The 144179-nt window shown below is 41.7% G+C and overlaps 7 protein-coding genes across 13 annotated transcripts; 6 read left to right on the top strand and 1 right to left on the bottom strand.

Annotated features, from left to right (window-relative positions):
* Nucleotides 1-21960: 21960 nt before the first annotated feature.
* On the top strand, nucleotides 21961-90438 carry trim107 (tripartite motif containing 107). Of its 2 annotated transcripts, XM_053435032.1 has the most exons (3): nucleotides 21961-21970; nucleotides 87635-87694; nucleotides 88512-90438. In XM_053435032.1, exon 3 carries the CDS (start codon nucleotides 88524-88526, stop codon nucleotides 90084-90086), a length of 1563 nt encoding a protein of 520 aa, XP_053291007.1. In that variant the 5' UTR covers nucleotides 21961-21970; nucleotides 87635-87694; nucleotides 88512-88523; the 3' UTR covers nucleotides 90087-90438. The 2 variants fall into 2 exon arrangements, with proteins under 2 accessions (XP_053291007.1, XP_053290999.1); XM_053435024.1 differs by lacking the exon at nucleotides 21961-21970 and having other exon boundaries at nucleotides 87555-87694.
* On the top strand, nucleotides 25270-51765 carry dlgap4b (discs, large (Drosophila) homolog-associated protein 4b). Of its 2 annotated transcripts, none has more exons than XM_053434974.1 (12): nucleotides 25270-26475; nucleotides 26647-26858; nucleotides 28117-28218; nucleotides 28927-29077; nucleotides 30658-30913; nucleotides 31271-31423; nucleotides 42336-42775; nucleotides 43128-43216; nucleotides 43945-44429; nucleotides 46930-47021; nucleotides 49977-50147; nucleotides 51529-51765. In XM_053434974.1, the coding sequence occupies exons 1-12, from the start codon at nucleotides 25270-25272 to the stop codon at nucleotides 51763-51765; spliced, it is 3594 nt and encodes a 1197-aa protein (XP_053290949.1). The 2 variants fall into 2 exon arrangements, with proteins under 2 accessions (XP_053290949.1, XP_053290956.1); XM_053434981.1 differs by lacking the exon at nucleotides 31271-31423 and having other exon boundaries at nucleotides 25270-26269; nucleotides 26300-26475; nucleotides 28114-28206.
* Nucleotides 58070-65675, top strand: LOC128451208 (mucin-5AC). Its single transcript, XM_053435012.1, has 3 exons — nucleotides 58070-58362; nucleotides 60798-61036; nucleotides 61917-65675. The coding sequence occupies exons 1-3, from the start codon at nucleotides 58344-58346 to the stop codon at nucleotides 63465-63467; spliced, it is 1809 nt and encodes a 602-aa protein (XP_053290987.1). The 5' UTR covers nucleotides 58070-58343; the 3' UTR covers nucleotides 63468-65675.
* Nucleotides 66442-71252, bottom strand: myl9b (myosin, light chain 9b, regulatory). The gene is made up of 4 exons (XM_053435060.1): nucleotides 71098-71252; nucleotides 68587-68790; nucleotides 67450-67611; nucleotides 66442-67360 (listed from the first exon to the last, which is right to left on the bottom strand). Exons 2-4 carry the CDS (start codon nucleotides 68768-68770, stop codon nucleotides 67185-67187), a joined length of 522 nt encoding a protein of 173 aa, XP_053291035.1. The 5' UTR covers nucleotides 68771-68790; nucleotides 71098-71252; the 3' UTR covers nucleotides 66442-67184.
* Nucleotides 73119-86992, top strand: LOC128451195 (phosphatidate phosphatase LPIN2). Of its 3 annotated transcripts, XM_053434999.1 has the most exons (21): nucleotides 73119-73242; nucleotides 74669-75362; nucleotides 76837-77037; nucleotides 77135-77230; nucleotides 77333-77601; nucleotides 78400-78507; nucleotides 78656-78767; nucleotides 78915-79677; nucleotides 79786-79879; nucleotides 80444-80631; nucleotides 80716-80809; nucleotides 80912-80981; nucleotides 81173-81265; nucleotides 81596-81654; nucleotides 82650-82800; nucleotides 82905-83053; nucleotides 83172-83258; nucleotides 83730-83882; nucleotides 84159-84273; nucleotides 85184-85287; nucleotides 85466-86992. In XM_053434999.1, the coding sequence occupies exons 2-21, from the start codon at nucleotides 75228-75230 to the stop codon at nucleotides 85614-85616; spliced, it is 3192 nt and encodes a 1063-aa protein (XP_053290974.1). In that variant the 5' UTR covers nucleotides 73119-73242; nucleotides 74669-75227; the 3' UTR covers nucleotides 85617-86992. The 3 variants fall into 3 exon arrangements, 2 of the variants coding, with proteins under 2 accessions (XP_053290974.1, XP_053290961.1); XR_008340084.1 differs by lacking the exons at nucleotides 73119-73242; nucleotides 74669-75362; nucleotides 76837-77037; nucleotides 85466-86992 and adding an exon at nucleotides 84430-84636 and having other exon boundaries at nucleotides 77140-77230; nucleotides 78653-78767; XM_053434986.1 differs by lacking the exons at nucleotides 73119-73242; nucleotides 74669-75362; nucleotides 76837-77037 and having other exon boundaries at nucleotides 77140-77230; nucleotides 78653-78767.
* A 994-nt stretch (nucleotides 90439-91432) lies between the features above and the next one.
* tpra1 (transmembrane protein, adipocyte asscociated 1) lies at nucleotides 91433-100880 on the top strand. Of its 2 annotated transcripts, none has more exons than XM_053435052.1 (11): nucleotides 91433-91633; nucleotides 92770-92953; nucleotides 93076-93208; nucleotides 94238-94324; nucleotides 95180-95252; nucleotides 95375-95454; nucleotides 95574-95684; nucleotides 95777-95837; nucleotides 97422-97524; nucleotides 97934-98014; nucleotides 98783-100880. In XM_053435052.1, exons 2-11 carry the CDS (start codon nucleotides 92781-92783, stop codon nucleotides 99051-99053), a joined length of 1173 nt encoding a protein of 390 aa, XP_053291027.1. In that variant the 5' UTR covers nucleotides 91433-91633; nucleotides 92770-92780; the 3' UTR covers nucleotides 99054-100880. The 2 variants fall into 2 exon arrangements, with proteins under 2 accessions (XP_053291027.1, XP_053291020.1); XM_053435045.1 differs by lacking the exon at nucleotides 91433-91633 and adding an exon at nucleotides 91687-91972.
* A 22665-nt stretch (nucleotides 100881-123545) lies between these two features.
* On the top strand, nucleotides 123546-126885 carry LOC128451256 (uncharacterized). 2 transcript variants are annotated; one of them, XM_053435059.1, is made up of 3 exons: nucleotides 123546-123732; nucleotides 123984-124135; nucleotides 124246-126885. In XM_053435059.1, exons 2-3 carry the CDS (start codon nucleotides 124061-124063, stop codon nucleotides 124894-124896), a joined length of 726 nt encoding a protein of 241 aa, XP_053291034.1. In that variant the 5' UTR covers nucleotides 123546-123732; nucleotides 123984-124060; the 3' UTR covers nucleotides 124897-126885. The 2 variants fall into 2 exon arrangements, with proteins under 2 accessions (XP_053291034.1, XP_053291032.1); XM_053435057.1 differs by having other exon boundaries at nucleotides 123546-124135.
* The last annotated feature ends 17294 nt before the right edge of the window (nucleotides 126886-144179 follow it).

A 144179-nucleotide genomic window follows, 5' to 3' on the forward strand; every position in this document is an offset into this window, starting at 1 on the left:
GGAGTGGTCCATGTCTAATTAATTTGGACAGCCAATATACTTGTCCCCTTTCAGTTCTAGGAAATAAAAGCAACCAATTTCTAAACCAATTTCACTGTCATCAACCAGTTTCCTTTGGAGGTTCTTCAACTTCTTCATCCATTAATGGAATAGGCAAAGAACAATGTGACTTTGAGGAGATGCAGGAAAGGTGAGCTGGCTCTATAAGGGTTTTAAATTGTGCTAACTTATATTAAATAGATATTTCAATTCCATTTTTGTGAAAAGAGAAATACACTTGAATTTACAGGATTTTTCAAAGAATTAATTATTATTGTTAGTAGTTGACTTAACACCATTCCACTGTGAATCATTGACCATGATATGTTAAAGTATGTCGGGCTGGTGTAGGCGAGGTAATGAAGTGAATTGTAGTCTGATTATGCTCTGTAACATCTAAAGGGAAAATGAATGTTATATTCTACAAGCAACTCATTTAAACATTATCAAAATAATTTCTTATTCAGAATAAGGTCAATAGTTGTTGAAGTCATAAATGTATTCCAAACATTCAAATGACAAAAGACTGTATCAGAAAACGTACTATGTATTTGAAATTAGTTTAAAGCAAAATGATTTGCAAAATACCAAAATAATATATTAATGTGTTGGAGACTGTGATTTGTGCTGGTTTGAGAATATGGAATTAATTTAGTTTATTCATCTCTGAAGGAATGAGAGCAATGATTTTCAACATTAAGACAAAGCAAAACTAAGTAAAACAAATATTACATGTTCAGCTCACACTTCTCTGCTAATATTATCCATCAGGAAGCTGAAAAGTGGTTTGAAATACAACAGCTGATTAAGAGCGGAGTCAGAAAGGATTGAAGGCAAATTTGACATCAGGTGAAAGCAATTATATTCAAAGAGATCCTGCCTCGAGGAAACCTCTGGTGATCCCATTCAAACATGGAGGGAACAGAGGGAACTGAAACAGAGGTTGTGAAAAACTGTCTCAAAATGTTCCCTAAACCTGCTCTTTATAAACGTCTCTCAAAAAACCTGCCTGTAGCAAAACTGAACCACCTGGAAATGGACCATAAAGGTATGGCCATGAAAGAAAAGTTAATACATGGAGAAAATCTAACTTTTGTTCAGCTATTTATACAGTACCTTTCAGTTTGAGAATAGTTTACTCATATGATTGCAATTGTGACACAAAATAAATAAAAAAGTAAGTATCAGTTTGCGTATGAAATATATATGTTAGTCAGTTGTCTGAGGTAGGAGGAAAAACTTATTTTGTATTTGCATTTCTTTTGATTTCTGTGTGTGTGTGTGTGTGTGTGTGTGTGTGTGTGTGTGTGTGTGTGTGTGTGTGTGTGTGAGTGTGTCCCTTTCTTCCCTGTTTTTTATATAATAATAGTCCAAATGCATTGGCATGACAAAGAAATAAAATCTACATATATAATATGTATATATTTGAATTGAATTTCCTAATGGAATTATTTATTCATAGTTATTAGTATAATATAGTTATAGTTAGAAGACTAATGTAACTGACTCAGTATCGCTGGAATCATTATGGTATATTAGACCAGTATGAGCAGAAACTTCGCTTCTACTGAAAGACTTTCAACTTATTGTTGTGTCTGACTTCTTAACGCTAAGGACGTGCACACCAACATTCTCTCTATTCTTCACCCCCTCACTCAGAGCATGGAGGGGGGGAATGAAAACAGACGTGAGTCCTGAAACAGTGTCTGACCTGCTGGGAGCAGCTCAATGCTTTCATTGACGTTTTGTTGAAGACACAAATGTGTCTGTGCTCAATTTGAAGAACTCTTTAATTTGACCAAAGTAGGATACAAATTTGATTAGATTTGGACAAATAATAATTGGGTCAAGACTAATTGGTCAAATACAAAAATCCATATATTGAATATTGGAGATGTCAACTTGGAAACACTGACACCAGTGTAGAGGTTCTGGAAGCAAAAGCATGTGATTTCTGAAGCAGAGTTTAAACATCGTGTTCTGCCTCCTGCCTGCTCTACCATGTGCCACCCCTCACCTGAATGTTCCTCAAATGCTCCTGTTGTTGTGAACGAGTCTGACTTAGACAGTCTCTACAGTTTTTCTCTAGATGCAAAATGCTGAAGACAAGGGAAGGGGACGTACTGGCTCCATATTCTTCAGTAAATGCTGATGACATTTTCTGTTACATCTGTCAATCATCACCTCATCAACTATTTTTAAAGTTACCTCAGCAGATCCGTGGCAAAGTAATATCACCAATATGTTAGTATCTCAAAATCAAAGGGACTCCAAATGATTATTTTGAAATTGAATATTAATAAATTCAACACAATGATGCACTCACACCTCTCTCTCTCTCTCTCTCTCTCTCTCTCTCTCTCTCTCTCTCTCTCTCTCTCTCTCTCTCTCTCTCTCTCTCTCTCTCTTACACACACAAACTCACACACACATACATTATTCCCTTTAGTGCAGTGACCACATTTGTTTCAGTTGCCATATCCGCTGGCAGCTACTGGGTCATTAGCATAATTATAACATGCTGAGATTTGGGGGATGAGCGTGTCATTCTCTCCAAAAGCGTTGTCACACTGCCTCACTTGTGGGATCCATCCTCAGTCACATTCCCATCTGCTCCCTGAATACTATAAATTGCATAAGTGGAGGAGTCCATCTCCTCGATGAAGGGTTTCTGAAGGAGCCGGCTGTCTGTTGGCCTTTTCACCAGCTTTTTCCTCCTCTTCAGCTCGATATAGTTTCTACAACATCCATATAACTGTGTGCACACTTCACACTGTGCACTTAGAGCCTTGGAACCATCAGGGTTGGCTTGATAATGCTCCTGTACACACAGTGACCTTTAGGTGAGGCAGTAATTGGATTTCATGGTCAAGAACTGACAACAAGGGATTTGACTTCGAGCCCATTACTGTGGTTCTCAGCCCTGCATTTCTGAATAACTAACTAGGCGGCATTAAAACACACACTTGTGTGAATAAAAGAATAAAAATATTTATTGGACAAGGAAGGAGGCCATCACTTTAGCAACTAGAGTAAGATAAAGAAAGTCCGGTGAAGAGACACGTCATCCTGATAAGAAACATTTGATGTATGATCCAGGTATGTAGTGTTCATACACTGTTGAAGCTGTGGGCATATAAATAAAGCGTCCTTCCTGCTCTCTGTCATTAGATACATTTATGAGCTTTTTTACCCGCAGCGGTCATCATGTTGATCCGCTTCCTCCGTTCGTAAAGCATTCTGGGAATAATGTCTACCTCTTTGATTTTAGAGGGGTCCTGAATACACTACGGGTGTTGGAAGGGATAGAGGGCCACTACCCCTAGATCACAAAGAGAAATGGAATAACACCACCCCTTCACTGACACGCACAAAACAAAGAGGCAGTGCCAAGTGGTAGGACTAAGGGGGGAATTGGGACAGGCCCTTTAGCTCGCCCGTGATCTCTGAAAGTCCACAGAGGAAAAAAAGATTTAGGCTATAGGATTATGTCGGCTCATGTGATTCCCCCAGTTTATTAATATATACTCCGTCATCAAAATTAAAGCTTCTATCCAATTATAATCTGCACTTTTCCTGTATCTGTCCTAAATAGAAAAAAGAAAACTAGAAAATTCTGTATCTGCCCATTTGCCGACAATCGCAACAAAATGTTTTTCCGCACAGTGCCTGAAAAACCTAACCCTCCTATGAAAACAAACATATCACTTATTAATACCAGGTATTCATCCTACAGTGGATATCCACTCTGTAGTTTTTGTATATTCTTGCTGACAAACAGAATCATGGCACTCAGTAGAACACATACCTCTGCCAAAGCCCAACAGTCCGCTTAAATTCAATCAAGGTGCACCACATTTTCCACACTCATAGATATCAGCTTCCTAAAAATGCCTGATTATTACCATGAATGTTCGGGAAATGTTTCCTGGTAAAATTGTGAAAATATCGAGAATGCCCCATCTTGCCAATGTTAAATAAAGTGATAAAAAATGTCTGGCTCTGCCCCCTGATCCAGATCCATACCAAAAGTAATCAGTTCTTCCCCGACCCATAACCCATCCTCTCAGCAAATTTCTTTGAAATCAGTTCATTTGTTTTTGTCTTATCTTGTTTACAAACACACAAACAAACCAACAACCTCATTCATTGACGGAACCATTTTAGCTGTAAAATAGGAAACATCTCATCTAAAGTAACTGTTTCTCAAATGAGGCCAGTCTCCAGCTGGACTTTAGAGTCCATGCATCCATCAGTGAGAGAGATTTTCCACAGCCAGGGAACAGACATTCATAATGCATTCCTCAAATGAAGAGCCCCATCAGCAGATCCCTCCAGTCCGATGCCTCAATCTGCTCGCCAATCTCATTTTTAATTTATCTTGCTCTGCCCCAACAAATGCGGTGCCGTGAAGTGCAATTTGAAATTAGTCCTTCAAAGCTGCAGTGGGCGACGAAGCGAGGAAAGAGTGGCAGGGGTCCCATTCCCGAGTCAATCCCCAAAACTCCATGAAGTGCTTTTCATTTGTCTTCTGTTCAAGTTCATCTTAGCTTTATGAACGAGCTTTAAAACGTGTGAGGATTTGCTCTGCAGGGAAGTGTGAGGAATCCTAATGGCTTCTTGATGTAGCCTCAGCTCTACATGGAAGAGACGAAGGGGAATCAGCTTTAGCCCTTACCTTTCGCTATTTGTATCTGATACATTAAGAGGTACCTCTTACTTTAAAACCTCTTCTGTTCTACGCTGTGTATATTGATATTAGTAACTAACAGGGGAAGGTGGATTGTGTTTTTGTTTGTTATTTAAGTTCTTCTGAATAAGACTTCGAAGCCAATAAGAGATGACCTTTAACAATTCTAAGAGTTTTGTGTTTGTGTGGGCACGCCTATGTGTGTGTGTGTGTGTGTGTATAATTTCACTTGACATTTTATTGTAAAAGGTCGCAGCACTTTTGAGTTCTAGAGATCTAAACTGTAACTACAGTGGTGAAGCTGTTTTCTTTCAATTTGACAAGGGTTGTGGATGTTCAGTGAAGAGGGATGAGTCTCTGGGCCGTTCTGAGGTGTAGTTGAGGAACATGACATGTTGTGGTGTCTCCAGCTGCTTCCTATATAGCTGCCTCCTACATAAAGACGACTGAGTGGTGATTGTGTTATTAAAATCAACCAGAGGGACAACGTAACATTTTGTCATTGTGACCAAAATAAACACATTCAAATTATACTAATGTTATTCTGAACATGGCTATGACTCAAACATGATTACACATATTGTGGTACCATACACTTAATACCATTTAAATCTCTTTGTTACCTCGATGTAAACTGCAACTTGCTGTTTTTTGAGACAGCTATGAGGTGTTATGGCTTTTTTGATTTTAATTTAGTCACATGTCTATCTGCAAATCCTAATACTTGGTGCCTGAGATGGCTACAGGAAATGTGTTCAGGGTCAATGCTAACATCCTATTTGCCATAAAAATAGTAGTAGAACCTACTAGTCAAAAGTGGAAGTCAACTTAATTGTCAATTCTGCCACATGCACAGGGCATGGGAGGGATTGAAATGCCGTTTCATCCCTGATCCAGAGTGTAAACATAAGAGTGGACAGATAATATAAGTACGCCACTTATCAAGTCCTCAAAAATGTCAGTACATAGTATAACATGTACAGTGCCTTGCATAAGTATTCACCCCCCTTGGACTTTTTCCCATTATGTACTGTTACTAACTGGAATTCAAATAGAATTCTAAAAAAACGTAAATAAACTTTTTCCCGTTTGATCAACAAAACATGCATAGTACTTTGGAGGTGCAAAATAAATTTTATTGTGACACAAACAATAATGAGAACAAAAAAGTTGACATCTGTTGGGTGCATAAGTATTCACCCCCCTGTGTCAATACTTGGTAGAACCCCCTTTCGCTGCAATTACAGCTGCAAGTCTTTTGGGGTATGTCTCTACCAGCTTTGCACATCTAGAGATGGAAAGGTTTGTCCATTCTTCTTGGCAAAAAAGATTAAGCTCATTCAGATTGGATGGAGACCGTCTGTGAACCGCAATCTTCAAGTCTTGCCATAGATTCTCTATTGGATTGAGGTCTGGGCTTTGACTGGGCCATTTTAAGACATTAACATTCTTTAATCCAAACCATTCCTTTGTAGCTCTGGCTGTATGTTTAGGGTCATTGTCCTGCTGGAAGATGAACCTCCGCCCCAGTCTCAAGTCTTCTGCAGACTGCATCAGATTTTCTTCAAGGATTTCCCTGTATTTGGCTCCATCCATCTTTCCCTCTATTCTGACCAGTTTCCCTGTACCTGCTGAAGAGAAGCATCCCCACAGCATGATGCTACCACCACCATGTTTCACTGTTGGGATGGTGTGCTCAGGGTGATGGGCAGTGTTGGGTTTTCGCCACACATAGCGTTTTGCATTGAGGCCAAAAAGTTCAATTTTGGTCTCATTTGACCAGAGCACCTTCTTCCACATGTTTGCTGTGTCTCCCACATGGCTTCTGGCAAACTCCAAATGGGATTTTTTATGGATCCCTTTCAACAATGGCTTTCTTCTTGCCACTCTTCCATAAAGGCCAGATTTGTGGAGTAGACGACTAATAGTTGTCCTGTGGACAGATTCTCCCACCTCAGCTGTGGATCTCTGCAACTCCTCCAGAGTAACCATGGGCCTCCTGGTTGCTTCTCTGATTAATTTTCTCATTGTCCGACTCTTCAGTTTGGGTGGACGGCCTCCTCTTGGTAGGTTTGCGGTTGTGCCATATTCTTTCCATTTTCTTATGATGGATTTTATGGTGCTCAGAGAGATGTTCAAAGCTCTGGATATTTTTTTATAACCTAACCCTGCTTCATATTTCTCCACAACTTTATCCCTGACCTGTTTGGTGAGCTCCTTGGTCTTCATGATGCTGTTTGTTCAGTAATGATCTCCAACAAACTCTGAGTCCGTCACAGAACAGGTGTATTTATACTGAGATTAAATTGCAGACAGGTGGACCCTATTTACTAATTATGTGACTTGCAAATGTGACTTGTGAATGCAATTGGTCGCACCAGATCTTTGTTAGGGGTTTCACAGTAAAGGGGGTGAATACATATGCACTCAACACTTTTCAGATTTTTATTTGTAAATAATTGTGAAATCCATGTAATATTTCCCCCCTCTTCCAAATGATGCACTATTTTGTGTTGGTCCATTACATAAAATCACGATGAAATAAATTTTAATCTGTGGTTATACCATGACAAAATGTAGAAAAGTCCAAAGGGGGTGAATACTTATGCAAGGCACTGTATGTAGTCAATAGGCACACGATGGAAAGGATGAGTAGTGCAAACCGGAAATGTGCAAAAATAGTTTGCAAAGTGTAAATATACTAAAGTAATGGAATGTACATATACAGGATGCAGTAGAATAGAAGCAGCTGTAGTATGATGAGCAATATTTACAGAAAAAAATGGTACAGTCCTTTCTTCAGAATAGCAGCTCAGAATTTTGTGCATCCAAATGTTTAGACAGTACAGATTACTTGAGCAAACAGAGTGAATAAGATAAAGATACCAGGAGACTCTATAAACTCTGTCATAATGTTTACAGCCTTTTGAAACACAATTCTGAATCGTCAGGCGTTCCCTCACATAGAAGAGATCATTTATCTTTCATCACTTAAACTGGGAAATGGTCTGCTCTTAAACAACAGTCTCATTTACTCATAAACACACACACAGATGGTGGCAGAGCTGCCTGGGCTGCACATTGGGTTCAGCATCTGACTCAAAGAGAATTTGAAAACCGAAACCTTGCGATTAATGAATGACTCACTGTGCCACCTGAGCTACAGTCACCCACGTCTTGATTTGATTCAGTTCAGTGTCATATATGAAAAACATCGTGTTTCACTGCAGAATGAACAGAAAATGATCTTTCATCTGAGTTTAAATATTTCTCTCTTGAATTTATTTCACAAACATAAATGGTTTCAACACTTTCCTTGTAGTACTGGTATTTATTTGAGTACACAAGACTGCTTTTATACAAAGAAATAGTCATATTTATGGCCATATCCAAGTCAATGCCTATGTAAAAGCATTGTACTGCAGTAGCGGCTCTTCTGCAGAACATATTGTCGGAATTAAAAGGTGATCTTGGGCTTGAAACGGTTGGTCACCACTGTACTATACTATTCTGTTACACTCCATTCACACACACTGCAGAGTCCAACACCGCTGTCAGGCAGTTTTGGGGTTTAAGTATCTGGCCATGAATGACCAGGGGATTAAACCATCATGCTTCTGGTTAGTGGACGACCCACTCTCTCTCTTGAGCCACAGCTGGCATTAGTGATGGTCAGGTTCTCAGCCCACCTTCCAGTGCGTTCATAACAGTTATAAACCTGGTTTTATGTCCAAGAAGCAACTTCCGGTTTTAACAGCAACTATTTAGACCAAGACTCCTCCTCTTTATTTAGCTCTGTTTACAATCTGACTGGTTTCTTTTATCACAGAAGCCGAATGTTTCTCCGCAAAAAATGCTAACTTTTTCTGTGGTTGTTTTGGGTCCAGGCGACATTTTGGCTCATATCAATTAAAAGCTATCTACAGATGAAAGCAGATAAATTAAAAAGCTGATGTCGGATAATCTCCTTCTCCATCTCCTTTGCTCTCCACAAGGACTGTTTACCTGTGGGTAACCAAAACGTTCTCAAACATGATTGGCCAAAATCTAGTCCCTTGCCAAAAAATGTTGTACATTCACATGTAAAATCTGTTCATAAACGTTAGTTTTAGCATAACTTTATCATGAAATTATGGGGTCCCTTAAAGAATTTGACTCTGAATGGAGCTTTTTCTGCAAAATCCTTGCTAATGGATCAGTTGCGAGATGGTGAACTGTAGAAACAAGATAAAAAACACCCTTTATTTAAGCCGATGTCATGTATATTCACTAAAAGGTTTCTATGTGGATCCTGTATGTTGCTTTTACAGTGAATACTTGTGTTGTTTGTGTGATACCAACAACTCTTTCACAGATAAACAACAGACGAATGCTCAAAATATCAAAGAGAATATCCAACTGGTTTCACACTGTGAGTTGTGTGTGTGTGTGTGTGTGTGTGTGTGTGTGTGTGTGTGTGTGTGTGTGTGAAGCTTAAAACACTGAATGCAGCAGAATTTAAATCTTAATATCAAAGTTCTACCTTTCCACGCACTGTATATTTGACAACTTGTGGGACTGACGAGCAAAGGCGGCTTCTCACTCGATTTTCGAGGAAAAAAAGAATCCATAATGCAAAACATGATTTCAAGTATGCAGTTTGATGTGTAGCCTCGAAGAGTCGTTCTCCCAAAGATTTTAGATGGCACTTGTCAGAGTACGAGTCTTCTGTAGTCTGCACTAGCGGGCTCGGACGGCGACAATGGACACGACAAATAGAAAAGAGAGAGAATGTTTGATGGGTTTTAATCTACACCTATTAGGGACAACAAGAGATAAATGAAATATACTTAAGCATACATCCATCCATTATCTATACCGCTTATCCTTTGAGGGTCGTGGGGTGAGCTGGAGCTTATCCCAGCCAACATAAAGAGACAAACAACCATTCACACTCACGTTCCCATTCACACGAGTCTTCAATTAACCTTACCCCAATCTGCATGTCTTTGGGCTTGGCAGAAAGACGGAGACGCCAGAGAAAACTAACACACAGGGAGTGTATGTAAACTCCACACAGAAAGGCTGCACTCACATAAATAAATAATTGTGCAGAGGTACAACCCCACACACACACACAATAATGTGTCCAAGCACTGATCAAACTCCTCAGTGTGGACTCTGCAGTGTTATCAGACAGGACACATGGAGAGTGTATGACTGTTTGCAGAGGCCCGTGGTGAAAAGAGCCCTGATCCAACATTGTCAGAGCTTCCATTCCACTCCAGGGTGTTACAATAAAAAAATAAGTGACTGGAATATGGATGAGTGGGATCCTGTCGTGATTAAAATGTGCTAAAGCCACTGCCTTTGTGCTGCACTCCAAGGTGTGTGTGTGTGTGTGTGTGAGAGGCAGATGAGAGATAGGGAAAGTAGGGCAGAGAAGAGTAAAGTAGACAACAAGGTGGAGCTGCTTACTGATACTTTGCTGGCCTGAGCCTGCACACGAGTTGCCCTCAGGCGCTGGCTCTCCATCAGATTATTTTAACCCGATTCGCAATGCAGCATGGTAAAGCCTGATCTTCAGCTCTCTGTGTGTGTGTGTGTGTGTGTGTGTGTGTGTGTGTGTGTGTGTGTGTGTGTGTGTGTGTGTGAAGCAAAGTATGCTCAGGTTCTGTTGTCTTTTCCTCAAGTTAACCATATCACGGTTGTATGGATTCATAGAAGACATGAAATGCTGACACAGTTTTCCTCCTATCTCTTTCAGGAAACCTCGTCCTGCTCTGATCAAGCCTTCCGAGAACTGAGCTCCCAATGTAAGTCTCGACCTCTGCACTCACTTGCTTTTAAACTAATTAACAAAGCAAAAAGCACACAAACACTCATAAACAGAGTCGCAGCCTTGAAAGCAGAACCTTTAACACCCTCGCTATCCGTCGGGGGGGGGGGGGGGGGGGGGGATTCACTGATGACATCATCTATCAGAAGCTAAATGCTATTTCCTGCAAACCCACTGACGGGACATCGGAGCATGAGTCACAAATTCAAATTTCAAACACAAACCTTCCCTCTGCATCAAGCTACCGAGTCGCCACTTTGGGGTTTTAGTTTGTCATCCCACACACAAGGAAGGCTTGAGGGCGTTATCAATAATGGATGACTTTACAGCTTTTTTTTCTGAAGCTTCAGTGCTTGCGTTGAGAAACCTGGCAGGACCAGGATCTCTGTACAGCTGGAAACTGGTTGTTGGAGCTTTCCCTCTCCAGGCAATGTGTAGTCGGTCAGACCCGCTAACAGCAAAGATGAGAATCTGCAGCTCTCAGTGAATATGTGGGGATAAGAATGTTGGGAACAAGTTGCAAGAAAAATGTTCTATAGTTTATTCTCTTTAATGTGAAATGACTTTCATAGGAAACTCCTGGGGGAAAATATTCATATAGGTGCTGAATCAATAATCAAACTAATAGCAAGAATCTGCACAAGTGTGGAATTGAGCAGTGTTTAGATCTACATCAGAGATCCTCGTCAGGCTTCGTCAAATGGTCATCGGAAGCAGAACAAGCAATTAAAAGCATAGATACCAACACATTTATCACTCAGGAAACTGCATGACAGGGAGTCGGCCTGCTCACAGTAGAGTTGGACAGTTACTACCTCAGGGGGGACAGAGCAGAGCAGAACGATTTCCCTGGAACTTTGTGTAGATGCTGATCTCTGTGGTGGAAATGTACACAGCTCCTGAAGAGGTTCCTCCTTCCCTCCCGGGGGGGGGGGGGGGGGGGTTCCTGTGGCCGGAGAGCAGCTTGAAATATCTCAATCAAATATAGTCAAATATATTTTATACATCACATAAATCATCCCAAAAATGAATTAGGTATTCATTAGTTAAAGTCCGTACATAAATCATGAAATATTAATATATTAGGTTTTTAATTTTAATCCAGGTAAGTTCCGCCCAACCGTTGACCAGAATTGAGACAATTTTACTCAAAAACAAAAGGAAGGAAGGATCCGTAAATACAAATCACTGACACGTCATCATTTCCTGCAGCAGCGGAAAACACACTACTGAAACTGAACCACAAAAGAAAAGTTTATTGGGCTAAAACCAAATCAACTCACTGAAAATTATAACAACATCATAAATTGCACTTTGTGTGGATAATGTGTTTGTTATGAGGGTGTATGGCATCCCTGAAGGGTCACAGTGAGGTTTTACTTACTTTTGGATTTCCTTGCATTGCTTTAAAATACTCTACTGAAATACATTATTTCTGCCATCCCCTTCCTTGCGTTACTTACAATACAGGACAACGGCACAGATACAGTTGTCTGCGCACTATTATGCAATGAAACATCACCTTTAATGAAATTAAGATTTTGCGTTATGGGAATGGGCAACATAAAGCAAAAGTATGGCATGGTAAAGCTAAAGTAATCCTTGTCTGTGACCTTTCTGGGGCGTCGTAGGAGTGAATGTGTTTGATGGGGCTGTACAAGTTGCATAAACACCATCAACATCATCTTGAACATGTGAATCTGCCTATTCAGTTTGGCTGGAGAAGGTTTTTATTTGGCTGCTTCTCCGATCTGTCATTGGAATGGAGCGGTAAACCTGTGCACTTAGTCCTGAACCAGATTCAATGTAAGGATTACACCCACACATGAGCAAACCTCACACACAATGTCAAAGCCACTGTCCTTCATCCCTACACACACACACACACACACACACACACACACACAAGATGCTGTCCTCTGTAGTTTCCTCAAATATTAACAGCTGCCACACGTCCTATATCACATGAGAACACGTGCACTCGGAGATACATGCATTAGCATACACATATACTTGTTGGCATTTACCCACATGCACACACAGACACCTCATTAGACCCCCCCCCCCCCCCCCACACACACACACACACATATCGCCAGTTCTCTGCAGGAACAGGGGGTCCTGCCAGGCGTGTTGCTGTGGTTAGAAGATAACAGAACGCTCCAATCACAGGTCTCCGCTCACTCCTTCCCATTAGACCCCAGATGGGAGTCTTCATAGGATGCAGCATGAGAGGGTGTAGCTGACATCGCACTCACTATAGGCCATGCGCGAGGTGTAAGGACTGGATCTGGAGGTTGAAGTTACAGTAGCTGTGCACGAAAGGTGCACAGGATAACAAATGAATCATACAACGCTCACTGTGGTGGATGCATGCGCTCGTCTTTCAGGAGGTGAGACGTGCTCGTTTGCAAGGGGATGATCAAATCGATAGGTAGCTTCACACAGGAAAGGCAGAATGGATTCGACCGGGTTGCTGAAACACTATGATCAAAGCCGAGCTCGCGGTGTGAATGAGAATGTCGGGAGCAGAGCGGGGCTGCAAAGGACAGCAGTGATTGATGCATAACTGTCTCTAGCTGTCTGCACACAAACACACGGAGGCTGTGGCAATTTCCCTGAATCACAGAGTAGAGCTTCTTTTGTCTCTTCTCTCATCTCTCAACACACGTGCATTTTCCTCGGGTTGAACATTCTGTGCTAGTTGCAGCCTTTGTGTGTGTAGACAGCAAGAAACAGGCATTCCAATGTTTTTCCCTACGACCAGGACAGTGTCACAAGCTCTTACTGTCCTACACATTAAATATATCCTAGGAATCACTTCTTAAGAAAAAACATTTACTGCTGCCTTTAATTAAGTAAAGATGTTTTATTTCAAATATGTCGTGCAGTAGCACACTACGTTTCCAAAATAAGGTTTTAAGTTGGTTAAAAATGTATTTTATTTGATTGATGTCGACAGAAAGTAAAGATCTTGTTTTATTTCAAATATTTTGAGAGCAGCGTGACAGAAATCAGAAATTCACCACATTATTCTCCCGGTTTACAAAATTGGGTCGCAAATATGTATCCACTGAATATATCCCCCAAAATTATTATTGATTTAAACGGAATTCAGTTTATTTGCTATTACTTCATGGCTTTACAAAACGTTCTGTCTGTCTTTCTTTCTGTTTTTCTGTCTATCATCTATCTATAACTTCATCATATCCATCAATTCATCCATCCATCGATCCATCATGTCCATCTATCTATATCCATCTATCCATTCATCTATGTATCCATCAAATAAAAGGGTGATAACAGCCACCTGAACATACTGGTAGGTTTAATAGGTCCCTATAGCCCATATGTATGGGACAGATGTGTGTTGATGACAAATAACAGTCAGATCGGGTGTGCTTTAATTTGCGCTGCACAAACAGATTTAATATGAGGCATGACCCATCCTGTTTCCCCCCATTCCTCCTGCCTTTTGTTATTTATGATGCCTAAAAAGCATAGATGAACAGCTGGTTTCCCCAAGAGACGAGACGTGCTGCCTGCTACCTCTGAAATGTGTGTATTTTTAGATGAGTCACTGCAGAGAAAACATTTGTTAGAGGGATATGTTCTGGATATGTGTGAGGATAAACTCGCTTGCTAGCACACGGCCCACTCACACCCCGAATAGAACGTATAATAGAACATTTATTAATGTCACTCTGTGTTACTTCGTCAAGGTCAACATCGTCTCTGACTGCGAGGTGCAGATTACCTGCTTCAGTGCAGTTTAACAAGGTGATGAGCCTCACTGGTGATATTCAAAGCACAGTGGAGGGAAAGTTTATAGGAGACGGTTGATAAAGTAATGAAAATGCCTCTTAAGGTACAAATCACACAGCAGAGTAACACAACTTTATTTCATGTTTACAGCTGTTCGTTGTTGGCTTGTAAACCCAGATATTGTTAGTTATTCCTTTGCTTAAAAATGTTAATTACATTTTTCCTTTTTTTTTCTAGTGTTCAAACCTCTTTTAACTGCCTACTGTTAAACTTCTCTCGGGGAACGTGTCCATGGGTTCTAAAACATGATTAGAGCCATTTCACCTTACTGAAGAACAGAAACAGGGCTTGTGTTTTATATCATGACACAGTGTACTTTGCCTGATTTGGTGCTACGAAAAGGAGTTGAGAGAGAAAGAAGTGGGGCAAGAAATTCTCTAGAAGTCATAGATGAACTCGTAAAGATGATTAAGACTACTTGAGCTCAGGACGTGCTGCAACCCTCACTGTGAAATGACCCAGAAGTGTATGGCAGTGACAGCTATGATAAGAGCTGCTCCACTTCTCTAGACGCATAAGGAAATGTGCTAGAATGCCTTCTTTCTTGTCTCCAGTAGCATAAGGGACCCTGGACCATATTTTTTTTAAAGGAAAGGAGAAAATGCTGTCCATCATCAAATATTTACATTGTGTAAGTGCCAAGTGTAAGTCTTCCTATAATCCTTTTTATTCTCCTTTACGTCTTACTTCCATGACAGTATTCAACTGCAGTATTTTGTTTACCTCGAAGGAGCAACAATGCTTTCTTAAATGAACTTAGAAATAGTTTCTCAAGCTCAGCACTTATTTCAAACCATAGAATGCGTCTGGACAATATGAATATGAAGCACCTTGATCCCCACCTGGGGGCTGGCTGCCTGTAGGTCTGAAATCTTGCCTCGTCGGTGTTCAGGATTTTTCTTAGCAGGCCGGCGATCACAGCGATCACATTTATTGAGTTATTAATCAATGATGTCGGATCATGACTCTGGATCATTCCAGTCAATTTAACCCTGATGTCCTGGCTGTGCACCTCACATCTCTTGTTGTGTTTAGCCAGGGAATTGCCTGCGCGCAAAATGTTGTTGTATTGAGTTCAAATATGTGTCTCACAAGCTCAAGAGCGAGTCAAACAAACTCCAAGTAAACTTAAGTACTGTTCAGATCCTAGTTACCTAGTTACTGTTGAGTGTGTTGTTAACCTGTAAAGTGAGGGCAGGTCAGCGGGGGGGGGAGCGAGGAGAGAGGACAAGGCAGGTTGACACAGCTCAGTTGATCTTAGTGGACTTGGACCAAACTGAAAGGTCAAAGAATACATCAAATATTTTTTTCTCGAAGATGGTTTCTGTATGGTTAGGTAGTTCTAATCACACTGATATAAGTGCTAATTGTTATCTGATGCCTAAAACGGGATGAATCGTTATGGTTGACAGCCGAAGATGGCAGCGTTCATATCCAGGATATTTTAGCTTCATTTCTGGACAGTGGGAGGAAATGGAGGCTCGTCGTCCGTCAACGGCCTACTTACGTATCCAGCTGGCACAGAGAAACAGCCGAGTGGTGTCTCTGTGTCTTTGACTTGCTCGACACTCAGCTTTGTTCATCAGCCACCAGTTTACTTTGACTCTCAGCTGGACAGAAAACATCTCAGAGCACGTTTTCTGGAAATGGATTCATGTGGCTTCGGTCCAACAGACACTCAGCCACAGCCTGGGCCAGAAAATCATGTCGTTATCACAACCTGCTCGAAATGGACCTTCTCCTTCTCCAGGATGTGTTGTGCTCAGACACAAAGAGGATTCTTTTCTAATGCATGTTGCCCACACAGGGGCATGTTGTGTGATACATCCATGTGACTTTATAGCATATTCTGAGGCCTGTGGATCCCGTCTTCTAAATGTCAGAGCTCTGTGTGATATAAAAGAGAGGACGGACCCTCTTTACCCATCCTGCTGGCTTTATGACTGTTGTCAGGACAACGGCTCATCCCTGGGCGGTTGACGGGTTGATAGGTTGAAAGATGGCCATTAGGGTATTATTGTGATGTCACATGGCGATTGAGTGGCACGGATGCAGCGTTGACCCACTTGGCATCCAGAGGGGACAAATGTCCCCCTCTCGTCACGTGACCACCCTGCGCATCTCGACAGGAAGTGACTTTTCGCCCTTTTCGTCCAAAGCAGGAAATCTCATTGCGCCGCTTCTTCCTCCGTAGGGATCAAGGCTGCGTGGATGTGTTAGATTTAACTATGGCTATTGTGTGTCAGGCCAAGGGCATTTTGAAGCGGGTGAGGGTTTAGGGCTTATCCTGGTGGGATTTATAGCTGTGCTGTCGTTGATCATGACAGACTGTGGTTGACTGTTCGTAACTCGCACACATGGAGCCAGCTTTCATTAAAGCTTTCAGGTCTTGCAAAGTTTTACACTCAACATATCTAACCTCTTATTCCCCCTTATTTCAACTATGTCCTGCATTCTGGTTCCCATCAAATTTTAGGCAACATTCATGCTGCTGCGTGTTCTTCTGAAAATCTGATTTAATCCCTGTCCATACTAACGGGCCTGAAAACGCATATCATGTGACAAATCGTATACACTGGGCATGCGTGTGTCAGTGAGGGGAATCCTGTCTTGCTGGACCAGGGAATTGTCGCAGATTGTTCGAATAATAGCTCGTGAGGAGCCTGATGAATCTGCGAAGGTGACATCGTGACCAACAAAGAGACCCAATCAGCAAGCGCTCATCGTTTCTGCGTGTCCAGACTAAAACGCAGCCCTGGTGTTTTTAAACTAAAACAGGGCCAGCAGCGTCTCCTAATGTCTACGTCCTAGCTTCTCTAAAACTCAAAAGAAGCGTGGATGCCAGACGTACCTCCAACAGAGTCGATGAATTTTCAAATGGAAACGTTGTCATATTGATGTAGGCTTCAAAGTGGCTCCCTGCTGTGTTTGCGAGAGTGTGTTTGAATGGTGTCCTTGCGTTCAGGCTTCTTAATATATGTGCATTCATAAAAATGGGTTAGCGTCTGTGTGTGCATATGTGCACGTCTCTGTGTCTGTTTGCATTAGTCCTTCTGATTTGCCCTAAGTCTAGAGACAGAGGCCACAGCTGTAGCCCACAACCCTCTCTCTCCTTCCATCCCTCCCTGCCTCCCTCCCTCCCTCTCTCCCTCCATTCCTCCCGCACCCTGTGCTTCACTGCACCCAGCCAGAGACACCCACCCCTGTGTCACTCCCAACTATAAAAAAAACCCACTCTCAAATGCGTCTAACCACAATGTCTTCACCTTAAAACTGTTGATATTAGTAAATAGTTCGGTGTATGATCCTTTCTAACGTGACCCTAATTCTATAAGATAACCCACTACTCTTGCCTGCTGCGTATTTATTTTTTATTGATCCACCTTTGCTGGGTACCTATGGGTTTTTCTCTGCAAATCAAGTTGGTATCTTCCAAAGTTAAAAGACATTTTTAAATTCTTTCTTGTTTTCTCTCTCTCTCTCTCTCTCTCTCTCACTCTCACTCTCTCTCTGCAGCAGCTCAGCAATAAAACACTGTGGAAACACAGAGGCATTTCATCCTCAGAAGACTTAGAAGTAATTTAGGAAGAATTCCACTTGATTTCGCCATATCTTACACTGCTGAAGCAACTTATTAGCTTCTACTGAACAACATGTCAGTGTGTGGGTGCAGAGAACAAAGACTGGATTTTGTGACCACTCTCTTACACTGAAGGCAGACAGGCACTAAACTCTGGACCTTTTCCTAAAAAATATCAGTGGGCCTGTATATGAGAACGCACATCTTTGAGTCAGTTACTCCAGACATGTTCTGGAACTGTTCCCAATAGCCCCCAAGTAAAATGTCCAGAAAATGTCAGACTGAGCCCATGTGAGAATACAGCAGGTAAATGTACGGAAAATTCACCACAAGTTAATTGGCATGTTGATAGTGTTTCTAACACGTGACAAAAAACTGGAAGAAAACAAGTATCTCCAGATGAAGTAGAGGACTCATACACATAAAAGCTGTCACCTTGTAAAGACAACAAGATAACAAGATTTATAAATCATGTCCTGCCTCCTGCATGCTCTACCGAGATGCCTCCCGTGGCCTGAATGTTCTGGAGATGATTCTGTTGTTACTAATGTTTGATCCAGGCAATCACCTGCTGTGTTCTTTATATATTAAAAGTAATCTCAAAATGTCCAACTTAATTTGAAGAACGTTTCATTGAGTCCATGTCTGAAAATGGCTAAATATGGTATTAAGGGATCAGCAGCAAGTACATGAGGAATGATCACAAAGATAATAAACATATGGACGCTTGAGTGTTGTATTAAGACAGACACAATCAAACCTGAAATTATCCTTTAATGTTTTATCACAATCTCTTTTTAAATAGCTGTGCCTGTCGCTAGTTTATTTGAAGCGATTATTTTCTTTGTGACCCTTCCTTTGTTTATTATTACTTGTAGTTGTCTTCACACTTCCAGGCAGGTTGTCCCAGCAGAATCACAAAGGGACACGGACAAGGTCAGAGTGTAGGGAGTGGAATGGTTATATTGGAACATGGCCATCATAACTGGCGCCGACCACAGTAGCTGTGGTTTATACAAATGTATTGTTTTGGGCTTTGGACCTGAACCATAGAGCAAATATTTACAGAGCAATTCTGTGTTTGTGGACTGTGTGGATTATAAAGTCAATGGAGAAACCACTAAAATCAACTCTAGTTTACATGCAAAACGGGATAGGTTATCTTATCAAGGAGCTGCAGATAGCACCTCAGTGCTTTATTACACTCAGAAAAATGTTACTTTATCCACATAAATGTGAGGTTGACCTTTTTGGACCATTTTCTGGGTTATGTATTGGGAGTTGGATAGTTTTTGGTAACCCAGCTGCTGGCATGGCAGTTAAGCTCTTGTGACTATGACATAAAAAATCTGAAATATTTGTATCTTTCGGACATTCTGCTGAGTTTTTACTAGAAGACTGGCCAGAAACTCAGCAGACAGCCTGGAGACTCTCACTCGGACATTTGCGGGTTGTCCATTAAACAGAGGGTTGGTGATTTTACCAGATTAAAAGAATAACACATCCTGTTGTGTAAAATAAGATTATTGCATTGGTCCAAGAGGGATTTACGATGTAGTCGAAAAACTACACACGTTGTTTTTACTTGATAGCAACAATGTATATACAGACCTGAACTTCATACAAATGTGACATTTAATTGACCTCTTGCCTTTTCGCTTGCCCCCCCTGCAGGCTTATTAGAGGTTAGCAACAGTGACACAAGAATAACTATAAACTCAGTTATTCAGTGTTTTTAAAGAGGAAAGATTCTTGTCTCCCACAAGTTTACTAAGAGAGTCAGTTCTGCAAATTCATAAATAATCTCTACACTGTAGCAACAAGACAGAGCCACTCTTTTAAATGTGAAACACTCGTAACACTCTCAAGATCTCCAGGTGGCACATTTAGCTTCAGCTGTAAATGTATTCACTGATTTCTAATACTAGCTTTTTCCTCATCCTAAGAAAACACCAACAACATCATACTTCTTTATTGTACCAACTTCCAAGCGAGAAATATTTAAGAGGACATGGAAAGTTCCCGTGCCATAATAGGTAGTGAAGTGGTGCCACTGCCTTCCACTGACTTCTTTCTGGCTCGCAGTCTTCAGAGATGGGCTAAAAGGAGTGGGTCATCTATCACAACAGAGGGGAGAGTGGTAAATTTATAGCTGTGAAAATAGGCCACGGCACAGCACTGATGGAATAGATAGAGTGTAATTAGGACAAGGTTAGGCTGCTTCACATGCACACTTACACGTGCACACGTACGCCATTTATTATTAATTACATGACACACATACATATAAGGGCATGTGTGTGTGTGTGCGTGTGTGCGTGTGTTCTTAACTTAAATCAAAGCAAAAGGAATTTCTCATTTCTCAAGTAGTCCGAGACAGTTATTATGTGACACACACACACACATACGCCGGACATATTCACACTCAGTTATAGCTCACACTTCTCTCTGGGATAAACACATGCAAAGAACACTGCTAACTGACACACATCTCCTCCTCCGCCATTGTCTGATTACCTCGAATCAACTGCAAAAATTGGCTTGTTTCCTTTTCATATGCAAAAAGGTGTCATCACTCTTTTTATTCTTCCTCCTCCGAGCAGCCTTTCTTGCCGCTCCCTGTCCCTCGTCTCCTTCTGCCTCTTTATACTTCCTCTCCATCTCCCCAGTTTACGGCACATTTACTCATTTTCACACCTTGTCGTTCCCTTTAGATTGCTTTCATTTTCAGTGCCGTCAAAAGCCACACCTTTCTCCCTACAGCTTTTCCCTCACCTTCTCCTGTCCCTTCCTCATCACCAGCAGCCTGGTTGCGCTCGTCTGTCTTGTTACATGTAACACAATCCGCCTGTGGACACACACACACACACACACACACACACACACACACACACACACACACACACACACACACACAGAACTGCCCCCTGTCTTCCCGGGCATCGCTGTAAGCCTATATGGAGCAGATGGGCTCAGGGCTGAATGACTGAGCTGTGCTCTGACAAACCGCCTGTGTTGCTCAGATGAGAGGTTGATGTCCTTTGCACAGCCTCTAATCTAAATCTGGCCGCCCGAGGGCTTGTCGATCTACAAACTGGACGCTATAGTTGAAAAATCTGGCCACTCACAAGTTCTGACATCGACCAAACGGAGACATTTCAATCAGTTTCACTATTTCCAATGTGGCTTAGTTTGGAAAAAAGAAATTCTCACTTTCAGTTTCAATTAGAGAAAATGTCATGCCCGGAAATATGTGAATCGTGTAAATGGAACGGATGAAATCTGTTTTTACTGCTTGTCAAATAGACAGATGGGAGTTTACTGAAGGGAAATAGAGGAAAGTCTCAGGGTTAACATGAACATTATTTGACATTCACACACTCCTCTTCCTCACATCTCCAATGCTCTGACATGACCTATGACTGATTATTGATTCTGTTAATTCTGACGTGTATTCCCAGTATTCCCATAACTTCCCTATTTTCTGTATGAAAACATCAAAAAAATGATAGAACTTTGAAGATACACACTCCAACTTCTATTGAACGTGATCGCCCTCTTCTGGTTGGTATTATGAAGTGCCTGTGGCGCTCAGGTTGTGGTTGCTGAGGGAATGAGTATAGGGTCATGAATTGGACACGGATCCAAACGCCCCATTCCCCACTGAAGGAGCAGATGGCAGCTCCCCCAGTGCACGAGGCAGGGAGATGCAGCCACCAGACGATCCAAGCAGGGCGTAAAAACACACACAAACAGACACATTCAGGGAGTTGTGTGCACTTGTTTGTATTTTGAAATGTGTATTATCTCTGAGTGCTGGACACACACACGCTTTTCTACTTTAATGAAGGCAGAAGCTTGACCTTAATCCTTTTCTCTCTCTTCTCCCTGAGGGTCAATGCCTCTCGAACTCTATTAACATTACATTGTAGTGCTACTGTATGAGGATTACTACTGCAGGTGCTGACACCAGTGGTTATTCATGACGCATAAACATTAGCAGCTGTAGGTGGTATTTTCACACTGCTCCTTTTTCCCTTTGTAACATAAACCATATTAACCTGCAGTGACTTCCAGGCATGTTGATTCATCCTGGAGTGTTCAAGTCGCCATGTTGTTCAACCACGACTGAACATAACCATGTTCCAAAAGGAGAGGGGTCCAGCGGACACGTTGAATTTAGACATTTTTACCTTATTTGACAAAGGGATCAAAAAAACAATGAGCAAAACAAGCTTTTTTTTTCATTACATGTCAGTGAAATAATGAACACCTTACATCTTTTTATTTTAATATTTTTTGTTAATATAACCTACAGATAACTAGAGTTTCATTATCGATTAAAACATTTTCAAAAAGACAAAAAAAGTTGTTATTTTGCTTCAAAAAGTTACTTTAACCATGGCCAATACCCGGTCCTATTCTATTAAGAAAATAATATTTCTTCTACATATAAACTCAAATTTTACAGTATTCAATTACAGAACATCAAAATGATGATCTGTAGTTGCATAAGTGCTACAAATGGGAAATCTGAATGTGGTAAGATGTTTTCCATGTATGACTGGCAGCGTAAAAGTTTACGATCCCGCCTCCCTTAATAATGCCTCTATCACTGTCATTTCGAGTTGCGATGGCTGACACATTGAGGAGGATATGCTAAGCTCAGCTGAGTGGCGTGTCACGGCGGGATATGAGGCAGTTAGCTAATGTGGTGTAAAAGGATTTAGAGGATTTGACCCTATCAGCGGAGATGGCACTCAGAGAGGCTCTGTTAATGACACTAAATGAGTCTGTGCCTGCAGCATGCTGATGATGGGGACATGAAAGCCAGGCTTATAATTTATATGGAGTTATTTATTTATTTTCACCTAATTGCTAGAAGTGTGTTAAAGTAATGGGATGTGTGCAGACATTATGTAAAGTCAAGGTAACACAATACAGGACGGTTCCTCCTTTGAAACAGCGAAGCACAATCAGGTCACAGCGGCCTGCAAAATAAATGGAATCTTAAACATGAGCTGTTTACTGTCGAGCAGCGCACTGTAATCATTTTCCCCTTTTTCCTGGTTTAAGCTAAATGAAGGGGAGGAACATATATCTTTCAGAAAACCTCCTTACTACAGAGTTTTGACAAATAAAGGATAATATATATATATTGTTTTATAAACTCAGATTGCCCTTTTGCTGCACTGCAAAGCAGATTTACATTTGTTTCCTTGAGACAGTACAAGGCCGAGACGTGGCATGTGTTGGACTGCTGCCGGTTTTCCTATTTGATTTTTAATATTAAAGAATAGGATAGTGGTCGAAAGTAGTTGGTACTACTGTAACCTAGTTGCAGCTTTGGTTGTTGCATAGCAAATTTGGTCTGTGGTTGTGTGAAGCTGCTTCCAATACATGTATATTGAGCTTCATTAATTTGTTGTCCTACTCCTCTAATTTCCTCTGGAAAATGAAGATAAAATGTACTTTTGGATGAGTGGGCGCCCCACATAGAGAGGCGTGAGTTCTGACCTATAACTTTGCTGCATGTCTTTCCCCGTTCTCTCTCGCTCTTTCACAGGTGTGAATCACACCTAAAGGCTGTCCTGCTACAGTGGCCAAAGATATCTACAAAAAAGATTTAATGTGCTTTGATATATATTCATTCCAATCAGAATCTTATGTTGTGCGTTTTATTAATTATCAACCATATAGAGGATAGGTAAGTGTGTACTGTATTAAATATGCATGCAACTGTATTAGATATTTGAATCATGAAAACTGATAATGTCAGAGAGCTGCCAGGGTTCTTCGAGCCTCCAACAGCTGCCAAAACTAATAAGAAATGGATTCTGGGAACATTTAAATAGCAAAGACAATCATTAATATCCTCTATATCTCCCTGGTTATAGTCCACAAGCTGCTGCAGTAAAATAAAAGATTCTTTTTTGGAGTTTCAGATAATCTTTTGTCCCAAAGCAGAAAAGTAACCTGTTAAAATTGAACTATACTAGCAAAGAATAAGAAGCTAAATGAGCTCAACTTTCAACAATGACGTGTGTCCTGAAGGGGGGGCACCTTTAGTCCAGCAGGAATGAGGAGAAGTTATTGTAAATTTAATAAAATATAATAAAGATAAAATAAACCTCAAAAACCCAGAGTTTGTTTTGCTGAAAATGTAAATGTCTCCCTACTCTGATTGGAAGTCTGAATCAGTTGTTTCTCTCTGATTTCTTTCACAGACAAATATATTTTTCAATGAATTAATTTCATGAAAGCCTGTATCCATCTTTGCTTTACCTTTATATAATATTCCCCTCCCATTGTCAACCATCGTGCCATCCTCACAGCCCTGTCTGCCAGGGCATTAGCACAGCTTTACTACAGAGGACAAGGAAAACTGTAGCTGCCAACTCACGCCGCCCACTACCTGCTGGTCAAATCCTTTTCACTGGTCTCACTGTGACAGTCTGCGTGGCATCCTTGGCTCGCCATGCAAAGATAGGACCGGAACTCAGTGACCAGTGCCAGCGGATCCCCACCGGAGATGGGAACAGGAGAGAGAGGGAACCAGAGGAGCAGGAGGAGAGAAACAGAAACAGATGGATTATTGGGCAGAGACAGAGTGCGACAGGCTGAAAGAAAGGGATCTCCCAAAAATGTGACTGTTTTGTAGGACAGCTAACCTGTAGAATATGCAGGGAGGCAGCGGGTATGTTTATTGGATTATTTTGCTGGCACATAATTAATTAAAAAATGCTACAAGTGTATTTTTTATGCACATTAATGAAAATGTTTGGACGGTGATTAATTCTTCTACTTCTGTTGTCCTTTTTCTGAATATAGTTAAAAAAAAAGATGAGATACTTGTTGACTGGCAGCTGTGAAGCGCCACATTGCTGTGGAGGTGTCTGGAGTTACAGATGATTGCAAGCAGTTGTTCTTTTACGTATGATATGTGCCCTCTCACATCAGCTGTAGCTAGTCTTTCTTCCACATGTTGTTTTTCTATTCATTTGCAGCAGCGTAACAGATGTTTGCTGTGGGAGGCAGTGGAAATCTGGCTCATTCACTGTCCACAGTGTTTCCCCCACAGCCCCACAGCTCGCTGGTTTGTTGGCTGGTCGGGCACATCAGTGGGCGTGATTGTGTGGCTGAGCTGAGAGGCGCTATTGAGTGTCTTCTTTTATGAGTGCAGAGCCTTTTCTCTCTTTTTCATGCCATATTTTCCTGTCCTGTTTTTGTCTCTGTTTTCTAGGAGTAACGCTCAAGGTCATCAGTCATCTCATCTTGGCCTGGGGGTCTTCTAGAGGGTCAGGCCTCCTCACCACCATGAAAGGGTTGGGGACCAACCGTAACAGACACCTGTCTGAATCCCGTGATCCCTCCTCAGGCCACCCAGAGGCCCTCTACCCTCACAAGACGAGCACCCTGCCACGCAGCCCTTACCTGCTGAGCCCCGCAATGGACCACTATGGCACCATGGACCCCCACCACTACCCTTCAGCCAACCCAGACTCTTTTCAACAAGACTGCATGCTGCCCCTCAACAACCAGTTGTCAAACAGCAGTACCTTCCCCAGGATTCATTACAACTCCTACGACCAGTCGGACTTCTCCCCACCTGGGGACAGTATTGGGGGGATAAGTACAGGGACCATGGGGCCATCCATGTCTATGGGCATGGGAACAAGCATGGGCATGGCAGGGTTGAGTGGACGAACACCCATGATAACGAGCGGCTCAGCAACTATATCACATCATATGACCAAGAGCCACGCACCCCCCAGTCTGCTGGAGTTTGACAAGCAGCTCTCTGCAGGGCGTGATGGATTCAGCACATTGCAGTTCCATCGGTCGTCTGCTGTTACTGCCGCAAAGCAGCGCACAGACAGTCCTGGTCGCATTCGTTACATGCTGCACTCAGTGCAGAAGCTCTTCGCAAAGTCCCAGTCACTGGAAAGCCAAAACATGAAAGGAAATATCAATGGACGCTCAACCGGCAGCGGTGGAGGCTCGTCAAGCACTGAGGATGGAGGGAAACAGAGTCGCAGATCCAAAAGTAAGGATCGGGGTACAAAATCAGAGGCGAATGCCAAGAGACGGCCACGCTCCAACATGTCGGGTTACTGGAGCTCAGATGATTTGGATAGCAGTGATCTGAGCAGCTACCACAACACCATGGCCATGATGACTCTAGGGCGTCCAAGTGGCCACGAGAGCCAGAGCAGGTACATCCACAGCGGCTACAACACCATCAGCTCCTCGAAAAGCAGCAATGAGATGAGGTATCAGGGACCTCCTGCGCCTGTGGGTGGAGGAGGTGGAGGAGGTGGAGGAGGTGGAGGACAAGGTAGAACAGGTGCTATGGTGATAAATGACAATGACTATATGAAAGGAGGGACCTGGTCAACGTTAACCATGGGCCAGCCGAGGCCGGTGATCCAGAAGGGTTCAGCTACTCTAGACAGGTCCATGCTCAAGTCCAAATCCTGCCAACAAGAACTAACCTGCAACTACCTACAGGTTGGACGAAGGGTGAGTGAATGTAGTGCTTGATAAAAGTTGCATTGTATACTGTACATTGTATTTATATTTGCAGACTATTCTAACGTGTTAGTTAGTATGAATTGCTAAGTATGCTATAGTGCAGTGATACAGAGTTAAGATAGATAAAGACTAATTTGAGCCTCTTAATGCTGCCTATAGGGTGATTGGAGCACATTAGGCCACAGCGGGGGTGCCAATGAAATCCCATGTCGGCGGATGCGCAGCGGTAGCTACGTAAAGGCCATGGGAGACATAGAAGACAGCGACGACTCGGAGGGAAGCCCGAAACCCTCTCCGAAATCTGCTGCTCGCCGCCAGAGCTACCTCAGGGCTACGCAGCAGTCTCTGAGCGACCAGCTGCCCCCACGCAAGTAAGAGAATAGACCGAGACACAGAGCTGTGCTTTATAATGCAGTACATATTAACGCTCAACGTCAAGGGAGAAACTGATAACATTTCACAGGGTTGTGGCCTGCTATCAGTGGTAAAATGATGGATAGGCCTTCAAATGTAAAATGGATAAGAAGAAATATGTGTAATGATGTAAAGTATTTTTGGGAAAATAGCTATAAAACAGTAAGGATTGGTAAAAGAAAATTATGTAAATACACCTGAATGAAAAGCAAATGATTGAGTCTTTAAGTCTTGCGCTAAAAAAGTGTTTATTTTCAAAGGACACGCAGTAATGAATACTAATTGATATAACCTGTCGACATTTAGAATAAAACCACTTTTGTTTGTGGTGGTAAACAAGAAGGAAACCACTTCACACAGCCTCACTACAACAGAAAGCAGGAACATACAAATGCATTCAACATGGGCACACATAATCCCAGCTGTGCTTACTCATGTATGGAATTAAGTGGTGTCAGACTCCTGTTGTCCTCCACATGTCCCATACCTCAGCGATGACTTACCTTCTTACTGCTGTTCCCACACAGAGCAGACTGCGTTGACATCTGCTGTCTGAGATAAATATGTTTCTAAATTTCTATCTGAAATCACCATGGCCCCGGAAATGTACAAAAGCTTAATGATTCAAGGTATTTTGGGCTGGTACCACATGGTTTCATGCTTTCACAGACTAGGTCCCCTGCTTTTAGTCGATACAGCACAGGCAACATAAGATATCATAAGAAGTGTTAAAATGTCCAATCCACAGAATATACTGACTCTTAAATTCAAACTTTTTTTTTAAACATCTCCCCTCCACCAGATACATGAAAACATCAGAGGGCTGATTCATGCAATGAATGTGTGTATAAACAATCAGGCAATGCTATATGATGGCTATTCAATTTCTGATCAACATAAGCTTGACCTTGACTTTTGACCACAGTCAGCTTAAAAAGTTAGTAATCTAAAGTTACCCCCTTCCCAACCCCCCCAGTAATATTCACACCAAGTTTTGTGAAAATCCATCAATTCGTAGTTGAGTTATTTTGTTCACATACACACACCAACCCAAATAAATAATAGTTTCTAGAACAATTTTAAGTCTGTGCTTAGACATTTAAGAATTGAATTCTTACCTGACGCCTGGGTTATTGACTAATCCTCCTCCCGCTGCCAATCCCTGACCATCCAACCCCACTTCCTGGTCTGCTGCCCCCTGATTGGTGTGAGCAGCAGAACCCTGGATTACGCCTTGTTGCAGGGGGAGCTGGACGCCCTGTGGTCTCCGCTCCACAGTGTGTCCTCTCTGCACCAGCTGGGCAGGTCAATGAGCAGGTCAGTGGTGGATAGGTCTTTAAGTCACATCTCAGGGGCGCGGTGCAAAACACTTCTGTCTGATTTGGATGATCTGTCACTGCTGGCCTTGCACTGCCCCCCTAAGATGTATGTAGCAACTCTAGCTGCCAAATTCATGCCATATCTCCAACAACTGACAATTACCATTAAGCTTGTACCTATCTGCCAGGCGCTTTTAGGTGCTAAGTGGGTCTGACATTATTTAGATGAGGGACTGAAGTGACGTCTTTGTGCATAGAACATAGCCGGAGGTCTACTGAGATCTCACAATCACTGTGTGCCAACAAAGAATAATGTAAAACATGACTTTAGAGACAATTCAATTAAACCTGTACCTGTTCTTTGGCTTTGGCACCATGATAACACTGCGAGCTGTGCACGTGTCTGGTTTTGCATGCAGATCAGATGCTACAATAAGTAATTCCGATTATATTTGGGCACATTAACGCTTCTAAATGAGAATGGAAATGAAAGGGATGAGTTGAATGACAACCCAATGCTCCTATCGCTCTTTCAATTCCCGATTTTGCTGATCTTTCATGTTTCCCTGCATGTCCTCAAATACTTTCTGTTTTCCTCACGCGCTCCTGACATTGCTTCTAATTTCCCTCCTTATGTTTCATATCTTCGACAAATCTCCTTTATCTAATTTCTCTTGTTTCTCCTCTCCTCCCACTCTCTGTCCAGCTGTCTTCCATCTCTCCAAGAGCTCTCCAATAACCGCAGCCTTGACAACCTGGACTGCATCGAGGGTACAGGCTTGTCTCTGCCACGCTGGGACGATGATGAATTAAGCCAGGCCTGCAGCACCTTGGGGCGGCGCAGCTGCATGGGACAGGTCAGTGCTGGTCTGGAGGCGCCGATCGCATTATGCTGTGTGCGCACGATCCAGCAGACGCCAGATAAGGATTTCCCCTTTTCTTTCTAGCTTTGCATATACATTTTCTTTCTAATGAGTTATGGTTACATTTGTTCTTGCTCATAATTTGCATCACTTAGTTCCTGGCAAACGTTCTTCTTTCAAATCACCAGTGGTTTTCAAAGAGCCTCTTTGTCTGCCGTGAGCTGCATTCGTTCACCATCGTAGAATCAGCATTTTCACGGACGCAGCCTGATTGACGGTCATAAAACCAGCGTCATATGAACAAAGCAACCCTGTTTTCCTACCCTATCACACATTTACTTTATAAACCTGCAAGCCAAATGAGTGACATTGGTAGTTTTAAGTTTAATTCATGGACTTACATAAGAGCTATTAGCCTCCCACTGACAAGTTCACAGGGATGATGAACAGCTGTGCGGAGCAGCTCTGATCTTTTTCAATGAACCAGTCAAATGAGGCAGTGCGAGCTATTAGTGAAGGATTTAAACCCGATCTCTGACACGCCTCTGCATTATGACAAATGTGCTCTAATTTATTGCCTTAATTTGCATGCACAGCGGCATCCCAGGCACATTTAATATTCATTATCACTCGAACCGGTTGAGGTCAACTTGTGTTTTTATAACTAAATGAATTTAAAGAGAGAAAACTGACAATCATCCATAGCCACGACTATAAAACGACTTCAAAATGTGTGTAGCTGTAGCCCCACATCCTCTCTTGCTGCTCTTACACCCTTTGATCTTTTTATTATCCGTCAGTGAACAGACAAACTACTTCTGCTAGACACATTTTCAGAGTCTTTCTCGAGCTGCTTCTGTCGACCGACAGAATATGAAAACCCTTCATTTGAGAGGCTGCTCTACAAAAGAAGCCTCAGAAATGACTCACTCTTTCGGAGCCTGCAGTTGCTCTGTGAAACACACAACCGTACCAAAACTTTTCAAAGTGATGTCTGCTGCCTCGGCATTTCTTTCATTTTCTTTAGGTTGACAGCTCTTAGAGACTAGGCCAAGTAAGAAACGTCAAAGAAAAGAGGAAAATGCATTTTAATAGTGAACTGACATCTCATCCACAGACCCAGCCTGAGGGAAATTTTAAGAGCAACGCTGGTACAACTCTGTGCTTCTACTACTATTCCACTACAGTTAAACCTTTGACAATCGTTTTGCCATTTTTATTGGATCCCATAAACTCTGTCGCCCAGGTGGAGAGTGTCAATAACAGACACACTCAGCTGAGCAGCTGCTGGTCACCTCCAGGTACCGTGGTCAAAATCAACCCATGCACTCTCATTATTTTTACACACACTACTGTAGCCGTTTTCAGACATGGCCGCAGGAGAATGTCCGGAAAATTGGGTGCGAACTTTCTCCAGACTTTTCCTTTCACATGAGGAATGTAGCAGGAGATTGTCCAAGTCAGACATGTTCACAACACCAGGAAAATCTGAGGATTCAGGCGAGCGGCAGGGTCTGATTACATCAGGCAGAAGGATGTAACTTCAAATGGGATGCATTCTTTTGTTTTTTCAGCTACGGGACCTGGAAATGAGTCGTAATTATGAGGACCGCAGCTCCGACTCCACATACAGAGATTCCCGATCCCATTCTCAGGACAACCCAGAGCCTCCAGACCTGCCCATGCCCACATGCTTCCGATCTCGCAGCCACAGCTACCTGAGAGCCATCCAGGCCGGCTGTTCCCAAGACGACGACACGGCTTCCATAGACTCCAGCTGCTCACACCCTCCGACTGACACCACCGTCCGCACCTACAGCACCAGTACCGGTGAGTCACTGGCTGAATTGTTCACATATGTGACCTCAGAAACCATATAAATAGGGACAATAGAAGAGTTCTGACATGATGCATTGTTATGTGTTGCCCAGCTGAGATCGTCGTGATTTACAATAGATTAAATATACTGTAAATGTAATGGTTATTTATTTTTCATAATTAAATCTTTATAATTTCTGCGAGGTTTTCACCCTTCTTCAGACTGACAATGACACATGGGCCAAATTTGTTTTCCCATAACATTACTTTGAATGATCTTCACAACAGTGGTCCTGGGTGGACACTAGTCCTCTAACATGCACACACCAGTATTCTTAGCTCAAACGCAGCCTCTTTTGCCCACGCTAGACGACCTTTCCACCCAATGGAAGACGTGGAAAGAGCAGTTTGGCTCTTACCTGATAGCAACAGGCTTGGACAAAGCCCCAAAGGAGAAACAACTTGCACTTTTTCTGCAGCGTTTTGGGACAGACAGACCAGGCCTCCGACCCCCACACACAGGTAACAATCTGAAAACCAGCTACTCTCTACTAAGAAAAAAGATGTTTATCATGGACTGCAAAATCACTCTCTTAACCAAAAACCTATTGGCCAGTGATGCACACTTGGTCACAGTAGTTGGATGCTTTCATGGGACAAAAACCATATATATATATGCATAACGCTGCTCTTCCAAATAAAGCTTTCTGTGGTTCAGGAGGGTTGGCAGTATCATAAAACCTCAAATAAATGTATTACAATTCAAATTATGACAGGAGATAACAGCTCAAACATTCACTGTGCAATTGCCTTTCCACCTTGTTGAGTTTGCTTCACCAGAGGAAATGTGGATGTATGAGATGAGACACATTAGAAGCGTTGTTTGTTGACATCTGACTACTCCCCATTTCAGAAAGAGAGCCTGGATATATCATGTGCTTGTTAATGTCACTGAGCATCCACATGGTGGCGCTTTTCACCACTCTTCAAAATACTCTGTGCTGCCTTCAACAGAGTAGTATTTTTTCTACTATTCAGTAGCTTCAAACTCATACCAAAGGCAAGAAAAGCATTTAAGAGATTTTAGAGGCAAAAGTTAAAGTCTGTGCAAATGATCAACAAATTATTTAATTATCAATTTAAGAAAATACTGAAGTGTTTGAGTCGAGAAAACACTTTTGGAGTTTCAGGGGTATCATGTCGCCATACTGCTCCTGTGGTGTCAGCCAAGTATCTGGAAGCTCCAACATTTGACTCGAATAAAGGTCATTTACACCATAGCTTTAGCCTAAATGTCTACTGTGAACAGTTTTGAGGAATCAAAAAGTCAAAGTGGTGAGTACATAATGAGTGAATTATAATTTCTGGGTGAACTATCCCTTTAAGTGCACCAAAAGCCAAATTTTCTCTGTGGAGCTGTTTTGTCCGAGGTTCAGTGAAGGCAGCAGCAGACATGGCTCCACGCCTCCATCAGGCTCAGAAACAGAGCCCACTCAAAAGACCGAGAGTCAGTGAGACAGTGTGAGAACATGTGGACACTGGTCAACAGCTCAGTCTGCGGCTGACAGCAGGGTGAGTCTTTTCACTGGTCCTTTTCAGAATACAACTTCATATTAGTGTAGAAGAATTTGATGATTTCAGCAATAATATCTTAATAAACATGGAGCTGCTGGTTCAGCATGTCACTCATTCCTTTACTCATTAGTGTTGACTCTCAGACCTAAGAATGTGTGTTGCTCTGCTGTAACTCATTTGGAGGATATCTAACCTATGCCATGTAGGAAATATGTGGTGAATAAAAATTGGGATGTAACTGAGGCTAACAGTGTTTATGGGATGAGTTCATATGATGTCTTGTGCTGAAATCATGTTAACTTGTCATGTTTTTCACATTTGCTGTCATGACTGGAGGATAAGGACAGAAACTCAAGATAAAGATGTTCATATCAGTCGATTTAGATAATTATCAGGATAAACGCCCCATTATTATTTAAGTTTAAAGTCAGATTGTCACTCCTGAGTGGAGGTTGTGCTTATTCAAACTAACATAATCACAAAGTCTTAATAAACAGCCAAAGTGACAGATCGGCTGTAGATTAATTATGTGTTTTACCTCCTGACTGTGCTGCACAATGCATAGGTTATACGTTGATATTACTGAAACGTTATCATATTGCTTTTGATTAAAATGATATTGCGTTAATTATGGATTGTTTTATTGCTCATCCCTGATGTGGCCATAATTGAAATATTTCAAGTCATGCTTTCAGTGATGTACTGTGAACCGTTGAGTATTCTCCAACATCTGCAAAGCTTCAGGAAACTTTTCTTCCCACAATGCTTCAGCCATTCATTTGTGGTGAGAGTCAGGATAAAAGAGGAGATTTGCAGTTAAACCGAATCGAGAATATATTAAATCCACTTGTCTGTGGGACCATTTAGCTGCCTTCACTTTATAATGTATTTGAACGTCTCTTTAAAGCTGCTTCTCTCTGGTTGCTGAAATGGAAAATTGGCCTCCACGCTGGATTATTTGTGGGCTGCGCCGCTTTTGTCCGACTCGGACGACTGCAAATCCCATTTTCAGGTCACATTATTAAACAAGAAGAAGGCTATTCAGTCATATCGCAGTGTTGTTGTTGAATACATCATGTGTAATAATTCATTGTGATACCGGTTTTTGGGACGAGGGAGTGGTGATGGTTTCAGGCAAGCTTGTCTTTGTCTTTACGACAGTTGTTGGATTAAACAATACAGATTGGTCAACAGACAGGCAGCAGACAAATTGGCCAGCAGCACTGAACTGTTAAATAGAGCATCACAATCCACCTTTTGTCTCCCATTGTTTCCTGTTGTCCAGTTTCAACGGACCGCAGCGCAGCACCACTTGATTAAATGAGATTATACTTCATAATACTTGTCAAATAGATCATCCGGCTTTATAACACTTGCAAACTTGGCTGAAAACTATTGTTTGATCTGTCTCACAGTTGATGGGACTGTTTGTCGACACAGACACACACCAGCCAGGGCACTCATGCTGCATTCATGTGCTCTTCCAATGATCTAATTACCTTACATGGCCGCGGTTTTCCTGACTGGTTTGTTCATTTAAAGTCAGTTGAAAACAACATGGATGCTATAAAAAGAGATATATTTTATTGCTCAGGGCATTTAAACAACTTTTTATATATTGAAATATTGTTTTACTGACTAACTAATCAGAGTTACTGCTAATGAATAAATGTAATAATAAGTTCACTCTATGTATAATGCAACCCAGTACCATACGGAAAAAAAAGTATGCAAAAACTGATATGCTACACATGAATTTTCATGTACCAACATTTTTGCTGACTTTCTGAGTTCTTCCAGAAAACTCTTCAGTTTTTCCATACATTTCTTCCTAGTTAATCTCAGTTTCTACCGCCACAGTGGCTTGAATAAGCAAGATGGGATCCAGGCTAGGGTTGAACACAGAGAAGATATGATTAATTCTGTTATGTACCCATTTCTAAATAAAGGAACTGAATTATTGCGAGTATGATGCAGGTTCAAGGATCTTAAGATACATGCACGTAAACTACACTAAAATCAGCTCTGTGTGTCTTGTAGATCAATTTAGTTTTTCCGACTTTGGGTAAAGAAAATGACATCATGATGTCTCTGTTGAGTCCTGGGTCGTCTGAACTAAAATGACATGCACTACCAGTGGTGATGTCATCGTTGTGGGGTCAGTGGTTAATAAATCATGTCTCCGTAGTCTCCCTCGGGAAAACAGTAAAACAGGTAGAGTAAACTGCTGTGGGTGGCACAGTGGTGCCACACAGCAAGATGGTTCTGGGTTCAAACCTGATGACGTCCTGTGAGGGTTTGCATGTTCTCCTGTTGTGTGTGTGTGTGGTTTTTCTTCGGGTACTCGGGCCTCATTAGCCAGTTGAAAGACACGCCTCTTAGAATGGTGATTGGGGATTTGTCCCTATATGTCGGCCCTGTGATGCTTCGGCGACTTGTTCCAGTGTATCTTGCTACTCGGCTGTCGGCTGGGATTGGCTCCGGCCCCACTGCAATCCTCAAAGGATAAGCTGTATGGATAATAGATGGATGGAGACTACTGTTTGGGTTCTAGCACGTTAGAGCTCCCTATTTTCCTCTTTGCCCTTTCACTGTTTGAGAATGTAGCCAGGATATAATCTGTTAATGCATTTCATTCCTGAGATGGTGACTTGGAACGCTTTCATAAACTGGTGAAAAATCCCACATTTTACGCTGCTGAGTGGACAGCGGTCACTGGCTCGTTGGAAAGGGTTTTCAGCAGATGTGGCCTCTCGCGGCTAATTGTTTTCCTTCCTTGAAAATCACATCTTGAACCATTTCTGGCAGTGGACAACAACACCACTGTCCAGATGGCATGAAAACAGCAGCACTCAGTGCCCACTCCAGATTCCACTTTAACATTCTGGCACAAAGCATGTGGTTGTTACTGTTCCGTCTGTAGAGCAACCAATATGTTCTGCTGAACAGCTCCTACACAGATTCAGCTTAATCAAGCAGAAACTGTACTTGGCTTCAAGTCCATTTTATAGCTTCAGAGGTATGTCAAGTGTTGAAACTCATAAAAGGCCTTGTCAGTGTTTGTGCTTTTGTCAGTAGTAGTTCACATTTAAAGCGTTTTATGCTGAAACAGCTGCTTATGTTTGTGTGGCAGAGTTCTGTAGAGTAAGCAAATGCACCAGACTGTCTGATTAAGAGCCTGTTCCACTTGCGATCCATCTGTCTGTGGGAAGTATCTGCCATGACTGCAATTTCCAGCATTTCAAAAAGCTGCGATATATTATCTGCTTTATAATCATTGTTAGAAGAATTGTATATAAGTTATCATGTTTGAATGTACTGCTGATGCAAAGTGTGACTGTCTGACATAGAGGTGCAGTCTGGCACCTCTGAGTTCAACAACAGGGCAACAACGCTTTGCAAGAAACCACAGACAGATGCTGTCTAGTTTTCTACTTAAACAGGAAACACGCCTGGAAAGATGTGATGATGAAGATGTTTCACTTTTCTGTATGCAAATGTAACCCCACCTTGACCTTGTAACTGAGCTTTCGAATAAATACGCTGTATACGGGAAGTACCGTCGAAGTTGGCTGCGACCTACTCAAAGGTGCGGACTTCCCTTGCAAGTAAAAACGTACGAGTGTATGTGTGGTGTTTGATTCATGGATTCTTACAACATTGATACATGTCTGGGTTAAATTCCCTCGACAATCATGTTATGTCTTCAAATTGTCTTTTACAGTCATCGATTTGTAGTTCTTGTGATTGTTATGTCACCAGTTATTTACAAGTTTCACTGCGGAAGTCTGTGCTGTAGCGATACCAGTGGCCACAGCCATGGAACAGTGTGAACAGTGGATGAACTCCAGACATGTCGAAAACCTGTCTGATCACTCATGTGGTGGCAAAGTTATCTATGGCAGAATAACTGAATCCCTGTATCATGTAACATGAGAAAACACCTCACAGTAATCTGTCTGCCTATAAAATAATTTTGAACATTAACTCAGGTTACTGTTAAGGATCACTTACATGTGTTGATTTCTGATCAAGAAAGATACTTTAGAGAATATTTTAGAAATGAACATAGCTGAGTGTATACATCTTTGCTCTATGAGACTTAACCATTGTGAGCATTTTGCTTGGAGCTGAATGCTAAATCAACCATGCTTTCATATTCATAATAACAATTCATCCTTTACGGTCTGTGCTGCAGACACGATGACATGAATAGTTAAAGCAATGGTAACAGTGCTAACATGCGGATGTCTTAGTTTAGCATGTAAGCATCCTTCACAAAAACTCATCATCCTTCATTTTTTTTTGTAATTTTCAATTTGGTAATTTCCAAACTCATGTGAATTAAACGCAGTATTAACCATAAACCAAAGGGAAAGACTTGATCTCCCAAAATATCCTGAGGGGTGTCTGTTCCAAACTGCCTGGCAATCCATTTGGTTGTACTAGAGCTACAGTATGGTGTTCTGGGCCAAAGCAGTGGAGGTCCTGTCAGTACTTCGTGGTGGAGAAACTACATCATTACGTCACTGTCCAGATTAACTCAAAGATACATTAGGCTTCAGTTTATTTTACTTTATTTGCCAACAGATTGAGTTATTAGAGGCAGTCATCAGCCCTTATTGTGTCCAGCTCTACTACTTTATCTCCTGCCTAATCTCAGCGGCAGATGTCAGACATGGTTTCGGGGCTTGTTTTTCATGGATAAAGCAGATTCAGTCATATTAAGACTTAGGGGGGAATTCTGTTCAGAATGATGAAAGCATAGTGTGACACTTGGAGAACTGCAGGGCGGGTGTCCAAACATCCAGTCACAGAGACAGTTATCCTGCACACTGGGGCAAAGGAGTGTTGACAGTGATTAGCAGCCACAACAGTGGTGACCTTATTCTGTCCAGCATCTATCTCTGTCATGAGCAGGAACATGGACAGTGAAAAGCTGTCTCAGCAGGTTTTCCTGAGGCTATCGGGGTTAGAGACTGGTGGATAATGGATAATAGACTAGTTGCCCGTATTGTTTGGTCCAATGGGCCCATCAGGAAACTCATTTTGGACCCTTGTTGCTGGGATCTCATTCTGTCTGTTCAAACTTTCATGAAAAGTGTTTCCACACTGAGAACGTACCGAGCTATGGTTAAGTTTGATAGGGTCCGAGACCACCTCTTTTGGTTGGACACAGTTTTGGTTCAGGTCGTTGTCCGATGCACCTTTCACACCTGCAATTTTGTCAGCAGGTCCAGAACAAACAAGATAGGTGTGAAAGTGCCCTTAGCTACTGTTTAAGAAGGACCAGGGGGACCTTGAGGCCAGTAATGTTTCAGTAGTTCAGGCTGGAGAACGTCTCCGACAAGAGACTGACAGCTTAGTTCACAGTTCAGTGTGAGAGAATGATGTGTATGCATGTGGTCATACGGGATTGTTGTGAGGTGAGGTTGCACACACATCAGAGGTGAAAGCTGTGGATTACAAGGAACAACAAGCCTTTTGTCTGACTGTTTTCTCAGCTGCTCACATGTTTGCTGCAGGGCTTTTCAAAATCCTTGATGTATTATGATTAGGCGTGTATTGTGTCTGCAGGCTTGTGGGCATTTTACTGTATTATGGCTGAGCTTCAAACCAATAGAACAGACAACAACAGACTCATAATACCACAGTAAAATAGATTTTGCCTTCACATATATGTATACAAATTGAGGTTATGAATTACAGTGTGGGGTCAGGTATCGAGACAAACGTTTTGAAATTAAATCTGGCACACCATCTCATTAGTTCATTTGAGAAGTATTCGTTTCAATTCATTTGATAGGGAATCCACGGAATCCGCATGGTCTCTAAAAACGCTTTCTGACACATGTTTTGTCGAACTTGAAAAAAAAAAAAGGTCACAGGCAGAAATTCCATAAGGCTTAAATCTATTTTATATCAGGTCGTAAGGAATGAAAACCCATGCTGTTCACATTTGAAAAGTTCTTGTCCTGTCCAACTGCTTTACCGTCTCTGTGCCGACTCTTCTAAAGAAACAACTGTTGGTACAGTGGAAAGCTTAATGTGTGGATTTCACAAGCTTCCCACTGTTTTTCCAATGTGGTGTGAAATAAAGCATCTGTTGGGGAGATTATGTAGAAGTGGCAGGGTTCATAATAATACAGTAAAAGTCCCCGTTTAGATTATAGGCTTTAGTGGTGCAGCTTCACATTTACTCTGTGTGTAGTATGAGTGGGATTTCTGTGGTCTCATTACAGTGAATTTCCCTACAGCCAACAGATCTTTTATATGATCTCTACGCATATTAACAGTGTGAGCATTTTGAAATGTGCATTTTGTGTGAATGAAATCTATGCAATGTGTCACTTATGTCTCAATTACACACTAGAGACTCGGCACGACTGTGCAGCCCATTAACTGGATCTCTTCTGTTGCACTGTTTACGTCACTGGGTGAATTCCTCTTCACAGACAGGCCATTTATTTCTGCACTCGCTGATACACATGCAGTCTGTATGGGAAAGTGTCCATGGACCCCATCACACACAGCAGATGTGGTCGATGGATGAGCCGAGGGATGAGTGGCTGTCCTGGCAGAAGGCAAAGCAATGAGTCTGGATGTTGACTTGATCTTTTATTTTTTTTTGCACAATAAAATCATCTTTTAAAAGTTGCGTGCTGGATACATGCTGTGTGGATTTCATGTAAGCCCACATATAAGTTCCCTCTCTAAGCTCAGCTTTAGATTTTTAACCATGTGTATATGGTACCATGTGACCAAGCGCCTAAGCAGTGTGTAACAGTCCAGCTCTGATAAAGCTTAGCAGTTTGTGTGCACTGGCTTTTAGCTTCACCGGCTCTGTGAGTTTTTTTGTGGTTTATCAAATTATCATTATTGAAATATTTTTTTCTTTATATCACACCAAGCCACTTAAACAGCAACCATATTCACAATAGAAGAGAATGGAAGGTGTTTAATATACTGTGTAATCACATAACGCTCATCTTATATCTGAGCAGTTTCTTTCTCTCATGTTTAATGTACTGCACCCGGCTCTTGTGTCCTTTATATCTGATTGGCACATTCTTTACCATATTGGCTCTTCAGAGTCAGATGCTCAGCTAACTTGATTTACTGATGTTATCACCCGTCTCATGATCAAGGCTTTGAAGTGCAGTGTTTGATTCCATTGGTCACCTGTGTGAACGATTACGTTTGGTCAGTGCTCGTCTGATTAGATTTTCTGCTTTATCAATCAATCAATCAAATTTTATTTGTATAGCCCATATTCACAAATTACAATTCATCTCATAGGGCTTTAACAGGGTGTGGCATCCTCTGTCCTTAACCCTCAGCAAGAGTAAGGAAAAACTACTAAAAACCCTTTTAACAGGGTAAAAATATGTAGAAACCTCAGAGAGAGCCACATGTGAGGGATCCCTCTCCCAGGACGGACAGAAGTGCAATAGATGCCACGTGTAGGAGAACATCATCAATAATCAAAGTCTCTAGCAGCATTTGATGAGGGTAGACATCCCGAAGGACAACCCCAACATGACATGCCAAGCAGTCCCGCTGCAATCACAGTCCATGCTCAGCAACCATCTAGACCACGATCCACCATCCAGACCAGACGCCACTCCAGTCCTCAGTCACCGTCCACCGCCGCCCACCAGGACCCATCACAAGCCACCACCGCGGTCCTGGTCCACCGCCCGTGCCCAATGCCAACGCGACACAGGGTCCGCCACCAGCACCACGATCAGCCCAGAATCCGCCACAATGGATCCACCACCGCGACCCCCGGTGTACGATCCACAAACCGCAATCCATGGTGCGGCCACAGAGGCCCTGGATCTGCGGGTGATAAAGCAAAGGGATTCCGGGGAAGGGGGATAGGGATGGAGAAGAGGAAGGAGAAGCTGGAAAGAGAAGCTCCGTGTGTCATGTGTCATAAAATAGAACAAGTAACGTTCTGGCGCACTAATTAGCTCTAACTATAAGCTTTATCAAAAAGGAAGGTTTTGAGTCTACTCTTAAATGAAAAGATGGTATCTGCCTCCCGAACTGAAAGTGGTAGATTATTCCACAGCCGAGGGGCTTGATGGCTAAAAGCTCTGGCTCCTACTCTTTTTTTAGAGAATTTAGGGACGACAAGTAGGCTTGAATTCTGGGAGCGGAGTGCTCTAGCGGGTTTATAAGGTACTAACAGCTCTTTAAGGTAAAAAGGCGCCATATTATTAAGGGCCTTGAAGGTGAGGAGGAGAATTTTAAATTCTATTCTAGATTTAACTGGAAGCCAGTGTAGCGACGCTAATACTGGAGAAATGTGCTCTCTTCTCTTTGTTCTCGTCAGGACACGTGCTGCGGCATTTTGGACAAGCTGTAGAGTCTTTAACGACTTACTGCTGGAGCCTGATAATAATGAATTACAATAGTCCAGTCTCGATGTAACAAAGGCGTGGACTAGTTTTTCTGCATCTTTTTGGGAAAGGACATGTCTAATTTTGGAAATATTACGTAAGTGGAAAAAAGCGGTCCTAGAAATTTGTTTTAAGTGAGAATTAAAGGATAAATCAGGATCAAAGATCACTCCCAAGTTCCTGACTGTTTCGTTGGAAGCAAGGGCAATGTCGTCTAGCGCAGCTATATCATTAGATAATGCATCTCTAAGGTGTTTGGGGCCAAGTATTATAACCTCTGTTTTGTCTGAGTTTAATAAGAGAAAATTACGGGTCATCCAGGTTTTTATGTCCTTGAGACATGTTCGAAGTTTAGTTAATTGATTAGGCCTCTGATTTACTGGCGTTCCCTGCAGCAATGTCCTTGCATGTTTATGTCCAGTATGAAGAGCTACGGACATGCTGAGAATATGTATTAATAGGCTATGTCAACTTATTTTTGTTTTATAATGCATCACTTTGACTTTTATGACTCCTGGTGTCCATACTACCCTGGACCAGTCACAACTCTACAACCTGCAGTGACTGCAAAGCATTGCTGACCTTTAGTTTAGTAGCCTTTCCACCTTGTCATCCCTAGTACGACTCTGGTTCTCATTCATAGTATTTTCTGCAGATAAGCAACCAATCTGCTCCCTGTTTACAATGCTATGTGCATGACCAATGTACACATGTGATATGTGTTTTTAAGTGTATTGATGATGATTATTTGGGATAGGGAACATAAACGCTCATCTGGACAGAGCACTTAAACATCTGGATGGAGCACTTAAACAAACATCAGTGTGAAAATAACTAAATAACAAAAATGTGTTTGTTTAGACTTTTTACTCTGATCCACGTTCCCTCTGCTAACATGGAGGAGGTGGGCTTTTTGACCAATGAGCTTGGGCAGCAGCCATATCATCCATCTTTGCATACGGCCTATGGTGTGGATGTTGCCTTAGAAACTGAAATTGTAGTCACTCTTCAACCAATCATGGAATCACAGGGGGACACGTTGTCTCTAGATTAACTAAATCAGCCACAGTGCATTGAGTGCACTCTACATGGCAGCCTCATTAGTCAAGTGATTAGCCTAAGCCACACTGATGACTTCTTTCAGATGGTGTCAATAAGTCTGGAACCAACTTAAAGTAAACATTTTGTTAATATTAAATACGGGGTGAAGGGGGAGTCTGACTAATCAATGGAATGCCAGGAAGAGCCTTGACTCCATCCAAACAATTATACAATACCACTAAGATATCTTCTGCAATTGGTTCGGCCTTTTACTTTTTTATTCATTCTGCCTGAACGTGACTGCGCCTCAAAGGTTTGCTGAAACGAACATCTCTTCCACTGTCATTAGTAATTATTTTTCTCTCTCTCTCATCTCTGTCCCCCACTCCATTATCTCTTTCCTCCCTCAGTCTCCACCTGCATAACCACCTGTAAGAAGATTGCTCCTCCACCAGTTCCGCCCCGTACAACGTCTAAGCCCTACATCTCTGTGACAGTGCAGAGCAGCACGGAGTCAGCCCAGGACAACTACCTGGACCAGCATGACCGGAGGTCAGAGGTCAACAGCCAGTCAAGCCACGCTCACAGCAACTCCTCCGACAGCCTTGATAGCACCCGTGCCAACAGCCTGGCCCGCGGTATTCCCCGCCCCTCGCACATCATCCCCACTCCTATCGCCATCCCGAGAGACCCAATTGTCCCCAGTAGGGCCAATGCTTCCACGGAGACGAGTGACTCAGTAGTCCAGATCGAATCCCTGAAATCAGGACTAAATAAAGGGAATCTAGTGGCAGAGGAGCCCTTAGTGGCCCCAGTACCCAGACGGAAACTCTCCTCCATCGGCATACAGGTAGGCAGTGGAACTGTACTATCCAGGGCTGGTACAGTTGTGTCAGAGCTCTCACTACATATGAAAAACAGACACTGTCACAGTCGTGCCTTGGTCACAGTGTTTTTGAGGTCAGGGTAATTCCACCTGTACAGTTTAATTAGGACAAACAATATTCTATGGTGTGTCACTTAAAGCCTAAAACTGTTACTGTGACCTCACAAAAGACATTTGGGCCATAACTAGAACTCACTGGTTAGAAACCTATCAGATCACACATGCCACAATGTTTTGCTGAATATATAGCTTATAGCTTTAACCAGATAGTGACAATACCTTTTTTCTCCATATCACTATTTATTTTTCTCCTAAGGTTGACTGTATCCAGGAAGTTCCACGAGAGGAGACCCCGCCACTGGCCAAGTTTCAGTCAATCGGAGTACAGGTGGAGGACGGGTGGCAGTAAGTCCTCTTCCTGTCCTTGTAACAACGTGAGGAATTTATATTATAGCCACACACACTGCTCTGACTGTTCATTCTCTTTGCAGGAGCTCTGTAGATGTGAAATCACATTGTTTTCACATGCCATCTTTTTGTCTGAAAACCATCTGTGTGTGTGTGTTGTGAGGTGTTGGTAATTACATTATCATATAAACTTTTCTCTTCTTACTGTATATTTGTGTATTTACTTCTTGGCTGATGCGTTGAAGTTTACATTCTGTATGTTTGATGGTTTGAATTCCAGGAAGTTATGAGGAAGACTTCCTTTTGTATTTTCACTTTTTTGCATGCTGCATTTAGAGTTTTGTATATAACTTAATATGAATTGCTAATTTCTTACATTGGATCGTCTTGATGTTGTACACACATGACAATCCCTCAGGTTCAATGATTTATCCTTATCTTTTGCCTTTCCAGTCTTATCCTCCCTTGATATTGGTTAATATTCTTCAATTAAGCACTACTGGAAATAATGTGAAATGTTTATCCATTTAAAAACAAGAAGCTGGCATTTAGTGATGTCAGATCATCATATATCAAATATGAAAGACTCAGTCTCTGATCCATCCTGTTTATTTATAACTCTGTTGACCAGTAGAAGTGACTTGGTCTTAAATGTTTGGCAAAGATTAAATTTGTTGTGTTGAAAAGCCGCTTTGTAACAGTGAGTCTTGCCTTATGTGTTTCAGGACCAGTCGCTCCAGTAGCATGGCCTCAAAACACGAAATAGTCTCAGGCACACAGGACAATTTTATTTCCCACATCAATTATACCAAACCCTCAGAAAATAAAATCATGGTCAGTAGTGCCAGCCAATCCATGAGCTCCCCTCCTAGAAAGGAATCTTTAGACAACGGGGACACCCAAGGTGACATCTCCTCACCGCCTCCGCCCAGGCAGATCCTCAAACGCTCCACCACACGAAGTAGCTCATCCTCCTTCTCAGAAAGTTTGGACCCAGCACTCGACCCCTCGTCCCTGCCGCCCCCGGACCCCTGGTTGGAGAGCGGGAACGGCAGTAACAGCAGCGTACCCCAGAGCGGCGGAGGGGGGACGCTGTGTCGGAGAGACGGCCACTGGTTCCTCAAGCTGCTGCAGGCCGAGACGGGACGCATGGAGGGCTGGTGCCAGCAGATGGAGCAGGAGACCAAAGACAACCAGCTCTCCGAGGAGGGTAAGGCTGGCACGGTACTCGCAGATACTAGAACTGTATTCACAAAGCCTACTTCTACAAAGATCAGCTCCTCATGACGGAATTCAAGTATTTTCTCACAGTTCCTAGAATCAAATGTCTAGAGATCTCTGCCCTGAAGAAAGATCCCAAGGGGAAAAAGTGTTAGGAGAAAACGTTTCTTGAACAGAGGAGAAAGGACATTATTTAAAATCAAATTCCTGGCCGTTTGAAAAAAAAATGAGGTCTGTGTGCAGCAATCTCATCACAAACAGCTGCTTTTCTCTCTCCTCACAAGTGCACACAACCAGAGGGAACAAGGTGTCAGTTTGCTGAGCTGTACTCTCCCACGCCTGCCTCTTGGCCCGTGCTCTAACACAGGGACTGAATTTCCCTCTTAAAATGTCTTTAAGCTCGTCAACTAATTGAGCGATTGTAAACACTGGTCATCTGCCCAGTTGGGTTTTATGGTTCTTTTACTGGCTACCCTTCCTGCTTGCTGGTGTACGGTAGATTTACATGCCAACCAACACAGCTTCTTCTAAGCCAGGAGTCGGGGGAACGTCCAGCCTCCAAGATTGTTTGATCTGGCCCGCATGGCAATTCATAAATACAAAGAAAAAACACTCATGAACATGACTTTAGTTCACAGAAAAATTTAAATTCACTCACCACTATGCTGATGGAGTGGTGGATCAAGTATTTGAGTCCACTAAACACTTTTGGATACTCAGGGTTAAACAGCGTTGCAGCCAAATCCAATACAATTGAAGTAAAAAACGGTGTGATTTAATCGGAATCGAATCAACTCAGAGTTGTTCTGAATACGGCCCCTGGTCCTTTTTGTTAAATTGCCTCCAAATTAAATTGCAAGATGCGGGAGCTCACAAGTTGCAATGGGAGCAGACTCTCTTAAAATGGCTCCTAATTAGAAACTGGAATTTGCCACATTGAAAAGTTCATTGTTTTGGGAAGTAAAGTGATTGTCCACCACCTAAATGAATTTATTCTAGGGACACTTGTGAGCTCAAACCATAGACTGTATGTGAAGATGGGCATGACAGCCTCCCATTAGTGGAGCCATGCCACCTGGTGGTTTTAGGTAGTTCTTATCTCACTTGTCCAACTATTAATTATCCGGTAAGTTTGTTTTTAATTAGTTATTTGATGCTATAAAAATGGGGCGAAACATCATGATTAACAGTTGAACCGACTCATAATTAGTCAAGAGTGTGTGTCAATGGGACCTGAACACTGCAGCTTCTTCCCACCATCGCTATACGCTGGCTTCAAATGTGCAAGATGGTGGTTTCATATCCGGGATATTTTAGCTTCATTTCTGGATAGTGGGAGGAATTGGAGATGCATGGTCTATCTTCATGTACAGTCGACAGTCAGACAAGTGGAGGCACTCTGAATGAACCCAGCGTCTTGAGCCTCCCACCAGAGGTCTGATCCCTCTGTCTGACCTCAGCACATGATCTACAGCTCCCTGATAAGTTCTGCCTCAGGCCCGACAATCGCTCCATCAGACATACACAGCATGGAGGGGATGAGCCAGTAATACCTGAGGTTAACACACACAAGGCCTCTAATCCCCAGAATTACACAAATCTACTCTGGAACTGATTAAACATCCAGATTAGATTAGTGCTTCAACATCAGCCTGACAGGGCATACAGCAGTGGACACACACAAACACACACACACACACACAAATCCAGACTGTACACACAAACAAACAAACAGTGGAAAAGCTTTGGATGCTCAGTTTTTTCTCAGAAGCGCTGGATCAATAGATCAACAAAGCTCAACATCCATGTGTTTAGTCTTTTTTTTGTTTTAAAAATGAGTTGTGCATGTGTGTGATGTTTTTACTGTATAGCAGTTGGCTTCAAATCTCATGCAAATCTGACGTCCAGAGCCGGGTCCCACAACACAATAATCACATTAATATAACTTTGCAGTTCGGTGATCAGAGAGGACTTCCAATTTTGTCAGGGCAGATGTTTGTCCTAGTTTTGACACAGCAACAGACAACATACAGTAAGCCCTTTACAGACATAAACGCTTTTTCTGACTTATGAGGAACACATCAGAACGTCTGGATCAGATGTTTTCACAATAACAGAAAACGTCCAGAGCATTCAGGTGCGTGGTGGTACCAGGGTAGAGCATGCAAGAGGCAGGAAATGATGTTTAAAATCAGCTGTTTTTTGTTTTTTCTAACTGTAAATCAACATTGCCCACTTATTATCAAAAGCTCTTGAATCCAGACATTATCCGGAGGGGCTGAGGGGCAAATGTCCGAGTGAGAGCCTCCAGACTTTCGTTTTTAGTACTTAACAGGTGTCTGTGTGTTCTGCACTGTTTTCTGTCTTAAAGCAGAACTAACTGGGTTTGTGTATCATCCATAGCAGTGACAACCGGATGTTTCTGAGATGAACAATCATGTAAAATTCTGACAAATTTATAATGTGTTTTCCTTGTGTTGTGTCTTCAGTGCTGGGAAAAGTCCGCAGTGCAGTGGGAAGCGCCCAGCTCCTAATATCCCAGAAGTTCCAGCAGTTCCGGGGCCTGTGTGAACAAAACGTGGTGTGTATTTTCCTTTCTGTGACACATCCACTCTACAGGTTTGCGAGAAACGGAAACTCAAATCCACGGTCCCATTAAGTTAAACTCTTTATTTGGGTTTTCTTTATTCTCCAGGATATTCTTAACTTTATACACATGAAGGCTTTCACACGAATGAAAACTGACCAATACGCCATGATACACAGCATGTTGTGGCACAGGGTCCCACCAGCACCCAGTACAGGGAGCTTATGATAAGCCAGTAAGCCATTCCTCTCAGGTGACGTGTTTTACTGAAAATGGCATTATACGAATTGCGGACAAATACCAGCACATGACACCACAACAATTAAACATCTCAAACTAGAGCAGCACTCAATGAGCACATTCCTCTGCCAAAGTCCAACAGTCCTCGATCAAGCTGCACCAAATTTCACATACTCATAGATATCAGTTCCCTAAATATGATGAAAACACGTTTTGTGATAATCTTTCCAGTTGTTTTTCTGTAATCTTTCTAAAAAACAAACAAATACGTGTGAAAACACATCAGCAGAGGTCATAAATAGTGGATATGATGTTCAACTTGCCAAATCCCGGTCTCTTTTCCAGCTTCACTGAACTTATCTCAGGAGAGGTTTTTATAAGGAACATGTTGAATACAATACAAATATCCATATGTGCAAGTAGGAAAAAAGCAAGCAAGTGAACAAATCATGTCCTAAAAGAAGGAAGAAGTGAAAATGTGTCCTTCTACCTTTGACTGAAATATGGAAATCTAGTTCAGTAAGAGCAAAACATTGGATTTAAAGATTGAGCATAAAATTGTACACGGACATAAAAGTAACCAAACTAAGATGCCATCAGGCTGACACCCACATCACACGTCATAAGAGGATTTCAAGGCCACGTCGACTTTTTCTTTCAGCCTGCTAAATGCTTTCATTATAAGTGTTCTATTTAGAGGTAGAAATTATTTCAGCCTCATTAGTTAAGGAAATCAGCAATGAGTGCCTCATATGTGTTGATGTCACAGCCTTTCACCCAACTGTCTTCGGGTCTTTCAATGCTTTGCAATGACTAAGACGATTTATATTCATATTAGGGACACGATGCATATCTTTTTCTGTACTTCTACTAAATAAGGAATACAGTAATATATTCCTGTTCACTGATCTTCGACGATTAACATAAGACTTTACAGACACGTGATTTATCTGCATTGTCTGGACATAGCTCACAACAAACTGTGAAGATCAGAGTGGAGGCTGCACAAACAAGAAGAGATGTCAGTGCAGGATTTACTTTACATCTGTCTCTATATATAGAATGAGTTCACATGGAAGTGATGAAGTAATCAAAATGTCTTATTTTCTGAATCTTTCTTCATTGAAGAGGATAAAAGCCGACTGTGATCCTTTTCTTGATGTGAACATGGCTCCCTCTAGTGGTGAATACGTAAGGAGCAGGGTTTGTTTATGGTACAATAATATTAGGCCACAATTAACATAGTTAAATATGAATAGCCAGTAACAGTAACCAGCCAACACCAGAACCGACATGATTTAATTTGAATGCTTTTATTAATTATTATTATTATTACTATTAATAGCAGTTATAGGAAATAAGAAAAATATCTTGTTTTTTGTCGTTGAAGAATCCTAACTTATGAAACCACATTTACATCCAAGAGATCCAGATTTGGGTCAAATTACACACACTCATTGATACCAACCCCCTAAATATACTGGTATTTTTTCATCTTAACTCAGACATGATTCTCTGAGAAATCAATGAAAATGTTGACAAACAATGTTTAAAAAAAAGGAGGACGACCTGGATTCTTCCACCAACTTTTGTGGTAATCCATCCCGTAGTTTTGGCGTACTCTTGCTGACAAACATAACTTGAGGTGGGGGCCGTGACCTAAATCAACTGACCCAGATCCCCCATCTACTGCTACTCTATTTTTAAGGATCGTCCTAGTTTTAATGACTAGTCAAAGTTTATTCAGCTTTATTTGCTAAGTCAATATTTTATTTTATTATGTATTGCACACCTGATTCATCTCTGCTGCCAACCACCATACGTGGAATGAAAAAAGACTCATTCATCCTTTTCCTGTCGTGTCAAGGCCAAAGAATCATTTCACGGCTGATTTGCCTGAAACCAAAGCTCAATTTGCTGAGCTTTGAATGTCCCCTCCGCACAATGACAGTACACTCACTGAAAGACAAACTAACTACATGAAGTAGCCTCATAACAAGAAGTGACCCCGACCTGCAGTGGGGTAATGGGTTCTGACGGCTGCTTGTAATGCCAGACCAAAGGGACAACCTACGGACATCCAAGAAGAAAGAAAGGGCAGAGGAAACACTGTAGATCTGTATTTTTCTATTAAATTTAAGTACATCAATATAGTTTGCATCCTATACCAGCATTTGTCAAATTAATTCATTACGTTTTGATCCCAACAGGTAAAGAAACTCAGAGAAATCATCCTTCGGCTCCATTGGTTTTCACTCTTTAGATGTTTTCAGACATATACTACGGAAAAAGTTCAAGTCTGAAAAAGGCAAAGATTAAAAAGCATAACGTTTTCTTACACATATGAAGAACACAGCAGGAGATTGTCCGACGTGTTTACAACAACAGAAAAAAACACATCTACAACATTCAAAGTGACCTCTGGGCGGAGTGTGCAGAAGGCAAAACATGACGTATAACTTCCACTTCGGGGATCACGTGTTTTTGTTTACCACGCTGTGAAGTGGGCGTCGGCCCTTATCACCAAGAGCTCTTTAATCTTCTTGTCTTTCAAAGTTAACTCCTTCGTCAGCGCCCTACGTGTGTGGCTCCTTTTTTTCACCCTAAGATATTGGTGCTCTTTTATTTCAAAATATTTCATATAACCCACAATTCCACATGCACTTTGTCGTCTCTCATCATAATTCATTTCATCCCTCTCTCCCTCAGAATGTGAATGCCAATCCACGACCCACAGCCCAAGACCTGGCTGGTTTCTGGGACCTGCTGCAGCTCTCCATCGAGGACATCAGCCTCAAGTTTGACGAGCTCTACCACCTCAAGTCCAGTGACTGGCAGCCCGTGCCGTCGGCAGCCGCCCAGTCGCCCCCTGAGCGGAAGGTACTTCCCATCCCTGCTGCCCAGTGCCCTGGCTGGGGTAGGAAAGCCGCCGTAACCGGCCTCTCTCCTCCCACCACCACCACCAACCATTGCTCCCACTCTTTTTTACCCCCCCGCCTACCTTCAACTTCCTGCCCTCCTCCCTGCGTGGGATGAACTCTAACAGGGCTTCCCTGTGCGACGCAAAGGGGCTAGAGAAATCCCTTTCAGCATGCATGGAAATGTTCATCTCAAAGTGGGCTGTCGTCGGTGTGGTTTTGTAGTGCTCCCCACTTTGAGCATGCATGGGTCGGTCGGATGTGGAGCATGGCTGAGAGGCACCGGGACAGAATGCAGTCTTCTGGCTTCTGCTCCTGTTCTGTTTACATTTCTGTGCTTGTGTTTTTGTGTCTTTGTTGGTTACTGTTTGTTGAATTGTGGTTGTATCTGTGTCTAAGACGCCATTCAGGCCTGGTATATGCCTCAGACCACATTCTGAGGGGGTCTGGGACGGATATGGCCACAATCTTTCCACTGTGTGAACGTGTCCTGGGCCACAAAGGACCGCCTACTCAGCTGATGTGTCTGACCTGCTATAATTTCACTATGAATCAAGCGTGCTTCCAGCTTCTCAGTGTCCATACGTGGATTTGTATTTGTTCCACACCACAATATCAACACTGACCAACACATAAAGAGTGTTACTTTTCGTTAAATTGCGAAAAATGTATTGTCATAGCACAGCTGCACGAGATTCAGCCTCTTCTTCCCTCTCGCTCGGGCCAACACACACGTACACAATGACATCAGACTCACCGGTAAACACAAACAACATAATTGGGTCTTCGCAAGCAGAAATGACCTACGTGTTTATTTGCTTATAGAGCCGAGAAGTGAGATCCGGTCACAAGTGGTCATAGAGTCATTTAGGACACATTTTAATGTGTCCTAAATGAACTTATGGCCGTGAACTTGAGATCGGATCTGTCAGGATGGATGTCAAGGCCGGGTCTGTCTGCGTGTCTGTCTGCCTGCTGCATACTATGTGTCTTGTGATTCTTATACTGCCTTCATGTTTGACACATGTATCCATAATTTCATGTTTCTCTTTTCTTTGAAAGTTGTCATTCAATTAACTTTTCCCTCAATGTTTGCCCGTTTTTTTGTCTATACGCTCTGTGTTCCCTGTGTTTGTCTTTTTACAAAAGCATTAACAGAAACAATGAGCACTGGCCTAATGTCTATGTCAGAGTCCCGTCTGCCAAACCTGCCCAAACAAACAGAACCTGTTGAGGACAGTGTCCTTGTTACCTTCTCTCATTGCCTTACATCTGTCTTTTTGTCCCCTGCACCCCTCTCCCTCTGTCCTCCTCTGTCCAACCGTGTGTCCTCACTCCCACAGGACGAAGAGAAGGTGGCCTCTCCGGCGTCAAAGAAGCCAGGTAAGGGACGCCCCTCGCTGGGCCGCGAGAAGAGCGCGGACAGCTCGTCCACCTCTTCCTCGGCGGAGAAGCAGAGGCAGGAGGCTCGCAAGCGCCTGCTGGCTGCCAAGAAGGCGGCGTCGTTTCGGCAGAACTCGGCCACGGAGAGCTCCGACAGCATCGAGATCTACGTCCCCGAGGCCCAGACTCGCCTCTGAGAAGAGACAGTGACACGGGGAAGGAAGTGGGGTGTCCGTTTCACAGAGTTGGAGAAGGATCAGTGAAGTACCTGCAGAAAGTAGAGGAGGACTTATGCGATGCAAATGAGCTACTCAGAGTAAACATGGGAGGAGGTTGGGAGGACTGATGGGGTGGTGGGGGGGTCAGTTTGGGCATTTTTGACACATTCAGAAGTTGAAAGGCTGGTCCTGGTGACGTCATACTATTACCTAATGATTCATTTCATCTCGTGGACCTGGCAGCGGGAGACCTCAGTCGACGAACTCATGTCTTTTTCTCGTTACTACTCTTGATATCATACAATTGTTAATGAAGATATTGTTACTACAACGATTATATCCTAAAGAATCTATATGAAGACTGTTTTAAATGTTCCTCTGTCTCGGCTATAAGATCTATAATGTGGACAGGAGACGAGCGCTCGTGCTCCTCTCCGGTACGTCATCGTCTTCTCTTCTTCCCAGATCACGGGCCATCTTGTAGCTTTGCACAGCGCCGCCTTGTGGCCGTCCCACACACCGCCCACACTACATCCACTGCACGACACTTGACAAACCCCCACCTATCCACGTCCGTCTTCCTTCTATTAATTTGTTTACTCATCCTTTGTTTTGTATAAAAATCCGATTAGACCCAATTATTGTGAATATTTTTGGGATGCCGAAATTGAAGGTAAGGTTTGAGTGGATATTACCTAGTTCCTAGCAATTAACTATTTTGTGTTTGTGTGTTTTTATGCCAAAATATTTTTTAGAACACTGGTGAGGATCTGTTATTTGTTGAAATGAAAGCACATCCGATCATTAGGATCTCAGATTGAGTCAGAGTTTAGTCACAACATTTACTGAATACTTTTTTCTGTAGGTAAAACGCCCTCTCACATTCCTTTTGCTTGTCTCTGATCCATTAACTTCCTGTTTGTGCTGTAACCCTTTGCAAGGCTTCTTTTAAGTGCTTTTATTAAAATCACTTAGCATTCAACTGACAACATTTCAAATCAATCTAGGGCTTTTATTAAATTAACGCAGCCGGCTGAGTATGAAGGATACTGTGTGTTTTTGTTTGTGGGAACAAACAGTAGACCTTGGGTCCTACTGTTTTTTATACTGTTTCAAAAGCATTTGATTTATTTTGCCAACATCACTCCACAAAATCTTCGTTTTTTTTTGTTACCATTATTGTTTTTCCCTCCATTGAACATCATTCAAAGTATCTGCACTTTTTTATTGAAAGAGAAAATATTTAATTAAAGCATTACATACATTAGCCATTGTGTTTTCATCTTTTATTGAATGCTACTTGCTTTTATTTTCCCATGGAAGACTGCACAAGCCAAAGATGAATTCGCTGATTCAAATTCATCTCGTCTGTTTAAATGTCAACAGCAGGGAGCCCAGTGGTAACTGCTCGCTGTGAAAATAGATGGAGTGGAGGACTGTAGCCCAGTGTGTATTCCAGATTCAACGTCTAGATACGCACATGTCCAGGAGCCGGAGCAGAACTGGAACAGTAAAGGACACATTGTTTGTGGAGAGCTCAGGGTCAAAGGGAGCTGGGAAGTTCTGGAATAACACAGTTTAAGTGCAACATGAAATAAGGCTTGAAAAGACTGAACAGAGTTTGTGTCTCAATCAACATCGCTGCCATCCTCCTCTGCATGGAAACCCTCTGACCTCTAAGGAGCAACAATGCTTAGTTTCCAGTGCATTGTTACGTATCCATACAATGAAAAAGCATTTACTTTACTGTGAGTGTTATAACAAAGAAAGACAGAGCGCATACCTCCACCAACAGTCCACTTAAACTCAATCAAGCTGCACCAGATTACACACTCATATGTCAGTTCCCTAAACATGACTGATTTATGACTGAAGTAATGATTCATGAATTATCGTCTTCACCAAGGAGGTTATGTTTTCAGTCCTGTCTGTTTTTTTGGTGGCTGGTTTGTGAGCAAGATTTTTTTTTAAACAGAAAAAACTGACTTTCACAAATCTTGATGGAAGGATGGTGTATGGGTCAGGGAAGAACCTATTAAATGTGGTACGGATCCAGATCAGGGTTGAATCCAGGATTATTTTATTTCAACTTTGGGAGATATTTTGACATTTTCACTGTTTTCCGACGATTAATTCCTTGATCTTGATGAAATCAGGCATATTTATGCTTGTTTGATATTTGGTGCAGCTTGATTGAATCTGAGGGGACTGCTGATTGCCATTGAAGTTCTCTGGGAAATTAGTGAAAATGTCCAAAAACACTATCTCACAAAGTGAAAAGAAAATCCAGGATCTGCCCCAAACTGTAACAGGTTCTTTCTTGGCTCACGTTCCATGTTTTCACCAAGTTGTGTAAAAATCTGATTTCTTTTCCATAATTCTGCTGACAGCACTGGTTTACCCATATTTACAGAATCGCCTGGTGCATTTCGAAGTGTAGTATTTCACACTGGAAGTAACGACAGCCCCAACACCCCTCAGATCAGCCACAGTTGTTTTCATGTCTCCCGCTAACGTTTCCTCCAAGTACAGTAGTAGCCTATTTAATAGTAAGCTCAACCAAGCCTCCTCTTCCGGATTACTTATGTTAAACTGCAGCACTGTCATTCCACTGCTTCCACTGCTGCAATGCCGCCTCCTCACCCACTGTGACTGGAAAAAAAATGCAGCCTGGGGCTTTGAATTGGAAAAAGCCAGATCACCGCCATTCTTTCTTTATCTTAGGCCAGAGCTTTCTCTGGATGATGGCTCTTTGTTTGCCTGTTGTGTTTGCCTGCAGGGGATGACTCTCAGCAAGGGAAAATGACTCAGGGGTGTCAATAGCCTGCTCCCTGGCTGCTGTCAATGGCCCGTCCATTTGATGGAGGTCGATGGTATCGTTAGCACCTGAAGGCCTTTTGTCTGACTCAGCCGAGGGGCTTGATTTTATTTCTGACTGCCAGGAAGGGGCGATATGTGTGTGTCTGACAAGTCGTTTTCCCAAAATAAGCATAGTGTAGTTGTCTCTTGTTTGTGTGAACAGGTGAGCTATTGTCAGTTGAAACTCCCTCACTACATCCACCCCTTACATTTTTAAGAATATGTTGAAAGCATTGCATGGATCATATCATTTCCCGTTTTATGTCTCCTTCATTGACTGCTGATTGTGTTTTCAGGCCCAGACCCTGCTGTCAACCCTCCTTGCACACACACACACACACATACACACACACACACAAATCTGTAGGCCTGTGCCTGACTGGAACGCAGATCAAACGCAGTGTGGCATCTGAAATACGCTGAGGGGGGAGGGCAGGAAGACACAGAAAAAGCTGCTCTGTGACCCGAGCGTCACACTCTGGAAAGCGCTGCTTCTTCTTTTTCTTCCAGTCTGCTGAAACTTGGGGATGTGCGAAATGCCAAGAGATGTCAGTGGCATACTTAAGAGGATGAAAGCGAGCTCGTCTCATACATTTTGACAAGACTTCTCCCTCCAATACACACACACAGGCATCACCGGGACACACCTCGGCCTATTTCCTGGGCTGGGTTATACATGGTCCAAACAGCTGCACTATCAAGGGAGAGAGAGGGGGGGGGGGGGGGGGCACTGTAAAGCCATTGATTTGAGGGGTGATAATGGCCCCCGTATAGAGTTGATAGGTTTGGCCTTTTAAAGTCAAAACCTTCATTTCAAAAGCATTTGCTTAAGCAGCAGTTTGTTTTGGCGGCGCTTCATTTACAATTTAAGACTTGTGTTCAGCTGAACTCTCTTAGGGGCTTCCTCGAGCCGCAGTAAACAGTAGTTCTCTGGTTATGTTATTGTCCCTAAAATGTGAAGAAAAAGCAATAGTCTGTTAAACAAGCGGAGGGAAATTTCACACTTGTATAGCTTTACTTTTCCCTCCACAATTAGTTTTGGCATCATCACATAAATGGATTGTTTCATGTCTTTGCCACCTTTTCTACATTCCAGGACAGACAAGAAGTGGCTCCACCGCGAGTGACAGACAAAAACAAACCCGGAAAAGAGAGTTTGCCTCAGCTGGTTGAGCAGTGAATTCCCTCCCACACACAGGCGTCCAGACCCCTGCCTGCAAAAACACAAATGGGTCATTAGCATCTCTGCTTTTGTTTGCAGAGGCATAAACCTGGGGAAAGGGTGAGGGGCAGAGTTTTATCACACATACATGATGTAGCAAAAGAGTGTCTAGATCAAATATTTTATGAGGCAAGCACATATTTTAAAGAATAGGGTCTGTTCAGTATATTATTATATAGGCTGTGTGTAAATCAGGGTTTGTGGGGTTTTAGAATAAAAGGGTTATTATGTTTGAGACTAAGTTTTGTGAGTGCGTATCTTTCATAAAATGAAACTTTCTAGATTCACGTCACTATACTCTGGTAACATTTAAAAAGATATGTGCAATACTGAGTAAAAAAGGGTTCTTTGATATAAAGATGAAACTGATAATCTTGCATTTTCTTCCCCGATCTTTGCTTCTTAAAGTTGTCTTCTGTAAATAAGAACAAACCCAGACTGAAAATCCTCCTCTTTTACAATGCTCTAGATATTTATACTGTTTCGAGGTTGTTCAAATGTATAACAGAGAGACGCAACATTCAATAAAATGAACACAGTACTTTCTCAAAAAAACTTGCTTCCTGTCTTGTGCATATGTTATCATGATTGTGTGTTTTTCTTTTTTAAAGATAACACTTTAGTTCATATTGATTGTAATTGCATTTAAAAAAACACTTTAATAGGTAATACAGAAAATGTGTTCAACTGAAATTGAAAAAGTTACACTTCAGAAATGTATGTATTTCGTTTTAACTGTAAATCTGTGTTTTAGTCAAACACATGTATTTCTCTGCCTTTTGTTGACTGCCACAGTGACAGATAATGTATTCAGAAACATTATACTTTAGTGCTACATTTTAAAAACTAAGCTTTCATTCATTTTATTTTAAGAAATATCAGACGAGCAAGTATTATGTGTACACGTAGAAGAATTATGAGTATAAATATAAGAACAATATACACACATAATACTTAGGTTTCACATTTTTAAATCATGACTCATTCCAGACATCTCTTAAGGAATAATAGAAGAAAGTGTATATTTTGTGTCTGAGTAAGTATTATGTGTACACACAATACACATGACACATAATACTTTGTTATCCTCCAGTGGCTTCATTTTGGAATTATGATTCACTTATAGGTTCGAGACAAACTCCTGGAGGCTGTCAAGATTTTCCATAATCCCTCTTTTATTTTTATTTTCACAAAGGAACCTAAGACATATTAGGAGTATTGTGTATATTTGTCAATACGTATACAGTTTTCTTTAGATTACATACTAGCTCTACATTCTCACTGTATACTACAGTTTCATATTATCCTATCCTCAAGAGGCTTTATTTTTAAATCCTGACTGACTCTAATTAGGTTTTAGGGGATGTTTGACTTTTAGGATTCACCACACATATTTTAGTATAGTATAGTATTATGTCTATTTGACTATATATAAGGAGTATTTAGACACACAATACTTTATAGACTACATTAAACTAGATCTACATTTTAATTGTATATTGCAGTTTTATATTATAGTGGCTTTATTTTTAAATCTTGTCTCTCCTTTGGTTTGTGGGAATTTCTTTGTATTTTCTTGGAGAAACCTGAGAAACGTTAGAAGATTATTACGTTTTTGTGCAAACCGTATTATCGAAATACAAGAAAGATTTAGACACATAATTGTTCTACATTTTTACGGTATTTTGTTTTAAAACCAGACTTTTGAGGATTTCCAACATTCCCCTCCCCTGAGTTTCAGTTTCCTCACGTGTGCAGCATCGCTACAGAAATGACTTTAATAACAGTGTGAAACATGTGGGGGATTCTCTCAGGAACCAGTCAGATGTGGCGACCAGTCGACGTTTATGATTTACGTAACCAGAACATTTAGTTACGTAAAAGCCTGATCACACACTGAGGCGCCCACAGGAATAAACCACGCGCCCAAACGCGCCGAGTGAAAAACCCAAACGCGACGGAACGAGTTCAAAAAATCAAATGTGCGTCGTTGTCACAACAACGTTACTTTCAATGGCCGCACTATATTTTGAATGAAACGCTTCTCTCCGTCAGTCACAATGAGACGAGGCTCCTGTCTGCCCTGTGTGGCGGACCGCGGCGATTGGCTGACTGCTACCCAGGGATGCGGAATGGAGGGCGGGGATTGGCTCGAGCCGGCGAAGGAGGCGGGACCACTTCAGCTGCGACTGTCAAGATTGGCAAAGAGCTGCTGCTGCTGCTGCTGCAGGTAAAACAAGAAGGAGCCGAAAACACTCATGTAGTGCGATGGACGCGGATTGTGCGGGGACGTGAAGCCTGGTTGTGTTGCGGGAGAAAGACGAACGTGTTTGTGCGGGAAGCGGAAAACAAACAAACAAAAAGAAAAAGCGCAACACCGCGTGCGTCTGAAAGTGCCGCTGCGTCAACCATCGTCTCGGGCACGTTTTGTACGGAGCAACTTGGACAGCTGCGTGTTTCCAGCGCACAACAAAGAATGAAAGCATTCAAACGAGGTGAGCACACGCGTACACACACACCACACACACACACACACACACACACACACAGATGCGTCGTGTTTTGTAATCACTGCCGCGCTCGTGTAACTGCCCGCAACAACAAAAAGTGTCCGACCGCCGCGTCTTCGCTGACGGCTGTGCGCGGCGTGTGGGGGCTTTGTGTGCAGCGTGTGTGTTTGAATGTGGAGGGAGAGGAGAGCTAGCCTGCTAGTTATCTGAGGAGGAGGATAGGAGGAGGCATGGTGTCCATCTGGCGGAGAGAGGCTGAGCGACATGCGGGAGGCTGTGCGGTGCCTTTCTGCCTCCTTTGTGCGCCCCAGATGGCCAATTTCGGTTTCGTGCGCGTTTGAACGCATCATTTGGTTTTTATTTGTCGAAGCGGCCCCTCGTGTTTTTTCGTGCGTGACGGCATCGCTCCCTCCGTGAAAAAAAAGTTTGGTGTCTGGTGCGTGGAGAGTGTAGTTGTTGTTAACGGTCGCATTCAAAATCTGCAGCTGGAGCTCGGGCGACTTTTCAGACTCTGAAAGGAACATGTGCTCTCTTCCTTCCTCCCGCAGGAGAGCGTGGCTCGGGTTTGTAGACGAGATGTTTATGTAAACAACAAGTTGTTCAGTTTGACAGTTCGGCCTCTGTGAAGCGACTCCGAGCTGTCTGGGATGTGACATCTGTCTGAAATCTGCCCCTGCTGCTTTGACCAGATCTTTCACACCCAGTTTCCACCCCACGTTTGATGGGGGCAGATGTTTAATTGCGCCAGATATAAATCCAGTGGAGGCGAGGCTGTGCAGCTCTGTGGTGGCCTACACAGGGACGACCTGAGCCGACTGTCAAACTCTGTGTCCAACAAATGGCCCACTCGAGTTTGTGTCCTCTTGTGTTATGTAAGAAATTACAGTTTTGCTTCAACATTCAAATAACACAATGTACAATAGATTCAAGATTCAAGATTTTTATTATCAAATGCACAACAATAACATTAAGCAGTCGCTGGCAGTGAAATGCTTGGGTCACAATAGGCTAAAACCATGGAGGATTAAGTCTAAACATAAATAAAAAGTCAAAAGGAAAATATAAAGTGTATTTGGAGTAAATGCAAAACCAGTACCTAATCAAAATAGCACAGGAAATAAAATGAATTACACGAGACCGTGAACTAACACTAAACTAAAGGAGCAATAGAAAGTAGTAAGTTAATAACAGGGTATGATATTAAAAATAATATGATGATAAACATAAAGCCCCCATTCTCTCAAAATCAGAGTACTGCTACTGAGATCAGTGGTTCATTATTTATTATAAATTTGAAAGCTTTATTGAATATCTATAGTTTGCATAGAGAAATCCAATTGCGGTGCAATGCACCAAGTATTAAAATGTCACTCAGAGTTAATTTGATAAGATGAAAAAAAAAACATCTTTTCAGTACTGTGGTTGTTGTTTTAAGTCATTCATTGGGAACAGAAAGTTTATAAGGTGTGGTATAAATGTCATGATGAGGTCCCACTATCCATCTGACAAACTGGCCCAGCTCTAACACAGTGAATGTAGGTGCTGGTAGAAGTTTGCTAATTTACAGGGGGGGGGGGGATCCATTCAATTAAAATTAGCATTTGCATGTTTTGAACCCCCCCCCCCCCCCCACCACACACTAACTACTCCAGCTCAGTCTCGTACATGGCTCGTCGTAGAGGAATGCTGCACTGAAAAGATTTTGTCAACCGCTCCAGCAGTCTCATCGTCAGAGCTGGCATGAGGTGAAAACGGCCTCCTCCTGCATGGTCAATAGATTCCTGGGCCACTGGCTACTGTGATGTTGATATGCACACAATCTCCTTTGTGGAGACAGGCGCTGCCCCGGGGGGTCAGGTTTCACCCAGCTCCAGAGAAAGACATTTACTGCATTCTGTGGCCCACCCCTGGGACCAGGCATGCTCCATTTTGAGGGGGAGATTCCCTTCAGTGGCCAAACGTGGATTGAAAAGGAGACTCACAACAGAGTTCAAACCCCAGAGCTGTTGTATGAACATGTTCGGTGTGTACACAAAGCCCCGGTGTACCTCACTCTAGACCGGGGGGGGGACGGGACTGGAGGTTAAAAGTAGCTGACACTCGTGAACTGAGACAGCGGGAGCAGTTCAAACAAACTGTTTATTCTTTTGACCAGCCTGAGCTCATACAGCTTCTACCACTGTGAGAAAATAAGGCTGTACCCCTTTTTCTGTAGAGGCCCATAGTGAGCATATCTTATCAACCATATATTCATGTACATTCTTATATCTATTGGCTCTGAATATATCAAAAATGATACCTCAAATAAGTAGCATATTTAATATAAGCTACTGTGGAAGTGGTCTGCCATGTTCTGGTAAATGACAACAGTCAGAGATGTGGCAGTGAACATGACTAACGGCCGGCCTCCTCTCCCTCAGCTCTGGAGGAAGAGCGCCCGGAGCAGGAGCACTCCTCGGCCATGTCGGACAGCGATGACGGCTCCCCACTCGACCTGTCAGGAAGGGGGCTCCTAGGGAAGCGCCGTCGCCGTGGCAACCTGCCCAAGGAGGCGGTGCAGATTCTGCGGAGCTGGCTGTACGAGCACCGCTTCAACGCCTACCCGTCGGAGCAGGAGAAGCTCAGCCTGTCAGGCCAGACCAACCTCTCAGTGCTGCAGGTGAGGAGCTTTCATTCAGTCTTGTATTCCTTTTATTTATTTTTTGTCCGATTTTATTTATTTTTTCCCAGCAGCACTCAGGAAGTATCCCACTCTGGTTGAATGTATCTTTATGTTTAACTTGCTCATATTCATTTATTTATGTTGAATCATACATATTATACAAATTTGACATGAAATTGCATATTAATGCTCTCAAGTGGCAGCAAAATGGTAATCACATGTTATTGTCACAATAAACTGGGGGACCCTTCCATGCTTCCCTTTTACTTTATTACATCTCTAGTTAGCGTTTCCTTTTTCCATGCGAGCCCACACAAACGCACAGACTGCATTAGATGAAGCATTACAGATCAGCATGAGGCAGCAGCACACTTTCTTGTTTTGTAGTCTGTTCACTGGAATGCCTTTGGCTGCCTTCTCTGTGGCTCAGCATATTTGAGCTCAGGCCCTGATTACTGCCAGCTTTCTGACGTCTGTCATCTGTCTCTTCATTGTGTGGGGGGCTAGTACCACTAGAGGGTGTTAAGTAAGACCTCATCTCCAGATGGAGACGAAAAATAAATTGTAGGTGGTTGCTGAAATCAAGGGGCTCAGGTCGTTTTAAGATTCTGAATGTGTTTTGGGGGATCTAGCTAAATGAGAGCAGACTGAGGCTGTCAAATCAAGCATCAAAGTGTTGCAGTAAGTTACACGAAAAAGAAAAATCTTAAAGTGCATCATTACATTACATGTCATTTGACTGATGCTTTTGTCCAAAGCGACTTACAATTATTACACTAAACATTTATCTTTGATGTTTATTTATTATTTTGAAAGTAAAAATTTCAGTTTTCAGAATCAGCTCTGCTCATGCCAAACATTTCACTTATTTCCCCAGATATGCAACTGGTTCATCAACGCACGTCGCCGCCTCCTCCCTGACCTGCTTCGCAAGGATGGAAAAGATCCCACTAAGTTCACCATCTCCAGAAAGGTTGGTGGTAAAAGCGATGGCCACTCATCTAATGGAGGGGGAGCCAGCTCCCCTGAGAGAAACTCTTCCCCACGTTCATCTCAACAGCGCCCGTCTGTCATCCGCTCCGGCCCCACGCTGGACCTCAGTCTTCTTGGCAACACGGCGACAGCCATCTTGACGGGAGCAGGCTACCCGGGTATAGAAGGATCCGTGCAGGCGCTCATGAGGCTGGACACACAAAGTTTGCTAAGGGAAGCAGAGGAGCAAGGGTTTAATCAAGCTTGTCTTACCAGCACAACAATGGCAGCTAGCCCCAACAGCGGCCTCTTCAACACGCCTCCCCCAACTCCCCCTGAGCTGTTCCCCACGCAGGACTTCAGCGACTTGAGGCTCCTAGTGGACGCGGCTCTACAGAGGGCAGCGGAGCAAGAGAACCTGAAGAGGCTCCAGGAGAGCCAGAGCAAACCAACAGAAGTTGTAAAGACTGAACCAGAGGAAGCACATTGCAGTGCCTACAGCAGCGAAATGGGCCCCACGCCACCTCCAGAAGACAACCAACAGGTGATGGATGCCTCCAGAGCTCAGAGTCTGATGGAAAGGGCGATGGCAGTTCCGGTGTCTGCTTTAACTTCAGGCAAGACTCCAGAGGCTCAGTCCCCAGCAGCCCCTGTACTAGTTCCAGCTTCTGTCTTGGTCTCAGCCCCCAGGCTGTCTCCTCTCCCCATTAATAAAGTCATCTGGAGCCCCTTGGACAAGGACACAGCCAGAGCTTCCATCCCAAACCAGCCTCAGCTCATCCCGGCCCATCTGCCAACCTTAATGCAACTGTCGGCTTCTGTTTTTGGACAGCTGGATTCTCAGAAAGCAGTGGCTGCTCCTCCATTAGCACCAGTCTCGAGCTCAGCTCCTGCTCCACTGCCCACTTCTATCAGTGCAACAGTGCCAGCTACAAGCCCAGTCTCTGTGCCAATAAGTCCCACCTCTGTAGTGGCTTCACATCCAACTGTCGCGCTTGTTCCAACATCTGCTGCCGCGGCCATTACCTCTCTCACATCCCCCAGAGGATTCCCACTTTACCTGCCATTCCACAAATCCCCTCTAATCCCTGTCACAGTTCCCTATCCATCAACCGTCTCAACCTCCACATTTTCTCCAGCCCCTGCTGCCCCCCCAGTCTCTGCCTCTGCCCAGGCTTCAGTTCATGTCCCAGCTTCAGCCCTGACGTCTCCCGTCTCTCCAACGATCACACCTCTCGCAGGCCTCATCTCCCAGTTCTCTCCTCCTCTTCAGCCCTCTTCCACAAGCGGCATTAGTAGTAATACCCAGAGGAATTCAGTGGTGGCACCCAGTGTGTGGAGCATGGTCCACGCTGACACCAGGCAACCCACGTCTCTTCAAGTGGTAAAGACCCCTATCACTGCAGCGTGGGGCCCACAGCACAGTCTGCACACAGTGAGTGAAACTGTTAACTAGGAGCTGGGACTGGCCAAGAACCCTTTTGTATTTCTGCAGAGGAGGCTTGACAACACTGTATATATGAGAATGTATCTTCATCACCAGTCCTTCTGCATTAGAACCTGTGCCTGCAGGACACACAGCAATGAAATGAAGTGTCGGACATGAGGTGTTTTTAGAGACGTGCTGTTTCAAGCAGCTTTTATTGTTTTTAATATACTGTTCTTGAAGGACGCTTTTGCGGCGCCATTTCTCTCCAGTGCAGAGTAAATGTATTGTGCAAAGTTTTTGATGCCATTTTCAAAACAACTTTCCAAGTTCCAATTCATGAACGAGGAGGAAAATATCCCGTAATTGTACAAAATTGAAATCGGTGTAATTATCAGCACCAGCACAGTTGGCCTCTTCAGTAACAGTACTGGACTTTGATGAATGTACAAAAGGCACTGACATCGATGGCTAAGCTGCCTTTCACCCATTATACACCCAGGATACAAAGGAGGATGTTACTGTTTTTTTTTTTTTATATGTACAGCAACAACTCCTCAGTAGCTGTGCAATTTAAATTTAGTCTTTTCTTAATCCACTACATATTCCTTTTTCTTTCTTTGTGGCGCGATGAGCAAAACAGAAATTGATTGTACTGCAGCAACTTTGACTCGCCTCAATTTGTCTGTCACCACGTCTCCATCTTCCTGTTTTTTTTAATAGCTGAGGGGATTCATCGACTCTCATGATTAGTCATCCCAACCACTCAACAAGCCCCACATCTGTCTTTCTGTGTCGTTTCAGTTCTCCACGTGTATTCGGCCAAACAGTAATATTTTCTCTAACTGTTTAAAGCATATCTGTCACTTGCATGTGTGACCTTGCAATGATTGTGGTGGGGTGGGGTATGACATAAGGACATAGGGGAGAAGGTCACATCGGATCTGTTACACAAATCAATTTCAGCAGAGAGGTGAGCAGCCCTGGTGATCCGATGGCCTCGAGCTCTCACGGCTCCTGAAATGAAATGTTACACCCGCCGTGAGACATGGCACCTTTTTATCTCTTAACGTTGCATCCTCTCATTCAGAGGAAAGCTAAATTATACATATTCCCCTGTCGATTGATTGGGTCAACTTCACTCAAACCTCGGATGTCTTAATAGCGCTAAAGCAAATGTAGCAGTTGTACTAAAGTAGCTGATGTGATGTTCTTCTCTATTCCAGGAAGGTTCAGCAGCATACATGTGTAGTTTTTTCTGTCATTCCTTTTTTTCCCAGCCTGTTTAGAAATGGGTTCTGTTGTCTTTGTTCTAATCATTCCTGAAGCTGTAGTTTCTATGAAACTGTCTTAGCATAAACCACAGCATATGACTGAATTCCGGCTGTAGGTCTAGTAGCGGTAGCATCGTGTGGAATAATCAGGTTCCCATGGGAATAATACTGTAGCAGAAATACCATGTTTACCAGAGTCTCTGAGCCTTTGTTTGGTTCAAACGGTTACATTTAGCATGTGCACGGACCCAACATCAAATGTGAGGTCATTCTACTGCTGAGCACTGACCCCAGCAAATCGCTCCATCTTCTTGTTCCTGGCAGATGTGGAAACTTTCTTTTTGTACTTGGTCTTCTCACTGCCAGTTGTCATCAGTACATGTCAGTGGAGGGTTTTTTCTTTATTGTCACAGGTACCAGACTGATGTGCATTTATACCTCAATTTACACAGGTCATGTCAGGTTTGGGTCTTATGAGTAATATGTTGTTGAAGAGTAGTCATGATACTAAGTATTACAGTAATATTTTTGTTATTCATTCTACATAATGCCACTTTGATGACACCTATCAGTTAAAGCTAAAGGCTAAAGATTAGGGAGGCAGGTTTTATACTGTTGTTTATTTGGGGTTTTAGGCGCAAACCGACGCTCCAATCAGAGCCGACAATGTATTGATGCATGTAAATATTTTTTTTTTTTTGTATGTATTGGCATGATCTTTATCTCAAACTGTGTAGTGTCTTCTCAGCCGGATGCATTCGAAAATGTTTTTTCAAGTTCATGTGGTGAGTCAGGACTGACAGTCGGACCGACTGGCTGCTGTGCCTTAATACGACTGAGGGATAACCCCCATGTCCCCATTTTTTTTATATATATAAAAGATAGTCGTGCAATATATGCCTTAAAGTTTAAATGTGTGTTTTGTATCAGCATTTCAAAGAATAAAAGTTCAGTTTTTCATAAATGCTGTATCCTGTCAGTCTCTTGTTGCATTAGTAAGTAGGTAATTTGTAAGAATAATCCAACTGCATCATCACTGGATGTCAGAGGGCTTAAAAACAATTCTCTCTTGTCCTCTTACAGCAGGCTTGTTTAATCATGGGAAACATTTTGACTTGTCACAGTTGGCTCCTGGTAACGTGCATCCTGACTTACTGGGACATTACCTTATTTTTAGGGATTATTGGGAAATGTAAATCATATTCCTTTTATATCATATAGATGTTAAATTGCATTCTTTATGATCTTAGATCGAACGTGTTGAAACCTGCAGAAACAGATTTGAAATCGCTGCTTTAAAGCCGATTGAAGGCAAGTAGGAAAAATTAGTTTGACTTAAAATGATCAAGTAATCTCATCCGAAATGTATCAAGTTTTGATGGACGCAGAACTTCTTATTGAAAGCTTCAGCCTATTTACTGCAAACTGCACACAGTGTGCAATTTTTTTTCCCCAAAATTAATAATAGTATTAATCTTTCAAACAGACCTACAATTCAGTTTGTCAATGATATAAAAAATTATCTTGCAGTAATTCATAATTAGTTTGTGTTTGTTTAGCCATCGTTGTGAGGTAATGTAACGGAGAAGAAATACTTTTTAGATAAATTATCCAGGTTGGCGCTTTTATGCTCTGGTATATCTGCCTTGAATTTCAAAGGGCTAAACTATGAATGCACTAATGGCATTTTAAGCCAATTAATTAAATAAAATGACTCAAACATGCATATGTTCACTTTTTGCGGTCAATGGCATTAACAGACTTACTTTATTAGCCTGAGCAATATCAAGACTGAATTCCTTCTAACAGTACAGACATACCTGATCCTTCAACCAATACACACAACCAGCTGATGGGAGAGAGAAATATGAGTTTAGACTAAAAGCTCTAGTTACCATTTCTTCAAGTGGCCATACTTGCCACTTTTGATTGTCCAAAAAATTATAAACACAAATATAAGAATCACTTTATCCATTTCCAACATACAGGGACACACTTGTAACAGAGAAGGAGATTTTGTTGCCATGCTTGTACAGGTGTGGTAGCTAATTGGCAGAAAGAGGTAAACATGGCTGGTACTGGATGCAGCACTGAATCCGGCAGTCCAAGCAGCCCCCGCACACACTGACCGTCCGACCATGCTCCCTCCAACAGATCGGAGAGCTGCAGTCAAAGTGGATGAAGCTGCAGTCGAGACGCATATGCTGTGATATAACTCTCCTTCATGGTTAAACCCTTCAATGACGATTACAAATTGAAAAGTGGTGTATTGCTAAATATTTGATTCCCAAGTTCCTACCTTTGAGAAACGTGTAGATGTAATGAAAGGCAACACATTTAACTTCTGACATTTATATTCCTACATGCTTTCCTATTCAATTTTGCTAAAACCTACGAGGTGCTCAAAGGTAGGAGCTGGGGATTGACTTGTGGTGTGTGTGTGCGGGGGCCTGAGGCAGTCGTTTCCTCTCCTCTACTCGTCATCCTTGTCTTTGGCCCCGTGTTTCAGGATGCGGGTGAACTCTGCGTAGTTGAAGTTGCCCTTCTTGTCGATCGGGGCTTCGCGGAACAGCTCGTCCACCTCTTCATCTGTGAAGCGGTCACCCATGGTGGTCAGCAGCTCTCTCAGATGGTCTTCATGGATCACACCTAGCGGAAGGCAAATAACCTCGGTGAAGTTGACAAAACACTGACATTGCCGTCATCTGTGCATATAACATTTTAGGTTATATTCTCACCAGATCCCTCCTCATCGAAGCAGGCGAAGGCGTTGCGGATGACGTCCTCGGGGTCGGTTCCATTGAGCCTCTCTCCAAACATGGTGAGGAACATGGTGAAGTTGATTGGTCCTGGTGCTTCGCTCATCATCCCCTCCAGGTATTCATCAGAGGGGTTCTTACCTGAGGACGAGCAACACGGTTACAGCGACCTACGTTTGGTTGGGACTATGCAATACATTCTCTACGCTGTCATTGTGCATCGTTCCTTTCAAATTCAAATTTGAGGCAGCAGACCCTACATTTCCCACAACACCTAGGTTCTTTTGCAGTCTCCCCACCATAGAACAAGATGGATGACATGACAGTTCCAAAATGTGAAGCCAAAGCATCCCGATAGCCACCTGGTGGGTGAATGCAGTATAGATCTTCTACCCCACCTCCTCCATGTGGGTAGATGGGAAATGGACAAACAGTCATGAACTGTGGTAAAGTACATGAGAAATAGGTTTAACTCAAAGATGGTTTCTTCATTTTAGCTGCTTCTTATCACATCTGTGTTTGTTCAAGTGTTAATTTTTTACAGTACGTTTGATTTTAATCATTTATTTTATTTATTAAAACGGCTTGAAAGGTCATGATTGACAGGTGAGACTGACTTGTGATTGGTCAAGCATGTGTATTGGCAGAACCTTGATACTGTAACTTCATCCTCTGATCTCTACTGCACAAGCTTTGGTTCCACATGCACAATATGGTGGCGCTTGTATCCTGAGTAATTTGGCTTCATTTCTGGATAGTGGGTGGAAATGGAGATGCATAGTCCATCTTTATATACGGTCTATACTTAGCTCCCCTTATATAAATGCCTATGTCTTTCAAACACTCCCTTCCAGTTTGTAAAGCAGGCTCTGTCATGAATTTGTGGTATCCACTCTCTGATGACATCATTAGAGGATACCTCAGCAGCTCTTGGTGGAGCTACAGAAATCATGCAGCTGCTCACAGGTGGAGTTGTTCTCCTCATGATGAGTAAACTAAAGTGTAAGTGTAAAATTGGTGGTTTGCGCCTTTAAAAAACAGCAGTGCTTCTCTGCTTTGAACCTCAGGTCATCTCTTGTAGCAATAAAAACTCATCCTGAGCACAAAGCTGTTTACCCAGAGAGGCCAGCATGTCGTGCAGATCCTCCTTGTCAATGAACCCGTCTCTGTTCTGGTCGATCATGTTGAACGCCTCCTTGAACTCCTGGATCTGAGACTGGTCGAACATGGCGAACACGTTTGAGGTGGCCCTCTGGGGGCGCTTCTTGGTGGTCTTTCCCTTGGCGCGCTTGCTCGACATGGTGGCTGCTGGATCTGGGCCTGTGCACATTTAAGAGACATGATTCAGAGGTTAGATAACACTGTGCTTAGGCTGTGTTGCCAATGGTAGCATGATTTTCCGCATCCATTTGAGAAGGGGAGCTTAATTTTATGTATATTTTTGCATTACACTGTCTAAAAGCTGGAGCACCATATCCATGACGCCCTTTTATCTTCTCTCTTGTATCTGCCAGAACCAGGAGAAGCTTCCTCGCTTCCTCTCGAGACAGAGTCACATGCTCCCTGAACGTCGGGTATAGTGATTGTGTGAAAACGACATGTCTCCATGGTGCACACTGCAGCTAACTTCGGCTCCTTCCACAATTAGACCTGTCATTCACATCTGCAAGGTATTGTCATTCGTGTGTGTGCATGTGTGTGTGACTCTTTGATTGTGTTATACCCAGTGGGGAATAGCAGACAGGGGACAGGTTGGACAGACAGGAGGGAGGGTGGGGGTGAATGTGTCTGATGAATCCCACAGAGCTGTGACATCATGCCATGAGCAGCACCGAGGTGATGGGAATATACTGTATGAGCTACCAGCTCACAATTACATAATTTCTCAGATAATTTATCATCTGGATTTAGGCAGTAGGTGTTTATTGTATTTTTGTTAGACTTACAATGAGACTTCAGTGGGAGGGGGTTAGAGTGGGGTCTGTCGAGATGAGACATACATTTTATTTATTAATTAGCAACTAAACTGTGATGATATGAGCAGGTAAGTATGGCTGCTTCCCGTACATTTGAAGACCTTTCAATATTAACATTTGGAAATATAATTCTTCTTTATTTAAATCTGTCAATAAGCAAACGTTTGTGTGCTGCTGTTTCCTGTATGGTTCACAAAGGCGTCACGGCAGATTTGCCTATCTTGCCTTCCTACTTTCCTCGTGTGATGTCTGTGCAAATGAAGCAACAGTCTAATTTTTATTGTCAATGCAAAGCAGTTTGACCAGGGTTGGGTCCAGAGTTCTAAAATACATTATAGTAATTCTAACACTCTATCAAGAGTACTTTAAATCCCCCAAACATGGATAGGTTTGTTTGGGTTTTCAACAGCCAATTCTCTCCTTCCTTTCTCTCACTATGCACACATGCTGCAGGAGTCTTTCATTTCATTCTACTACTGTTTGGCTGCTGCTCTTTCTCTATGTGCCAGACATAAGGAAAAACATGGAAGGTGTTTGCTGCTGGCTCGCAACCTCTCCCATTCTCCACATCACAGTCACTGAGGAGGCTGGAAAAACAAACAGCCTCTACAGCTCATATTTAAGGTTTCAGGAACAGAGGATTTCCTCCAGTCTGTTCAAATGAACTGGCTCCAGTGTAAACATTTCGAGAGACTGGATTTTAGTTATCTCTACTATGAATTCTTGTTAAGCTCCGGGGATGCAGCACTGCTCTGTCTCCTGGGACCTGTGGGCGTTTTAACGTTTCATCAGATGTTCTGTTGCAAGCAATCTATACGTTAGAATTCTGAAAGATTCTAAGACCAGAGTGATTAATTCACAACTGACATTTTCAAGGTGCAAAAAAAACAAATCCAACTATTTTTGATCCCAGCAAAGTAATCATCTGGCTCACATGCCTCAGCTTGGCTCATTCTAACAACTCTATTTGTTCCCTGGCCACCACAGTTCCCCTGTCCCCTTCTTATCCCCCTGATGACAGAGCTTCTCTGTTTCTCTGTCCTGCAAACACACACACGCACACACACACTGGTGTCACCCAACAGTCAGAATGTTATCACTCATGCTGGTCATGTAGATCATCACCACTGTGGTGATGACTGAGAAGGCTGACGGGTCAGGAATTCCAAAAACAAACAGAGTGAAGTGCAAGGTAAGCTCTCGCTGTCTATAAAAAGACATCAGATGAGTGTGTGTAAAAGTGTGTGTTAGTGTGTTTTCTGTGTGCATGCATGTGTGTTAAAGAGAATGTGCAGTGATACAGCTGCATTCAGGAATTCCTCTGTCTTATGTGTCATAGTGATGAGATGGAGGTAAACAACTAAGCGTAGAGAGTCGATCTTAGGTGCACATGCGCCACAGGTCTCTCTTCGCCTTCTTCAACAGATGAATAAAGGTCTGTTGTATCTTATCTGGTTCTGTTCATCAAAGCTGCACTTCAGAGGCTCCCTGTAATTCTGTCCTCTCCTTCATCCTAAGCACTGACAGCTGAGCATTGTACTCCTGGACTCACAGAAATCTCACTCTCAGACTCCATAAAAGCCATCAAACATACACATTTGAAATCTAGTCATACAACCCAGTGGTTCAAAAAAGCTGCTGTCTTTCTCACCTTGGCTTCAGGTACAAGTATTTGGGAGTCCTTCTAACTCCTTTTGTCTGGGACGCACACAGCAGAGGAAGGGAAGCAGCCAGTCCTACTGAAAAGTTTGTTTAAAGAATCAGACTCCTGGTGGGCTACTCCCCTTTCCAACCCAGCCAATGGAGAGGCCGGCCGGTCCCAAACAAAGACAACCCAGGCCAGGCCATTTCTCCATACAAGGGAAAAGAATGCACAGGCTGCAGGCTGCTACTGCCACAGACGGGGCCCGGGATGTTTGGGAAAAGGCAGAAATGACAGGAACTACGATAAGGCTGCCTTATTTAGAGAAAAGGGCCTAAACATTTAGAGGAACGCTCTGTACGGCTGGAGTGTGGAAACATGGGGGAGAGAGTTGTGAGCAGATGCAGAGCAGTTTTGAAAGGCAGCTGCAAGACTATGGCTTTCCTTAAATAGGCAGTCTGGCTGTGCCTGAGGCCTGAATGTGCAGGGAACACCTTAATTTATGTCATGGAGGCAACATCTGGTTTGTGGTGGCCCAGAGTTATACCATTAAACACAATGGGGTAAACCTTCTAGACATTAATAAAAAGTGTTTCCTGTTTGGGCAGCTTACTTTGACAAAGCTTTGTTTTCACGTTCATAATATGTATTCCATGTCCTTAATTGAGCAGTGCAGAATGTATGTTGTTGGAGGAGTGTACCGCTCTTGGGTTGGTTAGCGTTAATTGTAGATAATACATTTCATTTGAACAATCCTTTCCATTTTTGAGCTTGTCCATTATTAGTAAGTGTCTGTATTTAATAGTAAAATTAATATTTAGGATTTTCTTTTTGATGTGTGTTGATGGTGATAAGATATTGCGATACATATGCCTTCTACATACTTAATAAACTGGCTCTAAACTCGTATTCTTTATATTTAGTGTTTCCAGCAATAAAAAAAAACATTTTTCACTTTAAAACAATGCATTATCTTTTTTCATTTGTTCATATTCTGCATATTCATATTGCAGTTAATAATCAGAGCATTAAAAGGTGACTTTCTTTGACTGGGATTAAATAATAGAAAGACAGAAGATGAATGAAAGAATTCCACCAACAGAGACATGAACGGCTCTTCGTGCAGGTGCAGTGATGCCCCCCACTGGACGAATCCAAGTATTGTTTCTGAAACACTGAAAACCCCCTCAATAAATGATGATGATGAGGACAAAAATAATAATGTTGGCGGCCTATGAAATTATTAACACATACAGGCACACCCACATATTCCATTGTCCTTTAGAATATAAAAAAACGTAATAAGCAAGTAGAAATAGATGGATTTAGGCATCCAGGAGCAAACAAAACAGTCAAACAGTCAAACCCAAGGGCAAAAGAATAATAAAAGGTGACAATGAGTAAATAATAAGTAGACTGCAGTGAGACGAAGGTCTACAGCCACTAGAACTGCTACAAAGGTGTCACTAAAAACAAAGTATGTGCTAATGGAGATATTGACAATACACATTTTTTAGTATCAGGTGATTGAAAGACTCAAGTAACCCTAGGCCAAGTATTGAGGCCAAATATAAACACAGATTTAAAGATAATAAACTGAAGCTCATCAAAAATTGATTTTAACCATCACTCAGTAGGAACAGAGACTTCCATTATCGGGATTTTGTGCTTGTTTTTCGTTGGTATAATAAACTTAAGGTTAAACATTACTAGTCAGTTTCAGGGGATTTGTCACTGATTCGTCTATAGTTCAACTGCGAGGCTCTTCCCTCACATACAGTCCTATTAAGTTAACTAAATCCACATTGCCAGTAACTTATAACAAGTTCATGATTTTAATGAATCGCAAAATATCATAAGCTCATTGCGTAGCTGAAGAGTCTTACAGAGAAAAATAAAAACGTGAAGAACTATAGCGTATTTTGGTAATTTTGCTTACGTAATAAAGCTGGAGGCGGGGCCTACTTGCTTTTCCCGTTCGCTCATTGGGTGCCGCAGTGATCGACCGGTGTGGTGCGCAGGCGCAGTGGATCTGGAAGCGTTCGGGATGGCTGTTGTTTTGTCCATCTGACGAGCTGCCCGGAAGGTAAACGGCTCTCATCACTAACACAAGAGGAACAAACTCTCTGACACGTCCAGCACACCTCCAGCCCAGTGAGTAGTCCGGGTCAGTGTGGTTGTAAACATGTCAAACATTCGGTTTCACTTGCTGTAACTTAAAACGTCGCTTTCTGACCCATCGAAGAGAGCTTACAACACTTCGCTGTCAACTCAAGCTACTTTGCTGATGACGTGTAAATGTACTTCGAGTGTTTTCCCCTCTGTCTCTTAAATGCAGGGCTGTTAATGGTTTTTTATTGTTAGAAGTAAGATAGTTGATAGTTTTGGTCACTGACGCCAGACTGTGACGCACGGTCTTTAATATGGGACCCATACGTGTTCAAACTGTTGCGGAAGTTACGTTGAGTTGGTGGTAAACAGTCACCTGAGTGTGTTTTATACGTATCCACACACTGGATACTATGGCATTTAATTAATTTCCTAAACTAGCCCCCCCCCCCGAATCTGTCTGATCATACAATCGGAAGTTATAGATTCTGATATTATAGACTTTTTATTTTAACGGTGATAAACAGGAGATGACACACACTACAGTCTAGCTTTAGAGGGAGGTAACCTGTCTGCTTGGACACAGAGGTCAGTCAGAGCCGAGACATCTCTTTCCACATCCTTGACACAGCACACACTTGGCTCAGTGTGTGACCAGTGACTTATGACGGATGAACCACTGTCGTCTCGTGATGAAACTTGACAGAAAATAATTCATCAAGAACTTAAATTCTTGATCACACACTAAAGGCTTTAATCAAGCAAATGTCCAGATAGACTTCCTATTCGATGCTCAGAATTAATTTAAACTGAATGTTTTTTTTAGTTCAGGGTGTGAAGACGTCACCCTGGACTTTCAGCACTTTTTAGTTTTCTTTTGTAGCCCTAGTGTTATCGACATCAGGTTGAATTCCTCGATGAGAAGTGAAATTGAAGGCTGTGAATATTTGAATTATGCTAATTTAAACTGTTGTGATACAGAGAGAAATATCAACTACAGATCCTATTTTTTGAGCCATGTACCCCAGTATTAACCGCCACACTTTTCCCTCCTGTCATCCATCTACAACACGTCAATTTCACAACCATTGTCTCCTCTTAGCTTTTGTTCTTTCTGCTTTTGAAATAGTGCTGACTTGGCACTTTCAGTGATGTATTTCTTTCAATCGTATACAATTAGAAAAGATGGAACAGACACAGAAAAGGTCCATGTGGGTTATACATTGAGTTCTTCAGCCGTTGAATAAGTTACAGGACAGACCCGAATGGTGTTTTCTTTTTACTACATAACAGGGCTGACTAGCTACATCAACTCTAATGTTAGACATCATTTTTCCTATCAGACCTACCTTTTTATCATGTCCTCCCCGTCCGGCAGCACAGGCAGCGCCATCCGTCAAAATTAGCGAGTGAAATGCTTGACTTCCTCCCAGGGCCTGTGAAGGATTTTTTTCTCTCCCGGTGTTGACAGAGCGTGACCGCCAGAGAGTCCCCTCATCCCTGATGGCCCAGAGAGCTGTGGTCAAGCCCAGAAAGAGTGTGGTCCATCGGTCTGTGTGTGAGTGGATTCTCATGCCAAGTGTGTTTGAATAGACCGTCCAGGCCTTTCAGAAACTGCTGGTCTGGCTGTCATGTGCAGCGCAAAGTGAGGAAGTATGAATTCAGTGTGACAGCGGGGTTTGTGTGAGTGTGTATAGCTTGTGACTGTCAACTTGTGTGAATAAGAGGAAGCATTGGTGTGTGACTGAATATACTAGGCCTCTCTCGTGGTTTGTTATATTTTGCATCCGAGCTGAGGACACAGAGGACTGAAGTGCTGTCATTTCTAATAACCACTGATCTGATTTAGCCAGACTTATGTATCTATGACTTGGCTTGCTGGTTTTGTTTAGCCAGAGCGAACTAAATTGAGCTTTTCAGCCTCTGAAAAAAGTGGAAGAGTGCCCGTGGGTCGTGGGGTAAAGTAGCCTGAGCTCTGAGAGGCAGCCAAGGATTGTGGGGAATGGAGCTGACAAGTTCCTGTGGTGGAAATGGAGGTAAAGTTCCTTGACACCGTTCCCGAGTTCCTGTGGCGGGAAAAAACGTTATATTGGTGGCGTATGGCAGAGAGGAGGTCAAGGGAACACAGCCGGTTTGGGAAGGGACATCTGCATCCTTCTCTGTGGGTAAGGCATGACACCATGTGTCCATTGTGTAGGTGTGTGCAACGTGATACATCCCAGTTCAGTGTTTTATGAGCTTTGTAGCAGGTTATCATTTCACGCCTTTCTGTTTGTTGGTTGGTCTGTTTGTGAGCAAGATTACGTAAAAACTACTGGGCGGATTGCTTTGAGACTTTTTGGAAGGATGCGATATTGGTCAGGAAGGAACCCATCACATTTTGGAGTGGATGTGGGATTTCTTTTTCACTTTCTTTTCAACCTTTTTTTTTATTTCTCAGAGAATAATTCATGGATCTTGATGAAAAATCCAGCAAGTTTAGGGGACAGATGTTTATGAGTGTGTTTATTTGTTGATCCAAATACAAATCTGCATCTAGTGAAATTTAAATGTGGTTTCATAAGGGGACTGTTGAGCCTTGCCTAAGGTTTGCACTCTCTGACAACTATTCAAGTTAAAGCTTAAAAGTGCAAAAATTCCAGTAAGAGTTACATCCAGTTTAGACATTTGTTTTAGCAGAATCAAATTACTCACCTCAGAACTTTTGAAATATAAGGTATTTCGAGTTCGCAGGCTGTGATGGTATCTGCTTTAAATAAGCGCTGTACAGATAAAACAGGCCCTCGTGAGGCCACCTGAGGTAACATACTGCTCTTAAGCCTCAGAGGAGCTCATCTGATGGTCTATCCGTGTTGATGCAGGTACAAACTAGGACATGTGATGTTTTTCTCCACCTTTGGCCAAGTTTCTCTTCTTGACTCGCTGAGACATGTTCTGTCCTGTTGTAGAGAAACTATTGCCTAATGGACAGACTTTATTGACCATTCTTTTTAAATTTTAACCACCTTTTGAACGATTGCATCATAAACTCTTTACTGTGTGGACATTTATGGCCGAATGAGTCACATTTTGAACGTATGATGTTACTCCACTTAGTGAATCCTTTCACATAATCATCATGACTGATTCAGAACAATGACTTCAGTAGTTCCTTTTGTCTGTGACAAACATCTAGATAAGTGCTTTATTAGATCTCATCTCCCAGCTGCTGACCTTTAGACCATTATTCATGATCAGGAATCAAGATCTGATTCCAAAGGTCAGGATTGTTTAGTCAAAACATTAGAAGTTCCTCGATACAGTCACTACCAGTATTCAGAGGAAACGTCTGTGGTTCTTTGACCTTAAAATCTGAAATCGCCTCTTTTCTTTAAGTTGAAACTGAAACTGAAAAATGTTTAATGTTTGCCGTGTTAAGCATTTTCAAGTGTACTTCATGTTTTTTATTGAATGACCACTGTGATGTGTTCTATTCACTATAAATGGAGGATATTGATGTTGATTGTTGCTGACATTGTAAGCAGAGTGTAGGAACAAGCACCATCTACACAAAGTACTGAATGTAAAGACTTTTTCTTTCTGTTTCATGCCACTGGACCTCACTAGTCTCACTTCTTGTTTTTCTTGTTTTGCTTACAGTCCCAGACCATGAATATTGTGGGCCAGTTAGCAGAGACGGTGTTTGTGACGGTGAAGGAGCTGTACCGTGGCCTGAACCCTGCCACGCTCACCGGAGGGATTGATGTCATCGTGGTCCGGCAGCCCGATGGATCGTTCCAGTGTTCCCCCTTCCACGTCCGGTTTGGCAAGCTCGGAGTTCTGCGCTCGAAGGAGAAAATCTTAAGTTTTTTTTTATTCTGTGAACTCAGATCTTCATTTTCTGCTGCTTCGTGGTCTGTTTGCTTTTATGTCATTATGTTCATCATTTTGTTTTTAGGTGGACATTGAAATAAATGGAGAATGTGTTGACCTGCACATGAAGCTGGGAGACAATGGAGAAGCTTTTTTTGTGGAACAAAATGGAAATATGGAGGTAAGACAGCCAACATTAATTGGCATTAGTTCAAACTCTGTACATTTTTTTTACCTTATTTTACATTTTAACATTTGATAATTTTCTTTTGGTCCCCCTCAGGCCGAGGTCCCAGCGCATCTCTGCACCTCTCCAATTCCAACTGAGGTCCCTGAGGAGACAGAGGAGGCACCCGAGGGATCCTCCTTTGCCGGGTCTGGTGCTCGTAGGAAGAAACGCCGCCGCAAACGCATGCGCTCCGATACTCACCTGAGAGAAGAGAACTCGTCATCCGATGAGAGAGAACGAGAGAAGGAGTGGGAGAGAGAAAGTGATCAGGGTGGACCGGAGAGTCCTGGTCAAGAGGATCTCGCCTCACCGTTACAACTCAGGTCAGTAGTTGGGTTTTTATGTTGAATCATATCATATGTTTTGTGTCTTATCTTCTTAACATCTACTGTCACTACCAGTAATCACTGACACTTTATGGCTGAAGTCGCCACATAGAACTCCTTTCATCATATATCCTGTATGTCTGCGTTCTCTTCATCAAATCTTGTGACTAAAGAGATTCTGCTGGGAATTGTCACCAGTAATTTGTGAGCATATCATATGGCTACAATGTCTTTTTTTGCCAATATATCTGATCTATTTGCTGAAGTTAAACTCTTTTTACAGAACACAATGTAGGAAAACATACTAAGGGTCATTTAGTGATGGTGTTATCATATAGTTTGTCCAGTAGAGTCCACTCTGACGCATTTGTTTACAGTGCGCATAGTAGAGTAGACATCACAGCCTAACGGACGGTTGTACCGAGTCAAGCTAACTAGTTTGTGAAAGACAAGTTAATAAACATATACACGAAGAATATTGGCCGATTTATATCAACATCGGAATTCTTTACTGCCAAAAATCTGTATCGTCTCCAAAACTCCAGTATCTGGGGCTGTAATTGTCCCCCTTTCATTTATCCACAAATTCACATAGCAATGATGTATGCAAAGCTGAATACTATAATTAGATTTTATTATATATACTATTTTGGTAAAGGTGTTATATAATGACAATAATATATCAAAATTCTGTCATTATTTAATTCTCTGTGAAGACAGCTACACAATGTGATGTTGCTTCTCCTCAACATATTCAATATTCAAACCTCAAAATCCTCTTGTGTTTGTGTAAAGTAAATCAGTGTACTACTCGCTGTCTGAAGAGCTAAGTGAAGAGTTGAGTCCCACGCACACCAGAGACACTCGCCCGCACTCGGACGGAGAACAGTCGCCCTTGGAAAGGTGAGGAAGATTAGTTTTTACAATAAATTAGTGAATAGACTTGTTTGTGTTTAGCAGTTTCACTGGCAGCTTGAAATCAGTGCTCACTGATTTATGCGGTGTCTCTTCCGTTCTTAAAATGTTTTCTGTATTTCCTTCTCATTAGCAGCAACGTGTTTTACAGTCGGCCGTCTTCTCCTAAGAGCGACTCAGAGCTTTTTCTTAAACCCAAAGATTCCCCTGGACCTCAGATGCAGTGGAACTGGGGAGGTTTTCCCATGGTACGCCAGTTACACACACAGACACACACACACACACACGCACGCACACACACACACACAGTTGATGCTTTCATGTCCTGTCTGCGCTGTGATGAATACTGTAGATATAAGACACTCATATTTCTCTCTTTGCTCCCCCCCTCACAGCTGTGTGAGTCAGAGAGGACACCAGTGGACTTACAGCCTATCTCCCATTCTGGGAGTTCTCATTTCTGCACAATTGAGAGACAGGACTCCTTCGATATGGGCTTGGAGCCTGTGATCAGCTGTGGGAGAGTGGGCAGCGTAACAGTGGTCAGACCACAACCCAGGACTCAGTCCCTCGACCTCAGCCATGCCATGCACAGCACTCCTTTATCCATCGAGACAAACTCTCACAGTGACCACTCCACCTCTAAGTCTTCATCATCAGGGAAGACAGATGTGGACTCAAGTCAAACACTTGAAACCACATCAGGAGAAGAAGGGAACAGAGACTCATCTCTTTATTCTGCTACTCTGAATAATGGTACTGACTCCCTTGATAGCAAAGAAAGCACAGTCGCTATTGAGCACGTTAGCACTTTGACTGAAACAGCTGGTACAGTTATGGCGGCCGTAGAAACAAGTGAAAGTAGTACAGCGTCATCACATCTACAACAGCCGGGAGCCTCCTCTGAACAAAGTGAACGGGGTTCAACCAGTAGTGCCCCTGTCAGTGAGGGGGACAGTGGGATAGATCCCTGTGCCGATGGAGGGGAAGAGGTCAACGGACCGGGAGTGTTGCAGGCGTCAAACGGAGACACTCTGTCCAACAGCACTGCACCAAAAGATGAAGCTGGACACGTGAAGGACGACTCGACTGCTGCAGAGGGGTCAGCAAACTCATCTGAGATGTCTTCCAAAGTGGAGCAAGAGGGCAAGAAGAGAGGTTGTTGCTTTCTCATTCAGGAAACATTTCAAGTCTCATTTTAGACTAAAGAAATATCCTAATGTCACTTTTGTTCACTAATTGTTTTCGTGTGTCATTCGGTTACAGGTAAACGGAATCACCATCTAGAACCATCAGATATTTACTTGGATGATTTGACCTCACTGGACCCAGATGTGGCTGCACTCTATTTCCCAAAGAGGTGAGGAGTCACATATGAATATTCCTCCCATATTACACTCATCTTGTGGTGGCTGTGCCTCAGGGGTTGAACCAGTCATCTTCTAACTGGAAGGTTGGCAGTTCGATCTCTGTCTTCCTCATTCCGAAATGCCAATGTGTCCTTGAGCAGGATACTAAACTCCAAATTGTCACTTCTCATAGAAAAAAGTGCTGCACATAGATGCGCTGTGTGAATATGTGTGTGTGTGTGTGTGTGTGTGTGTGTGTGTGTGTTTGTGTAAAACTGTACTGTAAATCATTTTGAGTGGTCATAAAGACTAGAAAAGCAAATAAATCAATACAGACTATTTAGACCATTTACCATCTTTAGTGATCTTTGAAATCATATTGTGCAAATGATAAAAACTTAAATGTGTATGGTTTTTTCAACGATCATAGACAGATTAATTGAAAGACACTAAAAGACATTTAGTAATTTCCACAGTGTCCACAGTGAATGGTTTCCATTGAAACGGCGATAGTGCTGTGGTTTCTGTAAAATGTTCCCTCATTGAAATGATATCACTGTGTGTCGTCCCTGCAGTGAAGCAGAGGGAGCGTCTCAGCAAGGGGCGGAGCAGGGCTCACTCTCAGGGAGTCAATCCCCTCACTCAGTGGGCAGCGGGGCCATAGACAGCGGCACAGAGTACCTGTCAGACTCCACCTCCTACAACATGGACATCAGCATGTCCCTCTGCGGACGAGAGGGCGGCACCAGCCAGATCACCAAAGGTAAATGTTTTTTTACTGTGTTTGTGCTGCTACATGAGGAAATTAGTTAAATCAGTCAAAATGATGCTTTTTCTCTTACTCCAGAAAAGTTTATGGAGCACATTGTGACCTACCAGGATTTTGCTAACAATCCAGGAATCATTGAGGATCCAAGTCTCGTCATCTGCATCAACTCCAAGTGAGAAATAATAAAATGAAATGAAATTAGGTAATGAAGTGACTCAAATTGTCAACAAGCTAATGTGTATGATTGTTCATGAGCTGTTTTCATCTTCCACAGCTATTATAACTGGGCAGTCGCTGCCCCAATGGTCTTGTCAATGACAACTTTCCAGAAAAACCTTCCCAAGGTATTTTATTGTTTCTCAATCCGACCCCATTAACATACTTATTAAGTTCTGTGACTATAATCAATGTTTTCATCAAGTTCTATTTTATTGTTCTACATGATATAATTACAGACAGCAAGATCTTAGTTAGATGATGACTGATGCGAGGATTCATTTAATGGTCGCTCTCTTTGTGGATGTGTGTCTTACAGACTTCGATAGAGCGGTTGGTGAAAGACAAGATGCCCAAGAAGTCTGGACGCTGGTGGTTTTCCTGGAGGAGAAGAGACATCGACAAAAACCAAGTAAGATACTTAAGAGCTCCTGTTAATGGTTATTCATTGGAATATGATGGTGGAACTGCACAGAAAGAAATGATACATGTCAGGACCTAAATAATAACTATACACAATAACCACAAAACAGAAAGTTAAACAGGGTGTTTTTTTTGAGGAGTTGATTTGTTAGCTCGGGTTGGTTTATAGAAGAAATAGGAGCATACAGATGGAAGAAATGAACAGATTAGATCATAAGCTACTTTTCACTTCTTAGTCTGTTTGTAAACAAAAAACACTATTGCCACTTTGGTTATTAGGTAGTAATGTTGCTGACAATATATTTTATGTGTTTTACAGCTGAACAACTCTAAGGAGGCACAAGAGGAGCAGCTGGTCAGTGTTCCTTCCACAGTGAAGTAAGGCACCTCACAAAAGCAATGATCAAACACAAGTTATCAAATCCTGTATGATCTGTTTCAGCCGGTCCTGCACGTGTACAGATGCTCGACAGATTGCCTATGTTTGAGCTTCGATATTCAGTCTGGTGGCTGGACAGACTCAAATGAAAAAATAAAACTGGACTCCAGTACATTTAGTCTTAACCTGTATTTTGTGTATTTGAATGCTAATAAACTCCTGTGGTTGTAGCTCCTAGACAGATGTACAAAAACATGAACTAAGAATAAGGTAAAGCTACAAGCAGTAACAAAAGAGGATTGTATGTCTAGACATTATCTGTAGTGTTATAGTCCTCATCAATTTACCGTTGTCCTGAATTTAGAGCTATGAAGGGACAGTGTCACATCTCCTGATTTCTTTATATTGTAAGGATCCTGTTTTGACAAAGACAATAACGGAAGCAACAGTAAAGAAAAACCCAAACCAGCTCAAGCAAACGTTTCAAAGATTTTACAAACTCTGCTCACGGCTTGTTGTTGAAATTATGTAGCTATATTTTTTAAAGAGGTCTCCTTTTAAGATTAATTATCTATGCATCTGAAGAACCTCCTCGCACCACAATACTAAAACTAATTAATTGGGGGGAAATTGAGAGAAATTATTCAATGGTTTTGTTTTTAATCGAGAAAGATATTTCTGAATCAATTCAAAGCAGCATCCTGTAGTTCAAATTTGGGCCTCCAGGGTACGCCAAAGCTTCATCCATAAAAGGATGTTGCTCTATGAATATTCTCAAAAACAACTGTCATTACTGTTGATGATCATAAACTACAAGTATCTACATCAACATGTGACAAACTAAAAGCTTAAAATATTTCGTACAGAAAATATATAATTTTATTTTCATGTAGAATAACTTACTTTGTCAGTATTTCTGTCAGGATTATTAATAATGAACAATGATTTAAAAAGAATCATAACTTATATTGAATCATATGTGTTGTTTCCCTAGAGCCACACTGGATGACATCGAGAGTGATGAGGTTGCGGGGCTCGGACGGAAAGCAACGCTTGTTTCCAGCCAATCAACAGAAACCCTTATTGCGACTCAGTGTATCAGCCAGATGTACCGCAAATCTCTCCGCCTGACCTCTAAACAGATAGTAAAAGATGCTTTCAACTACACACTCATTCTACTGTCAAATATACATTCAGTGGTTTACGAATGTATTTATGGTTTTGTGCACTTTTCTGCTGTCTCACCCAGGAACACTTAAACCTGCGTGAGGGAGCCAACAAGGTGGTGTTCAGTGTGACTACACAATACCAAGGCACCTGTCGCTGTGAGGCTGCCATCTACCTGTGGAACTGGGACGACCGGGTCATCATATCGGACATAGACGGCACCATCACCAAGTAAAACAATCGTGATTGCATACAAGAAGTCCGACAGACAATTAAAAAATAAATGACTTCCTATGAAAGATGCACTGTCACCGTGTTATGAGTAGTCTTGACTTCCTGTTTCTTGCAGGTCTGATGCTCTCGGTCATATTCTACCTCAGTTTGGAAAAGACTGGACGCACAAAGGCATCGCCAAACTCTACCACAAAATACACCAGTAAGGGAAAATAAAGTTGTCTTCATTTAGTTTCCTGTTCTATTGTTCCTTTGTTACTGTTTTTTTTAAACACATTTTTCCCTCACATGACTCACACCATAACAAGTAAAAACAGATGGGAGACACCTCCTGCTGGTGATTTCATTCTGATGTCATTCTAGATGCAGCTGATTTGTCTAATGTGCATCACCCTTTTGGCCTGTTTTCCTTATTTTCATGCGTCTTGTGTTGAGCTCTTAAAATGAGCGCAGCTGCTCAGTTAATTGAAAAAATACACAATTCCATTTGGGGTGCTAATATTTTCTCACACATATCTGAAGAAAAGAGATACGCCACATGCGTGAGGTTGAAAGTGATGAAAGTATTTACCGGACTAATGCTCCACATCAGCTACACCCACAAGAACTGGAAAACATGTTTTGTTCATTTTGTGAAACTAAAATGCAGATGTGGTTGTTTGTTTCCTTGCAGAAACGGTTATAAAATCCTGTATTGTTCAGCGAGGGCTATAGGTATGGCTGCCATCACAAAGGAGTACCTGCAGTGGGTCAATGACAGAGGCACTGTGCTTCCTAAAGGCCCTGTACTGCTGGCTCCCAGCAGCCTCTTTTCAGCTCTGCACAGGTAAATAATGCATACCACTAATATGCATTCCAGATGTTGTGCTAAGTGTTCTGATTCACATTAATATATGGGATGTAGAGTTTTACTTCTGTTTCATTAAATATCTCATGAAATCACCAATGTACAGAATAGTTGGCACTGCTCATTACCTCTCTGGGGAGCTCCTCTGAGACGAAGATGTACAGATTGTGCTCGGTGAATACACTGTGAAATAAATAAATGTGTTCAAGGAGGAAAAACATTTGAATGATTCACTGTCCCTCTAAACCTGTGCAGAGAGGTGATTGAGAAGAAACCAGAGGTGTTTAAAGTGGCTTGTCTCAGTGACATCAAGGACCTGTTCAACCAGCAGAAACGGCCATTCTACGCCGCCTTCGGCAACAGGACCAACGTAAGTAAAATGAAAACCTGAAATATCACATATCTTTTTTTATTTGTAAAGTCCCCTTGAGTAAATGCATCTTATGATTTGGCACTATACAAATACAACTATCATAGCCTAAATATTGAGTATTTAGGCTATGATACTTGACATTTATTAGCTCAGGTGCTTTGCTTTTCTTGAGCATGATTAAGCTGTTTCTACACACTGACTGGAGCCCATTGGTGGTTAAGTCAACATGACGTGGAAAGCCACACGCACCCGTCTATATAAGGTCTCACAGCTGACTCTGTCAGAGCAACAACTTCCACATGAAGTGGACGGAGTTTTCTGCGTAGCTCAGACACAGCGTTGTGTAGAGACACAGACCTGGTGAGTTCCCAAGATGCACAGAGACCCCCATGATAAAACCGGTGGCAGTACTCATAAAGCCTCCTTTCTGCCCCATTTAGCACCTTTTCACTCTCCTCACTGTCGCACACAGCCAGTGGGATTACAGTGATAATTTGCTGTTCTGAAATAGCCTGTGCTTCTCCGCTGTAACACCGGGGCTGCATTTTCATTTAAAACTGTTTAATGCACATCATCTAATTGAGCTAATAAGTTGTTGGTCCATTTAGGTTTTGTGGTTCTTTTACTCGCTTCAATTACTTTTTGCTGGTTGGTGGTAGATTTACACATGAAGCAACACTGCTACTTATAGTCTACAGACTGGCTCCATAAATTGTAGTCTCACAGACATAGTTTCTTAGGTGGATTAATGTGTCTGTCACTGAGGCCACTATATAGCTCTAATTGGTACAGTGCCGAGGTAATTCTTTTTTTATTTTTTCATCTTAGCTCATAGAAAATGTGCAAAAAGTAAAGAGGTCTGAACATTCTCTGAATGCACTGTATGTTGCTGCCCTCTCTTTTGCAGGATGCTTATGCCTATAAGCAGGTTGGAGTGCCTGACACCAGGATATTTACTGTCAACCCAAAAGGAGAGCTCATCCAGGAAAAGACCAAAGGCAACAAGTCCTCGTAAGTGTGCAACACAATGTGGGTATAGAGGGATAATATTAGAAATGAATGGGATGACTTCAATACATTCATATTCAAACATAATACAGGTTTTCCGCATTTAAATTTAATCTACTTTCTAAGTAAAAGTTCCGATCATTCAGTCTGTTTATTATAATAGTGTGTGTGCATTTTGCAGGTACTGTCACCTCAGTGAATTGGTGGAACATTTCTTCCCTGTGCTCTCTGCTGAGGGCAGCCTGTCTTCTGGCTTTGACTATCCTGAGTACAGCAGTTTCTCCTATTGGAAGGAGCCTCTGCCAGAATTGGACCTGGATGCACTACTGTAGAAACACGCCCACATCTAACAAAACACACACACACACACACACACGCATCACCACTCTTGCTCAGTTCTCTCATTTTCCAGAAAGGTATTTCAATAGATCGTCCCCAGCCTGCCTGAATGTTGCCTTTGATAGACCTGCCAACTGTGGAGCCTCTATTATGAGCCACTGGATAAACTGGGACAAAAAGGGGCACCGGTTCTTTGTTACACTGCACTCAAATGCAGATTAAGTCGTAAAATGCATGGATTCTGCATTTGTACAATAAAACAAACCATCCTGCGTTCATCTCAGTGCCCTTATAACGACTATAGCTGTTTACACACTGACCTAAATGGAAAAATATGGCTTTAGACTGTTTCACTGACTGCTATTGTGTGTAGCACTATCAAAGCCTTTCCTAAATGTTAATTCAAGCAGAATTTTTGTTTTATAACCTCAACACTGTCATTCATACATTTGACATGGACCAAAATATTTTTGTACGGAAATAGAGAAATCAGACTAGAACATTTTAATCGATGCATAAATTCCTGCGAACAGACCTTGAAATGAAATGCTTATACTCACTATAATATAAATCACCATAATGTGACTTACTGAAACAGACCCACCCACACGTAGCTGCAAGACCAACTGTCCCTTTATTCCATGGACATTGTTTCGATTTTGTTTGTGTATTCATGACAACAGAGAATGTCTTTGTGTTTTAGTGTTGTAAGGAGGAAGAGGAGGAGGAGGAGTTTTTATAGCTGCATGTACCAGGCAACCAAATATGGTGTGTGTGTGTATTTAAAATAATCTGATTTATTCTTTATTCTTCTTCTTTTAGTCTTGTTTGTCTACAATTAGTATGAGATACAGTAGATGGAATTCGTCCTGATCAGTGTTTAACATCATTAGTTTAGTCTTAAAGTAGCAGTAGCCTCAGGAGTGAAGACCATTTAAGAGCACTAAGGACTGAGTCAGACCTCAATATGGAGTTAGAGCTGCTTGTAAAGTGCAATAGATTTATTTTCGATTTCGAACACAAGGACTGTTATAACAAAGCTGATCGTTGTCAAGTAACACAATGCACATTTCAACTCTTCCTACGAGCTTCGGCACCACCATGTTTAGAAATGTTTGTGCACTACATGAGGCGAGGTGGGTCAGCCTGACAATGACTTTTACTCCAGATGTGTAAACACACCGAGGGAGTGGTGGGGTTTAAATTAGTGATTTATCCTGGCACTGTGCCTTCATACTACCACAACAATGTTTTATTTATTATCTTTGCATATCTTTCATCATCAAACTGTGTGGGGATGCATTAGAGACGAATGATGTTATTTTAAAACCAATTTAAAGAAATATAAATTAAATGAAAACACAAACAACGCCTGCTGTCTTTATTGTCCAGTTAAAATGTGAAATGAGGGATAATGTTAATATTTACATTCAATACGCATTTTCATTGATACTGCATATATTCAATTAACTAGTGCTTCAAATTTTTTGCATATATGATAAAACTTTTTTTTTATTTTAAAGTTATTTATAGGCCATGACATTCACTCCTTAGTCTATATTGCTTATAAATACCTTTATTCAAAACAAATGTAAAAAAGAGAGGAAAAAAACTGAGACAAGGGAAGCGAAGAGAAAAACAGTAGAGAGGACTTTGTTTTGCAATATATTGTTCGGTAAAATATTATGTAAAAAAAAAAAGGAGCTTACATCTTTGTGAATATCGATTTATGTAAGTTGATTTTAAAATTAGTTGATTTTTAGTTAAATAGTATTGTTGTTTTATCCTTTGGTGAGGTAATTTGTAATTTTTTATTTAGTTGTGAAATAATAATATTTATTATTACTATTATTATACTAGATGGTGGAGCAGAGTAAGCAAAGGTCTCGTTAACTCCCATAAATGAAGTCAGGCAGTAATGAGGAGTTAAAGTTGCCTGAAGCTCCATCGGGACTGACTGAGGTCCTGCTGATAAAGACGTTGATGATTTGAATGCGCACGCCTGCGTCAGTGCGTTTTATTGACTCATCAGACCAGGAAGAGTTGACACGAGACAGTGCTGTTGTTTCAGGTAAGTCTTTGAAACGCTTTGATGTGTTATTCTTTTCTTTTCATGACGGACAATCTATATTTAGACTTTCGTAAACAATTACGCACCCGCGACGTGCGTTAAGTACTGCGCACGTGTTTACGAATAATAAATTAAACGTCTGGTTTTTACACGGAATCAAAAGCAACACGTTAGGTTGAAATAAGATTTGTGTCCTAAAGCAGCAGAGTCAGACTGGCAAAGTAAATATGGCTGATTTAACAGAGATCTCAGTCGCCTTGAGGTCATGTTGGAAAACCAGGAAAACGAAACTCAACCAATAAGTAAACAGATGCAGAAATATGTTTGACCTATAGAGGCTCTTTGCCTGTCATAGCCATTCGAGACATTTTCCTTCAACGTAGGTTCATCATGCAAAATAGAATATACGTGAATGCGACCTTGTTCTGGCCTGGAAACCCACATTTTGAAATATGTATTTGAGTGCTACGTTCCATGCACGCAAATCCAGTACCGTTTCCTCATGTTGTGCTTTGTGACGCTTGCTGTTGGTGTTTCCTGGTGGAAATGATGCCCATCAGTTACTAAGTCGATAAGTTACCACTGAAGACAAAAGGTTAAGTCCATTGTATTGATTTGTGTTTAAGGCTGTTAAAATAAAGGAAATTAATAAATAAATAAAGACTGGAACTATGAGCATTTTTTGTCTCTGATCATGTCCTGAGTGGACTTATAAATATATATATGTGAAGTCACGCAGTAATGAGTGTAAATATATATATATGTATTTTATTTTTTAGTACCATTTAGTTCATATGTCTTACTTCTTTTCCTCCAGTACCTGGCCCCCATGTCTGTGAGTGAGACTGAAGCAACCCCTCCTAACATGAATCATTTAGAAGCTTTGGAGCTGGAGCTCACCTGCCCCATCTGCTTGCAGCTCTTCTGTGTGCCAGTTTCTCTTCCCTGTGGTCACGTCTACTGCTTTGCCTGCCTCCAGACCATGGGAGAAGGAGTTGACAAACACAGCTGCCCTGAATGCCAGTCAGCCTATCAGGGAACCACATCCCTCGTGAAAAGCTTCAAAATGCGCAGCATGGTGGAGACCTACAAAGCCACTGCTGTGAAAATTGGCTCCACTCCAAACCCTTCTAACGTCGGCCAGGTAGCAGTCAGGAGTCAGGATACCTCAGATACAGACAAATCAAACACAAAATACCACCAGGACTCCACGACAGCCGGGGGGAGCCATGATGGCAAGGGGCATGATGGCTTTCAAATCAGGTCGGGTTCCACAGGGTGTCCTCTTCCTGTGGACCAAGAACAAAGCAGTGAAAAAGCCAAAATGGAAATGGATGAACCTAAATTCAGACTGGCAACTCAGGTCACAGAGTTGAACCTGAAGTTGGAGATGGCAGAGGGTGTTTTGAAGAAACAGAAGGAATGGGAGTTAGAAGTAGCCACTGCTAATGCTCACCTGAGGGAGAGAACATCCAAACTGTTAGAGAAGATCAAGGATTTGTCCCAGGGCTATGTTGCAGAGGTGACGCAGATCATTGAGGAGGAGCTGGGTCCAGGTGAGGCCACGATAGTTGGTCGAGTCAGTCAAGCCTCTGAGCTGGCCAAGCATCTGAGGCGGGCAATGCTCAGAGCTGAGTCCCTGTTGACTGAAGGAGATGAGGCTGCATTCAATGACGAGCTCCAAATCCTACAACCGCACATTGTGGAATTAATGGCCAAACCAGTGGATGAAGAGGAAGACTGTGTGCCGACCAAAGTCAGCCCTGCACGAGTCTGTCCCAAGCTGGAAAACATGAACGCTGAGCTGCGGGAAAGACTCGGAGAGATTCAGCGCTCTCTTCGCAGCAGCCTCAACCCTTCAGAGGTGACATTTGACCAGGAAACGGCCCATCCCAACCTCGTTCTCTCAGAGGACTTGAAGACGGTAACTTTCAGCGCTACAAAACAGCCCTACCCCTCCTCCCCTCAGAGGTTCAACAGCTTCTATCAGGTCCTCAGCTCTCAGCGTTTCTCTGAAGGTGACCACAGCTGGGAGGTGGAGCTTGAAGGCTCCCCATGGATCATCGGTGTGTGCTACACTGGGAAGCTGGCACGCACCGGGCTGCTGTCTGCCCTGGAAAGCAGCCGGAGCTCCTGGTGTCTGATGTGGTTCAACAACCGGCTGACGGCCTTTGAGCAGGGTCACGATGTGCCGCTGAAGAGGACGTCCGTGTCAAGCAAGCTGGAGATCAAGCTGAGCTTCAAGACCCATACGCTGAGCTTCTACAACATCAGCGCCATCAGCGGGAAGACTCATGTGTACACGTTTAAGGCCAACCTGACTGAGCCTGTAAACCTGGCATACAGGATGATGTCAGGGCACCCAAAAGCACGTGTCACTGTTTACTCTTAATACATTTGTATTACCTATGTTGTTTACTTCTTAGCAAATGTTCTGCATTGAAGAACAATGTAATAATATTTAAAATTCTAAACTGAAACTTGAATTGTATAATGACAGAATGATTGATACTTAAGAACTCTTTCCTCGTTCCTCAGATAACTTTCAAATAATTTATAAATTCTGATGGAACCCCTACTTGTTAGGTTGGTTTTGTTTTGTGTGATAATGAAATACAGTGCTTCACATGATTTGTCGAGAAATTTAATCATTTTGCTAATGCACTCCTAGTGTAATGGCAGGAAGACTGAAATATATTGTGTTTTCTGTCAGACAAATAAATTAACGAAAAGATTTATAAGAACATTTTACGTTTTTATAATATATTATCATGTTTCTATTATTACATCCTTGGGAGATGATACTCTAAAAATATGCATTTTACATTTCTTAATTTGAACTAATCTAAACAAACTGAAGTAGATCCAACATCTGTCTTTTTTTAATGCTTTTAAAAATTTACTCAAACATTTCATTGCTAACAAACAGATGAACACAAATAGAAATGTATGGTCCCACAACAATGGATACATGAAAACAAATAAAAGTATACTTTAAGTTAAAGTGGGAATTTCACCGTCACGGCTCAGCATCAAAGGATTAATGGCGTGTAATCAAACCTAGACGCCATGGTCACACCGTGTGACGAAAAATCGATCTTTGAGTTAGTTTGTATCTCCATCTTGTTGTGATGACACTCATCTCAATTTGAAGTTGATCTGATGTAAGCCCTGGTACAAGTACCTCAAAGTAAAAATGTGGAATACGGCCAAAATGGCCACTAAATGCAAAATAGCAGGCTTCCTGTTGCGTTTTTCCGATTGCATCCAAGACTTTTTTGTTTGTCTGGTTATGATAACACCGTTGAGCCATTTTGCGACACCCATTGAAAATTCCTCCAGAATACGTACATTTTCACCACTTTCTAACTTTCTGCAAATTTTGGTAAGAATTTGAGCAATTCAGCCAATTCACTTGCCTGATAAATAATAATAAAAATCCTTACAATTTCAATAGGGCCTCACTGTCTGTCAGTGGCTGTCAGTGCTCGGGCCCTAGCAAATGAGGAGAAATAGGTAAAAACTGATATGATACATTAATACATATACTAGCACCTTTTAAGTCTATGGATGGTGTCACAATACATTTTTAGTTTTCAAAACAGAAATGACAACAACACAGAAAAAAGGTTGTTAACTAAAAGTCAAATGAAACATAAAACATTTATCTAAAGAATATAATATATAATACCACGAGACAGCCTCTGAAAGAACACCTACGTCACATGGTGATCTCGCGAGACTTGGCGCGCTTGTCTGGAGCTTGTGTCAGGTGATCCATGAGAAATGAGTGAACGAAACTATCCGGAACAGCCATGTTTCCTATCGGTGATCGATGTGTCGATCGGTCACAGACACTGTGAGCATGCGCTGAACTTCTACACTTTCTATAAACATTTCACGACACGTCGCTGCCGGGATCTCGGCGCTCCTGACTCGGTAAGATGTTGTCTTGTTTACCAGCCGCGGCTCCGTAACGTCCACTCAGCGTCACTGCACTTGCACTAGTATCACGTTTGTTTTGATGCTAACGTTGAGCCAGTGGCAGCTAATGTTATTTACCGAGCCATGTTTACTGTCAACAACGCTATCGCTGCTGTGTTTGTCTGCATCGGAAACACGAGGAGGATGTGATTTTTTTATTTGAAAACATGTCTTCCCGACGACAGCTAGCAAACTGGAAGTAGCATCGTTAGCTAGCATCTGTAAATCCCGAACTGAAAGTGTTTTCAGTCAGCGCGTGAAGGGTTCATGTGTGTAGAGTCATGTGGAATACGTGTAAGTAAATGCTAATGGCGTTAGATTCGTTTTACTGTGTTAGCACTACACAGAGCTCTGAAAGCAGCCAGTCCAGTTACATAATGTTTGTCCAGAGGTGGAAGCTTTGACAGGAACCCTCCATGGTTCAACAGTACACGAGTTTAACTCCCCTTGTCTGTTAAGTGTCTCTGTGCTGTGTTTATATGATCTAGTTTATATTACCCTTTCATTCAGAGAAGAGTAGACCTGAATGATCTTCTCTTCTCAAACCCTACTTCAGGAGCTAAGCCTTGATGGGATCCATCATGTTTACTAGTGTTAAAGTGAGAGGATTTGAACATAGCACATCTATCCTTTTTGCAGCAAACTATTGATCAGGCTTCTTGTCTTTTCTGATGTAGCTTTGTGGATGTCACCACCTTTCTGTATTCCCCTAAATGAAGAAACCCTTCATTGTTGAAATATCATAACTATATGTTTATTAGTATAGCTCTATATGCAAAGTGCATAGACAATTTAAAGTAACCTGCATAAAATTTAACTTGAACTTTAAAATAAATGAAAACTTTGAAATGACATAGAATTCTGTAAAAATTGGGGGCTGTGGTGGGATAAAACTATATTAAAGCTTGGAGTTAAATAAAGATACTGGCATCCAGTGCCATATTTCCTCAGGCAGGGTGTTCCAGAGTCTCTGAGCTCTTTATTTCATAAGCTCTGCCCTCCTCAGTCTTAGACGTGTGTGAAGTAAAATGACTGCCCCAGCTGCTGTGAAGAATCCCTTCCAATGAATATCTGATTTTATTTTCCCTCAGTCTCTGACACCATGCTAGCCACAGTGGCAGCTGTGGTTAGGTTTGCTCAATACAATGGGAGTGTCACGCCCACACCCTTTGAGAACACTTCAGCATTCCCCACCTGGAGACCCGCTCCTGAAGAGAACATCACCAGGCCTCACAAATGTCTGCAAGTTCTGTATGAGGACATCGGGGACTCCAGGTAACCAGAGGAGTAATATACTGAAATGGGAATTATTCAGTAAAACCAGAATGCATCTAAATGACTGTGGCCAGCAGTCTACACAACACTGTCTGCCCCTGACGCTCCTCTCTCTGTCCTAGGGTTCGGTTCTGGGACATTTTACTGCTGGTGCCTAATGTGGCCTTCTTTGTCTTCCTGATATGGAAGCTGCCGTCGGCCAGGGCAAAGATTCGACTCACCTCTAGCCCCATCTTTGTCACCTTTTACCTGCTGGTAGGATGAAAACTACACAAACACCAATATACAGTATTCAGAGTAACGAGATAAGATATGACTTTAGTGATACCATGCCGGGGAAATTGTTACAGCAGCAGATAGTAAAAAAGAAGGAGAGAAGAAAACGTGAAAGTACAAAATGCAATAGAATAACATGTATAGATATAAAAAAAATTGAGAATATGTACACAATATGTACCTTTCACTACAGACACAAATATTATTATTAGAGAAATGTACTTGAGCAAAGTGCAGTGGTACAGGATGATTGAATCAGGATGTATATACTGTATTTGTGCATGATGTATAAGGAGATAATGAAATATACGTGTGCAAACTTTGACTGCTATAAGTATGTAGGCAATATGAATATATTTATAAAATGCTATTTGTTATATAATTTCACTGTAGTAAAATAAATACTATATTGAGTATGTACAAATTCACAATAGTGTACAATCTTATTCAGGAATATATGTAAAAGAGGCATAATATCATTGGTATTTTTGATTCAGTTCAAGATATAGAATCAAGCGTGAAATTGTGCTCACACCAGTGATGGTTTATGTTCTTTTCTATGAAATGGCAAAACAAAACTCAGAGGAAATGGGGACTTCCCATAAAAAATCCTTTGTGGTAATTCAGTTGTTAGTGACTTTAACTTTCACTTTTGCCTAACATCAAAGACAAATGAACCACGTACTGAAAATGTTCTTTATTTTTGCTGTTCTGCTGTATAATCTGTTCTTTCTCAGTAAAATGTGTCTATTGTTTCCAAAATGTACTGCACCTGTCTACTCAGGTTTTCTTTCCTGTGATAACAAACAAAGACTCTAGAGAGGTAGATACCTCAGCTCTGCTGTGTCCGGCAACAGAGGAACACTGCTCTTTGTTTGTCACCAGTGTAAAACAGTGCATTGTTGCTATCATGTATACTTGACCTGTGACTCTAATCCAGGACAGGTTATATTGCTTCAGTTGAACACAATAGAGGACGTCTAACATGTTGTGTCCTGTATTTCTTAGGTTTTTGTCGTAGCAGGAGTTGGAATCACCCGGGCCATAGTGTCCATGACTGTCAGTGCATCCAGTGCTGCCACCATCATAGACAAAGTAAGGATGGAAAAGTAAAGTAATCATGTCTTTGGCTATTACAAGTCTGTACATGTAGGTTAAAAAAACAAATGGGTGACAACACCACTGCCAAATTTCAAAGTCCAGTATTGGTGCCTGCTGTGTTAAACAGAGAGACAGGTCTTTAAGGGTGTTAAAAGTTTGGTTAACATCAGTTCTGTTTTCAAATGAATCTGTAAAACAGAGCTGAATGCTCAGGTACAATCAGAGGTAAACAAACAAAAGATGAAGACCTTTTGATTATACTAGATATGAGAGTGTGTATGTAACATATCTGCACTCATCACAAGATGTCCATGTTAACTGCACACTACAGTGACAGAGATTTTAATTTGTGGGAACATGCAAATGGGTTCAAACCTAAGCATTCCTTTCTAAGTAATGTTATTTATTAGATGTAAGAACTTGATAGGCTTTCCAATCACATGCTGTCTTTACTGTTCATCTTGTGTGTGACGGAATGCAGCATTGAAGCATAAATCCCTCACCCTCACTGAAGTAGCAGGCACCATATCCTGTCACAGATTTCTCTTTTATTCAGTGGCCAGAGGGCGTGATATGAGCTGCGGCATGACTTTGCAGAGCTTTTATGTCTAGAAGCAAAAGCATGGCTGACATTCCTCACATACCAGACAGGCCCCTATGAGGGTCACACTGACGGACATTATGTTCCTACAGAACTCTGTCATGGCTGTGCTGTAGGAAGGGAAAAAAACCAAATGTGTAATTTAATAGTCTTTAGTGTAATCTCTTCTGTACATGCACATGGTGTGTGAAAGCACAGCTTGTTGTCTTTGCCACACTGGATTCTCAAGATGTTTGTTGTCTCTGTAGGTGCTGTGGGAAATCACCCGATTCTTCTTGTTGGCTATTGAGCTCAGCGTCGTGATCTTGGGACTCGCTTTCGGTTGGTTTGTTATGCTGGTTTCAGTTCTCATTTATGTTTAAACCTTTGTGTTGTTTCTTGTTAATTTCCAGTACTTCCTTCAGAAGAGGATTTTCAAGCCTCTTTATTTGTGTGGTTATCAGGTCACCTGGAGAGCAATTCCAGCATTAAGCGTGTACTGGCTATCACTGCTGTGCTCGCTCTGGGCTACTCCATCACACAGGTAACGACACATGATGAGAGATTAAATGATGACAGATATATGATGATAACATTACACAAAACATTCTATATTTATCATTGTCCCATGTATGCATTCAAATGAATAATTATACATTTTAGGGCACACTAGAGATCCTTTATCCAGACAGTCACCTATCAGCTGAGGACTTCAACATCTACGGCCACGGAGGACGCCACTTCTGGTTAGCCAGTTCCATCTTCTTCTTCCTGGTCAGTAACCTGTAGCTCTGCAGCATGAGCAAACATATTAAAATTCAAAATTACTAATGTTTATTTAACAATGCAATGTTTTTTTTTTTTAGGTGTACTCTTTGATTGTGATCTTGCCTAAAACTCCAATAAGAGAGAGGATATCTCTGCCATGTAAGTTACACATTTCATTACGTTAGATCTTAAAAGGTATTTATTATATTAAATATAATGAATGGAAACAAGAATGTACTGTACTCTCTGACATGTTATATATCCCTGTGTGATGTTATACAATACAGACCATAAATATTTGAGTAGTTACACGTTGGTTCTTTAGACTCTCGGTTCATTCAGTTTGGAAGAAAATAATTAACTTTTTAAAACAGAGATTACAAAGTGCTTTGAAAGCAAAGCAAGAAAAGTAAATATATGAGAAATAACAACCAGAAGGATGCAATGTTACAAGGATTCCAGACAACCACATTTAGGTTGATAACAAGTATAGAGCTATGTCACATCAAAAACTTGCACATATAAAAGCAGTATTTTCCAAAGAGGAAAATAACACGATAAAAATCCTGACGTCACATGAAAGCAAGTCAATAAAAATGGGGTTTAAGAGGTGATTTAAAAGACTGACTCTGCCAGCCTTATTATTATTATTTATATTAACATAAATAAAAAAGTGCAAACATGGCCAAGGGGGAACAGGGAACTCAGGGCCTGAAGAGGTATGCTGTGTGACCTCTTTTACTTCTTGCAGAGGGTGCAGGTTGGATCACTGCAAGTGATCCGTCTCGGCTTCTGAAAGAACTCCTCCAGAGCCTTACTGTAGTCAAGATCAGCCACAGAGGGACCATTTATTTTTATACGGAGGCAGGCAGTTAGGCTTTTCCCCTGCAGCCTGTTCCTGAGGTCTTTGGGTTAAACTTTGGGTTAAATCCGCTACTTCGATGTTTCCCATCGCGGCTCGCAGCAGGCTGCTCCGACGTGCTAACATCCGAAATACTAACATCCGACGCGCTAACATCCGCGCTAACTAGCTCTGCCTCATCATCGAGCCGCGGCTCGGTCGGCTCGCTGGCGATGCTCTCCGCTTGGCCGTGGGGGAAGGAGCGGCCTCATCGTCTCCTCCGTGCTCCCCCGACTCCGGAAAAAGAAAGAGTCCAAGGTTTTTTGACCCTTTCTCCGTGACATGTCGTGTGAAAGTTGTTGCGAAAGTTGTTGCGTGGTAGAGACAGGTCGTGGTTTTGGAGGTTCAGGTGATGGAAAATACACCTGACCCCTTACCTTATGGGTTCACATACTGACCATAAGATGTCGCCATTGCGGTTTCAACCGTATCACCAGATGCGGTTAAAAGCGCAATGCCGTCTTTGGTATCATGTTTCTGGTGCATTAAAAACATTTTTTAATAAATAAACAAGCGACGCTTAGCCTGGCGGGGGGGGGGGGGAGAAAAGCCTGGCGGCCCGCCAGGCCTATAAAGCACTGGGGGAAACCCTGCTTTTAGAATCTTTGTTGCTATGTGTTAAACGGTTTGTGTCGCAAACACAATTATTTCAATAGTGAAGGAAGCTAAGACTTTGTACCTTCATTTAGTTTCCATTATTCTACTTCACGTTGAATGTACATAAGCAGGAAATCCGGAAGAACAAAAAATGTGCTGCTGTTCAAATACTTATGGTCTGGACTGTAATTGAAAGCACTTGTTCTCTGTTGTGCATTATGCTTTGTTTTGGTACCCCTGTTTAGCTAAGAGGAGTTTCTACGTGTATGCTGCCATCCTGTCCTTACTGAACCTGGTCCAGGGCTTGGGCAGCGCTCTGCTCTGTGCTGAAATCATAGAGGGACTCTGGTCAGTATCCTTCTCATGAACATTGTGTGTGGCAGCTTATTTGTTTACAGAACAGTCATCACATAACAATGGATATAAAAATGAATTCTGTGTTTGCATGATCCAAATTTTGACTAAATAGTTCCGCTAATGTCACTGTTGTAAGAAGAGAAATATAAGCTATGTTCTATTTTTTGGATTGAGAGCAGCTACAGCTTTTTGGGGGGATTATGTAGGGTAATCTTTTAAAACAAATATTGAGGATCTGGAGCTTAGTGGCTGTTTATAAACCTTATTCGTCATTGATTGACATTGACTTTGATGGGATCCATGATGTTTACTGGAGTTAAAGTGAGAGGATCTGAACATGACACATTTATCCTTATAGCAGCAAACTATTGATTTGGGCTTTTTGTCTTTCCTGATGTAGCTGTGTGGATGTCACCACCTTCCTGTATTTCTCCACATTTGCTCCGCTCATCTATGTCACATTCCTCAAAGGCTTCTTTGGGTAAGTACAGCGAAACATAAAAAATAAACCCTAAATGCCACAATTGATGCAGCACCAGGAACTTGGAGGCTTGCAGAATCAGTGACTTCTTAAAACATATATTTAATAATGAAATAAAACATATTAACTTACCTTATTCATCCCAGTGCACATTTTCATCACCTAGAGGAGTTTGTTTTATTATTTTATTGCTATTGTTTTAATGATGTATTTTTACCTCAGCCAAGGAGGTTATGTAATTTAGTTTGTCGGTTGGTTTTTAGCAAGTTTACACAAAAATAACTGAACTGATTTCCCCTAAACTTAGTGGAAGGATGCGGTATGAATCAGGGAAGAACATATTCAATTTTGTTCTGGATCCAGATCAGTGGGCGATCCAGGGCCTTTTTCCCCCCAAATTCTTGATCATTGTGTTTTATGACATTTTCACTGTTTCCCCAGAGAATAATAAACGGATCTTGATGAAAAAATCAGGCACATTCAGGGAACTGATGTTTATTAGTGTGGTAAATTCGGTGCAGCTTGTTTGGAGCTAAGGGGACTATTTGACCTTGGCAAAGTTATGCGCTCCACTGAGTGACATTGTAGTTTCTGTATTATTTAACTCCCTGATCTTATTTTTGCCTTAGTCCCGTAATGTTTTAATCTTATTCCAACCACGTCAAGCACTTTAAAACTGTGTCTGAAAAGTGCTTATTATTATTAAAAGTACTATTATCAGCAGAACCTGTTTCTTCCTGCATGTGACCTATTTTTCCTCTCCCACAGCTCAGAACCAAAGATCCTGTTTTCCTACAAGTCGCAGGTAGATGAGCCGGACGAAAGCGACGTCCACCTTCCTCCCACAGTGGCCACAGCTCTTGGTCGTAAGGAGCTGACCGACCAGGGCCTGTTCTACTCCTCTACACAGATCGATGGCTCTGGTCCCGGCAGCTCTCGCATGGTGGGAGCACACCTGGACGATGTTGCCTCTGGACCCTACGGCTCCAGCAGCATTAACAGCATTGAAGCTGACCGCTGGAGACCTATCAATGCGTGAAAGGATGAAGAGGAGCGATGGTTTTCCAGATGGATTTAAATGTTATGCACATGGCGTGTGTTAGACAGGGAGGCATCCAGTGGAGTTGCCCAAAAAAAGCAAAGCAGAGCAAAGTATTTGGACATCAAGAAAAGGCTCTTGTTCTTTCTGTGAGGCCAAGATGAGTTGACAAGTTGACACTTGAGGAGGTATCTTTGCTAAGCATTTACATGGTGGGCTGAATTAAGCAACCGTTTTCTAACACTGTTGCCAGAGTGCACTGCTGCTGTAGCTCCACACTCGGAGCCCTGTCCCCGATTGTGGCCTCTGAGAGTTTCCATATCGATTGTGTTCCACTGGCTTTTTAGATGTGGGGACTTTCAGACTCATCTCGTCACGTTCTCTGTCATTCCACCATCTTCAGTGATGACGTTTTAGCCCCGTTTTAAGCACCCAAGTCTTTCAAATCTATCTAACATTCTTTTGAAGGCAACTCGGCATCTGTACATTCCCACTGAAGCCTTTGAATTGCATCTCTACTGACTTTGTTATCTGCTGCCTTGTGCTAGATTTGTGACTCCGCGTCACCGTGCCTCTTTATCCAGGGCAACAACTCCTGTGTACTTTGTCTTCTGAAATAGGTGCGGTTCATCCTGTTATCATGTGAACCGTGTTAGCGTGATGCGTGTCACGGCAATGTAATGAAGAAATTGGTGTCTCCTAAATGCAGCCGTTGCATTTATTTTAAACACCACAAGTCGTCTGTGAGGCAGAGACCAGAATAATTCTCTAACAAGTTAAATAACAACTCAGGCATAAGCTCTCGCCTCATGTCTTTCCTTCTTTATTTAAATTTCTTGCACCTGATTAATCATTCCTTCTACTGAAAGCACATTTGTTCGCTCCATGGTCCTTTTAGGAAGTGTCGTCATGTGTGATTTAAAAACAAATCTGCAGAAAGCTTCAAAATTCCGACCTGTGCTGCTTTCGTATCAGCATATCTAATTCAGCTTTCCTTGCTGCGTCATAGGATACTGATGCAAAGTTGAGGTTTTATTTTGCTGCTAATCTCTTAAGAGTTTTTATATATGTTATGAAAATTGGTAAAATTAGACCAAAAAGAAAATATTGCTCAATTTTATAGCATCAAGTGGTGGTATTTAATTTAATAAAAGGATTATAATCCTCATTTCTAATGAGCAATAACAGCTCAGGCAGTTAAGTCAGCGATAGATGATAGATAATTTAGACTATGTCGAGGATAAAGTAAATGCGCTGTTGCATTTTTTTTTGTTTGTGTCTTGGCTCAACTCATGAAATCATACCTGCCATGCGCAGTATTATTACAATAACATACTAGATTCTTTTGAAACCACATCACATGTACTCATGCCTACCAAGGAGATATTATGATGTTGGTTTTCCCCTGAAAATACTATTATGTTAGGTGGGATTACTGAATTTAAGCTATATGGGTTCATGGATAATGGCAGAAAATGTAGGATTGCATTTATTTTTTCACCATGATAAAGAAAAACTGTTAAGAAGTGATATATTACCAAGTAAATACAGTATTTACCAACCTCTTGACAATATTATATATTCATATTTGAGTGCTGGTGAACACTGCTGTATTACTCGGATTTCAAAGAGTGATTGGGAAATTAGCTTGCTGTTTTATGACGTGGGCTCACTGGTGTGGATACACAAGATGTTTATGAAATCATTTTGCAGATGACACGTAAATGGCCTTTTTTAATTTAACTGCATTTATTGTATAATATTCAACTCGTATTAATGCAATGTGATGAGCATTGCATGAGCATCAAAATAAAACATGGACTCTTTCATGTGTTTGTTTTAGGGCGATTGAACATCAAGGGTTGCTTTGGCAATATAACATATTGAAGAGTGGGATAGGACTCCACCTTGAGGTTACTTGTGGCAACTACACCCTAGTTATTTATTTATTTCTGAATCAGAATCGTTTGTCATGTATTATCTTGTTTTTGTCAATGTTATTAGTATCCTAGGGAAGTCCACCCTCCCATAAATTAAAATAAACCAAATTTAGCACATAGGTCCAGTCCTATTCCAATAGTCCTCAACTGGCTTTGTGGGCCAATAGTCCTGATGGTAGCGCTATAACAACTGTCTAAAGTTTAAAAGTTTGAAAATTCATAGCAAATTAACAGTAGTAGTGACTCCTGACTTGCCCGGTGAGTCTAAGGTTAAGAGTTTAAACCTTAGGGGATGAACAATGACTCTGCTTCAAGAAAAATGCATTAAAATGCCCGGCCCTGATCTGTCGCTGCTTATATCATAGCAAACATTGCAAGTAGAAAAAGTTGGAGGTGAAAAAACTACAATTAAATGAAATATATACAAATATTGTTTTTGTATATATAGAAAAATTACTGTTACATGATATATTAAAAACAAATCTACAAAATGCATATATCTGCCCAACGTGACTGTTGCGTCATATCTCCAGGATCCATGTTTCCTTGTGATTGTTTTTTATTCTTTATTACTCACAAGTAAATCATACACAATAGAGTACTAGAAACACACATTTAAGTACTAAAATAAAACAGAACAAAGAACAAGCCTATAAACAAGATACGTAAGTGCAAAGTTGCAGTAGTTGTCTGCATTTAAAGACAATGTAATGAGGTAGGTAGGAGTATGTCTTACAAAATAAAATGTCAATATGCTGGTGTTGTTGTAGACAGGACAGATCTCCTGTATCTCTGTTGAAGAGAGAAAGGTACAGGGATCGGATTTATATAAGAGTGCGTAGGATTCTTACTAAAAGTGTGCATACGCCCAAAAGCAAGAAATGGCGTACGCCAAAGCTAATTCCGATTTATAAAACCGTGCGCACGCAAAACCTGAGTCCAAATCCGACCGCAGGGCTGCTCAGTCAGAACTGTCATCGCTCAGTCAGCATCCACAACTACAACTCCCATCTGCCCTGCGTCCACTCTGATGCACCACGATAAACGATTGGATCTGGAATTTTTTCTTTAATTCTCGCAGCCAATGAGCTTTGAGAACACCGAGGTTGCGCTTTACCGGAGCGTGAGGACCAGCCATAGACTGCGGGGGACCAGCAGTGACTGTGGAGGAGACTCCTGCCGCCCTCACCTCTCCTTGTGTCCCCGTGTGACCTCCGCGCTGAGGAGGCTCTGTCGCTGCCTGGCCGCTTCGCTATCCGGCGGGGGAACATGGGAGGAACCGGGAGCCGGAGAGTGTCATTCGGTCTGGACGAGGACGAGAAGGTCACGGTCATCGAGGGGGTGAAGGTAGATCTATACCCGCGCGTGTCGCCCTGCTGTGATGAAGTTTGATTTAGCTTAGCCGCAGCCAACAGCGGTGTTAGCTTAGCAGGCTAAAGTGTCGAGTGACAGGTCCCGTGTCCTCAGACGACCCCCCCCCCCCCCCATCCTCGGGTGGACACGTACCGCCGCCCGCAGCCCGGGCAGGTCACCTCAACTGATTGAGGAATAACAATAACAACTAACTAAGGATATTGTAGAGGTGACCTGATCCCACAGAGTTATAAAGCAGCTGCGCCATCAATATGTGACTGAGTGTGTGTACAGTACACTGTATACTATTATTAATCTTGACTATTTATATCACTTTACTACTATTGTTACCTCAACTTATGTTCAATTTATTTTAAACCAATTTTCTTACATTTACATTTGTTTATAAAAGTGTTTGTTATTTCGTTGTGTTTATTTTTTCATTGTTTTTCTTTGTATATTATCCTGTGTACATTTTAATAACAGGCATAATTTCATTTGAGGATGACACTGTCGTAATTTTGTTGTGCTTGCACAATGACAATAAAGTTTTTAATCTTGTATACCTCCCTCCTCGTAAGGGTAAAGTTATTATTTTTCTTCATATTTAATTTGTACATGACAAAATATTTGTTCATTTCAGATTTGTTGACTCACAATTTGCATTTGTGTCCCACCTGTGAATCTGCACTGTGTATAATATTATAATGAATACATGAAGTGATCATGTGCGCTTCCAGGTGTGTAGATGGCTGCTCTTCAACTATTAAATAAGGTCACAGAGGTCAGACACAGCTGTGCAGCAGCACATCTGCAGCTGGTTAGCAAGACAGTGACTTGCTCAAGGGCACATCAGCAAGATGGATGATACCATAGGTTACCTGTGATCTTTCAATATGGTGTTTACCAAGGCTAAAGAGGGGGCTAGTTCTAAGTGTGATAAATAAGAGAATATGGATATATGTATTTATCTGGATGTGTTGGAAATGTCTTCATGTGTATTTATATAGAGAAGTTTATTGTCTGCAGTGTGGTTATGAGTTGGATCATTCAGGAATAAGGGTGTGGTGGAAAATGCCTCGATATCTTTTGATAAATACAGGAGGTCAGATAGATTGATGTTTTTATTTTTTTATTTCTTCATTTGTTTTTGAATGCACCAAAGACGAGCAGCACTTCTGATTACATTGTTTACAAGGTTGTTACAATGAAATATATGCTTTCTGGTTCCGACAGACATGTTTGAAATGTTAAATGAAACAGCAGAACAAAGTTAGAGTTTGGTGTCCAGCCTCTGACGTCATCAGTCCCCTGGGTCTGATTGTGCAGATACAATTGGGAAATCTCTTTAACCCCTCGCTCTGAGCCTGCAGGTGGATGCTGGGGCGGTGGAGGGGCTGAGTGAGGCATCGACCAGCAAAGGGAGAGATGGGAAACCGTGGCAGTTTAAACAGAGAAGCAGACTGAATGGGTGTTTATGAAGAGGATTGAAGAATGTGAGGCACTTCACACGAGTAGAGCAGTACAAAACGAGTTGACTGATCGAGCTGGCAGGCAGCTGCTTTTGACAAATAAGCATATAGGAATATGTTGGAAGATATACACACAAATTTTCTTCTTTTCTTTTAACTTTATGAGTAAAAAATAGTTGTATTGTTTGTATTTAAGTGTTTTTTTAATGTCTTAGTGACAGTAACAGCCAGTGGCTTGAGGCATTATGTTTTTGGGTTGTCCTGTCCGTTCGTCCGTGACATTTACATGAACGCAATATGTCAAGAATGCCTTGAGTGAATATCTTCAAATTTTGTACAAACGTTCACTTGGACTAAAAGATGAACTGATTTGATTTTGGCGCTTAGAGGTCAAAGGTCAAAGTCACGGTGGCCTCAAAAAACATTTTGGGGCTCTTGAATGTGATATCTCAAGACTTCTTGAGGGAATTGTTTCAACTTTTGATCTGTTGCCACTTGGACTAAGATTTTCAGATAAAGTGATTATGTTTCAGTGGTCAAAGGTCACAGTGACGGAGGTATACAACCACAGTGTGGTGATTATGGTTGGTGTGTGGACCCCAGGACGAGACAAAACATCAGCTAATAAGGATCCTAATAATGACCTTAATAACATCTCCATCAGAGAACTTTTATATGTGTATTTAAGTGCCTGTGTTTTTCCCACATTCCTTTCCAGCTCTCAGAGGATGTGCTCCGGTGGATGAAGCAACCTCAGGGGGCTGACAGCAACCAGCGGCCACCGTGTCCCCCAGACAGTCACAAACAACAACAGAGTGCGTCCTAGTCAAAGACTCTCCTTTCTCACAGAGGTCCCAGTGGGAGGCCCACTGGGCCAATTAAATCAACAGCTCGCTCACAACGTTTCATCAAATACTGACATTTAAACTTTTATGAGGGCAGGATTTATTACAAAACTGTTACAGATTAGACAACATTAGTTTGTGCTGGTTGAACCTAAAAAGCTGACAACCAAGTGCATGTCCACAAGCACTGACTGATAAGAACAGTATCAGGATAAAGGTCAGATCTGCTGCTGTGTGATGTTTTTAGATTGAAAAAGGACATTGTGTCATGTGCCCTCTTTTATTAAAATATCTGTCTGCATACTGCAGCTGCCTAACTGTTGCGCAAATATTTTTCTGATATTTGATAAATGATACGTTGTAAATATTATTAATGTAATTGAAATTACATTTCCTGTTACTTTGTTAAGGTTAAGTTTAAAAGTAAAACTAAACACAGATTAGTTAAAAAAAATGGTCATGCTCATAGACCATAACTATTCACAGCAATTAATATTTGTTACTATGTGGTTATGTTTTTTATTTGTTAGTCAGCAGAATTATGCTAATGCTACTCAACTGCTTCCATGACATTTTGTGGAGGGGTAGGGCATGACCCAAGGAGGAACCCATTACATTTTAGTGCAGATCTGGATCAGGTGGACGATTCAGTAACTCAGTAACATTGAGAAAGTGAAACACCGTTTTTCAACATTTTCCTTGGTTTCCTATATATATATTATATGATAATTTATTGATCGTGATGTAATCAGATATATCTACAGGACTGATATTTACATAAAATTGATGCAGATCCAAATAAAAATGTGGATCTGGTGAATTTAAAAGAGGTTTTGTAATGGGAATGTTGGGCCTTTGTGGAGATATCTGCTCTACTGAGTGCTATCCTAGTTTGATCTGTCCTCAAAACTGATCCATATTCCAATTCCTTCATAGTTGTGATGTTAATCTTCTTTGAATTTCAGATCCAAAACCAACAGGACCATCCATCACAGAAATGCATGAAGAGCTGCGCAAAGAGTAGGTGCTCATTATGTCAAAGTCACAGATTTTGTTCTGTTGGTATCCTGCAATATTTGACTAGCCATGCAAAGTTGTGTACATATTTATCACGTATTATAATAGTGCACTTATATTGCCTAACTTGGAATAAGATTTCTCTTCATTATTGCAAATTGATCTTGGTAAACATTAGATCCATATATATATTTTGACGTATCCAAAGTTGATCCTTGTGGGTCAACACATAGAATTTCTAACCAGCTCAGGTGTCAGATGTGTAACATAGCAAACACTTGCTGCTAATGTGTAATGTTTATGGGGAATATACACATGGTGAGCGACCTGTGAACACTGCCTGAACTGATTTACTTAGTGAGGCATGTCGCTCCACCACTGGAATGCTCATACACTAGATTTACCTTTTTGGCATGTTATCCTGTTTATGATAATTTCTCAGGCCAGACTTTAAACAAACTGAAAAATAATAAAGAGCTTTAGATACTTGTTCCATGTTTTCCATTTGTCCACTCTTGTTTTAAAACAGAGCTTCTGACAAACACTAAATAAATAATTCACAATGATCATAGCTTCATTTTAAATTAAAAAGATTATTTGATTCCTCACAGTGTTTATGCTTATACTCTTGTTCTATGACTGCAGCTCAGAATAACATGAGAAGACTCTAATAATAAAACGGAAAAAAAACTAAACCCTCTGATGTGTTTCTTACTAAAACTTTCCAAAAACTGTTCAAAACTAACAATCAGACACGAGCAAAAATACTCTCTCAGGAGTGTGTTCTTATTCACAGTATATCCTTAGCCGGACTTCAGGAGATCCAATGTTAAGCTTCATGAAGCCAGATAGCAAACAGTATCCTGGTATTTTGGACCTGCTTCAGACTTCAACCTCCTGGTTTGCGTTCCCCTCATGTATTCAAAGTGTGTCTTAAAACCATAGCTTAATTTGATATTAATGGGATTCTACCCAATTCCGTTCATGGATTCATGAATACATAGACTACTGAAGAAAACAATAAATACCATAATCGTTTTTACTTTTGGAGAGTTCATCCTAAAATTATGGATATTGGTTTTGATCAATACCCCACGTACTGATTAACTGCTGGATAAATAAAAGGGCAAAGGTTGAAACAGTTCTCATCCTCCTCTGCTTCAGCTTTGAGCGTCAGCAGGCTCTGGTGCAGGAGCAGTTGGCGGGTCTGGCTCAGAGGGAGAGAGAGACGGCCGCAGCCACAGGCCTGGATGAGCTGCTGCCCAACCTCATCATTGAGAAAGGGAAAGCACATGAAGAGAGAGAGAAGGCAAAGATGCTGGTGAGTAAAATAATGTGGATCCCTCTGCAAACGTCAAAGCTGTAGCCATGTACCTTAAATAATAGGACCCGAGCGAATGTATTCATTTCTTTTCCTCTTGTTCTTCGTAAACCACAAGATACAAAGGCACCATCTTACAACTGACATTTTATAACACAAAATAGCTTATTTAACCTCCAACTTAATGTCTTTGCAGATTTTTAAACCTCTGTTAGTAGGACAATCCAGCATTTATGGGCCAGAATTTGGAACCAGCATTATTTCATCTAAGTTTGGCAGTAAAGTTTCACATAATCTTCAATAACAGTGATGTCTTAAGTGGAAGTTTTATTAAACTGTCTTATCAAAGACATGTTCATTCCTACTTGATTTGATTAGAGAGTGATTGTTGATGTTAGGGTCTTGGTTGTGTTTGAGCTTAACACAACATTTTGAATATAATAATTATTTCAAAAAGACAAAAAGTACCTTCTCTGTACCAAAGTAGTAGATTTTTCTTTACACCTCGTATTCTTTTTGTGAGTTAGCAGCACCCTCTACTGTTTATACTTTGAAATGCACCACTGGTGATATGAAAGTGATTAGGCTGCAGCATGATTTACAACCCTGGTTTCTGTATTGCAGAGGGCAAACAACTGCATTTCTTAAAAGCAGACTACTAAAAATTTGTGTAAAATTGATTAGGATAATTAGACTGTGATTTTCTGCTGTATTTTCCATTGCTAGTAATACTGAGCTGGAGATGCTGTATGCTCAGTATCATGTTGGGGCATTTTTTGTGACTGCGCCATTTTTCTATCATTCATTTAGCTTAACTTTGACTAACAGTCAGTTATTTGACTTTCTCTTTTTTCACCTTAGTCTAACATTGAAATAATGCGTCTAATTGTCATTATCGATACATCAAAACTTTCCAATGAAATTACTTTGCTTATGTGAGTAATGTGTAATGCTGATAATAATAAATACGATAGGTCTGATGTTCAGCACCTGCAGAACACAGATCATGCATGATGCTTGTAGCCTGTTGTGTGTGTGTAGATATGATCACCCACATCAATAAGGACATAAATGAACAATGGAGGAAAACAGGGACATGGACAATGCTGCCTGTCTACTTTGCATTTTACACTCACACCGGTGTAACATGTGTTTCTGTTGTCTGATTAACCCGGTCTGTGCACGTGAACAATAATTGCATTGTTTGTCACTATGTTGACTTGATGACAGCGTTGCTTTTGCTTATTTTAAATGTTCTTGTTGAGACAGCCTTGTCAAATTTAGAATCAGACAGATAATGAGTCAACCAGCAGTGCAGTGTGTGGGAGGGAAGCAGAGCCACCAGTCACAGACAGAGAGTTTCTCAAGGATCTGGATAGAAATGACTTTTTCCCTGAGATTGTTTCAAGTGTTTGTGTGTGTGTGTGCTCTTGTACAGCTATCTTTGTGAGGACCGGTTTAAGTCCACATCCAACGGAGTGAGGACATTTTGGCCGGTCCTCACTTTGTAACCCCCCTTCAATGGACTGTTTGTGGGTTAAGACTTGGTTTAAGGGTTAGGGTTAGAATTAGGTTTAGGTTAGGTCAAGGGTTAGGGTAAGGAGCTAGGGAATGCACTATGCCAATGCGTGTCCTCACTAAGAGAACTGTACAAACATATGTGTGTTGATACTTCTATAGCACCTTTTCCAACACAAATACTGATGTTGTTGGGACCAATGGAATCATGGGGACAAACGCCTGGTCCTAATGAGGCAAAGGTTAGAGTTAAGAAGTATATTGTGGTCAGGCTAGGGTTAAGATTTAGCATGAATTGTCATTGTCATTGTTAAGATTAGGAATAAAGGTTTTCGGCTCGTCCACCAAAGTGAATGAGGGTCAGTGCAAAGGTTGATTTTCAAAGGGAGATTTCTGCCCTTGTAGACTAATTGATCATCATGGGAAGTGAAAACAAGTGTCTGTGTCTTCTCTACCTGTCTCCCTCTCTCCCCCTCTCCCTCTCTCCCTCTCTCCCTCTTTCTGCCAATTGATTTGTACTACAGCGTATTTTCCTATATGTCAGCCATACTGGCAAGCTTCCATTGATATGGGTCCAAACATTTAATGATGTTACATTGTAATGAGAAACTTAACAACTCGCTCCTTGTTTCCTTGTTTGCTATTTTTTATACCTCAATGTGAGACGTGTTTGAGCATCGTGTTGTCAGCGGTTGGATTGAAGGAAGCTGGAGTTCAGCTCGATGCCGGTGCATAGCTAAATTTTGGCTGTACGGTAAATGAAGGTGTTTGTTTTCATGTGAAAACAGGTTGAAGTAGACGTGTGAGAAGTCTAGACAGCATTCAACTTTGAGTGTTTATATGACCCCCCCCCCCATCACTGCTCCTTTCCCACCTTTCTTCTTTCTCACCTGTCCTCCTTCTTCAGTCTCACCTTCTCTGTGTGACTCGTTCATTGTTCCTCAGCTTGATTTAGCTGCTGTCTTAAATGTCTCACCTCCTTGCTGCTGCTGAAACCTTGAAGAATTCTCTCCTAAGATTAAAAAGATAGATGGGCTTGATTTATATATTTCCCATGGCGTTGCTTCTACTTTTGAGGAAATTGAAAGGAAGTGCAAATCTGATGCAAGAGCTCCTCCGACATCGAATCTCTCTGACTAGCAGGTGGGCTTCCCTTTCTTCTTTGCATTTTCCATCAACCTTGCATCTACTGGCAAAAACACAGCTGGAGACTTAAAGAAAAAGTCTCTTCAACCCCTCATCTCTTTCCCCATTGCACCTTAAAGCGCTCCACTTTGAGTGGTTTGAGAGCTGCCTTATTTCCCAGGGGAGTAGACCATTACACACACACACACACACACACACACACACACACACACACACACACACACACACACACACACACACACACACACACACACACACATAGACACACTGCTGTAATGCTCTCACAACACACAAACACATATATAGCAAGTAAGCCCCCAACCTATTTCCCCACATGCACTCCTGGCTCCCTAACAGGCGGCCTGTGTGTAAGGGTTTGGCTGACGAGGAGGTGAGGGAGGCGGGGGAGGCAACACCTGTCAGAGAGGAGCTGCTCCCCACACAGCCTCAGGCCTCCTGTCATCAACACTCACTTTAGCCATTTACTCCTGTCTCAGCTCCAATCGACACCACTGGGACTGTTTTTGTGTCTATGTACAGTGCGTCTTTGTTTTTAGGTATCTGCACGTGTGCATATTAGACTGTGTGTCAGTTTACAGCAGAGGAATGTGTGTGTTGTAGGGGGATATCAACCGGTAAGGTTCATTAACAGTTCATTGAATATTTTATTCTCTGAGCATTTTTTAATATGTCTTCGAGTTTATTCATCATGTGATATATTTAAACTTTTGTTTGGCACATAATTCACTTTCACGCAAGTGCACACATGTAACAGATTCTGACAGGTGCACAGGGCACGGTCACGCATACTCGAATGCAGGTGAATGTCGTGGGGCAAAGTTCACCAAAGTTGAACTCCGCATGAAGCTACGCTGTGGATTTGCGTCGCCATAGGCAGCTAATGTTTTATCCGCCGTCTCGCTCGCACAGATCGCTGTGGCAATGATCTGGCCAGCAATGTTGTAGCCTCAACCAAAAGCATAGTAGTTAGTGTGGTTGACCTCATTTGCTGTCATTTCACTTTCTGTGCAGTGTGTCCCACAGAATTCATTCTGCCGTATCAAGTCAGAGGTAAACGTAGGAGTGAAAGAGACGTTCTCGTGTTAGAGAGAGGGAAATGCATTGCATGCCACTTGCAGGAACTCGCACAACTGCAGCTGAAACTATAAATAATTTTAATAACTTTATGGACGATAGCATTAGAGCGCAAGCTAGCATGCGGCAAGCACACAGCTGTACATTGTAGCGACACCAAGTTAGAGAACTTTTGTGTTATTGTGAGAAGTGTAAAAACAGTTTAATATATAGTATGAATAGATATATAATATATATTAATATAGAGCCACAGAAATCAGGATCAGGATCTGACCACTGGGACACGTGTGGCTGACCCACCCCATACCTTCACTCATGTAAAATACTCAAAATACACACCTAATGACTTTTGGTTAAAACGCTGAAACTACTTAAATTAACTTTGATTTAAAAAAAGCAAATATGGACAAAACCCTTAAATGCAAAATATGTAACTTAAACCCACACCAGGGGAGGTTGCAACCTCTACCACTGTTCTTCATTTTTTAATAATTTCTTCTGCTTCCTCCCCTGTGTCATCATCCAAATTCTCACTCCACCTACAAAGGTGCTCTTATACAACTTGACATCTCTGCAACCTGCTCTGAGACTAAATTTAGGCCTTAACAATTACACTTTGAGTGAAGACACGGAAGAGACAGCAAAGTTACATTAACACCTAGTTCCTATTCCTATCGCTTTCCTATTCTCATTAGCACCTCCTGTGTTTGTTTTCCTCCCTGGACCAGTCTCTCTACCTCAGAGGTGACATTTGTGCTGCAAATAAAATGTTATTAGTATGCACAAGCATTCAGTGCTGAGCAACACACACACAACCACACACACAGACACACACATACTTTAAAAAAACAAGCATCTGCTTTAAGCTATTGAACTCTGAAGCTTCCTGGGTGGGTGAGAAAAATCGACTTTCCTACCTGTGTGCGGGGGTTGAGTGTTTGTAACCTGCCAGTTGGTTGTTACTCTTGGTTTTTGTTTTCTATATTAAAACCTTTTATCTGCTGTCTCTAATAAAAACAGTTAAGGACGACAGCGTCACAGGCTACAGGTAATCAGTTTAGTTGAAATCATGTGCACATTTGTGCAGAGGCAAACAATAATGAACACATTTGACATTTCAAGGGTTTGTATTTCTCCTTTTTTACAAGCCGGACAATTACATTTGTTTTTATTTATATTAAACATTCATGTTGTGGTGTTTCATACATATTTAGATACTCCTTCCAGAAGTTGATTTACTCCGGGGGAAATTTTCACAGCGATTTCATGTGGAAAATAGGTTACTCTTCTTGCATCACACAGCATTGCTCCTTCTTCATTCTATGCTGTCTGCTCAAATCCACAAGTGACATTTCTGTGACTCCCACAGACTGATCACAGAACACGGGAATCAAGTTGACACTGCCCTCAATTTTTTTCCACCAAGTTCAGAATTTCCTGCAATACAAATGAGACAAAATGCTCACAAGTTTTGCAGAGATTTCACTGCAGCAATATCATGCGCTTGAAAGCTGTGGCAGATTATATGTAAAGAGAAATTATCTTATGTAAATAATGACACCTTGTTATGAGAATCTTGTCAGTCATGCCGTTTAAGCTCAAACGTGTGATAAGAGCTGTTGCATCCATTTGGTCCTTCTGATGTCCCTGCTGTCTCACACCTCGTCTTTTCCTTTAACACCTAATTCTCATTGTAGTGTGGGCAGTTAGACAGCAATCAGCCGTACTTCTGTAATATTGTTTGTCGGTGAACGTTTGTGTCAGTACGAGTTTGAAGCAGTTTCGTTTGGTTTTAATTTTCTAATCCACATTTCACGTTCATGTAGGTGGATATAACGGGTAATTAGTTGGTTGTATTTGGAGGAAGATGGTTTGTGAAGGTGTGGTCAGGTCATTCCATAAGTAGTCACTAGATGGCATTGTTGAAGTGTGTTAGGTTTGCTATTGATGCAGGATAAAGCGTCTGCTCTTCACCGCTACATGTGCTCCTGGGCAACATGTTCTCACAGCATTTATTCTTCCTCCTCCGGTTCTCTTCTTTTTTATCTTTCTCTATTCAACCCCTCAGTCCCTTTCCTTTGTGTGTGTGTGTGTGTGTGTGTGTGTGTGTGTGTGTGTGAATGTGCAATCATGATGTGTGTGTGTGAGTTTGTGAGTGTGTGTGTGTGTGTGTGTGTGTGTGTGTGTGTGTGTGTGTGTGTGTGTGTGTGTGTGTGTGTGTGTGTGTGTGTGTGTGTGTGTGTGTGTGTGTGTGTGTGTGTGTGTGTGTGTGTGTGTGTGTGTGTGTGTGTGTGTGAGCGTGTGTGTGAGCGATGACTCAGAGCAAGGCATTTGACACTGTCCAAAAGAAAGATGATGAAAACTAGAGTGAAAAGCCCAACATTCATTAAAGTCAGACCTGCGATGACAAACACTCAGACCACAGCGGATGATGGCCCCACATATTAACAGAATGGCCCTGCTGCTGCTGCTGCTGCTGCTGCATAGAAGAAATACAAGGATGTGTCACTCGAAAGGCTGGAAATGGTGTGTTTTTGCACTGAATATGCAGCCTTTCAGTTACAAGATGTTCTCGCTAACCAGCAGGGCCCCCTGCTGTCTACGCCTAAAGGACATTTGTCCGTTACCATGAATTAGAAGTCTCTGCTATAGATCTGTGCTGTTCTTCGAGCTCATTCTCTCTCTTATTAATCTTTTTTTGTCCCAATGTTTCACTTATCTCCTTGACTTCATCACACATCCAGATCTGTGATTTGTTGGGTTTTAATAGCAAATCCAATATCACTCCCTCATTATTGCGTCCGTCCACATTAAACCAGCCTGTGGTTAGATCAGTCTGTCAATTCAAATCACCTCAGCTGCTGTGAGTGTTTGACTTCTAGCAGCAGATGGACATCGTCGGTTTAGCTGCATTCAGCCAACCCCGAAATAATCTCCGGATGGATTTTTCTTTTTATTTGACCTAAGACGACAATGTTTATCTTAAATTAAGACTAGGAATCTGCAGTTTTTTAGCAGATGATTGCACATTATTGCCCAGGAAATACAAGTGGGATAACAATAAGATGGTCCTCCCTGATATCATCATCCCATGTTTATTGGTTGCATACACACATACACACACGTTCAGGAAATCGACTGAAAAAAACAACACAGACATTAAAATACTCTTTTCTGGAAGACCCTGCAATTAATCCATCGTGGTATTTTACATATGTATGCTGGTAAGATATCCAACTCTGCTTGTTTGCCAGAAAACAGAGGGTGGGAGAGAGGGAGGAAAGGACGGGTGTAAAAATCCAGAGGAGCAGGAGAGGGGAGAAAGATGGATCAATGAAAAAGAAAGAAAATGACATGAAACAGTAGAGGGAGAGTTTTACATTGAAACTGAGCGGGGTGAACGTCAGCCTTCACTGTAGCCACTGCTTTTTAGTCTGTACGTTACTGAGGAGACACACACACACACACACACTCACACGTTCAGTCATAAACCCTGAATTTCGCTCGCAAAAACCTTGTCAATGTAAAATACAATAGCGGTTCGGACGCACATATTCACACATGACTAAACCACTTGTTATCAGTCAGTATAATCACAGACTTGACATCTTTTCTGCATGTTAAAGCAACTAAGCCCTTTGTGCGTGCTCGCGCTCACTCACACACACACGCGCGCACACACAAAGACATGCACACACATAGAGTTCTCCCCCATCTTCTCAAGCGACGGTAATTGCTGACGAGCAGAGCGCTCACCGGCTGAGGAGATTTTGATCAGTACAGAGCAGTGTGGGGGTGGGATGGTGGTTGGGGGGGGCATAAATCTGCTTCAGAGGACAAACGTGTGGGAGTGGAATACCTCTCCCATCAGAGAGGGGTTGTGATGTAATGAGACAGCTGGACCAGACTTATTATCTGCGGGAAAAGAATAATGCTTCCCTGATGCCTGTTCTCACATAGGGGGATGATGATTTATGTTGGAACAATCAAAGTACGGGTCAAAGGATGTGAACTTCCCACATAAGATTTCTCAACTTGTAGGATTTTGTTGTTTTCCAAAGCAAATTGGGAGTGTCTTAAAGTCGCATTCATCGCTGTCGAAAACAAAGGTATCAGACAAGCGGCAGGTATCACCTCACTGAATGGGATTTGTTAAAGTTAGAAGTTTTAACATCTGTTCTATTTCTCAGAAGTTGAATCACATGTGTTTCATCTTAACCGAGTGAGGCAGGTGCTTAACATTTAACCCCCTGAAACATAATACTTTCTATTAAACACATTTGACTGTTGTTCTGTGCTATTATCTGTTGGAAGATGTTAGTTTTTTTTTTTTCTGGTTGCTCGCTGTGATATTGTTTTGCTTTATCTTACATGCATGGACAGATGAGAAGGTGAATGCATTTTTTATGTTTTTAATTTACTAAGGCATTGCTCTCACAAGTGGACCCTGGTGTCCTCCTGAATATGGTTTTATCAGAAAGTTGGTATGGGGCGGTGGGGCATCGATTCTTTGTTTTGAAGCAAAATCAAAACACTGTGTTCAGCTCCATCAGACTTCAATTGAACTAGACTAAATTAATTTCCATGTGCAATAAGAGATGAAATGAGAGTCTATTCGGCGCGTAGACCCCTCCTGATTTTATCAAGGGGTCTAGTCACTGGTGGTGGTTGATGGGACCTGGAAAATGTTGAGGCTCTGATGAGATGAGTGGACTCGGCTGGGATTGACCAGGGATCTGGATATGGAGACAGGAGGTGACAGGGGAGGAGGAGGGTCGCAGCGAATCACTGAGATGACAGTGATAGAGAAGAGAACCGATTTTCAAGTCTGACAGTACCGACATGATTGGCAGATTGAGATCAAGGCAGAATCTGATTGAATTACCATGCACATCCAACAGCAAGCTGATTAGAAGAGATGGGTTAAAGAGAATTGTAAATGAATGAGACATTAGAGCTTCACTGGCGATATGAATTCAAATCAATGTCACGATTATTTCAAACTTTTGCTTTGTTTACGATTAATGAACCACTGCAAATCGATGGTAGCCGTAATCTTTTAGTTTGTGAATACACACATTGGGGAAAATATCAACTGGAGTAACCGACATAGGCAGGTTAGAGGTTATACACACTTTTGAAACTGATTAGTGGAGAAGGTAGGAACTATAACTTTGCCAAACATCACTATTTTAAGCTAAATGGCAAATTGGAGCAAATGATTGTAGAAGACAGAAAATACCTGTGGTTATTGTTGCTCTCTCTCTCTCTATCTCTCTCTCGCTCTCTCTGACTACTGCATTTTTTCGTCTCTCATTTCCCCCCATCCTTCATTCTCTTCTTAACAAAACCTGTCCTCTTATTCAAATATCTGTTATCTCTCTCTCTCTCTCTCTCTCGCTCTCTCTCTCTCCATAGTCTTTCTATCTCTCTATCCTCCTCTCGGTGTCTGTCTTCCTCTCTCTGTCTCGATGACAGTCTGGGGTGGGAAAGCAGGCTGATGATTAAGTGTTAATTCATTTCACCTCCCCAAGCTATGAGATGAGCACACACATTTAATGAGCAAAGAGCTAGACTTACCAATTCATGCCTCTAGTATTTCTATTGGACTGGGTGCGCATGTTAAACGTGAGTCCATGTGTGTATGCAGGTGTGTGAGTCATCCACAGTGTGGTGATTATTCATACATATGTATTGGACTGTTCTGTTTTCGTGATTGAGGCATTTGTGGTATATGTGTTAACAACCCTGTAATACTGAGGTAAAACCTCCTTGATTGCAGTGTGGTCCTGACAAACAATCATCAGGTGATCACAATGAAATTCTTATAGAACAAAAGAGGGACCAAGCAGCCACTTTTTATAAAAAAAGAAAAAAAAATGTTTGACTGTGTGTACATGCAGTGGTGTACAGGCCATCAGGCATAATCGGTGCTAGGCCTATACACTCACTATAAAAGTTGCGTTCCCATCTTCCCCATTATGTCAATCAGGATGTCAATGTAGACAAATCCAATGAGAGGATGAGGCAGAACTATCCCTCTGTTTTAAAGGAGGGAGGATTGTAGTGAGAGCACCGGAGTATCAGGTGGGACTGTGTGGCCATTGCAAATGGTTTACATGGCTCAAGGGCAAGGGAGGAGGGGTTCATAGCAGAAATTTGTTTAGGTTAGGATCAAGTGTGAACTGGTCTGGGGCATGATTTACATACTAGTATTTTCTGATCCGTGTCAGACTAAACCAATTCCCTGAGACAGAAGGAAGTCTTTGTTTAGTCTTGGCTCTGTACACGTAGAGGACACAGCCAAACATGTTCAGAGAGTTCGGGGCCATAAGAGACGACACCAGTGTCTGTGTGTTGTCAAAAAAATATTGTGTTACTACGTTACTTCCTGCCTCTGCCTGCTGCACCACCTCTCCTATGAATAATGCGGAGGATTTGTTGCTGTTGTGCACGCGTCTGTGCAGAGAACCACCCGCTGTGTTGTTCACGTGTGAAAAGCAAACAAACCCCAAAATTGGGTCTGGACAGGTCTACAGGGGTATGTGTTCATCATTTGACTTGTCAGCTGACACCTATACTGTACAGGGCCCTATGCTGAAAGAAAGAGTCATGGTAAGGTAGCCTGGATTACTGTTTTTCTGGAGGTGACAGTCAGTGGAGGCTTATATTGAAAACAATAGGCGTGAAATTTTGCATCATACACCTCTTTTATGTGTGAGTCTTTATTGGGTTTCTGTTCTGTATGTGAGTGAGAGTGTGAAATGTTGCATGTTGGCTCCATGTTGGAGGAACCTCATCTCCTACTTGTGAATTAAAGTTACAACAGTGAAAATCATTTTCTCAGAGTCTGTTCACACTCTCTTGAAGTTATTTAATTCAGTGAAATATGAGGGATAGTTGACACAAAATGCAAAATAAGATAAATATGATGTAAACACAAATTAGCTGTTGACATGTAAACAACAGTTGCCCAGTTAACAAGGGACATTAAAATATAATATTTGGTCTGTCACTGTAAAAGAAATCTGTACATTATCAAAGCTGGACAGCTTTTGAAAACTTTTTTTTTCATGCACCTCACTGGGGATCTGCAGTTTTAGCCAAGCACCAGCATCGACCAGACAAGAGGGATTAAAGCACTCAGCTGAACCAGAAGCTTTTATTATTGGCAAACATGATGAATGGGCCTACTACACATATTCCAATAGAGAGGTGACATGGAGAAAGCTGTCACTGAAAGATTGAAATCTTTCAATACAGTGGAATCATCGGTGTTATTGTCATTTTTATTAATATTGATGTAGTTAGACTAGTATTATTCTCTCACACGCACAAACGTGTACACATTAGGGTACGACTTTGTGTCAACCTTATGCAGTAGTATAAACCATGGACCCCTTTTGCAGGGATTTCTTTCTATTCTGAAGATGAGTTGACCACCGTCATCAACAACCACACTTCCCATTTGTTCTCTGTGATTTCACTGCATATCACCATGTCATCATTAGTGCAGAACAAATCCACAGTGCAAGCTTTGAGACTGTTGGTAGCTGCGGTTGATGCTGGACAGTATTTACTCTTGGTTTTTCAAATTGAAGTAATTGGACATGGTTTTAATGATAATTTAAATTTGAAGTGTTAATAGCAACCGTTGGGAATTTGACCATGTTTAACGGTCAAACTGATAACGTTTCATCATGAGATTAGCTCTCATTTCTCCTCTCAGTCTGTATTTTTCTTTCTCTCCGGCTCGTTCCATCTAATTAAAAAGCCAAATCGGCAGTTTGACAGCAAGAACTGTGTCTGCTAGTGACACAGTTTGTCTCCAGCCTAATCCTCATCTTCGCCCCCTTTCCTCATCTCTGTTTTTCCCCCTCCTCTCCTGACTCCACATAGAAAACAACAAAATATTTTCTCCCCAAACACGTAGATTTATTCAAATTTACTATTTGCATAATTCTGTATTTACATAATTGATTTTTAAGGAAGCGTTCTTCACCAGGTGAGGTGATGTTTAAGACCAAAGGTCTCATTCTGTCAAACACACACACACACACACACACACACACACACACACACACACACACGCACACACACACACGCACACACACACACACAAACACACATTCTGCGCCTCTCTTTTTTCTGTTATTCTGTGTCATTCCCAAACAGATAAAGATGCATACACGGACACACAAACACATTTTGTTGCAGTCATTTTCTGGAGACTCACCGTAACCCTAAATATAACTACTTCTCACCTAACCCAAATTCTTTACATAACCTTAATCTTGAACCACTAATCAAAGCTTTTTTCCCAATTGGGGAAAAATATGTCCCCTAAGGTAGCCTATGAGACACACATATACACACTCACACACACACGCACACACACAGTTTGTTGCCAGAGCACTGATGTCTAAAGTGTAAATCAAGCATGAAGTGTTGCCGAGCTGGTGCATCTGCTGACCCTCATGGTACAATCACAGCAAACATGAATCAGTCAAGCACAGATAATGAAATGTATTGTGATCCATGACATTGGTGAGTTTATAGAATTGGGACATAATTTATTCCACTATGTTGGTAAAATACTTGCCCATTTGACCTGTAAATCAGTTTTGTAGATGCAGGGATGCTGTGGTTCTGGTGGCAGGAGCTGAACGCAAACCTCAACCTCAGCTTCCATTTGTCATCATGACATAATGATGACATTACATAAACCCAGGAGAAGCTGGGCCCATCCCTACTGATGAGTGGGATTCGCCCCCTTCTTAACACCGCACCAGAAAAAACATCAACAGTGTTTACATCCCAACAAACATAAACACGTCTAAACATTGTTGACGTATGTTGGTTTGTTTGTATTAAAGCAAGATTACTCATACACCACTGGACAGATTAGGGGAGAGCGGGGTAATGTGGGACATTTTTTACATTTGCTCCCCTCTAGGCGAGCTAAACTGATACAGTGCCTTGCATAAGTATTCACCCCCTTTGGACTTTTCTACATTTTGTCATGGTATAACCACAGATTAAAATGTATTTCATCGTGAGTTTATGTAATGGACCAACACAAAATAGTGCATCATTTGGAAGTGGGGGGAAATATTACATGGATTTCACAATTATTTACAAATAAAAATCTGAAAAGTGTTGAGTGCATATGTATTCACCCCCTTTACTGTGAAACCCCTAACAAAGATCTGGTGCGACCAATTGCATTCACAAGTCACATTTGCAAGTCACATAATTAGTAAATAGGGTCCACCTGTCTGCAATTTAATCTCAGTATAAATACACCTGTTCTGTGACGGACTCAGAGTTTGTTGGAGATCATTACTGAACAAACAGCATCATGAAGACCAAGGAGCTCACCAAACAGGTCAGGGATAAAGTTGTGGAGAAATATGAAGCAGGGTTAGGTTATAAAAAAATATCCAGAGCTTTGAACATCTCTCTGAGCACCATAAAATCCATCATAAGAAAATGGAAAGAATATGGCACAACCGCAAACCTACCAAGAGGAGGCCGTCCACCTATACTGAAGAGTCGGACAAGGAGAAAATTAATCAGAGAAGCAACCAGGAGGCCCATGGTTACTCTGGAGGAGTTGCAGAGATCCACAGCTGAGGTGGGAGAATCTGTCCACAGGACAACTATTAGTCGTCTACTCCACAAATCTGGCCTTTATGGAAGAGTGGCAAGAAGAAAGCCATTGTTGAAAGGGATCCATAAAAAATCCCGTTTGGAGTTTGCCAGAAGCCATGTGGGAGACACAGCAAACGTGTGGAAGAAGGTGCTCTGGTCAGATGAGACCAAAATTGAACTTTTTGGGCTCAATGCAAAACGCTCTGTGTGGCGAAAACCCAACACTGCCCATCACCCTGAGCACACCATCCCAACAGTGAAACATGGTGGTGGTAGCATCATGCTGTGGGGATGCTTCTCTTCAGCAGGTACAGGGAAACTGGTCAGAATAGAGGGAAAGATGGATGGAGCCAAATACAGGGAAATCCTTGAAGAAAATCTGATGCAGTCTGCAAAAGACTTGAGACTGGGGCGGAGGTTCATCTTCCAGCAGGACAATGACCCTAAACATACAGCCAGAGCTACAAAGGAATGGTTTGGATTAAAGCATGTTAATGTCTTAAAATGGCCCAGTCAAAGCCCAGACCTCAATCCAATAGAGAATCTATGGCAAGACTTGAAGATTGCGGTTCACAGACGGTCTCCATCCAATCTGACTGAGCTTCATCTTTTTTGCCAAGAAGAATGGACAAACCTTTCCATCTCTAGATGTGCAAAGCTGGTAGAGACATACCCCAAAAGACTTGCAGCTGTAATTGCAGCGAAAGGGGGTTCTACCAAGTATTGACACAGGGGGGTGAATACTTATGCACCCAACAGATGTCAACTTTTTTGTTCTCATTATTGTTTGTGTCACAATAAAATTTATTTTGCACCTCCAAAGTACTATGCATGTTTTGTTGATCAAACGGGAAAAAGTTTATTTAAGTCTATTTGAATTCCAGTTAGTAACAGTACATAATGGGAAAAAGTCCAAGGGGGGTGAATACTTATGCAAGGCACTGTATATCAGTAAAATTTACACATTTTCCATTAATTCAGGATGTTTTCTAGCAATAGAAATGATCAGAATGTCTTCAGGACAAAGGGCAGTGAAAATATGATTGTTTTAAAAAAAGTGGTCTTGTGTCCCACTTTACCCCGGCTACGGGGTAAAGTGGTCCACTTACTTTTTCAACTTTAAAACTACCATAACAACACCTGTTGTAATAGTTAAAATCCCGACAGCTAGATTGACAACCACTAATATCGGACTAGTAAGAGAATCATGGGGATTGGTCAATTAAGCACATTTATGATTATTATGATTCATGTGATCTCTTGCACACCCTAGCTTACCTGCACATTGTTTCTCTGTCCAATTGGCAGGGACAGGGATATTGATTTTCTCTACGTATTCAAATGCCAGTTCACGGCACTTAACTGGAGCAAGGCCATGGAACTGGTCAGCTAGTTGTTTCAAGTGTTTGGCATGCTCCTCCTCCATCTCATCTGTGAATATTCTCTGTACCTCAGCTACTGCACCCCAGGCTACTGATTTTACTTTCCCTTTCTCTTTTTTCTTTATGAATCTTTTGAGGGTTGTCTTGTCAATATTTCTATCCCTTCCAGCTTTTCTTAAGGACTTCTTTCCTTGCATGACCTCAGCGGCTGCACTCTCCATCTCTGCGAGGGGTGTTTGGCCCCAGGTTGTCTTCCTGGTGTAGTTTCTTGGCATGATGGCTTTTCTACAATGTTTATGACATTAAAAATAAAACATATATAATGTAATATAACACTAGAATGTGTTTAAGACTAAACTTAACGTGTCCCACTTTACCCCACAGCATTTGTCCCACTTTACCCCGAAGCCACAATTTTAGAAAAACAACATCTTTTATCAATTCAGGCTAATCTTCAGCTAGCATCAATCACATGGTTTTATATGTTGGAAGTTCACCAACATGTATGATATAATTTTTTCTACCTGAATCAATTTGTTTTGACACAACAGTTGATTAAGTTCAGAGCAAGAAAATTTACTTTTACATGCAAAAAACAATTTTTTGTGAAAAAACATACTTTCCACAGCACCTGCACCAACTTCTCCTTCATGGCAAGGGGGGAATGGGAGGGGTTTTTAAACATAATAGTCACATGACCACAAATGTGTTCCGTTACCTAGATACAGGGGGTGTTTCACATCACCCGATGTCCCACATTACCCCGCTCTCCCCTACCATTACAGTTTTTTCCTATCGTTTTAGGCAATTTACCTAAACCATGTTCACATTCCCTAAACACTTCACACAGTGAGCATACCAGTAGACCATGTGAACCAAACTGTGGTTACTTGCCCCTATGCTAAGATACAAATGCTGGCAATGACGCCTTCTTCCAAATTTCATGGATACCTGCCCCAGTCAATGTTCACTACCGGCAAAACGCTGTGGAACTACAGCATATTTTACCAATGTTTAGATACTCTGTTCAAAACAGTGAACTTTCTGTTCAAAACCTAACTTATCAGTAATTTAGATCACTGTAGATGGAAAGATGCTGCATTTGGACAGACAAATGAAGTTACATGTTTGAATAAGAAAAAATATTTAGTTTATAGTTTATTTATTTTTATTTTACAGTAATTTAGATTTTTTTCCCCCTGTGCACCATAGTTCTTGGTGAATTGGCATGGAATTACTTTTTTTACGTAAAAGCAACACTACATACAATGATCTGTACAAAACACAGAGGATAAGTTTTGCAATGCAAAACACCTGGTGGTCATTTCAGCTAAAGACCTACTCAGCTAAAGACCTACTCAGGTGTTTTACATGTAATTTGTGCCTCGTTGAAAAAGGGCCTTCTTTGGCATTTGCTTTGGACTTCTTTACGTAGTTGGTATAGGAAAATGGATGCAGCAAGAGCAAGAGCAAGAGGCAGAGGAAGAGGCAGAGGAAGAGGAAGAGGTGGAGGTGAAGGTGAAGGTGGAGGTGGAGGTGAAGGTGAAGGTGAAGGTGGAGGTGAAGGTGGAGGTGGAGGTGGAGGTGAAGGTGGAGGTGGAGGTGAAGGTGGAGTAGGAGGAAGAGGAAGAGGTAGAGAAAGAGGAAGAGGTGGAGGTGAAGGTGAAGGTGAAGGTGGAGGTGGAGGTGAAGGTGGAGTAGGAGGAAGAGGAAGAGGTAGAGGAAGAGGAAGAGGTAGAGGAAGAGGGAGAGGTAGAGGAAGAGGGAGAGGAGCAGCAGCAGCAAGGACAGTTGTATCTGATGAAATCAGAGCAACTGTCATCGACCATGTAATCAATCATGGTCTGTCCATGAGGGAAGCTGGTCTGAGGGTTCAGCCGAACTTGCCAAGATCAACGGTGGCATCAATCGTGAGGGTTTTCACACAAACTAACAGGTACTATACAGTATTTACAGCATTCTGACTGATGTGTTTGTAACAGTAGTAATGTGATGTGAGAAGTCTCCAAAACTCTCCTGACGTATCAGTGCATTTGTGTCTGACTCACTATTGTAGGACCCAACGGTTGCCCCACTCAGGTGGAAGGGGAAGAAAATTCACTTTGCCACAAGAAAATGCAATAGTTCAAATGGTTATTGCTAACAATAGTATAAGGCTAAGAGAAATTTTTGCAAACATCATCGCAGACATTGGTGTATTTGCCAACATTGAGAATGTTGGCACCACGACCATCGCCAGAGTGCTGAAAAAGCACCAAATTCGAATGAAGCAGCTTTACACTGTCCCCTTCGAGAGGAACTCTGAGCGGATAAAGGAACTCCGGTACCAATACGTCCAGGTAAGACTGAACACAGGACACACTGTCATGTTGATTGTGATTTTGCACAAAACTGTAAGCTATGCCATTTTTGTCTTATGGTATCTTGTGTATTCTCTAATTTCCTGAAGAGAGCCATGGAACTTGAAGCCAGTGAGAATGAACATGCGTTCATCTTTGTGGATGAGGCTGGCTTCAACCTGGCAAAAACACGTCGCCGTGGAAGGAACCTGATTGGGAAAAGGGCCACGATAGATGTTCCAGGCCAGAGGGGTGCGAACATCACCATGTGCGCAGCAATTTCGAACGATGGACTGCAGCTGCAGAAGGCCGGCATAGGCCCATACAACACCGAACGCCTAATTGCCTTCATAGATGAGCTTTACGAAAGGCTCACAGCAAGAGAGGTAGACAGGCAGAATCTACCAACGTATGTAATTGTATGGGACAATGTGGCCTTTCACCACTCCCGGCAAGTCACAGGGTGGTTTGCGGCGCATCCTAGGATGATGTCACTTTTCCTTCCGCCTTACTCTCCTTTCCTCAACCCCATCGAGGAATTATTTTCGGCGTGGAGATGGAAGGTCTATGACCACCGCCCTCAGGACCAGATGTCCCTATTAGAGGCAATGGCTGCTGGGTGTATGGACATAGCCCCAGAAGATATCCAGGCCTGGATAAGGCATTCCAAAAGATTTTATCCACGTTGTATGGCAAGAGAAACCATACGTTGCGACGTAGATGAAAATTTGTGGCCAAATGCGGAGGATAGGAGGGATTAGCCCAATTCTGCGCCACTGTTGGGCTACTGTAATATACAGTATGTGCAGGTTTTGTGCATTGCATTTTTTGTTAGAACACATTTTTTGACTTTGTAATGTATTTTCTGTTTTGTGTAACACTTGCACTGTGACAAAATCTCCAAAAAGTAAAGCACAGTGAAAAAAACTGTTGTGTTTGTGATTTGTTTCTGGATCATATATTACGTACTTACTGTATGTAATTATTACGTAATACTGTAATGCATTACAAAAACTGAAAATTGTTATTCTCAGTTTCTCATAAAACACTTACAGTATTTACTGTATTTACAATTACAGTACATTTACCACACTCAATTGTGACATCTTTTGTGGGAGGTAAACCGACATATGAACACTGTCAGCAGATACTTGGCTTGGATTGTCATACTGTAATATTACAAACTTTATTACTGTAGTCCAAAGAAGTGTTTGTCTGTGTTTTTTCTCTTTTTTTCAATGCAACACTACAGGAAATCTATGCCAAACTGGAGGACACAGCAACATTTTATATATGCAATTGGCAATGCTTCAAGATGTTAGTGTTTTTTAGGTCATAGTGTTCTGAGAGGAAACATGTGTTAAGTTATGGCAGCATTGTTTGTGGTGTGGTTGTTGTAGTGCATTTTGCACCAAAGGTTAACAGATATGCAGAGGTGTGTGTCTCTAAAGCCCACTGTGTTAAGTGATAGGGAAAAGTGACCATAGTTTGGGTACATGACCGAAAACGATAGGAAAAAACTGTAAACCCTGGTGCGGATCTGGACCAGGGGGGTGAAATCAAGGAATTAATTGTGAGATATAGGGCATATTTCAAGACTTTCATTAAATTCTCAGTAAATAATTAATGGATCTTGATGAGAAAAGCAGGTATCTTTAGGGGACAGATATTTATTAATCTGTAATTTGGTACAGATCCAAACAGAAATCTGGATTTAGTATATTTAAATCTGGTTTCACAAGGGGATGTTGAGCCTTAGCAGAGGCATGCACTCTGAGTGCCGTTCCAGTCTTGATGCTGTATGAGAAGCTGCTGGCTCAACAGTTTTGTAATCATAGGTCATTATAGGGTGGTTCTTCCTACCCCCTGAGAAGACAGCCATTATAGAGAGGGTGGAGATGCAATATTCTTTGAATATGGGAAAAACATTGCACATGTTCAGGCTTTTATGGTAATGACCTCAGTTGATTACATGTAAAGAAACAGAAATGGTGGCAATTGTTGCCCCCCCAATCAATTGTGGAACAGCTATCTGAACCTCCAAACACCCAAAATATAAAGCAGCTTTAGAAGGAGGGAAGAATCAGCACCTTATTGTTCATCTTAGACGACGATGTGGGGGACATGGAGGGTCACTTTATAGAGTGACTGCATCATTTGAAGAAGGTCATCTGTTGAAACCATGATCCGGGCTTTGGTAGGTTTGTAGGGTGAATGTAGGATGAAAGACAGGTGTTCTTGCTATGTTTTGATATGTCCATGCACCGTTGAACTGAATTCCTTTAAAGGTATTCATTCATTTGATTTCACATTTACAGCGGGTGTCATTTATTTTTACTCAGGGGTCACAATTATTTTGTTTAATAAAACATTACTACTTTATCTTTGGATAACCTCTTGCTGAATTTATGAGCCTTAGTCTATTTGGTACTTCCCTGGCTGTGGTTTTGCTAGCTCAGTCGATCCAGGCTTTTAATGTCCAGAATGAGGTTGCTGACTGTTGGTCACTGGGGAGCACAAAAACAATGAGGGGAAGTACCTGAAATGTCCGCTACGGCCCACAGACTGCACCAAACAACTTGGGTGTGTGTTTGTCTGCAGCAGTATCACGATGAGCCCCTGTACCTCTCTTTTAAAGTCGCTCATCTATGGAAATAGGAGCAGCACACTCCTGTGAGCACTCTGTGGGAGGTTACACACACACACACACACACACACACACACACACACTCACATACACACACACAAACACACACAGTCAGACTTAGGCACATATTCAGTTTAGGGCCAGTCACAGAAGAGTGGGGAGGTTAAACAGATGGCGTCGGCTGTATCCATTACACACACACAGACACACAAACACACAAACACAGACACACACACACACACACACACACACACACACACACACACACACACACACACACTGTAGCAACTGGCTTTGTGAGTTCACCTCATTTAACTGAATAGTGTTTTTATGAAGCATGGCAACATTAGAAGCACCCACCGCTCTAATCTACCCCTTTTGGTTCCGTGTCTAATGCTGGACTGGGAGTACTTGGTTTGAGTGGGCAAGGCTAGACACACCCAAATATGGTCTCCTGTGTGTCTCCGATATAATGCTTTAACTGAATGTTATTTGATTTTGTGATAAATGCATTGTAACATTTTGTAATTTCAATAAATATTTAATGGCTACATTCAAGACGTTTACAGGTCTATAAATTATAACATAAAAGTGATCGTGAGATGGTAATCCTCAGTCCTGCTATGAAATAGGCTATAAACACACACAGCTGCCTTTTTTTAAATATAAACTTGCAGGGTAAAGAACACTACACTGAAAACATTTATGTTCGGCTTTTACTGAAGACTGAAATGTGGCTGTGATAAGAAATCAATATTCAGTGTTTGTTAGGGTTTCTGCAAAGATGCAGTCTGGCATATAGGCCAGTACATGTATACAAGCAGTTGAATATATAGGTTTGACAAGTACTGATTTATGAACAAGATTCAAGGCCATTTAGATTCGATGCAGTGAAGAGAGACAAAGCAGATGGTTGGACAGGGAGTGTGGATATAAGTTGGACAGGCAGTGAGTCATGTGTCACGACATCTTCACTGTGTGGAAAACTGTTTTGCTGCCTGTGCCACCAGTATGACCAAGGTGGAGATTAATGATTAGGATTTCATGCGTTTTATTTATTTATTTATTGTTTATTTGACTATTAATGACAAAGCACAATCAATGAACATATATAACAAAAAGCTAATGTCAACATGCCGCAGTTAGCAAGAATACTAATTCAGTAATAGATACAGAGACCAGTGTTCAGGAAAAAAGGACAAAACACATTATTCTCAAGCAGTTGCAGAATAAAGGGGGTTTAAATTACAGTCCATACTATACATTTGGCAAATAAGGTTTTATAACTAAAAATAATATTATGTTTTTTTAATAATTTTTTCTTTTGCAGATAAAAAAATACAAAAAAATAATAACGGTAACAAATGAGACACAAAATTAGCTGAACACATTTTAACACTAATGTTTTACTGGACAGAAAAAAAACTGGGGAAAATGATTAAAAATAAGAAATGTGCATTTCTTAAGTACACACAGTGCATTCCATTTATACATAAACAGTGTCCACAAGTAATCAAAACTCTGTAAGTTAGTATTATCTCAAATGTAGGTGACTATTTATCGGCCTTCTTAGCTAAAGCATCAGCTAATGCTGATTACTATAAAACAATTCTCCCTATCGACCGATTATTAATCGACTGAACCAGATTACTCAACACAACACACTGTAGCACTAGCTTTTGTGAGTGCACCTCATTTAACTTTAAAGAGTCATGGCAACATTAAGGCTACCAACTGCTCTAATCAATACTTTCAATCAGCTGAGCGATCAGTCGATCTCTACTAACACGTAGTCTGTAGATTATTCTGTGACTGGCTGCTCGAACCCTGTGCCCTACTTGTTCCCTTTTGAACTGTTATCTCTGCCTGAGCCCACATTTTCTCCTCATTCCTATCTGCTCCTTTATTCATCTCTACTTCTCCTCCCTTTTTTCTTTTCCTCATTATCCCTGTCTCCTCTTCCTCTCTGTGTCCTTCGCCATCTCTTCCAGCCGTGTGCCTTCCTCTGTATATCCTCTGCTGTCTCACTAACCACCGTCTCCTCACTCTGTCCTAGCCTGCAGATTTGGATGCCTGGGTAAGCAACACTACTATTGCTGGTGTCTCCGGTTTTTAAGCCTTTTCTCTATACCCCCTCCTTTCTCTCTCTCTCTCTCTCTCTCTCTCTCTCTCTCTCTCTTTTTCTCTCTCACTTCTCTATTCAAATGTCATGTTTTCATTGTGCATTAAAGCGAGTGTGCTGCCGCCACCATTCCGCACAACAACACTTTGGGAGGTATTCAACTAGAAAATTACACATCATCTGTGCTGCTGGCAGATGTGATTTTACACACACACACACACTAACACACAAAAACACCCACACGCACACACACACACGCACATACACACACACACACACACACACACACACACACACACACAATGCCCTTACATCAAACAGCCACTGTAGAAAGATATAAAGAGAAAGTGCAGTGAGCCACAGCAGGGATTTGCAGATGTGCTGTTTGGGGATACATAGGCCTGTTAAATGCGGATATGATTAGACTGGATTACAATACATGTAATGCCAATCTGTGTTTGCGTCTTCACGCCTGTATCCAGCGTATCAGCTGAGTGCACAGGAGATCAGTAGATCAGGCAGGGAAGATGCAGCTTTTGCTCCATATGATCTGATCTGTATTACACCCTCTATTGCACCAATCAGGTACAGCAATCAGTCACCATTATACTGTGTGTGTGTGTGTGTGTGTGTGTGTGTGTGTGTGTGTGTGTGTGTGTGTGTGTGTGTGTTTGTGTGTGTGTGTGTGTGTGTGTGTTTGTGTGTGTGTGTGTGTGTGTGTTTGTGTGTGGGTTGGGGGGGGGGGGTTATTTGGTTATAGTATGTCGTAATATATACTTTCAGTACTACATTCAATTCGTGCCTCATTGCAGCTTTTTGCTCCCTCACTCCCTGCCAGCTTCACTGTGCTGATACACCATATCCTGTTCATACTGCTGCAGTCCACTACTCATGACCCTTATTGTTTTAAACAGTGTGCATAAATGTGTATCATTGCCTGATTGATTGTTATACACATGTGAACATCTACAGATCAACTGTTTACACTGTAGAGAGATTCCAAACACTCAATGTACACACCATGTGCATGTTATCTATCATTTGATGCATTTTGTCCATCATATGCGGATCAGATTGTGCAGCTGTCTTTCTTTATCTACTGCACGCTCTCCACAGCATGACTAAAAATACTGACAGATGCATGTCAGATCCTAAACCACGACGCAAGGTATTTAGTGCATCAGTTCAATCTAGCTCGCTGCCATTTATTTTGGCTTTTAGTGGTTCAAATATGAATATTTTAATATATTAATGATAAAAATATATTAAATGTTTTTATATAAAAAGACTGCACAATACCGTAATGGCTAGAGAAATGACTCAGACTGTCTATTAAAATGATTTCAGATCCTTTCATGCTCCAACAGAAAATCTGATTGTTATTTTGTGATTGGATGATGTAAATGAGAAGTTACTCGGATCAGTGTACAGCTGTGTGTTGCCATTCAACTAAACTGAATTTTGATTGTATTCATCTTTTTTGGCTATCCTTCCCTGTCTCTTTTTTTTTAAACATAAATCCTTACTATTTTCTATCCCATGATTAATTTCTATTTATAATTTTTTGTACCAATAAGAGAAACTGTTATAATATAAAAATGCTGCATAACCCCCATACTGTAAAAAAAAAAGGGGGGGGGGGGGGGGTCCATTGCAGAAGTCATGTTGTGTCTTTTGGTAAATGTTACCGTTTATTTGAATATCTACTGCATGTGCATTACTGACTTCAAGCTGAACTGGCAACCTGTTTTCACAGTGCATCTTTTTGACGTCTGCTTCCTGTCTGTCTTCCTCTGCTTGCATGATGCTTCACCGCTGTGGCCCAAACTATGGGTCGTCCTACAGCCACTCTGCCATCTCGCTGTCTTACAAAGCTTGGCTCAGAGGGCATTTTAAATGGTTTCACCTCATCGTAATGGCGTCATCGTCATACCAGCACCTGCCACCGCTGTGCCGGTCTCATGCCACCTCAGTAGTTTTGTAAGTTTTCTTTCATTAGATGAACCAACTATCAAATAACCATTCCTTTATTTTTTACTTTGAGGTATAGATGTGATTTATTTTACATTATCATATATTTCAATCAAGCATTATCATAATATGCCCATAAGGTGCTTCACAGATGAGTCACTGGAATAATAATGCACTGAAAACACAAACCTGTAAGTTGATGCTCACGTGGCTGCAGAAAGGATGTGTCTGCAGTCGCTAAAAGTAGAAATTCATCAGCTACTCAATTGCTTTCTTACACAATGATTACAAGCAGTGGCAACACTTCCTGTAACTTATAACTTACATAAGTTTTTTTTTAATGTTGTATGAAGAAGAGTTGTCAAGTTCTTAAAATTACATTTCATATCATAGATGAGATGTGTATCCAGAGTTGATACTATACACTTTATTAGAGACCAGTGTTATATTCATGCTTTCTGCATCTGTTTCCTCTTTCCTCTTCCCTTCCCTTGTGTTTATGCTGAAGTCCATTATCTATAAACATCATTCACCCACTTTGTGTCTATATCAACTTAAACATTGATAAATGAAGAACTTGAATTTAGTTTTCACAAAGGTCATTTGTGTAGTAAATTGTCATATGTCAATATAAAGAACCTCTACAACTTGTAACTGTAATATTTCTTCATATCCTTCTATTATTCAGAGAAAACAAATATTTTTATCTGTTCATTTTCTCTTAACTTTTATTTTCATTCCATTATCGTGCAATATCTAGTAAATCCAAATGTTGACTTAAAGACAGTCTGTCTGTAGTACTTATTCCTTTTTTATTACTTACATAACTACCATTTATTTTCAAGTTTTTCACTCGTTTGTGTCGTAGAAATGTCTTGAATCTTCAATCTCTCTTCTTCTCCTTCATCCTCTTTCCTATTCAGGCCAGACAACTGGAGAGGAAAGAGAAGGAACTTGCCAGCATCTCTGTCTACTATAAGGAACAACTAGAAACACTGGAGAAAAAGGTAGATACTGTGTTATTTATATGTATATATAGATATTTATATATATAGCTATATATTCTTCAACCTTCAGCACTTGATAAGTTGTGAATTCGACTCACAGATAATGTGAGTAGGTTTCCGTATAGTCCAAAGGTCACAGTAACCTTATACAAATTAGAAGAAAAATAAAGTAGAAATATGGACACAGAAACTGCACTGGTTGGCAGAGGCATACAAAGGTGGTAATTCTAGTTCATCTTAAGAGCATTCATACAATCAAAATCAAATCACCACAGCTCACCACAATGTCTTCCTATATATGGCTTAATGAGGCATCCTCGAATGTGTCTATTAGTTGCATTGCATTCATTAAATTGAAGTATTGAAAAGTGAGACAATTCCGGTTGAATTCATTGAAGAGCTGACATCAGTTTTTATAAATCAAAATGACTCAAGCATTTTTTTCATTTGTTTTTCTTTTGAGTTATTTCTTTTAGGGGGTTTAGAGAATGAGATACTAGCTCTTAAAAATGTTGACGTGAATAACGAGACCTAACTAATGAGATAAAAACATCCAGTAGTCTTTCACTGAAAGGAAGTCTTCACACATCAGGAATAGTAAAAATAAAGCAGTGTGGTATTCACTCTCCGTGGGGAGTAGAATCTTGCTGAGACACAAGACTCTTCCCTATCTTGGAAATGTCAAGCCCACACACCAGTGTCAAAATGTAAATGTAAATGAATTGAAAGTTTCAGCAGACAGACGAGAGTCACGACTTGCTGTTGATGGACCAGCACTCAGGAGAGGTTTCAAAGAGCCCACGTCTCTCAGAGAGCTTCAGCTGCCTAATCAAATGTACTGTGCTTTTTCGTAACACAGTGTCCTTTTGCCAACATCCCGCTGGTTCTTTTCACGAATCAGAAAAAAAAGGATAAAAGCGGTTTGTTGGGTGCTTTTAAGAAATCATGGTCTGTGTTCATTCCGTCTGAGCCCTAATGCACAGTTGATATTTTGGACCCTTTTAAAGCTCAGTGGTTTGGTAAATGTTGCTGGCTTTTTACACAGTAAACCTGTTTTTATTAAGGGACTTTGTGTGAGACCAGTTTGGAACTGGTGTGTTATTGTCGGGTCAGAACAGAAAAGAGTTTCATTCTCGTAAATATCTACATAGGCTGGATGAAATGATGGGTGTATGAGATTAAAGTGATAGAGTGAAGTTAAGGAAATAAAGGAAAGAGATTGTTTGCAAGACACGGTTTACAAACACTGTAGATTGTAAAAATGTAGAGAAGGGTTCATTAATAGGTGGCCCATGGTCCTGATCCGAAACCAGACACGGCCCCATCCGTACTCTGGCATATTAATCTATAAATCTTTGAGATTTAGGGACTAACTGAAGCATTGTAAATCATCACGTGTGAAACCACTCGAATCTGTGAATTCTGTCTGCAGTTGGTGGACAGACCCTTTCAGTCCCTCAGCCCATATACTGTAGGTGTTAAAGCTGCTCAGTTGTTATGATGTTTTGAAATTGTTCTAAAATTGCTTGCGACTTAGGTGAAAATTAATAAGTAAAAAGAAGCAACTGTAACAGACGTGAACTGCTAACTGTGGGTCCCTCTGTCACTGAACTGCTACCAGGACTAGTGAGTTGCAATATAGTGATTCTTATATTCTGTCTTTTCGCAAACACACACACACACTTTCACTGCTCCTCCTCCGACCCGTCTTCTGGACGTCTTGCAAACAGTCACGGAGAGTCTCCAGATGTGTCTGCCGCCCGGCCCCAGCACGCTACTGCTGATAAAGGGGAGAGAGTGATTAGCCACCGCAGAATACCAGTGCACAATCAGACTCCCTCCCTGGCAACGATCCCTGAACCAAATCCTTGATCTCTCACTCCTGCTGCCGACACTGATCACACCCCAATACCACAAAGACACTTTTTTATAATTTTTTGAATTAAGCCTTTTTTTTTTTTTTTTAAAAGGGCTTTCATTTTTTATTAGAGTACACATTTACACGCATACACCCTCACACACATACCTCTGCCCTAACCTGCACTCCGTCTTTTCACACTCCCACTACTCTCCTTCCAGTATTCAGTAGACACTCTATGGGACTTGACTGCCCCACCAGCCCTCTCCCTGTCGGTCTCCCTTCCTCCAGCGGGGCCCATCAGGCAGACGGGGGACCTTATCGAGTCCTTTGCACTCGCCTCCTTTAGGCCTCTGAGAAAACCTTTTACATAGCCAAGTTAAATGGAAGGGTCCCTTGCACACCGTGCAGCAAGCAGCACATACTGCAATGCTTGACGGAGGAGACTGATTGGCAGAAGAGTTGAGGATGCTCTATCTTTCTCTGCTCACCGCCAGTCCCCCTTTTTTTGCTATCGCTTTTTTTCACCCCTCACTTGCTCGTAGCTGACCTGCATGTGGATGAGGGAGTATGAAAGAGGGGGACTGAGAGCGAGAGATAAAGAGGCTATATGGACAGAGCATTAAACAGTCCATCCTGAGCTGGCGTCCATCTTCCTGCTACTCTTTATTTTTCCCATCCAGCACTCCATTCATCCAGCTCTCCTTTCATTCCCCCTTGCCTTTTCGCTGCTTATCTTTCTTCTTTTCCCTCTCTCATACCTGTGGCAAATTCCAGTTAGGTTAAAATAAAGGGCCACTTAAGAGTCGAATTGTGACAGAACCATATGCATAAATAAAAACTCTGATCAAACAGTCATCTGTCTCACTTCTCCCGTTATTAATGATCCGAGCAGGTAAAGAAAAGCTGAAAATGTTCTCTATCCGGGCCTTCCTCACTGTCGGTATTGTATCAGATCTACACTCATGAACATCATCCCCTCAATCTCACAACAGGCTCAGATCATAATGGCATGGATTTCACAATTAGCTAACTTAAATTAGACCCATGTCTAATGCACAGATAGACATAGAGGAGGCGGGGTTTGTTACCTGCTTTGGCTTAACTTTTCGGGAGTATTCATGCCGCCCATCTTCATGTAAAGTCTATGCTCACATTGTTTTATGCAGATTTGACCCCACCATCTGCAGACATCCTGATTTAATCCGACCAGGCTACATTTAGCCTGTCTCAAGCTGTCGAGTTTTCTTCTCTGACCTCTTTCACCAAAAACTATTTTCCTTCTGCACAAGTGTCGTCCAGTGGATGTTTTTCTTTTTCACACTGTTCTGAGCGAACTCTGTTGTGTGTGAAAATCCCTGGAGAACGGTATTTTCAGAAGCACTCAAACCAGCCCGTCAGGAACCAACAATCATGGCAGAGTCAAATTCACTGATATGTGAATTCTTGTTCTCTATTCTGATGTTTGATTATGTTTGATGTGAACATAACCTGAAGCCGCTGAACTGTATTTGCATGATTGTATGGATTGTGCTGCTTCCACATCGCTGACTGATTGGATAAAGGAATGAATAGGCATGTGTTCAAAACAATTGGCTGCAATTGACTGTGAATAGCTGGCTGTGTTTTATTCCACTTATAATCTCAGAGGCCAGAGCCTTTTTCCATAAGGCTGTATTGATTTTTGTATTGAAAAACCCACAAGCACTCATGCACATTCTTTTGCTGCATCTTGATGATCAGAGGCAGTGATTTAAACCAAACATAAGAGCGGCCAGATTAGAAGGAGAATCCACTGGTAATTGGTGTGTGATCTTCCCCTGAATCTACATTTTACCTTGGCTTAGTAGCAGCCTCTTTTAATGGGCTAATATGTGTGTGCGTGTGTGTGTGTGTGTCTTTGTGTGTGTGTGTGTGTGTGGGTTCGTGTGTGTTACCTGTATAAAACCCTCTCTGGTGTCCAGTTTGCCAAAGGGATGGACGAAGATAATAGATTTAGTGTTTGTCTAAAGGCTGTGGATGCTGCCTGAGTCCGCTACCGACACAACTCAAAAAGCTGTGAATGTGACAGGTTTGTGCTCATGCTGTCACTTCCGAAGTAATTGTGATAGAATGGCCAATCTACAGCGCAACTTAAGCATTGCCCCTCTTCCACTAGACATAAGACTTCCCAAGAGTGAAACTAACATTCCAGGGCATCCTCCACATCTCCTCTCTCTCCATCCTGTTCCCTCTCTTCTCTTTCCCTCTCTTGTTTATTTGTGGAAGCCTCTCTGATCTCTGCGCAGTGCACAGGTGGAGTATATCTGTCTTCTTGTGGCAACATACCCTATGACTCTGTAAACAACTCTCAGTTTAATATTCACCTCTTTTAATCCCATCTTCTCCCCTTTGTTGACTACTGCCTCTGAAAAAAAAATGAATCCGCCTTCGTCCAAGTGTGGAGCGTGAAGCAACCCCTCCCTCAAAATCCTGACATCAGGCCTTCTCCTGGAGGGTGTTCAGACAAGCATTCAAATACAAACACAGATTTAGTCACACACCTGCGTGTATGCAAGCTTACACACACACACACACACACGCAGCACACGTGCACCTACACTAATCCCCTGCATGAGCCATTCCAACACCCCCGAAAACCTTGCTTTCCCCCATTGAGAGTTATCATCCTCTCCCCCCTGTCTCTCCACATTGGGCTTTTGTCCCCACGGGTGCAAATGACTGGGAAGAGCTGAGAGTGTGTGTGCCAGTGATAGTGCTGCCACCTCTCTGGTGTCATGAGAGTTGTTTCTCAGGGTCTCTTCTGTCAATAAACACACAAAAAACGTTGATACAAACAACACACAGCCCGGCAGTCCCCTATCGAGAACAGGATAAGCTACACCTGCCAGTCTAAATACTTCCCTCTCACATCCGCTGTCCTCATTATCCCCATGTTCCCTCGTTTGACTTGTAAGACATGAGACGTCACAGTTTGTTTAGTAACATCTGGTGCAACATCCCTCGCATAACTATCAAACTACCCGTGTTTGTTTTTTTCTGATTTGTGAGTTTTATTTGAGAGACATTAAAGACATACTTTGGCCAGAGTCAGAAATGTGAAAAAGGTTTTCATTCTGAAGAATCTCTCCAGAGCACTTGGTTTACTTCATTTGTTGTTATTTTATGTTGGACTCACAGCAGACAGAATCTTTAAGGGCATTGTCTTTGTTAAGCAGTGAAAATTAAGTATTTGTTTCTGACACATAGCATTAAAGAAACACTAAGCAATTTGTTAACTTCAAAATCAGTTAATTGGGTCACAGATTTGAAAGAGAGAGAATGGTGTCATTCCCATTCCTCACTTTGAATACCTCGTCTATGTTACTTTGAATGGGTACAATCTCCGATGCATAACTGACTGACTGCAGCTTAAATTGCATCAGAACCAGCAAGCTCAAGAGTGGTGAACTGTAGGTCAGAAAAAAAATACTTAGGTCATTAAAAAACGTGTTCATCCCTTATGATCAGTGAGGAAACTTTTAAAATAACAGGAATTCTAAACAGAGTTTGGTGTATTTGTGACGATGGCAGCTCTTCTGGTTCAGGAAGCTAGGATCATGGGTTATATCCACCGTTCAGTTTGTGTTTCAGTTCAGTGAATGGGACTATACAGTCAGAGCTCCGGTCAACAGATCGTTAGGCTTGGTTTCCGCTCTACATGAGAACCAGCCTGTCAGACACGGAGCCAGTCTAGACATCTTCGTCAGGGTCTTTTGTATGACACCACTTTTTCACCAGGAGATATTTTATTTCTTTTGGGGGGGTTTTCATAGTAGTAGAGTAGAGTAGCTGTGGAGTTCAGCGCATGTCTGAAAGCAGCTTAAATGTTTTCCTTTGTTTATCCTCATCCAAGTGGGAGACATTATATCAAATACTGCCTGACCCCTCAAAACCTTCAGGATAGAGCCTTATCCAGTAGGAGCCACCAATTGTCAGACAGACCCTCTTTACCTTTAAACCACCTCCTTGCTGCTATCCTTGCTGGTGCCATACTCTCCATGTCCTGCATAATCTAAGGCCCCCATGGGTTTATACCCCTGTGGAGCCTTTTTTATCTTGGCTCGAGTACTGGATGTCCCACAAGGCAACCACAGACTTTCAAGTTTCAGCAGAGCTTTCTTCTGAAGAGTGTACCCACTGAGCCTTGACCTGGGGCTAAAGAATAAGTCGCTAACATGTGGCTAAATTGCAGGCAAAGTATGAGCTAACTCCCCATGAATGTGCATGTCCATAAATACGGGACTAGGTTTTTGACACTTTGAAATTAAAGTATTAATTGGTAATGTTTTGACACTTGGCAGATGAACACATTTTAGCAGCAGTTCAGAGGCCGAAAAATCACTTTTATTCAAATGGTTCATGTATCTGGAATGGAGTAAATTTGACATTCAGGATTTGGAGCTACATACATCACCCCCATGTCAAGGTTCGGTATTTAAGCCTAGTCCACACATCGGGGATAGAGAGATTTAGTGGGAACAGGAGTCTAATCCTGAACGGGCAGGGATAAAGTCTAACCCAAGGATGTTTGGCATTTGGACTTGGTGAATTACTGTGAAAGTCAAAAGGAGAAGATATAAGAAGGGGTAAATAGTGGATGGACACATAATTGATTTCTCTTTCAATGCACATTGTCTATGGCTCATTTTCAGATTTCTCACATTAAAGACTTGTGATGACCCCATAAATGATCAATGTGTAGGCAAGATAAAGACAGTCATATGCAGAAATTACAACTCTTAAATTGGTTTATTTATTTTATCAGGTGCAGCAGTTTTTGTGATGTTAGAAACTAAACTAAACTGCAAATAATAGATAATAAGGTTTCACTGTTTTTTTTTAAAGAAAATGAAATGATAGAGGGAAAAAATATTATTGTAGACAATACTAGAAAGGGGTATTAAGGAAAAAGATGTCTATGAAAGGATTTGAGTCCTCTCCAGCACCAGACATTTAAGATCGGGAAACGTATGTCTTTGGATCAATGATAAGTAAAGAGAAATGAAAACGACTAGGAGGCACTGCAGAAGTAGGGATTGTGGAGGAGGTTTGTGTTTGATCCTATTTCATCCCATGCTCAGTCACTTCAGTTATCTGCCTTTCCTATCACCCCATCTATTGGGAATACAGGGAAATATTAAGCAAGAGCACGTGTATGGCGGTTATCGATTTGAAATGGGGATCAATGTGAGAGAATGTGCAAGAAAGGGCAATAATAGAGATTTGCTTGTGTTTGGGTCATTGTGGTCATTGACACAAAACCTGTAAGATGATCATTCCTCTTACAGAGCTGATGATTTTGAACACATTCTTTGCACTATGGCCCAAAATGCTGCACAACCTGATTCTCTTGACTTCCTCGTTGTCAGTGCATCACCTTCTGAGCAGCTCAGACCATGATGCTGTGTAGTTAACATTTTGACCACTGATTGCTCCAGTGGAGGTGTGCTGTATGTGACCTGGCCCTCTAGGCATGAGCTCCATCTGAGCAGTAATTGGTGTTTAAATGCCACTGTGCACTGCATTAAAAAAATATTATGGAGTACCAGCAGACCATCAGCATTTAGATTTGTAAGCAGCGCTGTAAAATTGAAAGGTCGCCAATTTAACAAATGTGACATTTAACATGATGATTTTTACATTTTGCTTATCAGTGCTGACTTATTACAGCTTGATTGAAGCTCAAACGTAATTTTGGTGATATAATGTAGATGCAGGCTGAGATTATGTGATCTAAAAATTAAATAATGCCTGGATACAAGCTCCCATTTCATAAAAGCAGCATAAATCTGAGCAGCCTATTTTCTATTCAAAATATAAAGTGAAGTGGAACTCATGCAGAGCTGTAAAAACCCCCTGAATTGATTCTCACCATTTTTGTCGTCCTCACCTGCAGAACTTTGACATCTACAAGGAGTCGGCTGATCAGTACAACCAGGCAGCTACCAAAGCTGAGGCTCACATAAGGTAAGTGCTGTGAATGAGCTTCACAAACATCATTTTCTGTAGAAGGACTCTGCAAAGTCATCACATCGTCAATCCCTTTCTGCCTCAGTACTGCTATGTATTTATGAGACTATCATAGGCAAAATTAGTTTTGTGAATACACCTGTTAATTAGTTGAAGCAAAGACTCTTTGAATAAGAAACCCGCTCTGACTGGGGGGATGTCCAGAGAACAGGGAGAAGATGTGGACAGAGATCAGTGTGAAGGCTGTTTGCATTCTGAGTATGCTTTGATGTGAACTCTGCACCTGCTACACTCTCTCTTTCACCGTGTTAGTGGACCAGTGGATCGTCAAAAAGTCAATACATTTTTTACAGTGCTCGGCAGAGAGACCAAATTCAGCATAACATCAGTATCGTGCTATGTGTGCGTTCACAACCAGAAGATTCAACCCCCCCCCCCCAAAAAAAATCTTCATGAACATTCAATAAACCCCTTTCTCAAAATGAATCATAACAATAGACCCTTCATCAAACCATCATTGAACCCCCCCAACAACTATTATTAATTGTGTACAAAGTGCAGTATTGACCTACTTCAAAATGTTAAACTTTTTTCATAAAGTCGTGTAGACTTAATAAAGTCAACATATCAGACTCAATGCTTATTTTTTCAGTTTCTTTGTTCTTTCTGCTTGAGTCCATTATCTTTCCTTTTCCTTTATCTCTAAATTACAAATAGCAATACAAAAATGAAGATTGAAAAATACATGACAGTGCTCAAAGACAAAGACTAACCCTAACCCTTGTTATATATTATAATTATAAAATTATGATTTAGACATTAAAATCCTAACCTTTCCTTTTTTTTTAATAAGGACACACCTTTATATTATATTACTTTTTAATGCCACAATTAATTTACTCTTTCAATAGAATGAACCAATGTATATTCATTAAATCCCAAGATCAATATTTCATTTCAATATGCCTTTGACAGTCTATGGTCATTTTCTGTGGATGTATAAAGCTTTATCTAATTAGTCTTGCGAGGTCAGTCTACTCCCACATCGGATCCGACTACCTGGAAGAAAAAAGAGAAAAGGCAATGCAGAGGCTAAAGGCAGGTGAGAGGGATTCGTGTGGAAGTTACCATCCAATTCTCCACTTGCGCTAAAAATAACTGAGGCTGTCACAACTTTTAAATTCCACATATGTTCTCACACTGCCTTGTTCGAAATAATGGCTTCTGAACCCTCATGCCTACATAAGACCCATGTAAGTTTTAACGACACAAGAACATTTAAGTGGAGTGGCATTCCCAAACCACAGACACTGCTGATACTGGGACAGTCTGAGAACATGAAATATAACTTCACTAAAGTCAAGTGTCTGGTATAAGTGAGTCGAGTGTCAGATATGTCAAAGAACACGATAAATCACATACATTGAGTTGGACAAATCACCCTTCAAATGTACCCTGTGTCTCAAAATGTATTGTTATTGTCAGTGGTGATCATCAACCCCAGTTCAGACGTCACCTCCTGTCAAAAAGCATGTTAGTTTCATTCAACATTGAACTAGTACCACACAGACACAGCCAGAGTGTGTGTGCTTTGTCAATTTGCGCTCCTACAACACCTATTCTAGGCCTTTTTGCAAGGAGTGAAACCCGTGCACGCTCCCTTGAATCCAATTCAATCAGAAAGCCGTTCATTTTTCCCTTTTCCCACGTATATGGCATTGAGTATCGCAAAACGGATGAAAGATGGCTAATTAATTCAGATCTTTTTTTCAGATGTTATTCTCGCATGCTCCTTTCTCACCTTTTGCTTTTTCATCAACACAAATCCTTTGCCTTTCTACCCTCTCTCTTATGTTTCACTGTACACCATTATGATGGGATCCCGAGTTAAAAGCATGATGTATAAGCCATCTTTTCTCCCTGTGCTGCCAGCTGTGCTGAATTTCGTTGTAAAATTTGACACATTAAATTCACCGGGAACAAAAAAAACACTGGTATAAAATGAGGAATCTAACGTATTAACAACGAATAATAATCATGATTTGTACATTTTAATTGATATTTTTAAGAACAATATCTGAGATCATTTTTTCCTCCATTCACTTATAAATTAGGTAAGAGTAGAGTGATTTAGGTGTGACAGAATTCCCAACAACCTCTTTACATCATCACTAAAGCGTGTATATTGAAACAGGGGGGAAAGACACAAACTCATGAACAGTGTGTGTTACTGGCAACATTAGCAAGTTCAGGTTCTGCCATGTAGAGGCAACCTTCAAATCTGCCTGCACATTTACACAGCTCTCAGAAGTACATGTTGAGGGCTTCAACAGAAAAGCTGCTAATTCAATTTGCACAGGCTGACATCACGGGTTGCTGGAATGCATTGTGGTTCCGTTGCTTCACTTTGATTGCCCTGCACACTGTAGATTAGAAGACCTCAACTTTTCAAGCTGCAGCTCAGGCAGCAGCCAATCAAATGTTGTTAAAACAAGCAGTTAAGTGCAGGTGCTAGCCAAATCAAATAATGTTAACGCAAATGCAACAAATGTCAGATTGAGACAGGAGAGAGGAGGCCAAGGCAGCAGGGGAACCAAGTGCATGTTCATCTGGTTGGGGGATTATATTTTCCATTTACTTCCCTTTAGCATTGCCTGACATTTAGCAGGGCACATCAGAAGGAACGCTGCCTATGTTGCGCGTCCCGAGCAGGAAAGTCTGATTGGTTGTTGTTAAGATGATTGCCCGGATCAGGCATGTCTGTCATCCACCATCAATGCGTCCATATGTGTGAGTACTACATTACTGCATGGCATCCTCCTCTCTAAAGTACAAGCTCTGTAAAAGTAAGAAGTAAATGTATGAATGCCATTATTGAGAACAACAAGCAGAAAAACTATACACATAGTCTTTCTGCTTCTCCCTAATGGACAGCGACTTCATCCAAGACACTGCCACCCTCATGCACCTGCATCACTGAGTTCAACAGCATTTAATTCAATTCCAACATTTTGTGCAGGTTATAACATTATCCATGAATTGCCGTCGTCCACCGCTGGAAGAGGTTAGAAGATCAATTCCGTTCAAGTTCGCAAAATGAGGAGCATTTTCTTGTGTTGCTCATTATTCTTTAAACACACACAAAGTCATGCACACAAACTTCTACTCCCGCTTAATGGTCTATCTCTGCCACACACACAGGCACACTTTGTATTCAGGCAGCCATGTGCTCATCATGTTCTGTCAGCATTTGGGCAGTGTTTCATTGTGCTGCGTTCATGCTGTCATTTCACACTACACTGACCACCCAGTAATTATTCTATTTACCCACTGCTGAAGGAGGGGGAAGCTGTGTGTGTGTGTGTGTGTGTGTGTGTGGGTGTGTGTGTGTGTGTGTGTGTGTGTGTGTGTGTGTGTGTGTGTGTGTGTGTGTGTGTGTGTGTGTGCTACTGAATGTGTTTTTCTTCTATATATGTCTCCAGTTGTCCCACTCTTACTCTATTATATTCCATATTCTACAAGATATATTAACGTCTAAATACTAGTTTGTAAATGATGGTTATGTAGTAAGTTGTTATATTGTAAAAACTCGGTGAACACCCTCCCAAGATAGGTCACCATGAAGGTTGGATGACACTACAATTGAAGTGGACAAAACTCCAGATGTAAATGTTAGTCACTGAGGACTGTGTTTTATTAGTTTTCTAGTTTAACATTACTTTCTTCCCAACGTTCTGCTGCGGAGATCATGTGAACATGTTTACAGCAACCCGACACCATCCTCAGCTCTTATCACGACTCACTCTCTTGACATCCTTGTCGGTGTCTTCTGTGTGTCATCTCTTATCACCTGGGCATGCTTATTTAATTTTTGTTTCTTCCTTTTTTGCTTCTGTCGCGTGTGTAGAAGCATCATCCCCCCCTTCACTTGCTTGGGGTGAATCCAGCATAGGATCCCCTATGTGGTCACACATTGAATTTTACGGGCTCTCTAAGGACTTTGTACTAGGGGGACAAGCGTCAAAAGTCCGCAGAAAATCAGGAGCCTCTCACTCTGGCATCTTTGTTCACATATGCTCCTTGTCCAGAGAGAATACGGAGGATCTGTAGAGTTCAGTGCATGTCTGAAAGCAGCTTTAGAGTCATTGAAGACTCCACCCACTTAATATTACTATTAAACAGGCTAAATATTATAGCTATTTAGAGTCAGTGGCATTTAATTAGCCTTGCAAACATAACTTGCAATCACACTATGTTAACCCTAATTTTAGAACCGTATAGGGAAAACTATTTGTCCTTTCCTGTTGTTTAGTGAAAGTTACAGGACTAAACAACTCTTACTCTTACCCAAGAGTAGCACATATTGTTGCTAACAAGACAACAACATGGAAGGTCCCTGGGATATTTCCGATCTTTTCACAGACTGG

The sequence above is a fragment of the Pleuronectes platessa genome, chromosome 2 (genome assembly GCF_947347685.1).
Source record: "Pleuronectes platessa chromosome 2, fPlePla1.1, whole genome shotgun sequence".
Lineage (NCBI taxonomy): Eukaryota > Metazoa > Chordata > Actinopteri > Pleuronectiformes > Pleuronectidae > Pleuronectes > Pleuronectes platessa.

Coding starts and splice junctions, on each gene's coding strand:
- myl9b (XM_053435060.1), bottom strand. CDS start 68,770: ATGTCGAGCAAGCGCGCCAAGGGAAAGACCACCAAGAAGCGCCCCCAG. Junction 67,612..68,586: donor CGACATGCTGGCCTCTCTGG/GTAAACAGCTTT, acceptor GCTCGTCCTCAG/GTAAGAACCCCTCTGATGAA. Junction 67,361..67,449: donor CTTCGATGAGGAGGGATCTG/GTGAGAATATAA, acceptor GCCTTCCGCTAG/GTGTGATCCATGAAGACCAT.
- trim107 (XM_053435032.1), top strand. CDS start 88,524: ATGTCTGTGAGTGAGACTGAAGCAACCCCTCCTAACATGAATCATTTA.
- LOC128451195 (XM_053434999.1), top strand. CDS start 75,228: ATGGAGGTAAAGTTCCTTGACACCGTTCCCGAGTTCCTGTGGCGGGAA. Junction 80,982..81,172: donor TCCAGAAAAACCTTCCCAAG/GTATTTTATTGT, acceptor TGTGTCTTACAG/ACTTCGATAGAGCGGTTGGT. Junction 81,655..82,649: donor AGTGTTCCTTCCACAGTGAA/GTAAGGCACCTC, acceptor TTGTTTCCCTAG/AGCCACACTGGATGACATCG.
- tpra1 (XM_053435045.1), top strand. Junction 92,954..93,075: donor GAGGACATCGGGGACTCCAG/GTAACCAGAGGA, acceptor TCTCTGTCCTAG/GGTTCGGTTCTGGGACATTT. Junction 98,015..98,782: donor TTCCTCAAAGGCTTCTTTGG/GTAAGTACAGCG, acceptor CCTCTCCCACAG/CTCAGAACCAAAGATCCTGT.
- dlgap4b (XM_053434974.1), top strand. CDS start 25,270: ATGAAAGGGTTGGGGACCAACCGTAACAGACACCTGTCTGAATCCCGT. Junction 42,776..43,127: donor TCTCCTCCATCGGCATACAG/GTAGGCAGTGGA, acceptor TTTTCTCCTAAG/GTTGACTGTATCCAGGAAGT. Junction 50,148..51,528: donor AGTCGCCCCCTGAGCGGAAG/GTACTTCCCATC, acceptor TCACTCCCACAG/GACGAAGAGAAGGTGGCCTC.
- LOC128451256 (XM_053435057.1), top strand. CDS start 123,926: ATGGTTATTGCTAACAATAGTATAAGGCTAAGAGAAATTTTTGCAAAC. Junction 124,136..124,245: donor TCCGGTACCAATACGTCCAG/GTAAGACTGAAC, acceptor AATTTCCTGAAG/AGAGCCATGGAACTTGAAGC.
- LOC128451208 (XM_053435012.1), top strand. Junction 61,037..61,916: donor CCAACCTCTCAGTGCTGCAG/GTGAGGAGCTTT, acceptor TTATTTCCCCAG/ATATGCAACTGGTTCATCAA.